Below are 141,675 nucleotides of genomic sequence, written 5' to 3' on the forward strand. Positions count from 1 at the left end.
CTGGACTGCAGTGGTGCGATGACAGCTCATTGCACCCTCAACCTCCCAAACTCGAGGGATCCTCCCCCACTCCCCCCCCACCTAGCCTCCTGAGTAGCTGGGACCACAGACATGAGCCATTGTGACCCGGGCGCCAGCTCTTAAATATTATTCTATACTTACAAGGAGGCTACTAAAGGGGAAAACAAAATACACAAATGGAGATAGCCTAGTGCTATAATGGGAATACAAAAAGTAATGGGGACCGGGCGTGGTGACTCACACCTGTAATCCTAGCACTTTAGAAGGCTGAGGCAGGTGGATCACCTCAGATTGGGAGTTCGAGACCAGTCTGGCCAACATGGCGAAACCCTATCTCCACGAAAAAAAAAAAAAATTAGCCTGGCATTGTGGCATATGCCTGTAATCCCAGCTACTAAGGACACAGAGGCAGGAGGATAGCTTCAACCTGCGACGTAGAGGTTGCAATGAGCCAAGATCGTGCCTCTGCACTCCAGCCTGGGCAACAGAGTGAGACTCTGTCTCTAGAAAAAGAGTAATGGGCCGGGCGCGGTGGCTCAAGCCTGTAATCCCAGCACTTTGGGAGGCCGAGGCGGGTGGATCACGAGGTCGAGATAGAGACCATCCTGGTCAACATGGTGAAACCCCGTCTCTACTAAAAATACAAAAAATTAGCTGGGCATGGTGGCTCGTGCCTGTAATCCCAGCTACTCAGGAGGCTGAGGCAGGAGAATTGCCTGAACCCAGGAGGCGGAGGTTGCGGTGAGCCGAGATCGCGCCATTGCACTCCAGCCTGGGTAACAAGAGCGAAACTCCGTCTCAAAAAAAAAAAAAAAAAAATTAAAATAGGCCGGGCATGGTGGCTCACGCCTGTTATCCAAGCACTTTGGAGGCCAAGGCAGGTGGATCACCTGAGGTCGGGAGTTCAAGACCAGCCTGACCAACATGGTGAAACCCCGTCTTTTTTGTTTGTTTGTTTTTGTTTTTTTGAGACGGAGTTTCGCTCTTGTTACCCAGGCTGGAGTGCAATGGCGCAATCTCGGCTCACCGCAACCTCGGCCTCCTGGGTTCAGGCAATTCTCCTGCCTCAGCCTCCTGAGTAGCTGGGATCACAGACACACACCACCATGCCCAGCCAGAAACCCCGTCTTAAAAAAAAAAAATTAAAATAGAGACTGGGAACAGTGGCTCACACCTGTAATCCCAACACTTTGGGAGGCCGAGGAAGGGGGTCACTTGAGGTTAGGAGTTTGAGACCAGCCTGGTCAACATGTCAAAACCCCGTCTCTACTAAAAATACAAACATTAGCTGGATGTGGTGGCAAGTGCTTGTAATCCCAGCTAGTCCAGAGGCTGAGGCAGGAGAATCACTTGAACCCAGGAGGTGGAGGTTGCAGTGAACTGAGATCACGCTCCAGCCTGGGCAACAGAGCGAGACTCATCTAAAAAAATAAAGGGCCGGGCTTAGTGGCTCAAGCCTGTAATCCCAGCTCTTTGGGAGGCCGAGGCGGGTGGATCACGAGGTCAAGAGATTGAGACCATCCTAGTCAACATGGTGAAACCCCGTCTCTACTAAAAATACAAAAAATTAGCTGGGCATGGTGGTGCATGCCTGTAATCCCAGCTACTCAGGAGGTTTAGGCAGGAGAATTGCCTGAACCCAGGAGGTGGAGGTTGTGGTGAGCCGAGATCGTGCCATTGCACTCCAGCCTGGGCAACAGAGTGAGACTTCATCTAAAAAATAATAAGTCAGGTGCTGTGGTTCATGCCTGTAATCTCAGCACTTTGGGAGGCTGAGGCGGGCAGATCACGTGAGGTCAGGAGTTTGAGATGAGCCTGACCAATATGGAGAAAGTCTGTCTCTACTAAAAATACAAAATTGGGCCTGGCATGGTGGCTCACACCTGTAATCCCAGCACTTTGGGAAGCCGAGGTGGGTGGATCACGAGGTCAAGGGATCGAGACCATCCTGGTCAACATGGTGAAACCCCATCTCTACTAAAAATACAAAAAATTAGCTGGGCATGGTGGCTCGTGCCTGTAATCCCAGCTACTCAGGAGGCTGAGGCAGAATTGCCTGAACCCAGGAGGCCGAGGTTGCGGTGAGCCGAGATCGCACCATTGCAGTCAGCCTGGGTAACGAGAGAAACTCTGTCTGAAAAAAAAAAAAAAAAAAAAAAAAAATTAGCAGGGTGTGGTGGCGCATGCTGGTAATCCCAGCTACTTGGGACGCTGAGGCAGAAGAATCACTTGAACCCATGTGGTGGAGTTTGTGGTAAGCCAAGATCTCTCCATTGCCTGGGCAACAAGAGTGAAACTCAATCTCAATCAATCCATCCATCCATCCGTAAAATATAGGCCAGGTACAGTGGCTCATGCCTGTATTCCCAGCACTTTGGGAAGTCGAGGTGGGCAGATCATGAGATCAGGAGTTCAAAACCAGCCTGACCAACATGATGAAACCCCATCTCTACTAAAAGTACAAAAATTAGCCGGGCATGGTGAGGTGTACCTGTAATCCCAGCTAGTCAGGATGCTGAGGCAGGAAAATTGCTTGAAGCTGGGAGGTGGAGGTTGCAGTGAGCTGAGATCTCGCCATTGCACTCCAGCCTGGGTGACAAAGTGAAACTCCATCTCAAAAAAAAAAAATTAGGCCGGGTGCGATGGCTCACACCTGTAATCCCAGCACTTTGGGAGGCCAAGGTGGGTGGATCACGGGGTCAAGAGATCGAGACCATCCTGGTCAACATGGTGAAACCCCACCTCTACTAAAAATACAAAAATTAGCTGGGCGTGGTGGCGCCTGCCTGTAATCCCAGCTTGGAAGGCTGAGGCAGGAGAATTGCTTGAACCCAGGAGGCGGAGGTTGTGGTGAGCCAAGATCTCACCATTGCACTCCAGCCTGGGTAACAAGAGCAAAACTCCGTCTCAAAAAAAAAAAAAAAAAAAAAATTAACCAGGTGTGGTGGCACATGCCTATAATCCCAGCTACTTGGGAGGCTGAGGCAGAAGAATTGTCTTGCCTCAGCCTCCCAAGTAGCTGGGATTATAGGCATGTGCCACCACACCTGGCTAATTATTTTTTTGAGATGGAGTTTCACTTTTTGTAATCCAGGCTGGAGTGCAATGGCGAGATTGTGCCACTTCACTCCAGCCTTGGCAACAAAGGGAGACTCCATCTCAAAAAACAAAAAATAAACAAATAATAAAATATAAAAATAAAGTGAAAACTATAACTCTTACATTAGACAAACCTGACAGGTGGGCTGGATTTGGTCTGCAGGCTGTAGCTTGCCAGCCTCTAGCCTAAGTAGTTCAGAGTCTAAGAAAATAATTCAAGATAAGTTCAAGAAGGTAGGTCACAGCCAGGTGTGGTGGTTCATGCCTATAATCCAGCACTTTGGGAGACCGAGGCAGGCAGATCACTTGAGGCCAGGAGTTTGAAACCAGCCTGACCAACATGGTGAAACCCCGTCTCTACTAAAAATACAAAAATTAGCTGGGTATGGTGTGCCTATAATCCCAGCTACTCAGGAGTCTTAGGTGGGAGAATTGCTTGAATCAGGGAGGTGGAGGTTGCAGTGAATCTAGATTGTGCCACTGCACTCCAGCCTGGGTGACAGAGTGAGACTGTGTCAAAAAAAAAAAAAGGTCGATCACAACTAAATAATGGTGGCACTGAATATCAGGCTAATTGGTAACTTACTTCTCTGACAGTGGGAGGCTGTTGAAGTATTTTTTTAAGCAGGGGAGTAGTACTCATGCTTTAGATTAATTTGGTAACAATGTACAAAATGAATTTATTTATTTATTTATTTTTTATATTTTTTGAGACAGAGTTTCTTTTTTTTGTTTTTTTTTTTTTTGAGACAGAGTTTCGCTCTTGTTACCCAGGCTGGAGTGCAATGGCGCGATCCCGGCTCACCAAAACCTCCGCCTCCTGGGTTCAGGCGATTCTTCTGCCTCAGCCTCCTGAGTAGCTGGGATTACAGGCACGCGCCACCATGCCCAGCTAAATTTTTTGTATTTTTAGTAGAGACGGGGTTTCACCATGTTGACCAGGATGGTCTCGATCTCTTGACCTCGTGATCCACCGGTCTCCGCCTCCCAAAGTGCTGGGATTATAGTCGTGAGCCACCGCGCCCGGCGAGTTTCGTTTTTGTTGCCCAGGCTGGAATGCAATGGTACAATCTCCGCTCACTGCAACCTCCTCCTCCTGGGTTCAAGAGATTCTCCTGCCTCAGCCTCCCAAGTGGCTGAGATTACAGGTGTGCACCACCATGCCCGGCTACAAGATAAATTTAAAATGGAAGAATGGAACTGAAGATAGCAACTCCAGACAATTTTGAAGTTTTTTTTTTAAGTAGGGGAGTAGAGGCCAGGCGTGTGGCTCACGCCTGTAATCCCAGCACTTTGGGAGGCTGAGGTGGGTGGATCACAAGGTCAAGAGATCGAGACCATCCTGGCCAACATGGTGAAACCCTGTCTCTACTAAAAATACAAAAAAAAAAAAAAATAGCCGGATGTGACGGCATGTACCTGAGGTCCCAGATACTCGGGAGGCTGAGGCAGAAGAATCCCTTGAACCCAGGATGTGGACGTTGCAGTGAGCCAAGATTGCGCCACTGCACTCCAGCCTGGCGACAGAGCACGACTGCCTCAAAACAAACAAACAGAGGCCAGGCGCGGTGGCTCAAGCCTGTAATCCCAGCATTTTGGGAGGCCGAGGCGGGTGGATCACGAGGTCGAAAGATCGAGACCATCCTGGTCAACATGGTGAAACCCCGTCTCTACTAAAAATACAAAAAAATTAGCTGTGCATGGTGGCACGTGCCTGTAATCCCAGCTACTCAGGAGGCTGAGGCAGGAGAATCGCCTGAGCCCAGGAGGCGGAGGTTGCGGTGAGCTGAGATAGTGCCATTGCACTCCAGCCTGGGTAACAAGAGCGAAACTCCATCTCAAAAAAAAAAAAAAAATACAAAAAATTAGCTGGGCATGGTGGTGCATGCCTGTAATCCCAGCTACTCAGGAGGCTGAGGCAGGAGAATTGCCTGAACCCAGGAGGCAGAGGTTGTGGTGAGCCGAGATCGTGCCATTGCACTCCAGCCTGGGTAACAAGAGCGAAACTCCGTCTCAAAAAAAAAAATAAAATAAAATAAACAAACAAACAAACAAACAAGTAGGGGAGTAGATTAAACTCTTGTGTTTTCAATTAATTTGGTAACAGTGTATAAGATGAATTTAAAACAGAAGAACAGAAGTGAAGACTGAAACCCTAAATTCTGGCAATTCCCCTTATCAAAAGAAGTACTGTGGCAAAAACTGCCTTTTATAAGACATTTTAAAAAATTCAAACTCACCAGGTGCGGTGGCTCAAGCCTGTAATCCCAGCACTTTGGGAGGCCGAGACTGGTGGATCATAAGGTCGAGAGATCGAGACCATCATGGTCAACATGGTGAAACCCCGTCTCTACTAAAAATACAAAAAATCAGATGGGCACGGTGGTGCATGCCTGTAATCTCAGCTACTCAGGAGGCTGAAGCAGGAGAATTGCCTGAACCCAGGAGGCGGAGGTTGCGGTGAGCCGAGATCGTGCCATTGCACTCCAGCCTGGGTAACAAGAGCGAAACTCTGTCTCAAAAAAAAAAAAAAAAAAAAAAAAAAAGGCCGGGCGCGGTGGCTCAAGCCTGTAATCCCAGCACTTTGGGAGGCCAAGGCAGGTGGATCACGAGGTCGAAAGATCGAGTCCATCCTGGTCAACATGGTGAAACACCGTCTCTACTAAAAATACAAAAAAAAACTAGCTGGGCGTGGTGGTGCATGCCTGTAATCCCAGCTACTTAGGAGGCTGAGGCAGGAGAATTGCCTGAGCCCAGGAGGCAGAGGTTGCGGTGAGCCGAGATCGTGCCATTGCACTCCAGCCTGGGTAACAAGAGCGAAACTCCGTCTCAAAAAAAAAAAAAAAAAAAAAAAAAAAATTCAAACTCACTGCATCCTAATTAACAGGCTTCCATTTTTGTTTGTTTGTTTGTTTGTTGACATGGAGTCACGATTTTCAGCTCTCTGGAATCCCCTGCCATATAGTGGCAGCTTAAAAAAAAAACGAGAGAGAGAGAGAGAGAGAGATGGAGTCTCGCTCTAGTACCCAGGCTGGTGCAGTGACATGATCCTGGCTCACTGCAACCTCCACCTCCTGAGTTCATGTGATCCTCCCACCTCAGCCTTCCTAATAGCTGGCACTACAGGCCTGTACCACCATACTTGGCTTTTTCTTTTTTTTTTGAGACAGAGTTTCACTCTGTCGCCCAGGCTGGAGTGTGATCTCGGCTCACTGCAACCTCTGTCTCCTGGGTTCAAGCAATTCTCCTACCTTAGCTTCCTGAATAGCTGGGATTACAGGCACCTGCCACCACAGCCAGCTAATTTTTGCATTTTTAGTAGAGATGGGGTTTCACCACATTGGCCAGGCTGGTCTCAAACCCCTGACCTCAGATGATCCGCCTGCCTCTGCCTCCCAAAGTGCTGGGATTACAGGCATGAGCCACTGTGCCCAGACTAATTTTTGAATTTTTGTATTTTTAGTAGAGACGGGGTGTCTATGAGTTGCCCAGGCTGGTCTTGAACTCCTGGTCTCAAGTGATCTGCCCACCTCAGCCTTCTAAAGTGCTGGGATAACAGGTGTGAGCCACTGTGCCAGCCTAATTCACAGTTATTTACACACACACACACACACACGTGCACGCGCGCGCGCACACACACACACACTGGTTGTTTCTCTGTGTCGTCTTTGTTAAATGTATTTCAAGGGATTTCATGTTAATATAGCTCTGAAAATGACTTCTCTCAAAGGATCACAAATAGTTTGTAATCAGGTTTATCTATGCTTTTAGATGTTAACCATTAGCCAGTGGAATCCAACCAAGTTGAACCAGGTTTCTTTTTCTTTTTCTTTTCTTTTTTTTTTTTTTTTTTTGAGACGGAGTTTCACTCTTGTTACCCAGGCTGGAGTGCAATGGTGCAATCTCGGCTCACCACAACCTCCGCCTCCTGGGTTCAGGCAATTCTCCTGCCTCAGCCTCCTGAGTAGCTGGGATTACAGGCACGCGCCACCATGCCCAGCTAATGTTTTTTTTGTTTTGTTTTGTTTTGTTTTTGAGACGGAGTTTCGCTCTTGTTACCCAGGCTGGAGTGCAATGGCGCGATCTCGGCTCACCGCAACCTCTGCCTCCTGGGTTCAGGCAATTCTCCTGCCTCAGCCTCCTGAGTAGCTGGGATTACAGGCACGCGCCACCATGCCCAGCTAATTTTTTGCACCTTTAGTAGAGACGGGGTTTCACCATGTTGACCAGGATGGTCTCGATCTCTTGACCTCGTGATCCACCCGCCTCGGCCTCCCAAAGTGCTGGGATTACAGGCTTGAGCCACCGCGCCCGGCTAATGTTTTGTATTTTTAGTAGAGACAGGGTTTCTCCATGTTGACCAGAATGGTCTCAATCTCCTGACTTTGTGATCCACCCGCCTCGGCCTCCCAAAGTTTGGCCAGCTTCTTTACTGCATACTGGTTTTTTCAGCAGTCTTTGTGACTTCTATCTTGTGCCAACCTCCTATTTCATCCTGTGACATAGAATTCCTGATCTCCTGGGAATGCAGCCCAGAAGGTTGAGATGGGAAGATTGCTTTAGCCTAGGAGTTTGAGACCAGCCTGGACAACATAGGGAGAGCCTGTCCCTATAAAATATAAAAAATTAGCCAGGTGTAGTATATGGTGATGCTGGGATTACAGGCATGAGTCACTGTGCCTGGCCTAGTGGACACACTTGACTCAAGTGATCCACCTGCGTTGGCATCCCAAAGTGCTGGGATTACGGCCTTATTTTATCCAGCCCCTGTTGAAGATGGAATTGCTCTGGTTCAAAGGCCTCTGACAGAAGTGTTTGACATAGATGTCCAACCATTCCTTTTTTTCTGAAAAGGGTGTCTTCTGTTTGTTTATTTATTTATTATATTTTATTTTTTTGAGATGGAGTTTTGCTGTTGTTACCCAGGCTGGAGTGCAATGGCGCGATCTCGGCTCACTGCAACCTCCGCCTCCTGGGTTCAGGCAATTCTCCTGCCTCAGCCTCCTGAGTAGCTGGATTACAGGCACATGCCACCATACCCAGCTAATTTTTTTTTTTTTTTTTTTTTTTTTGAGACAGAGTTTCGCTCTTTTCACCCAGGCTGGGGTGCAATGGCGCGATTTCGGCTCACCACAACCTCCGCCTCCCGGGTTCAGGCAATTCTCCTGCCTCAGCCTCCTGAGTAGCTGGGATTACAGGCACGGGCCACCACACCCAGCTAATTTTTTGTATTTTTAGTAGAGACGAGGTTTCACCATGTTGACCAGGATGGTCTCGATCTCTTGACCTCGTGATCCACCCGCCTCGGCCTCCCAAAGTGCTGGGATTACAGGCTTGAGCCACCGCGCCCGGCCCAAGTTTTTGTATTTTTAGTAGAGATGGGGTTTCACCATGTTGACCAGGATGGTCTCGATCTCTTGACCTCGTGATCCACCCGCCTTGGCCTTCCAAAGTGCCGGGATTACAGGCTTGAGCCACTGCGCCCGTCCCTATTTATTTATTTTTTAAGACGGGGTTTCACCATGCTCATCAGGCTGGTCTTGAACTCCCGACCTCAAGTGATCCACCTGCCTTGGCCTCCAAAGTGCTTGGATTACAGGCATGAGCCATCATGTCCGGCTATTTATTTATTTTTTGAGACAGGGTCTCACCCAGGCTGGAGTGCAGTGGTGCCATCTCCGCTCACTACAACCTCTGCCTCTTGGGTTCAAGTGATTATTCCACCTCAACCTCCTAAGTAGCTGGGAGTACAGGCACACGCCACCACACCCAGCTAATTTTTGTATTTTCAGTAGAGACAGGGTTTTACCATGTTGGCCAGGCTGGTCTTGAACTCCTAGCCTAAGGTGATCTACCTGCCTAGGCCTCCCAAAGTGCTGGGATTACAGGTGTAACCACCACACCCATCCTTATTTATTTATTTATTTATTTGAGACAGGGTCTCACTCTGTCACCCAGGCTGAAGTGCAGTGGCACAATTTCTGCTCACTATAGCTTTGACCTCCCAGGCTTGAGTCATCTTCCTGTTTCCCATGTAGCTGGGACTACAGGTGGGCGCCATCACGTCTGGCTAATTTTTTTTTTTTTTGAGACGGAGTTTCGCTCTTGTTACCCAGGCTGGAGTGCAATGGCGCAATCTCAGCTCACTGCAACCTCTGCCTCCTAGATTCAGGCAATTCTCCTGCCTCAGCCTCCCGAGTAGCTGGGATTACAGGCACGAGCCACCATGCCCAGCTAATTTTTTGTATTTTTAGTAGAGACGGGGTTTCACCATGTTGACCAGGATGGTCTCGATCTCTCGACCTCGTGATCCACCCGCCTCGGCCTCCCAAAGTGCTGGGATTACAGGCTTGAGCCACCGCGCCCGGCCTAATTTTTTTTTTTTTTTTGAGATGGAGTTTTGCTCTCGTTGCCCAGGCTGCAGTGCAATGGCATGATGGTGTGATCTCAACTCACTGCAACCTCCACCTCCTGGGTCAAGTGATTCTCCTACCTCAGGCTCCTGAGTAGCTGGGATTACAGGCATGTGCCACCAAACCCAGCTAATTTTTGTTTGTTTGTTTGTTTGTTTGTTTGAGGTGGAGTCTCACTCTGTGCTGGGAAAAAGGCTGAGGCATGACCTGCTTATCTGGCAGGAGATGGGAGTTAATGGAAGATCATGCTCCCCGCTCAAAGTAAGGAAGACCTCTTTGCAGCACCAGAATGTGGTCAGACTTGCTGGCTGTAGCTGCAGGCTTTTCCCTATCTGTTTACTGATTGTATCTAGAGTATTCTCTGTACCTTCAAAGGAAATGCCAAACCACCACAGCTATAGATCATCTGCTTGATGTTTCTTTTTTACCCCACCCCCATACCTGAGCACATGCTTCTTTATGTTTAAACATTCAATAAGTAGTGTGGATTTCCAGTGCTGGGGCATTTGCATTCTCCTGTTCCCCTCTGCTACCTGGGAGCCCATCTTCATGCACTCTAACTCTTGTCTCTTAATTTCTTTCCTTTTTTTTTTTTTTTTTTTTAAGTAAAGACAAGGTTTCACCATGTTGGTCAAACTGGTCTTGAACTCCCAACCTCAGGTGATCCACCCGCCCTGGCCTCCAAAGTGCTTGGATTACAGGTGTGAGCCACTACACCCGGCCCTATTTTTTATTTTTTAATAAGACAGGGTTTTCACTATGTTGGTCAGGCTGGTCTTGAACTCCCGACCTCGGGTGATCTGCCTGCCTTGGCCTCCAAAGTGCTTGGATTACAGGCGTGAGCCACCAGGCCTGGACAACAGAATCTTTTTTTTTTTTTTTTTTTTTTTTTTTTTTTTGAGACGGAGTTTCGCTCTTGCTACCCAGGCTGGAGTGCAATGGCGCGATCTCGGCTCACCGCAACCTCCGCCTCCTGGGTTCAGGCAATTCTCCTGCCTCAGCCTCCCGAGTAGCTGGGACTACAGGCACGCGCCACCATGCCCAGCTAATTTTTTGTATTTTTAGTAGAGACGGGGTTTCACCATGTTGACCAGGACGGTCTCGATCTCTCGACCTCGTGATCCACCAGCCTCGGCCTCCCAAAGTGCTGGGATTACAAGCTTGAGCCACCGCGCCCGGCCTGGACAACAGAATCTTATAATTTTTTTATTTTTTGAGACAGAGTCTCACTCTGTCACCCAAGCTAGAGTGTAGTAGTGCCATCTTGGCTCACTGCAACCTCCGCCTCCCAGGTTCAAGCGCGATTGTCCTGCCTCAGCCTCCCGAGTAGCTGGGATTACAGGCATGAGCCACCACGTCCGGCTGATTTTGTATTTTTACTAGAGACAGGTTTCTCCATGTTGGTCAGGCTAGTCTTGATTTCCCAACCTCAGGTGGTCTACCTGCCTCAACCTCCCAAAATGCTGGGATTATAGGTGTGAGCCACTGCGCCCACCTGACTCTTTTTGTTTTGTTTTTGAGACGGAGTTTTGCTCTGTCGCCCATGTGGGAGTGCAGTGAATGGATCTCGGCTCACTGAAACCTCTCCATTTCGGCTTCAAGTGATTCTTTCTCAGCCTTCAGAGTAGCTGAGATTACAGGTGCCTGACACCAGCCTTGGCTAATTTTTGTGTTTTTAGTAGAGATAGGGTTTCACCATGTTGGCCAGGCTGGTCTCAAGCTCCTGACCTCAAGTGATCCGCCCACCTCAGCCTCCCAAAGTGCTGGGATTAAAGACGTGAGCCACCACATCGGCCCCAAGTGACTCTCAAGGACTGGAGACACAGGCTATCATAAATTGCTAACCACAGTCTCTTAGTCTCCATTTTAAATAATAAAAGACGAAATTCTTCACTCCCTGACACAGTTCTCCAACACACAGTTGGCCAAGAACAGTTAGCAACTTTCATCCTTAATTTGTGTCCTTTGGTAGTTGCTGCTTTCTTAGAGTCATTAATTGCATGTAGGCAATGTCCATTTTGTTAAGCCAGATTTATACCAAATGAAAAGGCAGAGAAAGATCTAATTTAATGGGCCGGGCGCGGTGGCTCAAGCCTGTAATCCCAGCACTTTGGGAGGCCGAGGCGGGTGGATCACGAGGTCAAGAGATCGAGACCATCCTGGTCAACATGGTGAAACCCCGTCTCTACTAAAGGTGCAAAAAATTAACTGGGCATGGTGGTGCGTGCCTGTAATCCCAGCTACTCAGGAGGCTGAGGCAGGAGAATTGCCTGAACCCAGGAGGCGGAGGTTGCGGTGAGCCGAGATCGCGCCATTGCACTCCAGCCTGGGTAACAAGAGCGAAACTCCGTCTCAAAAAAAAAAAAAAAGATCTAATTTAATGAAGATTTTATTTATTTATTTATTTAATTAGACGGAGTTTCACTCTTGTTACCCAGGCTGGAGTGCAATGGCACGATCTCGGCTCACCGCAACCTCCACCTCCTGGGTTCAGGTAATTCTCCTGTCCCAGCCTCCTGAGTAGCTGGAATTACAGGCAGGCACCACCATGCCCAGCTAACGTTTTGTATTTTTAGTAGAGACGGGGCTTCACCATGTTGACCAGGATGGTCTCGATCTCTTGACCTCGTGATCCACTCGCCTCGGCCTCCCAAAGTGCTGGGATTACAGGCTTGAGCCACTGCGCCCAGCTCTTCTATTTTTATATATATTTTTTGAGATGGAGTTTCGCTCTTGTCACCCAGGTTGAAGTGCAATGGCGTGATCTCTGATCACTGCAACCCTCTGCCTCCTGGGTTCAAGCTATTTTCTAGCCTCAGCCTCCCAAGTAGCTGGGATTACAGGCACCTGCCACCATGCCTGGCTAATTTTCGTAGTTTTTTTTTTTTGAGACAGAGTGAGACAGTGTCCGTTTTTTTCTTTTTCTTTTTCTTTTTTTTTTTTATGGCGGAGTTTCGCTCTTGTTACCCAGGCTGGAGTGCAATGGCAGGATCTCGGCTCACCGCAACCTCCGCCTCCTGGGTTCAAGCAATTCTCCTGCCTCAGCCTCCTGAGTAGCTGGTACTACAGGCACGCGCCACCATGCCCAGCTGATTTTTAGTATTTTTAGTAGAGACGGGGTTTCACCATGTTGACCAGGATGGTCTCGATCTGTTGACCTCGTGATCCACCCGCCTCAGCCTCCCAAAGTGCTGGGATTACAGGCTTGAGCCACTGCGCCCGGCCTTTTTTCTTTTTTTTTTTTTGAGACGGAGTTTCTCTCTTGTTACCCAGGCTGGAGTGCAATGGCGCGATCTTGGCTCACCGCAACCTCTGCCTCCTGAGTTCAGGCAATTCTCCTGCCTCAGCCTCCTGAGTAGCTGGGATTACAGGCACGCACCACCATGCCCAGCTAATTTTTTTGTATTTTTAGTAGAGACGGGGTTTCACCATGTTGACCAGGATGGTCTCGATCTCTCGACCTCGTGATCCACCCGCCTCAGCCTCCCAAAGTGCTGGGATTACAGGCTTGAGCCACCGCGCCCGGCCGACAGTGTCTGTTTTTTGAGACAGAGTCTTGCACTGTTGCCCAGGCTGGGCAACCTCCGCCTCCTGGGTTCAGGCAATTCTCCTGCCTCAGCCTCCTGAGTACCTGGGATTACAGGCACGCGCCACCATGCCCAGCTAATGTTTTGTATTTTTAGTAGAGATGGGGTTTCACCATGTTGACCAGGATGGTCTTGATCTGTTGACCTCGTGATCCACCCGCCTTGGCCTCCCAAAGTGCTGGGATTACAGGCGTGAGCCACCGTGCCCGGCCTGCATCTGGTCTTAATGAAGATTTCTTTCTCTTTTTTTGAGACAGAGTTTTTGCTCTTGTTGCCCAGGCTGGAGTGCAGTGGCGCAATCTTGGCTCACCACAACCTCGGCCTCCTGGATTCAAGCAATTCTCCTGACTCAGCCTCCTGAGTAGCTGGGATTACAGGCATGAGCCACCACGCCTGGCTAATTTTGTAGTTTTAGTAGAGATGGGGTTCTCCATGTTGGTCAGACTGGTCTCGAACTCCCAATTTCAGGTGACCGCCTGCCACGGCCTCCTAAAGTGCTGAGATTACAGGCGTGAGCCACCATGCCCTGCCAAGAGCTAGCTGAAGATTTCTAAGAACTAGATCAACAAATCTGTGGGATTGTAAAAGCAACTCTTGGGACACAGGTCGGGAAATTTTGTGCTTAATTCGGAGATCAAAAATCCAGCAATCTCAGGCCAGGCGTGGTGGCTCAAGCCTGTAATCCCAGCACTTTGGGAGGCCGACGCGGGTGGATCACGAGGTCAAGGGATCGAGACCATCCTGGTCAACATGGTGAAACCCTGTCTCTACTAAAAATACTAAAAATTAGTTGGGCATGGTGGCGTGTGCCTGTAATCCCAGCTACTCAGGAGGCTGAGGCAGGAGAATTGCCTGAACCCAGGAGGCAGAGGTTGCGGTGAGCCGAGATCGAGCCATTGCACCCCAGCCTGGGCAACAAGAGTGAAACTCCATCTCAAAAAAAAAAAAAAAAAAAAAAAAAAATCCAGCAATCTCGGCCGGGCGTGGTGGCTCATGCCTGTAATCCCAGCACTTTGGGAGGCCGAGGCGGGTGGATCACGAGGTATCGAGACCATCCTGGTCAACATGGTGAAACCCTGTCTCTACTAAAAATACAAAAATTAGCTGGGCATGGTGGCACGTGCCTGTAATCCCAGCTACTCAGGAGGCTGAGGCAGGAGAATTGCTTGAACCCAGGAGGCGGAGGTTGTGGTGAGCCGAGATCGTGCCATTGCCCTCCAGCCTAGGTAACAAGAGCAAAACTCGTCTCAAAAAAAAAAAAAAAAAAAAAAAATCCAGCAATCTCATTTCTGGGTATTGAAACTGCAGAAAATAAAATTTTGGGCTGTGCAGGGTGGCTTAGTCCTCTAATCCCAGCACTTTCGGAGGTTGAGGCAGGCGGATCACCTGAGATTGGGAGTTCGAGACCACCCTGACCAACATGGAGAAACCCGTCTCTACTAAAAAGATACAAAATTAGCTGGGCATGGTGGTGGTCGCCTGTAACCTCAGCTACTTGGGAGGCTGAGGCAGGAGAATCACTTGAACCCGGGAGGCGGAGATTGTGGTGAGCCGAGATCATGCCATTGTGCTATTGCATTCCAGCCAGGGCAATAAGAGTGACACTCCATCTCAGAAAAAACAAAAACAGGCCAGGAGTGGTAGCTCACACCTGTAATACTAGCACTTTGGGAGGCTGAGGTGGGTGGATCACAGGGTCAGGAGTTCGAGACCAACGTGGCCAATATGGTGAAATCCCATCACTACTAAAAACACAAAGATTAGATGGGCATGGTGGCATGTGCCTGTAGTCCCAGCTGCTTGGGGGGCTGAGGTAGGAGCATTGCTTGAACCTGGGAGGTGGAGGTTGTAGTGAGTGGAGATCACGCCACTGCCCCCAGCCTGGGCAAAAGAGGCAGACTCCATTAAAAAAAAAAAAAAGCCTAAAACAACAACAACAAAAGAGTTCCAGATCAGCCTGGCCAACATGGTGAAATCCCATCTCTACTAAGAATACAAATATTAGCCAGATGTGGTGGCATGTGCCTGTAATCCCAGCTACTCAGGAGGCTGAGGCAGGAGAATTGCTTGAACTCACAAGGCAGAGTTTGCAGTGAGTTAAGATCCTGTCACTGCACTGCAGCGTGAGGGACAGAGTGAGACTGTCTCATAAAATAAAATAAAATGAATAAAATAAAATAGAGATCTTAAGACTGACAAATGAGGCTGGGTGCGTTGGCTAAAGCCTGTAATCGTAGCTGTTTAGGTGGTTGAGGCAAGCGGATCAGGGGTTTGAGAACAGCCTGGCCAACATGGTAAAACCCTGTCCTTTTTTTTTTTTTTTTTTTTGAGACAGTTTTTCTCTTGTCACCCAGGCTGGAGTGCAATGGTGCGATCTTGGCTCACCGCAACCTCTGCCTCCTGGGTTCAGGCAATTCTCCTGCCTCAGCCTCCTGAGTAGCTGGGATTACAGGCACTTGCCACCATGCTCAGCTAATTTTTTTGTATTTTTAGTAGAGACGGGGTTTCACCATGTTGACCAGAATGGTCTTGATCTCTTGTCCTCGTGATCCACCCGCCTTGGTCTCCCAAAGTGCTGGGATTACAGACTTGAGCCACCATGCCCGGCCTTAAAACTCTGTCTTTACTGAAAATACAAAAATCAGCAAGACTGTAACCCTAGCTACTCAGGAGACTGATGCAGGAGAATCTCTTGACCCCAGGAGACCAAGGTTGCAGTGAGCTGAAATTGCGCTACTGCACCTTAACCTGAGCAACAGAATGAGACTACGTCTCAAAAAAATAAAAAATAAAAAATAAAAATAATAAATAAATAAAGGCCCTGCCAAGCCATCTTTTGTGGAAGAAAATTTGCATCTGTAAAGAATCTATGTTGACATAACCAAATCTTTCTCCTATGAGGTTCTCCCAATCCTGAAGAGATTAACTGACAGGCTAGCATATCTATATCTATGTATATTTTTTTGAGACAGCGTTTCACTCTTGTTGCCTAGGCTGGAATACAATGGCACAATCTTGGTTCACTGCAACCTCCACCTCCTCCTGGGTTCAAGGGATTCTCCTGCCTCAGTCTCCCAAGTAGCTGGGATTACAGGCATGCGCCACCATACCAGGCTTTTTCTTTTTTTTTTTTAGTAGAGACGGGGTTTCACCATGTTGGCCAGGCTGGTCTCGAACTCCTGACATCAGATTATCTACCTGCCTAGGCGTCCTGAAGTGCTGGGATTACAGGCGTGAGCCACCATGTCTAGCCTTTTTTTTTTTAAAGATGGGGTTTCACCATGATGGCCAGGCTGGTCTTGAACTCCTGACCTCAGGTGATCCACCCACCTCGGCCTCCCAAAGTGCTAGGATTACAGGCATGAGCCACCTTGCCTGGCCATGTCTAGCCATATATATATATATATATATATATATATATATTTTTTTTTTTTTTTTTTTTTTTGAGACGGAGTTTCGCTCTTGTTACCCAGGCTGGAGTGCAATGGCCCGATCTCGGCTCACCGCAACCTCCGCCTCCTGGGTTGAAGCAATTCTCCTGCCTCAGCTTTTGTATTTTTAGTAGAGACGGGGTTTCACCATGATGACCAGGATGGTCTCGATCTATCGACCTCGTGATCCACCCGCCTTGGCCTCCCAAAGTGCTGGGATTACAGGCTTGAGCCATCGCGCCCGGCCGCCTTATATATATTTTTGACACAAGATCTCACTTTGGGCTGGACGTGGTGGCTCACGCCTGTAATCCAAGCACTTTGGAGGCCAAGGCGGGCGGATCACCAGAGGTTGAGAGTTCAAGACCAGCCTGACCAACATGGTGAAACCCCGTTTAAAAAAAAAAAAAAAAAGATCTCACTTTGCCACCCAGGGCGAAGTGCAGTGTTGCAGTCATGGCTCACTGTAACCTCTGCTTCCCAATATCAAGGGATTCTCCCACCTCCATATTCCTAGTAACTGGGACTATAGGTATGTCCCACCATGCCTGGCTAATTTTTTTTTTTTGTTTTTTGTTTTTTGTTTTTTTTGAGACGGAGTTTCACTCTTGTTACCCAGGCTGGAGTGCAATGGCGCGATCTCGGCTCACCGCAACCTCCACCTCCTGGGCTCAGGCAATTCTCCTGCCTCAGCCTCCTGAGTAGCTGGGATTACAGGCACGCGCCACCATGCCCAGCTAGTTTTTTTAATTTTTAGTAGAGATGGGGTTTCACCATGTTGACCAGGATGGTCTCGATCTCTCAACCTCGTGATCTACCCACCTCGGCCTCCCAAAGTGCTGGGATTACAGGCTTGAGCCACCGCGCCCGGCCTAATTTTTTTGTTTTTAAGGAGTTTTGCTTTTGTTGCCCAGGCTGGAGTGCAATGGTGTGATCTCGGCTCACTATAACCTCTGCCTCCTGGGTTCAAGAGATTCTCCTGTCTCAGCCTCCCAAGTAGCTGGGACTGTAGGCGTCCTCCATCACACCCAGCTCATCTTTGCATTTTTTGTAGAGACAGGGTTTTACTGTGTTAGCCAGGCTGGTCTCAAATTCCTGACCTCAGGTGATATACCTGCCTCAGCCTCCCAAAGTGCTGGGATTACAGGCATGAGCCACCATGCTTGGCCTTTTGTGTCTGTGTTTGTTTTCTTTTTCTAAGAGACGAGGTTTTGCCATTTTGCCCAGGGTAGTCTCAATCTCCTGAGCTCAAGCGATCCTCTGCATTCCCAGGCCAAGTGATCCCGGCTTCCCAAAGTGCTAGGATTTCAGGCATGAGCCACCATGCTTGGCCAAATAATATTCTTTTGCTGGGTGCTGTGGCTCACGAATGTAATCCCATCACTTTGGGAGGCTGAGGCGGGCGGATCACAAGGTCAGGAGTTCGAGACTAGCCTGACCAACATGGTGAAACTTCGTCTCTGCTAAGAATACAAAAAGAAGTAGTGGTGGCATGCACCTGTAATCCTTGCTCCTCAGGAGGCTGAGGCAGGTGAATTGCTTGAACCCAGGAGGCGGAGGTTACAGTGAGCCGAGATGTTGCAACTGCATTCCAGTCTGGGTGAGAGAGCGAGACTCGGTCTCAAAAAAAAAAAAAAGGTAGCTATATATCACATCTTGTTTAAATGTTCATCTATTGATGGACACTTGGGTTTCTTCTGCCTTTGTCTATTGTGAATAATGCTGCTACGAGTATGGGTGCAACACTGAGTTCCTGATTTTAATTATTTTGGGTTTAAAACCCCAAGTGGAATTGCCGGATCATATGGTAATTCTACTTTCAATTTTTTTGAGGATCTACAGTACTATCCCATAGTGGCTGCACCATTCAGTATTCCCAGCAGCAGTGCACAGGTGTTCCAGTATCTTCATATCCTTGCTAATACACTTTTTTGATAAGTAGTCAGCCTAATGGGTTGAGGTGATATCTTATTTCTTTTTATTTTTTTTATTTTTATTTTATTATATTTTTTTTGAGACGGAGTTTTGCTCTTGTTACCCAGGCTGGAGTGCAATGGCACTATCTCAGCTCACCGCAACCTCTGCCTCCTGGGTTCAGGCAATTTTCCTGCCTCAGCCTCCTGAGTAGTTGGGATTATAGGCACGCACCACCATGCCCAGCTAATTTTTTTGGTATTTTTTAGTAGAGACGGGGTTTCACCATGTTGACCAGGATGGTCTCGATCTCTTGACCTTGTGATCCACCTGCCTCGGCCTCCCAAAGTGCTGGGATTACAGGCTTGAGCCACCGTGCCCGGCATTTCTATTATTTATTATTTATTATTTTTTTTAAAGACAGGGTTTCACCATGTTGGCCAGGCTGGTCTTGAACCCCTGACCTCAGGTGATCCGCCCACCTCGGCTCCCAAAGTGCTGAGACTATAGGCATGAGCCACCACGCCCTGCCTTATTTCTTTTTTGATTTTTTTTTTTTTTTTTTCTGGCTGGGCATGGTAGCTCACTCCTATAATCCCAGCACTTTGGGAGCCCAAGGTGTGTGGATCACGAGGTCAGGAGTTCAAGACCAGTCTGGCCAATTTGGTGAAACCCTGTCTCTACTAAAAATAGAAAAATTAGCTGGATGTGGTGGCGTGCACCTGTAATCCCAGCCGCTCAGGAGGCTGAGGCAGGAGAATTGCTTGAACTCAGAAGGTGGAGGTTGCAGTGAGCTGAGATTGCACCACTGCACTACAGCCTGGGCGAAAGAGCAAGACTCCATCTCAAAAATTAGAAATTAAAAATGTTTTTTTCTGAGACAGTTTCACTCTTCTTGCCCAGGCTGTAGTGCAATGGTGCAATCTCGGGTCACTGCAACCTCCGTCTCCTGGGTTCAAGCGATTCTCCTGCCTCAGCCTCCTGAGTGGCTGGGATTACAAGCACATGCCACCATGCCTGGCGAATTTTGTATTTTTAGTAAAGACAAGGGTTTTCCACGTTGGTCAGGCTGGTCTGGAACTCCTGACCTCAGGTGATCTGCCCACTTGGGTCTCCCAAAGTGTTGGGATTACAGGCATGAGCCACTGTGTCTGGCCAAAAAAAATATTAAGACAGGCCGGGCGCGGTGGCTCAAACCTGTAATCCCAGCACTTTGGAAGGCCAAGGCGGCTGGATCACAAGGTCAAGAGATCGAGACCATCCTGGTCAATGTGGTGAAACGTCTCTATTAAGAAAAATACAAGGCCGGGCGTGGTGGCTCAAGCCTGTAATCCCAGCACTTTGGGAGGCCAAGGCGGGTGGATCACGAGGTCAAGAGATCGAGACCATCCTGGTCAACATGGTGAAACCTCATCTCTACTAAAAATACAAAAAATTAGCTGGGCATGGTGGCGCATGCCTGTAATCCCAGCTACTCAGGAGGCTGAGGCAGGAGAATTGCCTGAACCCAGGAAGCGGAGGTTGTGGTGAGCCGAGATCGCGCCATTGCACTCCAGCCTGGGTAACAAGAGCGAAACTCCGCCTCAAAAAAAAAAAAAAAAAAAAGAAAAAAAAAGAAAAGAAAAATACAAAAAATTAGCTGGGCATGGTGGTGCATGCCTGTAATCCCAGCTACTCGGGAGGCTGAGGCAGGAGAAATGCCTGAACCCAGGAGGTGGAGGTTGCGATGAGCCAAGATCGCGCCATTGCACTCCAGCCTGGGTAACAAGAGGGAAACACTCATCTCAAAAAAAAAAAAAAAAAAAAAAAAATTAAGCCAGGGTCTCTCTTCACTCAAGCTGGAGTGTAGTGGCAGGAGCACAGCTCACCACAGGCTCGACCTCCTAGGCTGAGGTGATTAGCTTCCCCATCAGCTGGGACTACAGGTACCTGCCACCACACTTGGCTAATTTTTTGTTTTTCTGTAGAGACAGGGTTTTGCTGTGTTGCTCAGGCTGGTCTGCAATTCTTGTACTCAAGCAATCTGCCCGCCAGGGCCTCCCAAAATGCTAGGATTACAAGCATGAACAACTGTGTGCGTGGCCTCATTGTGGTTCTGATTTGCATTTCCCCTAGTGATTCCTAGCCTCCCCTGCCCTTTTTTTTTTTTTTTTTTGAGATGGAGTCTCGCTCTGTTGCCCAGGCTGGAGTGCAGTGCTGCGATCTCAGCTCACTGCCACCCCTGCCTCCTGGGTTCCAGTGATTCTCCTGCCTCAGCCTCCTGAGTAGCTGGGATTATAGGCACTTGCCACCAAGCCCAGCTAATTTTTATCTTTAGTAAAGACAGGGGCTGGGTGCGGTGGCTCAAGCCTGTAATCCCAGCACTTTGGGAGGCCGAGGCAGGTGGATCACGAGGTCAAGAGATCGAGACCATCCTGGTCAACATGGTGAATCCCCGTCTCTACTAAAAATAAAAATTAGCTGGGGATGGTGGCGCGTGCCTGTAATCCCAGCTACTCAGGAGGCTGAGGCAGGAGAATTGCTTGAACCCAGGAGGCGGAGGTTGCGGTGAGCCGAGATCGCGCCATTGCACTCCAGCCTGGGTAACAAGAGCGAAACTCCGTCTCAAAAAAAAAAAAAAAAAAAAGAGTGAAACTCCGTCTCAAAAAAAAAAAAAAAAAGTAAAGACAGGGTTTCATCATGTTGGCCAGGCTGGTCTCAAACTACTGACCTGTGATCCTTGCCTTGGCCTCCCAGTGTTGGGATTACAGGTGTGAGCCATCACGCATGGCTTTTTTTTTTTTTTTGAGACAGAGGAGTTTTGCTGTTGTTGCTCAGGCTGGAGTACAATGTCCGGATCTAGGCTCACTGCAGCCTCCACCTCCTCGATTGAAGCAGTTCTCCTGCATCAGCCTCCCCAGGTAGTTGGAATTACCACATAGCTACCTGTAAGCTAACTGTTATGTTCTAGTCTGCCTGGGACAATCCTGATTTTCATTTATTGTCCTAATGTAATTATGGCTATCCCAACTAGAAGCTACTTTATAGATTAAAATTTCTGTAGAAAATATGCTTAAGAGCAGAAAGTTTATATTCAAAATCTCCCCCTTCAGGAGGTAGCCTTTTCATCTACCTCCAACCTCTTAAACCCTATACCAAACTCTTACATGTCAAATTGTATCCAGTGTAAACTACTCACATGCCACAGAAGCCCCAATGTGTATTCAGAAAGACTGGAGTTCAGGCTGGGTGAGGTGACAAGCCTGTAATCCCAGCACTTTGGGATGCCGAGATGGGTGGATCACCTGAGGTCAGGCAGCCTGGCCAACATGGTGAAACCCTAGCTCTACTAAAAATATTAAAAAACAAAACAAAACAAAACAAAAAAACCCCCCAAAACATAAATAAGCCGGCCATGGTGGCATAGGCCTGTAATTTCAGCTACTCAGGAGGCTGAGGCAGAAGAATCATTTGAAGCTGGGAGAAAGAGGTTGCAGTGAGCCGAGATCATGTGCCATTGCACTCCAGTCTGGGCAATAAGTGTGAAACTTTGTCTCAAAAAAACAAAAAAGATTGGAGTTCCATGAAGGGACTGATTACTAGATACAGAAGAATCAGGATCTGCTAACAGTTAACATCTGGAAAAGAAAGTGGAATTGATAGTTTTTTTTTTTTTGAGAGAGTTTTGCTCTTTGTTGCCCAGACTCCTGCCTGGGAGTACAATGGTATGAATTCGGCTCACTGAAACTTCTGCCTCCTGGGTTCAAGCAATTCTCCTGTCTCAGCCTCCCAAGCGACCTACCACCATGCCTGGCTAATTTTTGTATTTTTAGTAGAGACAGGGTTTCACCATGTTGGCCAGGCTGGTCTCAAACGCCTGACCTCAGGTGATCCACCTGCCTTCACCTCCCTAAGTGTTGGGATTACAGACATGAGCTACCAACCCTGGTCGAGAAACCAAGTTTTTTTGAGACAGGGTCTCACTCTGTCGCCCAGGCTGTAGTGCATTGGTGTGATCCCAGCTTACTGCAACCTCTGCCTCTGGGTTCAAGTGATCCTATTTTTTTGTAGAGACGGGGTTTCACCAGGTTTCCCAGGCTGATGTCAAACTCCTAGTTGTGCTAAAGTGATCCACCTGCCTTGACCTCCCAAAGCGCTGGGATTACAGGTGTGAGCCATTGTGCCTGGCCAGAAATGAGAAACTTTATAGTCAGGTTATATTTTCTGAAGATAACAAGGTCCTAACAGCCTAGAACAGTAACATCTTAAAAGAGGTAGAAAGTCTGAGATTTTAAGTGGGAAATCTGTGGCACTAAACCTTATCAAATGAGTTAGGCCTTTGGGTGTGGTGGCTCATGCCTGTAATCCCAGCACTTTGGGAGGCTGAAGTGAGTGGATCACGAGGTCAGGAGTTTGAGACTGTCCTGGTCAACATGGTGAAACCCCATCTCTATTAAAATACAAAAATTTAGCCAGATGTGGTGGCGGGCACCTGTAGTCCCAGCTACTTGGGAGGCTGAGGCAGGAGAATTGCTTGAACCTGGGAGGCGGAGGTTGTAGTGAGCTGAGATCATATGACTGTGCTCCAGCCTGGCGAGAGCAAGACTGTCTGAAAACAACAACAAAACCCCCCACAAACAACAAATGAGGGAGGCCTTAGAAGTAATTAATAAATTACTAGAACCTTTACAGTATTTTTTTGGGGGGGAGGGGGTGGGAGTGGAGGGAAGAGTCCAGTCACTGACTGAGTTCATCCAACAAGAAGCCATAACTTTATTTATGATAGAAACAGTACAAATTTCAAACCAAGCTGCAGTTACTCCTTTGAGACACCAAAAAAAGTTGCTTTCAGATGGTTACATTGTTAATTCCTATAAGAGAGAAAAGATAATTAGTGGTTCTTATAGGCAAATCAGGAGAATTCAGGTCACTAAAACCTATGGTAACTCAGAAGAGGCTCTGGAATAGGTTCCCTAACTGGCTGATATTTAGCAGAGAAAATAAAGTTACTCATAATTGGTCAGGGCAGAGGGAATCAAGAACAAAGGCTTGAACACTTACCATAATAGCATTTACAATATCATTACTGTTGTTCTTCAGGGCTCGGACTGCCTTTGCTCTCGACACATTTGCTTGTGACATGACCAATTCTATGTCTTTAACTTCTACACCTGTTTCATCGACCTGAGAGAGGAGAGGGAAAAAGCAGTAAATTAAAGGCAAGAACAATTTCAGCAGTTCTTTGGAGTCTCCTCAATCTAGTTGATACACCTGCCTTGGCCTCCCAAAGCGTTGGGAGCTATATTAATAGCTCAAAGCTACTTAACAGGGTTCAAGAGCCTAAACAATATAAAATCCACTCACCAACACAAACATGTTGCGTCAAACACATATGGCGCGAGTTAAAAGTATAAAAGATTTCCTATTCCTAGTATACCTCTTCCTCTTCACTCTCCTCTTGTACAGTTGGAGTCTGTGTGTTTTCTTGAATGTTTGACACAGCTTCACCTTGAACTTTGAATTTCTCAGCAGCTGCTAGTTGTGCTTGCTGAGATAAATCTTCGATCTACAGGGTAGAGAACACAGATCCATGTGAGTAGATCAGTCTTCAGTCATTGAAAAGGAAATCATATAGTTTCACAATTCTCTCTGTAAACTCACTTCAGGTAACTTACTGTAGCTTTAAACTGCTTGCCCTCACTCACAGTATGTATTGCAGTATAAAAAGTAGTTGTTTAGGTTTAGAGCTGTGGTTCTCAACTGAGGGTAATTATGTCTCCCAGGGGGTATGTGGCAATGGAGTATTCTGGGTAATCAAAACTGGTTGCGTTGCTGCTAAACATCCATAATGCACAGAATAGCCCTTCCATAACAGAGAACTATTGGATGCAAAATGTAAGCAGTGCTGAGGTTGAGAAACCCTGGTCTAGAGCAATTCCCAAGAAAACATTACTTACCTTGGCTTCCCCAAACACTATGTAGGTATCCGAAGCAGGGCTCTTGTAGACATCTGGTTTTGTGATGACAAAGAGGATATTCTTAGATTTCCGGATAGTGACTCTAGTAACTCCTGTAACCTGTCGAAGACCCAGTTTGGACATAGCCTAAAGAGAAAATAATATCAGGTTTTCAACTTTTTTAGAAGCAGCCTAAAGAAGCAAGAAACATAATACAACATCCAAAGCAAAGCCTTTCCCCAGGCTAAGAGAAGTTCATACAATAGAGAATGGCATTTCTGCCACAGTAACTTCTGTTACCTTTTTTTTTGAGACAGGTCTTGCTCTGTCACCCAGACAGCAGTGCAGTGGTGCAAAAATAACAATCCTGTTATTTTTAGTAGAGACAGGGTTTCACTATGTTGGTCAGGCTAGTCTCGAACTCCTGACTTGAGGCTCTCTACCCGCCTCAGCCTCCCGAAGTGCTGGGATTACAGACGTGAGCCACCACACCTGGCCCTGAAATCCTTTTCAAATAAATCTTACCTTCCGTGCCTTCTTTTCACTTCGACTCTGTTTTGCTTTACTGACGGGTTCTTCATCTATCTCAGCTGCTGCCGCCAGCTAAGAGAATAAAACAGCTGTTGGTTAACCAGACTCTAAGATCTGGATAGTACAATCTCCATGTGGTTTTTCCTTTATGAAGGGTCACAGTTCCAAATACAAAAGTCACTCTGATCAACCCTGCTTCCTTGATCCTTGACCCAATTACTTATACCAGTTATTAGAGAATACCCACCTGGGCTTGTTGTGTGGTTGCCTGGGTGGAGTCCTGTTCTTCAAGCTCTGGTACTGATTCATCACTGTCAGATTCTGTTCCAGATCCTAAGATGAGAAGCAACTTTTACTACTTTATAGTAGAAATTATAAGAGAAGATACTTCACCACAGCCTGCCTGGACTAAAAGTCAATGCCTCATGCTAGACCTCAGAATGTTAAATGTAAACCAACTGGCTTGTGTGAAGCCAATCTGATAGCCCCTTAGTCACTAACTAGTGTATATATCTAGTAAAGACCCAGCCCTAAACCCAGAAATGAGGAGTAATCACTATAAAGAGCTGAGCAGTTTAATATACTGCTTTCTTTCCCTCAAGGTCTTTGTTTCTTGGCACAGGCAAATAATGACCCACATGACTCTAAATTTTACCCAATAGTCCAATTGTCCCTGAAAAGTTCTGCCAGAAGGTGTCCCCAGATACACTTAAGTGAAAAAAACAAAAACAATGAAATCACACGGTGGAGGCGTAACAGGTAGGGTGCTCTTCCTCTCAACTTTCAACTGGGTTGGAGGACGTCAAAAGCAGTCATGTACACATATTCAGCCTCATTTTCAAACCGTTCACCCCAGCAATGTGATCTAATCAATATAGTTAGAAGATTATATGATAATCTGTAACTCATTTTTCCAAACATAATTCACGTAAGTTTCTCTCAATTGAAAGGCCAAGCATCAGTAAAGACTACTGAGGAAAAAAAGCATATGCCTGCACTATTTTCAGGCTAGGAAAAACAGGTTTCTAAATTTTTATGAAAAGGGAGTCCCTGGGTAACTGGTCATTACTAAGTCTAAGAAGGGAAAAAGAAATACAAATAGTTTAATTCTCTAATATTTTAGCAAATCTCAGTCCCAGGGACAAGGTTAGTGATGTGGTAGGGATTAGAGCAAATTAAAGGTCTGGCAGGTCTTGGTTTTCAATGTCAGATCCACTAGGTAAAATAGATGGCATGGCAGGCTTCAAGGTAGCCTGGGCCACACAAGATGAAATCCAAGGTACTATGTATCTATCTGAAGTGATGAAAACCAAGATTTGGTTTCGTATTCCTAGAACTTTTGCATTTAACATTATCATTCTATGTTCTATATCAAAACTCAAGCAGATTCACTGAAGAAAGCGGCGCATCACAGGGTTAGTATCGGTGGCTAGCCCCCAAGAGGGGTGTGGGCGACAGACACACCATGCACACAGCAAACCAAGGCAAATACCCTTGTTGTTCTTCAGAACAGGCTGCTTGGCAGAGGGGGTTGGGACAGGGATTCCAGCAGGTTTAGGGGTGGGCATGTTGACGAGGACCGACTGGAAAGGCACTCCCCCAGAGATTGGTTCCGGGGGAATCAGAGGCGGCAGCTCATCCTCATCAGCAGGGGCTAGGGGTTTAGAGGGTGATTCCAACACCAGCCCAGGAGAGGACGGCAGAAATTGCTGTGTAGGAGGCAGAGGGGGAACCGGGGAGGGAGCAAGAGGCAGAGAGACTGGTGGGGTGGGTGCTAGAGAGACAGATGCTGACTCAGGTTTAGGAAGGACTTTCTCAGAGGCAGCTGCTGTTAGAGGGATGGATGCCTGAGACTCAGGAGGAGCCAAGGGGCCCTTTGGGAAATGAGAAGCATCTTTGCCTTTTGCTGTCTTTGAAGAGCCTTTCTGTGCAGGGAGTAGAGGGGCTGGAGCCACTGTGGAAGGAGGTCCTTTAGTACCATTCTTAGCTGAGGGATCTGGGCACATAGGAGATGAAGTAGCAGAACTCTTCTTAGTCTGTGGGCCTTTCCCAGTGGGAGCTGTGATTATTGGCGTACTTTCTGAAGTTGGGGCAACAAGTACTTCTTTCAGAGCCGTGGGGCCTTTCTTTGCTGGAAGCCCTTTAGAAGCTTGAGGAACAGTGGCTCCCATTTTACATGTGACAGAAACTGGGGAGGTAGGAGAGTCTTTGAGGGGGGAAGGAGTCACAGATGGCGAAGTGGGAGTCTCTTTGGGGGCTGGAGTTGCTGGGTCCTTTTTAGGGGCTGGAGGAGTCACAGCTGGAGTAGTAGGGGCCTCTTTGTAAGAGGGAGGAGTCACTGCTGGGGGATTGGAGGTCTCTTTGGAGGATGCGGTAGCTGGGGCTTCTTTGGGGGCTGAAATTGATGGGGTCTTTTTGGAGGAGGGAAGAGTCATAGCTGGAGGAATGAGGGCCTCTTTGGGAGCTGGAGTTGCTGGGGTCTTTTTAGAGAGAGGAGTCACTGTTGGGGGAGTGGGGTCCCTTCTGGAGGATGGGGTAGTGGGGACCTCTTTGGGGGAAGAAGGAATCATAGTTGGCAGAGTGGGGGCCCCTTTGGGGGCTGCAGTTGCTGGAGCCTTTTTGGGAGAGGAAGTTGGGGGTTGTTTGGGGGCTGGAGGCTCCTTGGTGGAAGGAGGAGTCACTGCTGGGAAAGTGGGATCCCCTTTGAAGGATGGGGTAGTTGGGCCTCCTTTGGGGGCTGAAGTTGCTGGGGCTTTTTTGGGGGAAACAGGAGTCACTGCTGGAGGAGTGGAATCTCCTTTGGATGGGGTAGCTGGGCCTCCTCTGGGGACTGGAGTTGCTGGAGGCTTTTTGGGGGAGAGAGGAGTCACTGCTGGGGAAGTGGGGTCCTCTTTGTAGGATGGGGTAGTTGGGCCTCCTTTAGGGGAGGGAGTTGTAGCTGGGAGAGTTGGTACCCCTTTGGGGTGTGGAGTAGCTGGGCTTTCTTTGGGGGATGGGGTAGCTGAGCCTCCTTTGGGGGCTGAAGTTGCTGGGGCCTTTTTGTGTGAGACAGGAGTCACTGCTGGGGGAGTAGAATCTCCTTTGGATGGGGTAGCTGGGCCTTCTGTGGCAACTGGAGTTGCTGGAGCCTTTTTGGGAGAGAGAGGAGTCATTGCTGGGGAAGTGGAGTCCCCTTTGGGGGATGGGGTAGCTGGGCCTCTTTTGGGGGATGGAGTTGCAGCCGGGGGAGTGGGGCCCTCTTTGGAGGATGGGGTAGTTGGGCCTCCTTTAGGGGAGGGAGTTGTAGCTGGGAGAGTGGGGGCCCCTTTGAGGGATGGAGTAGCTGGGCCTCCTTTGGGGGATGGGGTAGCTGGGCTTCGTTTTGGGGAGGGAGGAGTTGCAGTTGGGAGAGTAGAGGCCCCTTTGGCAGGTGGGGTACCTGGACCTCCTTTTGCGGAGGGAGGGATTGCACCTGGGGGTGTGTGGGCTCCTTTGGGGGGTGGGGTACCTGGACCTCCTTTTGGGGAGGGAGAGATTGTACCTGGGGGTGTGTGGGCCCCTTTAGGGGGTGGGGTACCTGGACCTCCTTTTGGGGAGGGAGGAGTTACAGCTAGGGGAGTGGGGACTCCTTTAGGGGGTGGGCCATCTGAGCCTCCTTTTGGGGAGGGAGGAGTTGTAGCTGGGGGAGTGGGGCCTCCTTTGGGGGTTGGGTTAGCTGGGTCTCCTTTGGGGGACGGGGAAGCTGGGCCTCCTTTTGGGGAGGTTGAAATTGCAGCTGGGGGAGTGGGAGCCCCTTTGGGAGGTGGGGTATCTGGATCTCCTTTTGGGGAGGGAGGAGTTACAGCTGGGGGAGTGGGAGCCCCTTTGGGAGGTAGGGTAGCTGGACCTCCTTTTGGAGAGGTCGGAGTTGCAGCTAGGGGAGTGGGGACCCCTTTGGGGGGTGGCATAGATGGGCCTCCTTTTAGGGAAGGAGTTGCAGCTGGGGGAGTGGGGGCCCCTTTGGGAGGTGGGGTATCTGGACTTCCTTTTGGGGAGGGAGGAGTTGTAGCTAGGGCCCCTTTGGGGGGTGGGATAGCAGGACCTCCTTTAGGAGAGGCTGAAGTCGCAGCTGGAGGGGTGGGGGCCCCTTTGGGGGATGGGCTAGCTGTGCCTCCTTTGGGGGAGGAAGGAGTTGCAGCTGGGGGAGTGGGGACCCCTTTGCGGGGTGGGGTAGCAGGACCTCCTTTTGGAGAGGCTGAAGTTGTGGCTGCAGGGGTGGAGGCCCCTTTGGGGGATGGTGTAGCTGGGCCTCCTTTGGGGGAGGGAGGAGTTGTAGCTGGGGGAGTGGGGGCCTCTCTGGGGGATGGAGTAGCTGGGGGTATGGGGGTCTCTTTGGGGGATGGGGTAGTGGGGCCTTCTTTGGGGGTTGGAGTTGCTGGGGCCTTTTTGGGGGAGGAAGAAGTCATAGATAGAGCAGGGGCCTGTTTGGAGGCTGGGGTAGCTGGGCCCTCTCTGGGGGAGGGTGGATTCACAGGTGAAGGAGTGGGGGTCTCTTTGGGGGATTGTGTTACTCTTTTGGGAGACAGAGGAGTCACAGCTGAGGGAGTAGGGGCCCCTTTGGGGGATGGAGGAGTGGGACAATGCTTTGTGTTTGGTGAGTCTTTAGAGCCTTGAAAAGAAAGACTGTTCTCTGGAAGAAGTAGAGCTTCAATTGGAGAAACCGGGGATGAGAGTTTTCCAACAAGAGTATCAGGGCCAGCAGAACCCTTCTTGGTTGGAGGTCTTTTAGTCTGAGGAGACACACTAACCCCTAAAGGAGATGGGGAGTCAGCTCGGTAAGTCAGAGTTCCTTTGGAAGATGCAGTAGCAGAAGCACCAGAGTCCTCAGTTGGGCACCCTTTGGGAGAGGAAGTAACAGGTGCCAGTGCTGACGTATGAGAAATACCATCAACCTTTTTTGTACCTGGAGGAGTCCCAGCTGGGGGAAGAGAGGGTGAGGGCACAGACTTGGGAATTTCAGGGGCCAGCACTAAGGTAGTGAGAGACGCAGAGGTATTCTGGGGGGATAGAGATACAGGGCAGTTTTCTGAGGCTGCAGGAACCAAAGGTAAAGTAGTAAGAGTGGAAGTACCTTCCTTAGCTGGGTGGTTTTTGGGAGCCAAAGAGACAGTTCCTTCTAGAAAAGGGCTGGCTGTAGTTGTATAAGTTGAGGTACCTTTGGCAATTGTGGGAGCCACCCCAGCAGGGTTGGCACTTTCCAAAGGAAATGCAGCCACTGCTGGGGTAGTAAGAGAGCTTTTGAGAAGCAGACCAGCAGAGTCTGGGCCTGCATGAGAATCTGTCTTGATTACAGAGGCCAGGGAGTTAACACCCAGGGGAGAGGTTGTAGAGCTGGCTGGTTTATCTACAGGGAGGGGCCCTCCAAGGCTTTTCTTTGCTAGAGTGGCTTCAGGAGAAAGAGATATCTCCGGAGAAAAGGATGTACTTTGGAAAAAAGGAGATTTTTTTTGGGCTGCCTGGGCTAATGGTAATACAGTAGAGTCTTTCTTGGTGGTGAGTTCTGCCTGGGCTGGAGAGAAAGGGGCTCCCTCAGGAGAGGCAGGTACAGTTTGGAGATCTTTTTGTGTTGGAAATTTAATCAATACTGAACTGGGGAGATTTTTGAGGTCTTTAGGGTCTGGCAGAGGAGGAGAGACTGGTATCCCCAGAGTGGTTGTGACTTGCACAGAAGGCTCTTTGGGAGCCACAGGTGCCATAACCAACGCAGCAGGGGAGGCTGGTTCTGCATTGCTTATGGGACCCGAGGAAATTGGAGGAGAAAGACAAGTAGCTACCTCAAAGGTAGTAGGTGCTGCAGCAATAGCACAGGGGTTAGTCACCACAAGTGGGGTGGTTCCAACAGAAGAAATGGGAATCTGGGCCACTGAAGGATGATGAGTGGCATCAGGAGAGCTTCTGAGAATGAGAGAGGCTGTAGGAGATAATGAAGAAGAGGTAGCTACATTTAAGGTGCCAGAAGGGCTGCAGGTTATGCTAGCGATGGTAGAGGGACCTTTGTCAACAGATGGAGCCACCACTGGAAAGGTAGCCACAGTAGCAGGAACTACCTCATTCCTGGAAGGAAGGGGAGGAATTACAGATCTCTGAGGAGGATAAGAGGCCCCTGTGGAAGAATGATCTGTAGAAATGGTCTTTACTGTAGGGTCTAACAAAGCACCAGAACCTGTCTGACCTAAAGGTTGGACAGAACCAAAAGAACTCTGATGTAAAGGTGCAAGACGAGAGCCCAGAGAAATGGGAAAATCTGGGAGGGTGTTGGGACCCGCAGTCTTTTGAGAAGAGGTCATCAAAGGAAGAGACTGAGTTGCAAGAGTTAAGGCAGCAGGTGGACTAACAGGCCCCTTCAGGCTGAGGCTTCCTGGGTTTTGTGGAGAAGTCAGAGCTGAGGAAACGGTGGTATCTTTGACCTGAGGGGAAGTGACGGCTAGGGTAGTGGTGGGTGTTATCTGAGGACAGGAGGCCACTCCAGACTGAACAGAGGCCAAGGGAGTCACATAGTGGTAAGGAACAGCACTGACTATACCTGGAGGGCTGTCGTTACCTTTCAAGTTAGAGACTACCTGAGAGGGAACTTTAATAAGATTAGTCTTTGGTTCTGGGGGAGTAATGGGAGCTGACAGAGGCATCACTGACCCTGACTCAGCTACAGCCAGTGAAGGCGGTGAAGTAAGGAGGTTAGGTGGAAAAGCAGAACTCTTCTGAACTGAGTGGGGAGCCAGGGCAACCAGAGCTAAGGGAGCTGAAGAGGAAGGGGCCCCTTTCAGAGTTGGAGCTATCATGGGAGAGGCCAGAGCTAAGGCAGCTGGGGAGATGGGAGGCCCTATTAGGTTTGGTAGGAAGGTTGGGGCTTCAGGGGAAGTTCCCAAAGGTAGGGTTGTTCCAGAGGATGACGGGGGCAAAGGAACTTCAAATGGGGTCGAGGAAATAGTAGAGGGGGAAGGGAATGGGGCAGCCTGGTTAGCAGCTGACAGAGGGCACTGCTGCGGGGTGGGAGAGCAAGGAGGGGGAAGGGTAGGTCCAGGCTGCCCTAAGGCAGCAGTGACACTCAAGGCTGAAGACATAGGTAGCACAGCTGGAGAAAGGCAAAAGGAGATAAAGAAGGGGTGGGGGGGGGGAGAAAAATGGTGAGTTATGCAGCCCAACTTGGTACAACATACCTCATAAGAAGCAATGGAGTTTAAATCTGACAGTCTAAGTCACCACGCAGGATTAGATAAAGGTGACAGGCAACAACAACCTTCCCCAAACATTTTTCAGTGGTGAGAAGCCATTCCTCTCCTAATTTCTCACACTTCCCAAGTTCTACCAAAGCAAACCAACTATTTTAGGGTGAGGAGAACAGTCTAACAGCAGCCTATCTCTAAATGGGGAGCACAGCCCCTGGGTAGGTTGGGAACATGCTTTCTACTCTTTTCCAGTGGTGTCCTCCCCTTGCTTCCTCAAATGGACTACATTCCCAAATGTTTCTCGCAGCCAGTAGAATTACCACTACAAAAACAGCTGTGCGACTCTGTCCACCCAAATACCATGAACTAACGGAAAGAGATACCAAAAAGTAGTGAGTAGTGATAATGATGGGGAATCTGAACTGAATGAGAAAAAATGGGGTTGTATACTTTCAGACTTCCACTAGGCTAGGAAAAATCGGACTGTTAGAATAGTTTTGGGAAGGGAGTGCATAGCACAATTCAGTTCTTCCTAAAGTTGAAACTCTTCAGAATTTAATGCAAAGTATTAAGTCACTTAGCTTCTTTATACCTTACCAGTTTACTTACTCTCAAAACCCAAACAAGAAAACCAACCATAAAATGACTGGACTTAATAATTGTCTCTATAAACCTTCCTAGGTGATGTTAATTCTTCAGACACCAATCCAAGATGAATTAGACCTCCAGGCAGAGAGCTTACTCACAAGGGTAAGGACTGTATTACGAATCTGTAACCTAACTTGTTAAACCAGATTGCAGTGCTATTTTGGAAGAGAATTGGAAGGCCAGGCACTGTGGCTCACACCTATAATCCCAGCACTTTGGGAGGCCAACGCAGGTGGATCAGGAGGTCAGGAGTTCCTAACCAACATGGTGAATCCCCATCTGTACCAAAAATACAAAAATTAGCCAGGTGTGGTGGCGCATGCCTGTAATCCCAGCTACTCAGGAGGCTGAGGCAGGAGAATCGCTTGAACTCAGGAGGCAGAGGTTGCGGTGAACTGAGATTGTGCCACTGCACTCCAGCCTGTGTGACAGAGAGAGACTTTGTTTCCAAAAATAAATAAACAAACAAGACAGAATTGGAGTGGCGAGAATACTCTGGATCTCCACTCCTTACCCTGGAATTTAAGTATTTCATTCTGTCAAAATACACCAATATTTGGCATGACAGTAAAACAGCTGCCGGGCGCGGTGGCTCACGCCTGTAATCCTAGCACTTTGGGAGGCTGATGTGAGTGGATCACCTGAGGTCAGGAGTTCAAGACCAACCTGGCCATGATGGAGAAACCCCATCTTTTTTTTTTTGAGACGGAGTTTCGCTCTCGTTACCCAGGCTGGAGTGCAATGGCGCAATCTCGGCTCACCACAACCTCCGCCTCCTGGGTTCAGGCAATTCTCCTGCCTCAGCCTCCTAAGTAGCTGGGATTACAGGCATGCGCCATCATGCCCAGCTAATGTTTTGTATTTTTAGTAGAGGGGGGTTTCACCATGTTGACCAGGTGATCCACCCGCCTCTGCCTCCCAAAGTGCCTCCCAAAGTGGGAAACCCCATCTCAAAAACAAAAACAAACAAACAAAAAAAACCGTTATCTCTGGCATTTAAGAGATAACAGAGAATTGGATCAACAAATGCTCAATGCCTAGAAATGAATGTTAAAGGAGGGGAGGGAAGCCCATAATACCAAAATACAAATTCGAAATTTACTCAACCAGTAATTCTGAGTTCTTATGGCATCCTACTATGGAAAAGACAAGGTGGCTCAACCTGAGAGTGGACAGGCTAAAGTCTAACGATTACAGGAAAATACTACCAAGCATATTCATCAGAATTAAAAACATGTAAAGTATTTCCTTCTGACTGGACCTCAAGATGGAATAAGGCCTCAAATACTTGCTTTGACACCATAACCAATTCCTTGAGCTTCTTTGTTCATTCTAATAGACTATCATCACAGACAAAATCCTGTATATTTATCATTGGGGTACTCCCTTAATACAAGCCTACTGTACAACTCACACTATTCAGGAATATGTTTCATAGCACTAAGGACTGTTTCAGAAGTAAAGGCATTTAGTTTTGAAGCTTGAATCAGATTATTCTAAATTCATCTGAATTTCAAGTCTTCATATTTGCAAAATTAAGTTGCTCAATTACACAATCTCTAAAATCTCGTTTAGTACTGAAATTACAGAATCGTTAAGAGATCAGTACTTCATTTTTTCCATTCCTTAGACCCCGTGTACTCCAAAAATTTCATCTCGTTTGTACTCCAGCTCAGAGCTCCCCTTTCTCCTTCCTAGCAGCTGTATTAATCCTTTCAGCTGCTAACATCAAACAGGTGGGAAGAAGCTTAATGCTTTAAACTATAAGCAAGTCTACTGTAACTCCAAAAAGGGACAGGAATTGCCCTTAAATAACAAATGAAATTTTAAAAAATATCATAAAAAGGTAAGAATGAAGATTACAGCCTGAAGATTTCCTTCATTTAGCTCTGCACAACTGACTCAGAAAAGTTATCATTTTAAGAACTTCTCACCACCTCCTCCTAAGTTTTCTACAGATATATGTTTTAATCAGAATTTAAAATTAGCCTTCACGCTCATTAATTTCAACACTGAGGATAAAAGAAGGATTTATTTCAATCCAGGATTTCACACAATGATGCAGGAACTATTCCAGCACACTAGGAATATCTCAACCCATAAACAAGTTATCCGACCTAGGAGGACTCTGGGGCCCAGTAGGACACATTTACTACCAGCACGCATCTCATCCAGACATGTGATAAAGGCACAATGCCAAGCTGTGCTAACTAAAACCTTGATGTAACTTGCTGACTGGAGCTTCACAAATGCTCCGGGCTCCTTGGCCTGTGTCATCCAGTTCCAATAGGTAAGAATCACTGAACCCCTTCCCTGCTCAGTTTTCTTTCGTGAGGTGGGGGTTGCACAGAAGAGCGTCTTTTGAGGCAATAGACATAACATAGGAAGCAAGCTAGAGAACTTCTAACGTCCACGAATCTTAAAAATACATGTTTACTCTAATTTCCTAAAGTAGTATCTCCAGGATAGCAGTTAATTTAACGGTCTATCCTCCTTGGTAAATGGGCAACCCCATCCTCTTACAAAGTGTATTTCCCCTTTGTCATTTTGCCCACCAAATGGCCTTAGGGTCAATTTTAATTAATGGCAAGAGGAGTAGGGGAACCTACCTGTCTCAGCCTGGGGCTGCGGCAACTCCTGCTCTGTAGCAGGGACGGTTTCTGTGGCTTCGCCGGGCATTTCTGAAGGAATAAAAACGAGGCCTGAATTGATTGGGATACATTGACTTGCCCAACCCAGTTTTTAAAAGTATTCTTAAAAACTCTGCGGAGGGCTGTTAGAAAAAAACCGTGAGGGTGTTCGGGATCAACCTTCCCCAAAGAACCTGGGAATGAGAGGTAAATATGATGTGACCCTCACGTCTGTATCAACGCCAGCAATTCCTAGTTCACTCTCAACCCGAGAAAGGATCTCGGTATGGCCTCCGATTTTGGGAGACTTCAGACGCTACTGTGAACCCCCTCCACTCCTAATATATTGCCTGTGCTCCCGGACTACGTTTGCAGACTTCGGGGAGCCAGGAGGGGGAAGACGGTGCTGTTAGGTTCAACACTTGTTTGTCACAAAGAGAACGGTGTTGGGGTTCTAAGGCTGTGACCCCTTACCCTCTCTGGATCCCGTGAAGCAGTTCCCAAAACAAGACGCACTCCGCTTCAGCCCTCAACACTACAACTGCTCCCATCTCTGCAGGCTCGGATTCCGGGCCCGACCCGCAGCCCTTCTACCCTGCTTTTGCCCGGACACCAACCGCAGACCCCATTTTGTCCGGAGGCCCACGGGCCAGTAGGAACCCTGTGGCCCCGTAAAGCCTCCGACTCTCCTAAAGCCTCCGACTCTCCGGGGCAGCTTAGCCGGAAAGAAAGGTGGATGGCAGCGGATAGAGGGCATCGGCGCAGAAAGTACTTACTGTGCAGGGAAGGCGGAATCAAGATGGCGGCAGAAAGAGAGCGAGCGAGAGCGTGACCCACGCCTGTTGCAGAAGGAAGCCTGGAGCGGAGTGGGTGGGACTAGAATCCGATTCCGGGTCAAGAGCTGCCGGCAGCCACTTCCTTTGAGTGACCGTCGGGCTGTTCCCACGGCGGGGGTGGTGACGAGGACTAAATAAGGGTAAGAATTCAGAACAGGACGCGCAAGCCTGGCTGGAGCTCTCGGCTCGAAGCTACGCAGTCCTGAGTACGAAGCCGACTCCGCCCTCCGGTCCACCAAGTAGCGACTGCGGCATTAAGGCCACTTCCCGATTTCCCTTTCTCAAATAGTGCAGGGAAGTTAAGACGTTAAATAGCGAATTCTACAGAGACTGCATTCACAGCATTGAACGGTGAAAGTGACCTAGGCTAACCAATTATTTTTGGAACACACAGTGAAAATTAACATTTTTAAAGCTGCTGGACCCTCTCCCCCAACAAAAAACCCCCACTTTAAACCGAGAGATGTGATGAAGAACATAAAACTTCTATTCAGATTATTGATCTAACTCGATTTATTTTTCTTGTTCTGTTCAATGACTAAAGACTCAAACGATGTCACCAGATGGCAGCGACTCGACTGTTAAACTCCGTGACAATGTTAGCTGTACCCCTCCCAAAAACGCTGCTTGTAACCATATCCTGTAATTATGTTCCAACTTTGTATGGATAAAGTAATCCAGCTAAAAACTGTCTCTGCCTAAATAAATGAAATTTTTTTTTTTTTGAGACGGAGTTTCGCTCTCGTTGCTCAGGCTGGAGTGCAATGGCGTGATCTCGGCTCACCGCAACCTCCGCCTCCTGGGTTCAGGCAATTCTCCTGCCTCAGCCTCCTGAGTAGCTGGGATTACAGGCACACGCCACCATGCCCAGCTAATTTTTGTATTTTTAGTAGAGACGGGGTTTCACCATGTTGACCAGGATGGTCTCGATCTCTTGACCTCGTGATCCACCCGCCTCGGCCTCCCAAAGTGCTGGGATTACAGGCTTGAGCCACCGCGCCCGGCAATAAATGAAATCTTAACTTCCCTACTTCTGAAGGCCGACTCCATTCTTTGGAGTTGGTTTTCTGGTTGGTCCATCCTCACACTACCCTTGAATAAACTCTTTTAATAGATTCTCATCCTTTTATTTTAGGTTCACAACGAATTAGGCCGCTGTTGAAATTATAAAGTTGCAGATTCTCCTTCCTAGAAAAAAAGAACATAGGCATATATACAATTCCTTTGCTTGCTATTTTGGGCACTTCTTAGATTTTTGAGGCTTTTGTTGCCTGTGTTGGAGTGCAGTGGGCGATCTCGGCCTCAGCTTTCCGGGTTCAAGCGATTCTCCTGCCTAGGCCTCCTGAATAGCTGGGATTACAGGCATGCGCCACCATGCCTGGCTAATTTTTTGTATTTTTAGTAGAGATGGGTTTCTCTGTTGGTCAGGCTGGTCTGGAACTCCCGACCTCAGGTGATCCACCCACCTTGGCCTCCCAAAGTGCTGGGATTACAGGCTTGAGCTACCGCCTGACACTTCTTGGATATTCTAAGCTTATTTATTCTAGGTGTCTGGGACCCCACCTTAAGAAATCATACTTTGTTCGACTGTATTCTTGAAAAGTAGGATGTAAAATCAGTGTTGTGTTAGAAAGGGCTCCAATATCTTCTCAAAGCCCCACAAAAGAACTCAACAAATATATGCTGTACTTGAATTAGCTAAACCAGCCAACATTTTATTTATTTTTTTTTTTGAGGTGGAGTCTTGCTCTGTTGCGCAGGCTGGAGTGCAGTGGTGTGATCTTGGCTCACTGCAACCTCCTCCGCCTGCATTCAAGCGATTCTCCTGTCTGAGCCTCTGGAGTAACTGGGATTGCAGGCATCTGCCACACCTGGACTCCTGCCCTTAGGTGATCTGCCCACCTCACCATCGAAAAGTGTTGGGATTACAGGCGTGAGGCACTGTGGCCGGCCTGATTTAATAGCTTTAAAATGACTGTGGCCCCTTTTTTTTTTTTTTTTTTTTGAGATGGAATTTCGCTCGTTACCCAGGCTGGAGTGCAATGGCGCGATCTCGGCTCACCGCAACCTCTGCCTCCTGGGTTCAGGCAATTCTCCTGCCTCAGCCGCCTGAGTAGCTGGGATTACAGGCACACACCACCATGCCCAGCTAATTTTTTGTATTTTTAGTAGAGACGGGGTTTCACCATGTTGACCAGGATGGTCTCGATCTCTTGACCTTGTGATCCACCCGCCTCAGCCTCCCAAAGTGCTGGGATTACAGGCGTGAGCCACCGCACCCGGCGCCTCCCCCCTCACTTTTTTTTTTTTTTTTTTAAAGAGATGGAGTCTTACTTTGTTGCCCAGGCAGTGGCCTGATCTTGGCAATGGTGCCAATAGCTTGAACTCAGGAGGCAGAGGCAGAGGTTGCAGTGAGCCGAGATTGCACCATTGCAATGCCTGGGTGACAGAGCAAGACTCCAGCTCAAAAACAACAACAACAACAAACCCACCAAAACCAATGAACCAACCAACCAAATAAATTTTTTTTTTTTAAGATATTTCGCTCTTATTGCCCAGGCTGGAGTGCAATGGTGCAAGCTTGGCTCACTGAAACCTCTGCCTCTTGGATTCAAGTGATTCTCCTCAGTCTCCCGAGTAGCTTGGATTACAGGTGTGCATCATCACATCTGGCTAATTTTGTATTTTTAGTAGAGATGCAGTATTTACCATGTTGGTCAGGCTGGTCTCAAACTCCTGACCTCAAGTGATCCACCCAAATCACCTGCCTTCCAAATCACTTGCTAGGATTACAGGTGTGAGCCACAGTGCCCGGCGGGAATTTTTTGTTTTTTTTTTTGAGACAGAGTCTTACTCCATGATCAGGCGCCAGGCTGGAGTACAGTGGCATGACCTCGGCTCACTGCAAACTCTGCCTCCTGGGTTCAAGCAATTCTCCTGCTTCAGCCTCCCAAGTAGCTGGGACTACAGGCGTGCACCACCACGCCTAGCTAATTTTTTTTGTATTTTTAGTAGAGATGGGGTTTCACCATGTTGGCTTGATCATGGTCTCGATCGCTTGACCTTGTGATCTGCCCGCCTTGGCCTCCCAAAGTGCTGGGATTACAGGCGTGAGCCATTGCGCCTGGCCGGGAATTTTCTTAAAATATAGGTTAAGGAGTCAATGTGTTGACTGCATTATAGAGTCTGTTTCATATAAACCAAAAGATTAAAACAAAGACTAATTGTAGAGGAAACAATGAGAAAGGAAATGCAAAGGAAGGAAAATTTTCATTGTCATTAAAAGCACCAGTCTGACAGCTTGCTTCTCAAATTTTCTCATTAGACAGAATATAAACTAGAATGACTGTTTTGTTTAGATTGGTTGTAAAACAAGGCAAGAGAAATCTCACACATTAGAACCCATTTCACAAAATCAGACTTTAAAAATTGAAGTACCAGCCGGGTGAGGTGGCTCACCTGAGGTCAGGAGTCGAAGCTAGCCTGGCCAACATGGTGAAACCCTGTCTCTACTAATAATACAAAAAAATATTAGCTAGGTGTGGTGGCACATGCCTGTAATCTCAGGTCCTCGGGAGGCTGAGGCAGGACAATTGCTTGAACCAGGGAGGTAGAGGTTGCAGTGAATGAAGATCGTGCCATTGTACTCCACCCTGGGTGACAAGAGGGAAACTGTCTCAAAAAAAAAAAGAAAAAGATTACCCAGCACTTTGGGAGGCCGAGGCGAGCAGATCACAAGGTCAGGAGATTGAGACCATCATGGCCAACATGGTGAAACCCCATCATTACTAAAAATACCAAAAAAAAAAAAGCTGGTGGTACGTGCCTGTGGTCCCAGCGAGGCAGGAGAATCGCTTGAACCCTGGAGACGGAGGTTGCAGTGAGCTGAGATTGCGTCATTGCACTCCAGCCTGGGCGACAGGGTGAGACTGTCTCAAAAACAAAAACTGAAATAAAAAAATGAAGTACCTAGATATATAAAGAGTCCCAAGTGTTTTCACAAGTGTAACAGGTTTTATTTATTTTTTTGAGATGGAGTCTTGTTGAGCTGCTGAGGTTGGAGTGCAGTGGCATGATCTCGGCACACTGCAACCTCCACCTCCTGGGTTCAAGCGATTCTCCTGCTCAGCCTCGCAAGAAGCTGGGATTTCAGGTGCTCTCTACCACACCTGGCTTTTGCTTGTATTTTTAGTAGAGACAGGGTTTTACCATGTTGGCCAGGCTGGTCTCAAACTCCTGACCTCATGTGATCTGCCTGCCTTGCCCTCCCCAAATGTTGCGATTATAGGCGTGAGCCACTGCAACTGGCCCTCCAGATATAATTAAATGTTTAAAACTTAAGGACAAAACCCTCATTCACCCAAAAATATGACGTATAAAGTGATCTGAGATGAGTCTCGGGCCTATTACTGCTCACTTACCTCTATATAATCCTAGCAACTGATAGAACTGGGTATTTATATCAGAAGCCTTAGAATTATCTTTATGTAATATTAAATTTTACAGAATTATCTGCAATCCACTTATGCCTTTTGTTTGTTTTTTTTGAGACAGTTTTGTTCTTGTTGACCAGGCTGGAGTGCAGTGGCGTGATCTTGGCTCACTGCAACCTCCACCTTCTGGTTTCGAGCAATTTTCCTGCCTCAGCCTCCCAAGTAGCTGGGATTACAGGCGCCTGTCATTGTGCCCAGGTAATTTTTGTATTTTTAGTAGAGACAGGGTTTCATCATGGTGGCCAGGCTGGTCTTGAATTCCTGACCTCAGGTGATCCGTCCGCCTTGGTCTCCCAAAGTGCTGGGATTACAGGTGTGAACCACTGCACTGGCCCACCTCCTTTTATTTCTCCTTCCAGGAACCTTGACACTCTTCCTTTGGTGGTCTCAGGAAATTTTTTTGAGACAGAGTCTTACTCTGTCGCCTAGAGGCTTCGATCTTGGCTCACTGCAACCTCCGCCCCCTGGGTTCAAGTGATTCTCCTGTCACAGCCTCCCGAGTAGCTGGGATTGCAGATATGTGCCACTGTGCCCAACTAATTTTTGTATTTTTAGTAGAGACAGGGTTTCACCATGTTGGCCAGGCTGGTCTTGAACTACTGACCTCAGGTGATCTGCCTGCCTTGGCCTCCCAGAGTGCTGGGATTACAGACATGAGCTACTGCACCTGGCCAGGAAATCTTTTCAACATAAATTATTTCTCAAGAAAAGGTAAATTTACTTTGAGCTTTAAGACACATACATAGTTCTGCCATATTTATTAAATGGCTCTTGAAGTATTTGATCTTTGGTTCAAGGCAGAAGATATCCACATTGGTTTGAGCTCTGTCTTCAGAAATCTTTTTGTAAATCTAAAATAGAATAGATAATATATGGAAGAACAGCAAAGGAAAACAAACAAAGCCCATTTATTTTTACATTCTTATTTGTCTAATGCTTCTACTAAACTCACATCATGCACAAAGATTTGCTTACACATTTGCTGAAGCCCACACAATAGGCTGAGCTAGTATGGAACAGTGAGAATACAAAGGACTTAATACGGCCACTTGAAATGGCAGCTTCAACCAGGCTTTCCAAGTTCAGAGTCATTGTTGTTTATTCGATAATCACAGATTTGAGGGTCTACTATGAGTAGAGCATTACCTTAGGCACTACTCCTTAAACTATCACATATTTTTTTTTTTTTTTTTTTTTTTTGAGACAGAGTTTCACTCTTGTTACCCAGGCTGGAGTGCAATGGCACGATCTCGGCTCACCGCATCCTCCGCCTCCTGGGTTCAGGCAATTCTCCTGTCTCAGCCTCCTGAGTAGCTGGGATTACAGGCACACATCACCATGCCCAGCTAACTTTTTGTATTTTTAGTAGAGACGGGGTTTCACCATGTTGACCAGGATGGTCTCGATCTCTTGACCTCGTGATCCACCCGCCTCGGCCTCCCAAAGTGCTGGGATTACAGGCTTGAGCCACCGCGCCCGGCCCAACTATCACATATTTAAATAAAAAATGAAGTGGCAAGAGAACTCGTATCGCTATAACATTGTTACAGTTTTCTAGAGTATCCATCAATCTCTTCAAATAATATTCAATCTGCTGATTTTTTTCCCATTGGCTTATACATATGCTCAGGTGTCTCCCATTCAGAGTACTCTTCGTTTGGCACTGCTATCCTCTTTGCATCTCCTTCCGGTTATTATATGCAACAGGATTTCATCAGTTTCCTGTTGTATCTGACATGTGATAATCTTGGAATTTTTTCTTCCTGGCTTCTGTAACATTTTCCCTTCTATCTTTCATCTCTTTACTTCTAAATCATTAACAAGTCTCAAGTATGGTTCTAGTATTTGCACCTTTTGGAGATCTCCAGTGCTACTGTTCTAGCTGCCTCTTGGGCTCTATTCTATTCCCTGAATCGTCCAGATTTATCTTTCCAGAAAAAATTGCAATCATGGCATTCCCTTCCTCAGAACCTTTAATAGCTTCCTATTGAATTAAGGCCAAAACCAAGCCCAAACACCTAAGCTTGGAATTCAAGGCCATTTAGCTTGCATCTTTGGATTTATAGCCCACCACTTCTGGAAACACCATTTTCTTTTTTTTTTGAGACAGAGTTTCACTCTTGTTACCCAGGCTGGAGTGCAATGGCGTGATCTCGGCTCACCGCAACCTCCGCCTCCTGGGTTCAGGCAATTCTCCTGCCTCAGCCTCCTGAGTAGCTGGGATTACAGGCACGCGCCACCATGCCCAGCTATTTTTTGTATTTTTAGTAGAGACGGGGTTTCACCATGTTGACCAGGATGGTCTTGATCTCTTGACCTCGTGATCCACTCGCCTCGGCCTCCCAAAGTGCTGGGATTACAGGCTTGAGCCACCGTGCCCGGCCTGGAAACACCATTTTCTAGATTACCTGTACTACTTGATGGCTTCCAGAGTGACTGGATGCTTTCCTGTCTGTCTTTGCTCTTGCTGTTCCTTTAAGAATGAGCAACCCTTGGCCTTTTCCCACCTCTGTACCCATATCTCATTAAATTTCTGCCTGTGGAAATGGTATATTGGCATTAGGGATTAGAATTCTTTCTTTTCTTTTTTCTTTTTTTTGAGATTGAGTCTTGCTCTGTCACCTAGGCTGGAGTGCAATGGCATGATCTCGGCTCACTGCAGCCTCCACCTCCTGGGTTCAAGCGATTCTCTTGCCTCAGCCTCCCAAGTAGCTGGGATTACAGGCATGCAATACCACGCCTGACTAATTTTTGTATTTTTTTTTTTTTTTTTTTTTTGAGACAGAGTCTTGCTTTGTCTCCCAGGCTGGAGTGCAGTGAGGCCACCTTGGCTTACTTCAACTTCCACCTCCTGGGTTCAAGCAATTCTCCTGCCTCAGACTCCTGAGTAGCTGGGATTACAGGTACCTGCCACCATGCCCAGCTAATTTTTATATTTTTAGTAGAGACAGGGTTTCACCCTGTTGGCCACCCTGGCCTTGAACTCCTAACCTCAGGTGATTCCCCCTACTTCAGCCTCCCAAAGTGCTGGGATTATATGTGTGTGTCACCACGCTCAGCCTAGGGATTAGAATTCTTTTTTTTTTTTTTTTTTTTTGAGACGGAGTTTTTGCTCGTTACCCAGGCTGGAGTGCAATGGCGCGATCTCGGCTCACCACAATCTCCGCCTCCTGGGTTCAGGCAATTCTCCTGCCTCAGCCTCCTGAGTAGCTGGGATTACAGGCACGTGCCACCATGCCCAGCTAATTTTTTGTATTTTGAGTAGAGACGGGGTTTCACCATGTTGACCAGGATGGTCTCGATCTCTTGACCTTGTGATCCACCCGCCTCGGCCTCCCAAAGTGCTGGGATTACAGGCTTGAGCCACCGTGCCCGGCCTTTTTTTTTTTTTTTGAGATGGGGTTTCGCTCTTGTTGCCCAGGCTGGAGTGCAGTGGCACGATCTTGGCTCACTGCAACATCTGCCTCCCAAGTTCAAGTGATTCTCCTGCCTCAGCCTGCCTAGTTGCTGGGATTACAGGTGCCCACCACCACACCCAGCCAATTTTTTTGGTATTTTTAGTAGAGACGGGGTTTTACTATGTTGGCCAACCTGGTCTTGATCCTCAGGCAATCCACCCGCCTCAGCCTCCCAAAGTGTTGGGATTACAGGCATGAGCCACCGTGCTTGACTAGGAATTAGAATTCTTATAGCAGCTCATGGAAAAGTTCACATACCATTGTTTTCATACAAAATGTTGGAGTCCATCAGATAAAATCTCTCTTAACATTTTGTACTTTTTTAGTACTTTTCTTTTTCTTGGTGATGGAGTCTCGCTTGGTTGCCCAGGCGGGAGCACGATAGTGCGATCTGGGCTCATTGCAACCTCCATCTCCTGGGTTCAAGAGAACCCTCTGCCTCCTGAGTAGCTGGGATTACAGGTGCCTACCACCACGCCTGGCTAATTTTTCTATTTTTAGTAAAGACACGGTTTCACCATGTTGGCCAGACTCGAAATCTTTACCTCAAGTGATCCAACTGCCTCAGCCTCCCAAAGTACTGGGATTACAGGCATGAGCCACTGTGCCTGGTCAAGTTAGTACTTCTTTTTTTTCTTTTTTTGAGACGGAGTCTTGCTCTGTTGCCAGGCTGGAGCACAGTGGCACAGTCTTGGCTTACTGCAACCTCCGCCTCCCAGGTTCAAGCAATTATTCCACCTCAGCCTCTCGAGCAGCTGGGACTACAGGCGTGTGCCAAACGCCTGGCTAATTTTTTTTGAATTTTTAGTGGAGATGCGGTTTCACCATGTTGGCCAGGATGGTCTCGACCTCTTGACCTTGTGATCCACCCACCTCAGCCTCCCAAAGTGCTGGGATTATAGGCGTGAGCCACTGTGCCCAGCCAAGTTAGTACTTCTTAAGAGCAAGGAGGCATTCATCTTTGTCTCCCTTATAATACCTGATACTTAGAATGTGTTTAATAACTATGTGTTGAATTGAATTAAAGAACCTCAATTTCTGAAACATTAAAGATAGTAAGATAAATTAGTAAATTCTGGAGGGAGGGCAAATAAAGACTAGGACTCAAAAATTGCTCATTTCTACTAATACTAAGATCGCACTAGATAGAAGGGAAAGGCATAGAGTCTTACCACTCTTCTTAAGAAGTTCTCCTTTTCGGGATTTATCCAGGTTTTCAAGAAAATATTCAAAAACTTTCACATAAGGTGCTAGACTGGTCTTCTTATAATCTAAATTATGAATAATGTACATTATAATTTTAATTAGCATACTGGCAGTAAGAATAACATGAAAATGTAACTAAGTTTCTTGTAAGAATTTTGAAATATGAGAGAAGCATATATACTTATCAATATTGTATTAGTCACATTACAAAAGGTAAAATTATTATTATAGACAGGATTTCACTGTTGCCCAAGCTGATGTGCAGTGGTGCTGTCTTGACACTGCAGCCTCGACCACCTGGACTCAAGGGATCCTCCCACCTCTGCTTCCTGAGTAGCTGTAATTACAGGCATGTACCACTGTGCCCAAATAATTTTTTTTTTGTTATTTGTAGGGACAAGGTCTCACTCTATTGCCCAGGCTGGTCTCAAACTCCTGAGCTCAAGTGATTCACCCAGCCTTGGCCTCTGAAAGTGCTAGGATTATAGACACATGCCCGCATGCCCAGCTAAAATATTATTTTAGCATGTAATAAAAATTGAGATATTTGACATTCTTTCATACAAGTCTTTAATTTTTTTTTTTTTTGGAGACTGAGTCTCACTTTGTTGCCCAGGTTGGAGTGCAGTGGTATGATCTCGGCTCACTGCAACCTCTGCGTCCCAGGTTCAAATGATTCTCCTACTGCAGCCTCCTCAGTAGCTGGGATTACAGGCATGATCCACCATACATGGTTAATTTTTTTTGGTAATTTTAGTAGAGATGGGGTTTCACCATGTTGGTCAGGCTAGTCTTGAACTCCTGACCTCATGATCCACCTACCTTGGCCTCCCAAAGTGCTCTGATTATAGGTGTGAGCCACTGTTCCCGGCCAAGTCTTTGAAATTTAATGTAAATTTTTAACTTAAAGTACATCTCGATTCAGATTCCATATTATAAGAAATAGTTACCTATATTTAATTTTTGCGTTTTTTGACAGAAATTCTGAATATATATATATATTTAGATTCAAATAACAAAATATAGAGTTGAAAAAGTAGGCTTACATATCTAAGTTTTTAAGAAATACTTAAGTTTTCCCATAATTGAATTACCCATTTTTAAATTTAAATTAATTAAAATTACATTTAAAACATTTCAAGTGCTTAATAGTCACATGTGGGTACTGTATTGGACAGTGCTGCTCTAAAATAGACAACCACATGTACATATCTCTACTCTGGTAGTCAGGTTTCCTAGTATTAGATCAATATAATCTATTGCTATGTGTTCAGTCCCATTCAACATTTTTTTTCTTTAGACACTCTGGCTTCAACAATAAATAGTTTTACTGATAAAATAAGACTTTGAAAATGTGAACTCAGGCCATGCCTTTGTTATTTATTTTGAGACGGAGTCTCCCACTGTCACATGGGCTGGAGTACAGTGGTGCGATCTTGGCTCACTGTAACCTCCACCTTCTGGGTTCAAGCGATTCTTCTGCCTCAGCTTCCAGAGTAGCTGGGATTACAGGCTCCTGCCACCATGCCCAGCTAAAATACAATTTTATTGTATTTTTAGTAGAGATGGGGTTTTACCATGTTAGCCAGGCTGATCTTGAACTCCTAACCTTGTGATTGACCCGCCTTGGTCTCCAAAGGTGCTGGGATTACAGGCATAAGCCACTGCTCCAGGCCCATGCTTTTGTTTTTGAGACATTGTCTTGCTTTGTTGCCCAGGCTAGAATGCAGGTGTAATTGCTGCTCACTACAGCTTTGACTTCCCTGGCTTAAATGATCCTCCCACCTCAGCCTCCCAGTGGTTGGGAACATAGGCAAGTGCCACCACACCTGGGTAATTTTTTATTTTTAGTAGACAAGGTCTGGCTATGTTGCTCAGGCTCAGGTCTTTTGGAGATTATCAGAAGTTTTTTTTTTTTTTTTTTTTTTTTTGAGACGGAGTTTCGCTCTTGTTACCCAGGCTGGAATGCAATGGCACGATCTCGGCTCACCGCAACCTCCGCCTCCTGGGTTCAGGCAATTCTCCTGCCTCAGCCTCCGGAGTAGCTGGGATTACAGGCACGCGCCACCATGTCCAGCTAATTTTTTGCACCTTTAGTAGAGACGGGGTTTCACCATGTTGACCAGGATGGTCTCGATCTCTTGACCTCGTGATCCACCCACCTCGGCCTCCCAAAGTGCTGGGATTACAGGCTTGAGCCACCGCGCCCGGCTATCAGAAGTTTTTGCATTAAGTATCCTCTGTCTCCCAGGCTGGAGTGCAGTGGGGCGATCTTGGCTAACCATAACTTCTGCCTCCTGGGTTCAAGCATTTCTTCTGCCTCAGCCTCCCAAAGTGCTGGGATTACAGGTGTGAACCACCATACTCGGCCTTATACTTTTATTGGGACAAGGTCTCCCTCTGTCACCCAGGCTGGAGTGCAGTGGTGTGATCAAGACTTACTGCAGCCTTAACCTCTTGGGCTCAAACAATCAGCCTCCTGAGTAGCTGGGACCTCAGGTGCATGCCAACATATCTAGCTAATTATTATTTTTTGTAGAGATGGAGTCTCTCTGTATTGCTCCGGCTTATCTCAAACTCCTGGGCTCCAGTGAGCCTCTTGCCTCAGCCTCCCAAAGTGCTGGGAGTACAGGTGTGAGGTGACCAGCAAGTGACCATTACCGCCTGAGCTCTGCCTTATGTTAGATCAGCAGCAGCATTAAATTCTCATAGGAGCATGAACCCTAATGTGAACTGCACAGGTGAGGAATCTAGGTTGTGCATTCTGTATCAGAATTTAACACCTGATGATCTGAGGTAAAAAATGTTTCATCCTGGAACTATCCCTGCCTCCTCCCTGGTCTGTGCAAAAATTGTCTTCCACAAAACTGGACTCTGATGCCAAAAAGACTGGGGACCGCTGCTATGCAGCATCTGTTTTTTTTTGTTTTTGTTTGAGACTGAGTTTTGCTCTTGTTGCCCAAGAACGAAATGGAACGCAGTGAAACTCTTGGCACCTTCACTTCCCGGGTTCAAGCGATTCTCCTGCTTCAGCCTCCCGAGTAGCTGGGATTACAAGCACATGACACAACACCTGGGTGATTTTTTTGTATATTTAGTAGAGACGCAGTTTCTCCATGTTGGTCAGGCTGGTCTCGAGCTCCTGACGTCAGGTGATCTGCCCACCGTGGCCTCCCAAAGTGCTGGGATTACAGGTGTGAGCCACCACGCCCAGCCTGCAGCATCTCTTAGGTGTTAAAAGATTTGACTTCCATTAGGAGGAAGGCTTAGAACTTCCTTAGCTTCCTCAAATTCTTGAATATGCACCTTGGTAAACAGTTTAGACATATGTTTACCATAAAACTCACCTAGATGCATCAGAAAAACAAGAACAAAAGTACTGCATACATAATAGTTGTTAAATAAATAGGTGGTGAATCTCAGAGACTGATTATTCATTCTTACTGATAGTTTAATCTTATAGTATAGATCCCAGCATTTAGAAGTTGCTTAAAAAATATGTGTTGAAGGGCCGGGCGCGGTGGCTCAAGCCTGTAATCCCAGGTGGGATTATGAGGTCAAGAGATCGAGACCAACGTGGTCAACATGGTGAAACCCCGTCTCTACTAAAAATACAAAACATTAGCTGGGCATGGTGGCACGTGCCTGTAATCCCAGCTACTCAGGAGGCTGAGGCAGGAGAATTGCCTGAACCCAGGAGGCAGAGGTTGCGGTGAGCCGAGATCGCGCCATTGCACTCCAGCCTGGGTAATAAGAGCGAAACTCCGTCTCAAAAAACAAAAACAAAAACAAAACAAAAAAAAAATGTGTTGAATCAGACTGGATTGAATAATATCACTTGGCAACTGTTGAAAAAAGGACGCATTGTATGTAGTTCTAGGACAAACGCTGATCCATTCTGGCTGAATCAGAGAATTAATTACTAGAGTGAAAGATGGATATCTATTTTAAAACCCTGTATTAAAGTGAAGCTTCAATATATTATCTTACCTCTGGTTCTATGTTTGATATCAGATTCAGCTTCATTCTCCTCTTTTTTGTCTTCATTAGTGGAAATGGCATCCAATTCATGGCAGATGAAGCTGCAAGTAACAGAACAAGAGAACAGCACATGAATTCCATAAAATTTAAGGTGAAAAAATTATTTAGCCAACGAAATTTGGGATGTTCTAAACACCATGATCTCTTCTTGGAGTTTTTCATGCATGTTATTATGAAAGATTGGGAAATATTGTAGTAAAAGCTACTTTTAATCTGTTTAAGTCAGAATTTCCTAAACTTATCTGACCTTAAATCTTTTTCTTACATAACAGCAGGTAAAAAAGCTTTATTGTTCTATTAGGGCATAATCATGTAACCTTTGAACCTTATTTGGTTTCCACACCAAATATACCATTCCCATGAAACTACTTCCTCTAAGTACGAGGCTAATCTATTTAAAATTCAGAACAACAGCCAGGCGCGGTGGCTCAAGCCTGTAATCCCAGCACTTTGGGAGGCTGAGGCGGGTGGATCACAAGGTCAAGAGATCGAGACCATCCTGGTCAACATGGTGAAACCCCATCTCTACTAAAAATACAAAAAAGTAGCTGGGCATGGTGGCGTGTGCCCGTAATCCCAGCTACTCAGGAGGCTGAGGCAGGAGAATTGCCTGAACCCAGGAGACGGAGGTTGCGGTGAGCCGAGATTGCACCATTGCACTCCAGCCTGGGTAACAAGAGCAAAACTCTGTCTCAAAACAAAAACCAAAAACCAAAACAAAAAAAACAAAACCAAAAAAACAGAACAATAATCACAAACAGGGAGTGATCAATGATCTGAAACATACCTTATGGTTGGAACAGTAAATGGATCAAATTCGTCCAGTTTGTGCAAATCAATAGGCACAGATATGCGACCTGTAAGAAGCAAAAATTATAAACTGATGATTGTGGACTATAAATCATTGTAGGTGCCTACTGCAAGTTATTTTGGGTTAAAATTTTTATCTAAGGCTTAGACAAAGGGTTAAACCTATCTGTTAACAACAGTATTTAGAAATATAAATTAAAGTACTTTCACATTAGCTGTGCCCTTACTTGTTTTTAAGAGTTAAGGTCTCACTTTGTCACCCGTGCTGGAGTGTAGTAGCATAGTCATAGCTCACTGCAGGCTTAAACTCCTGGGCTCAATTGACCCTCCCGCCTCAGTTGTCTCTCAAAGTGCTGGGATTACAGGCGTGAGCTACTGTGCCTGGCCAGTTTTTCAGTTTTTTGTTGAGTCAGGGTCTCATGATATTGCTCAGCCTGGCCTTGAACTCCTGGCCTGAAACAATCCTCTTGCCTCAGCCTCCTGAGTTGCTGGGAATACAGGTGTGAACCACCATGTTCATGCCTTTTATTTCTTTTTTTTCTCTTTCTTTCTTTCTTTTTTTTTTTGAGACGGAGTTTCGCTCTTGTTACCCAGGCTGGAGTGCAATGGCGCGATCTCGGCTCACCGCAACCTCCGCCTCCCGGGTTCAGGCAATTCTCCTGCCTCAGCCTCCCGAGTAGCTGGGATTACAGGCACGTGCCACCATGCCCAGCTAATTTTTTGTATTTTTAGTAGAGACGGGGTTTCACCATATTGACCAGGACGGTCTCGATCTCTTGACCTCGTGATCCACCCGCCTCAGCCTCCCAAAGTGCTGGGATTACAGGCTTGAGCCACTGCGCCCGGCCCTCATGCCTTTTATTTCTCTTTAAAAAATAGCCAAAAAAGCCGGGCGCAGTGGCTCAAGCTTGTAATCCCAGCACTTTGGGAGGCCGAGGCGGGTGGATCACGAGGTCGAGAGATCGAGACCATCCTGGTCAACATGGTGAAACCCCGTCTGTACTAAAAATGCAAAAAATTAGCTGGGCATGGTGGCACGTGCCTGTAGTCCCAGCTACTCGGGAGGCTGAGGCAGGAGAACTGCCTGAACCCGGGAGGTGGAGGTTGCGGTGAGCCGAGATCGTGCCATTGCACTCCAGCCTGGGTAACAAGAGCGAAACTCCATCTCAAAAAAAAAAAAAAAAAAAAGCCAAAAAAAATCCCCAGATGTGCAGACTGTTGAGCTGTTTCCCAGTTGCTCTTATCCCTACTTTTATTTATATATTTAGAAATAAAGTATATTTAAATATTTCATTTTTAAGTTCAGAACAATCTCAGATTTAGTGAGTCATGAAAAAAAAGGCAAAATATATGGGAATATTTTATTTACACTGGCTTGGTTTATTAATTGAGATAAATACAGATAGCTACATGCCAGACACCTTTAGAAAGCATTTTTGAAATGAAATAGAAATTACTCTTTTGTAATACCCCCCTTGGATACCATATGGACTTCAACACATCTCAAAAATGACATAATGAGGCTGGGTACAGTGACTCATATCTGTAATCCCAGCACTTTGGGAGACTGGGGCCAGTGAATTGCTTGAGCTCAGGAGTTTGAGACCAACCTGGGCAACACAGCAAAACCATGACTACAAAAAAAATACGAAATATTAGCTGGGTATGGTAGCACATGCCTGTAGTCCCAGCTACTCAGGAGAGTGAGGCAGGAGGATTGCTTGAAATTGGGAGATTGAGCCTGCAGTGAGCCAAGATTCCTTCCAACACTGCACTTCAGCCTGGGTAACAGAGTGAGATCTTGCCTGGAAAAAACAAAAACCTTCCTCCTCCCCCTTCCCCTCCCCTCCCCTCCCTTTTTTTCTTTTTGAGATGGAGTTTTGCTTTTGTCACCCAGGCTGCAGTGCAATGGCGCAATCTCAGCTCACCGCAATCTCCGTCTCCTGGGTTCAAGCAATTCTCCTGCCTCAGCCTCCCGAGAAGCTGGGACTACAGGTGTGCGCCACCATGCCCAGCTAATTTTTGTATTTTTAGTAGAGACAGGGCTTCACCATGTTGACCAGGATGGTCTCGATCTCTTGACCTTGTGATCCACCTGCCTCGGCCTCCCAAAGTGCTGGGATTATAGGCGTGAGCCACTGCGCCTGGCCCCACAATTTTCTTTTTATGATCTTGGATAAGTTACATCTTGGGCCACTGTTTTCTCATCTGTACAATGAGAGCTGTTTTTCTAAGATTTTGACTGTCCTCTCCAAATCTAACATGGAACCTCAGAAACCCAACTGAAAAACAGTTACATAGTAGAAATTCATCTGGTAGCTACTTACCTGACAATATAAAAGACTAATTGGGCTGGGTGTGGTGGCTCACACCTATAATCCCAGCACTTTGAGAGGCTGAGGTGGGCAGATCATCTGAGGTCAGGAGTTCAAAATCAGCCTGGCCAACATGGTGAAACCCCATCTCTACTAAAAAAAATACAATTAGCTGGGCGTGGTGGCACATGCCTGTAATCCCAGCTACTCAAGAGGCTGAGGGAGGAGAATTGCTTGAACCTGAGAGGCAGAGGTTGCAGTGAGTTGAGATTGTGCCACTGCACTCCACCCTGGGCAACAAGAGTGAAACTCTGTCTCAAAAACAACAACAACAAAACAAAACACTAATTTAGGTATTAGGTGACAGAGCAATTCTTTTACCTTTAAAAACCATAGGACATTATATATATTCAGACCTAAAGCCATGCTTACTAAAGCCAACAGCAACTCATTTTTCTTTTAGTTTTCCTTAGTTTCTTCATGTAGTACCTGTTTTAGGATGCACACTAAAAGGACTCTTCAGTAGATGATTGATTCCTTTGCTGACATTGATATCCAGCCGTGGAAAACAGTACTGGAGCATAATCTCCCACTCCAGCCAGGGTCCACATTTGTCATTTTTAATGTTATTCTAAAAGCAGATACAAGGCCAGCATGAGGATCAGTAGGAACTGTTGAGGATTTCTTTAAAGAAAGTTAAAAAAATGATGTTCAACCATCTTTAACTGACTAAGCAAAACCAATTTAATTAAGAATTGTATTATTATATTTATAATATAGATTTCAATGGAATATACCTGACATTTGCTGGCTGCTTTCTTCAAGTGCTCCCAACGCTGAAGTGAACTGTGAGACTTTTGGAAGTTTTGTTGAAGTTCATCATGAATTGGTGATGGGTCATTAAGGAAGACTCATTGAAGGGACATCAATGAACAAGTTAATTTTCAATATGTATTACCACAAGGGTATATTTTCTTTTTTTTTTAAATTCAATGTCTGTAGAGACTGTCAAAAATTGCCAACGGTGACTATATTTCAAGTCTCATGGTGGTGTATTGGGAAAATTTTTCAATTAGCAATAATCACACCTCGGATAAACCTCACTGGCTACGACACTGCAACTGCGCAAAGCTACCACAGGGTAGCTTATAAATATTTAGACAGTAATTATTAACGTTTCTTAAAACATAAATGTTGGCCAGGCGTGGTGGATCACCTGCAGTCAGGAGTTGAAGACCAGCCTGGCCAACATGGTAAAACCCCATCTCTACTAAAAATACAAAAATCAGCTGGGGATGGTGACACAGATCTGTAATTCCAGCTACTTGGGAGGCAGAGGCAGGTGAAATGCTTGAACCCAGAAGGTATAGATTACAGTGAGCCAAGATTGTGCAATTGCACTACAGCCTGGGTGATAGGGTGAGACTCCGTCTCAAAAAACAAACAACCCCACAAATGTTAAAACTCAACAGTTGTATCCAGCTGGGCACGGTGGCTCACGCCTGTATTCCCAGCACTTTGGGAGGCCAAGGTAGGTGGGTCATTTGAGGTCAGGAGTTTGACACCAGCTTGGCCAACATGGTGAGACCCCCATCTCTATTAAAAAGAATACAAAAAATTAGCTGGATGTGGTGGTGTGTGCCTGTAGTCTCAGCTACTCAGGAGGCTAAAGCAGGAAATTTGCTTGAACCTGGGAGGCGGAAGTTGCAGTAAGCAAGATCGCACCACTGCACTCCAGCATGGGTGACAGAATGAGACTGTCTCAAAAACAAAACAAAACAACCAAACAAACCAACACCAGTTGTATCCTTGAAATCTTCCCCTGCAGAAATATTGTGATGATAAACAGAAAGAATGCCAAAATAACCAAAAATGTAAAGTTTTCCATGGTCTGTATGTATTTTGACTATATGATTCACCATTCTTTAGCCATTAATTAGAGGACCAACTTCCAAAATGAGAAAACTGATTTGCAGCATGGCCTCATTTTTTTTTATTGTGTGCCAGACAAGAGATACTGAACTCTAGAAATACAGGAGATATTTTGTATAAAAAAGATTATACTTATATGAGAACCTACAAGCAGACGTATCTACACATTTATATTATCACAGATCAAAACAACTAGTTAACACAGAAATGATCACAGGAAAGGATATTTTCAGGAACAAGGGCTAAAATCTTATCCCAGCTTTCTTTATTTTCGAGAATATCTTGATTAACCAATGCATATTCTTCAAAGTATTTATTTATTATGTTTATAGATTTTCTGTAGGAACAACAGTAACACAGAGTCCCAACACTATTAGCAACACATATGCCACATAGGTAATGCGGCCATTGTGGGGAAGACTACTGCTTATTTTCATGACATTTTTAGAACTTAATTAGATAAAATGGGAATATTATCCTTTGTAGGGTTATGATAATTAAATGAGACACTTTAAGGGAAAATAACCTGGCACAGAATAGGTATACAAGAAATGTTTACTTTTTAAACTACACAACTTAGAAGGTTAATATACGCAATAAGGGTAGAAAGCAACCAGCCTAGGACACCATAATACATCAGTAGTAGAATGGGGGATGCAGAAATTCACAATTTCCACTGTGAATTGCTTGTATTAACATCTCAACAATCATATAATGTTTGCAATTTACAAATATGCTTAACATTTACTCTTTCACTTAATCATTGCCACAACTCTGTGAGACAGGTAGGTGTTGTTCTCCCCATCATAGAGATAAGGAAATGGAGGCAGCAATATTTTATCAAGATCATAGTAAGTGGCAGAATAGGGATTTTTATTCCTAATGCTTTCCCACTATCCTAGAGAAGTAGTGAATTCAGTGGAAAAAGCATGGGCTGAGTCACGCAGACCAGGGCATGAATCCTAAATTTAACAAATAACTTGTTGTGTGATGCCAAGCTCATTATACAATCTAAAATTCACTTTCTTTATCTATAAATGGAGATACCATCAAGTCTCTTGTGGGGTAGTTGTGAAGAGCAATGAGAACATCTATAAAGCACCTATTAAGAATACTGCAGCATAAAATAGGCACTGAATTAACTATAGCTATTATTATTATAAAATGCTATCCAGCAGTGAAAATTGATAGCAAGGTAACTCTAAAGGCACATGCTGGTAAATCAGACACCTTGAAGTGCATGGAGACTTTTCCAACAGACCTGATAAAGGGGTGAATTTTTTCACTTAGGTGAACTTTCTTTTTGACGTCTTGACCACCCTGCAAAATAAATCATCAAAAAAGAACTTCAAATATACAACATAAAAGAAATACAATCATGTGCAGCATAATGACGTTTTAGTCAATGATAGACAGTATATAAGATGGTGGGTCCTACCGGGAGTGGTGTCTCATGCTTATAATCCAAGTACTTTGGGAGGCTGAGGTGGGTGGATTACCTGAGGTCAGGAGTTTATGACCAGCCTGGCCAACATGGCAAAACCCCATCTCTACTAAAAATACAAAAAATTAGCCAGGCTTGATGGTGCATGCCTGTAATCCCAGCTACTCAGGAGGCTGAGGCAGAAGAATCACTTGAACCTGGGAGGTAGAAGTTGCAGTGAGCCAAGATCGTGTCACTGCACTCCAGCCTGGGCAACAAGAGCAACATTCCATCTCAAAAAAAAAAAAAAAAAAAAAAGATGGTGATCTCTTAAGATTGTAATACTGTATTTTTACTGTGACTTTTCTATGTTTAGGTATATTTAGCTACATCAATATATCAATACTTACCATTGTGTTACAACTGCCTACAGTATTTAGTACAGTAACATGTACAGGTTTATAGCCTAGGAACAATAGGTTATACCATATAATCTAGATGTATAGTAGGCTATACCATCTGGGTCTGTTTAATTATACTCCAAGACTTTTGCACAGTCATGCATTTCTCAGGATGTATCCTTGTTCTTAAGTGATTCATAATTGTAATTTAAAAATTTCTAGGGCTGGGCATGGTGGCTCACGCTGTAATCCCAGCACTTTGAGAGGCCAAGGCGGGCAGATCACTTGAGTCAGGAGTTTGAGACCAGCCTGACCAATATGGTGGCCTGTAATCCCAGCTACTTGGGAGGCTGAGATGGGAGAACTGTTTGAACCTGGAAGGTGGAGGTTGCAGTGAGCCAAGATTATGCCACTGCACTCCAGCCTGGGCAACAGAGCGAGACTGTCTCAAAAACAAAAAAAAAATTCTTAGGCTGGGTGCAGTGGCTCACACCTGTAATCTCAGCACTTTGGGAGGCTGAGGTGGAAGGATAGTTTGAGTTTAGGAGTTTGAGAACAGCTTGGGCAATAAAGTGAGACCTTGTTTCTGCAAAAAATTTAAAAATTAGCTGGGCATGGTGGTGCATGCCTGTAGTCCCAGCTACTCAGGAGGCTGAGGGAGAAGGGTTACTTCAGCCCAGGAGGTCAAGGCTGCAGGGAGCCTTGTTTGTATAGTGGTCACGCCACTATACTCTAGCCTGGGTGACAGGGTGAGACCATGTCTCAAAGCAAAACAAAACAAAACAAAACACCCAAACCAAAACCAAACTTTAGTATGTTCTATTATTTTATATGTAATAAATCTATTTTATCATTTTACATATGTCACAAAGGAAGATTTATAGCAAAATAAAATGAAATATCTTTTTTTTTTTTTTTTTGAGATGGAGTTTCGCTCTTGTTACCCAGGCTGGAGTGCAATGGCGCGATCTCGGCTCGGTGCGATCTCGGCTCACCGCAACCTTCGCCTCCTGGGTTCAGGAAATTCTCCTGCCTCCGCCTCCTGAGTAGCTGGGATTACAGGCACGTGCCACCATGCCCAGCTAATTTTTTGTATTTTTAGTAGAGACGGGGTTTCACCATGTTGACCGGGATGGTCTCGATCTCTTGACCTCGTGATCTACCCCCCTTGGCCTCCCAAAGTGCTGGGATTACAGGCTTGAATCACCGCGCCCGGCCTAATTTTTTGCATTTTTAGTAGAGACGGGGTTTCACCATGTTGACTAGGATGGTCTCGATCTCTTGACCTCGTGATCCACCCGTCTTGGCCTCCCAAAGTGCTGGGATTACAGGCTTGAGCCACTGCGCCCGGCCTAAAATGAAATATCTTAAAACATGTAGCTACTATGGCTGGGCACTGTGGCTCACGCCTGTAATCCTAGCACTTTGGGAGGCCAAGGTGGGCGGATCATGAGGTCCTGAGATTGAGACCATCCTGGCCAACATAGTGAAACCCTGTCTCTACTAAAATACAAAAAATTAGCCAGGTGTGGTGGCATATGACTGTAGTTCAGCTACTAGAGAAGCTGAGGCAGGGGAACTGCTTGAACCTGGGCGGTGGAGATTACAGTGTCTGAGATCATGCCACTGCACTCCAGCCTGGGCGACAGAGTGGGACTCCATTAAAACAAAAACAAAAACAAAACAACAAAAAAACATGTAGCTACTATGACTTTAAATGATCTATCGGTAACTTCGTTTACTCTACAATGTGAATGCCATTAAAGATAGTTTTATTTTCTTTGACAATAAACATATCAGGTGTGGTAACATCTAGAAAATAAAGCAGTGCAAATTAGAATTCAGAGGACCTTACCTTTACAAGGCTCAAATACTCAACTATCCCAGAACGTACTGCAGAAGACAATTTTCTAACTGATTCATCACAGACCCAACAATGAACACCTCTCCTTCCAGAATATACCCAGAGACGATGCTTAAATCCAAAGTCCTCTGAAGAGGAGAGAAATAATAGGTTTTAAAACAAATCTATAAACTTCTTAACTATTATATATTAAATTACTTGTTTCCTGTGGTCCCCATGTTCTTGCTTTATTTCTTTACCCATCCTGGCCTCTCTGCTAGGAAATTCTTTTTTAAAAAACTTATTTTATTAAAAAAAAAAATTTCGTTTTAGTTTATTTTGAGATTGGTTTATGAGACTGGCTAATTTTTAAATTTTTGGTAGAGATGAGAGTTTTGCCATGTTGCCCAGGCTGGTCTCAAACTCCTGGGCTTAAGTGATCCACCCACCTTGGCCTCCCAAAGTACTGGGATTACAGGTGTGAGCCTCTGTGCCCAGCCTCTGCCAGGAATTTCTTTCTTTTTTTTGTCTTTTTGTTTTTTTTTCCTTTTTGTGGAGAACGGGGTCTCGCTATATTGCCCAGGCAGGTCTCGAACTCCTGGGCTCAGGCTATCCTCCCGCCTCTGCCTCCCTAAGAGCTGGGATTACAGGTGTGAGCCACAGCGCCCAGCTGCCAGGAATTTCTTTATGCCCCAGCACTTTCAACTTTCCCTGACCAATTGCCATTTATCCGTAAAAACTTGGTCTAGGAACATTAAAAGAGCTAACATATTTACAGTGCTTAGAACAGTGCCTGGCACATAATAAGACCCCTGTGAAGAGTTAACTACCGTCATCATCACCATTACCACCTCTGTTGACAAGCCTTTTCTCTTTTTTTTTGAGACAAGAGTTTCACTTTCGTTGCCCAGGCTGGAGTGCAATGGTGTGATCTCAGCTCACTGCAACCTCTGCCTCCTAGGTTCAAGCAATTCTCCTGCCTCAGCCTCCCAAGTAGCTGGGATTACAGGCATGTGCCACCACGCCTGGCTAATTTCTGTATTTTTAGTAGAGACAGGGTTTCTCCATGTTGGTCAGGCTGGTCTTGAACTCCTGACCTCACATGATCCACCTGCCTCAGCCTCCCAAAGTGCTGGGATTACAGGTATGAGCCACAGTGCCTGGCCTCACAAGCCTTTTCTGATCCAATCTTTTCCCATTCCAGTATATACTCCTGCTGTTCTAGATCCCTAGAGAACCCTGTATATATTACTTAACACAAATGTAATCTTCACTTTTCTTTTCTTTTTTTTTTGAGACAGAGTGTCGCTCTTGTTACCCAGGCTGGAGTGCAATGGCATGATCTCGGCTCACCACAACCTCCGCCTCCTGGGTTCAAGCAATTCTCCTGCCTCAGCCTCCTGAGTAGCTGGGACTACAGGCACGCGCCACCATGCCCAGCTAATTTTTTGCATTTTTAGTAGAGACGGGGTTTCACCACGTTGACCAGGATGGTCTCGATCTCTCAACCTCGTGATCCACCCACCTCGGCCTCCCAAAGTGCTGGGATTACAGGCTTGAGCCACCGCGCCTGGCTATCTTCACTTTTCTTAATGGTCATCTTCTTAGACTACATAACCTATTTGAGGTATGCATTGCTATCTTTTACATTCCCCTCATCTACAATAGTACATAACATAGGTATTGACCACTCAACTGACTGAAATGGAAAAAAAGGAGATATACTGGTTTGTTAAATAGCAGTTTTAAAATTCCACTACTACGTTATTCTTGTCTTTCATTTTCCTTTCATATGTTTAAAGGAGACATATTAGAAATTTATGAGATTTGGCCAGGCACGGGTAGCTCATGCCTGTAATCCCAGCACTTTGGGAGGCTGAAGTGGTTGGATCATGAGGTCAGGAGTTTGAGACCAGCCTGACCAACATGAAACTCTGTCTCTACTAAAAATGCAAAAATTAGCCAGGCGTCGTGGTGTACACTTGTAATACCAAATACTCAGGAGGCTGAAGCAGGAGAATTGCTTTAATCCAGTAGGTGGAGGTTGCAGTGAGCTGAGATTGCACCACTGCACACCAGCCTGGGTAACAGGGCAAGACTCCGTCTCAAAAGTCTCAAAAAAAAAAAAAAAAAAAAGAAAGAAAAAAGAAAGAAATTTATGAGATTTGACCACAAAATAGAGAGACATATTCATAGGGAAACTGATTTTTGTACTTGGCCCCATTCAGAAACTGCTGATACTTGCCCTTCAATGCTCTGTCAATGATGCGTATGGCCATTGTCATAAGGGTCCAGCACTTAGGACATATGTCTGCAGAACTGAAGCAGAGTCATCATTACTCATTGTCAGTGACATCACCCATGCTAACAGCAAGACACACAGTGCTCACCTACAACATCTCCTCACATCGTCATAATCTGTCATGTCAATGTCAAACACCAGTTCTTTTTCCTGAGCCTGGAAAGCTCCCAGCTTCACTGTATTGTGTTGATTGGGCTACAAATACAAAATATCAATGAGTTTCTGTAAGAGCTGTCACATTGCTAAATCTGCTTATTTTCTATAAAGATGGAAAAAGTTGCCAAAAAGAAACACAAAAACCGTATAATGCCAACTGTATGTCAGTTAAAGTTCATTATTTTGGATCCCACACATACACAATTGATGGGTCTTAACTTTCACAACTTAACGCAGGATTTAATGAATACATATCCACCATAAACATTTGTTGGTCAATACGGATAATAATAAAGCTGTTCTCCAGAAGCTGAGGCAAGAGAATCACTTGAACCTGGGAGGCAGAGGTTCTTGTGAGCCAAGATCATGCCACTGCACTCCAGCCTGGGCGACAGAGTGAGACTCTGTCCCAGAAAAAAAAAAAAAGGCTAGGCTACATATCAGCTGGGTGCAGTGGCTCATGTCTGTAATCCCAGCACTTTGGGAGGCTGAGGTGGGAGGATCACTTGAGCCCAGAAGTTTGAAACCAGCCTGGGCAAAATGGTGAAACCCCATCTCTAAAAAAAAAATGTAAAAATTAGCTGGAAATGGTGGGACATGCTTGTAGTCCCAGTTAATTGGGAGGCTGAGGTGGGAGGACTGCTTGGACCCGGGAAGCGGAGGTTGCAGTGAGCCATGATAGCTTCACTGCAGTCCAGGCTGGATGATAGACAGCAAGACTGTCTCAAAAAAAAGAGGCTATGATCTACCAAGTAAAGACGGTAGACTGAGTACAGGTACTGGCTGGGCATGGTGGCACGCCTGTAGTCCTGGTTATTCAGGAGGCTGAAGCAGGAGGATCATGCCTGTGAATAGCCACTGCACTCCAGCCTGGAGCCTGGGTGACAGAGCAAAACTCTATTTCAAACAAAACAAAACAAACCACTCAAAATCCAGGTACTTAGTTTACTCCTTCCAAACCCCACAACAATGATGTTATTATTATTATTTTTTTAATGACATAACCCTTTTTAAAAAAATTTATTTAATATACTTTAAGTTCTGGTATACATGTGCAGATCATGCAGATTTGTTACATAGATATACACGTGCCATGGTGATGGTTTGCTGCATCCATCACCCTGTCATCTACATTAGGTATTTCTCCTAGTGCTATCCCTCTCCAATACTCCTAACCCCTGCTACTCCTCCCCTAGTCCCCCACCTCCGAGCCCTCGGTGACATAAGCCTTTTAAAAAAGAACCAGAGAGGTGCTGGGCCTGGTGGCTCACGCCTGTAATCCCCAGCACTTTGGGAGGCCGAGGCGGGCAGATCATTTGAGGCTAGGAGTTTGAGACCAGCCTGGCCAACATGGTGAAACCCCATATCTGCTAAAAATACAAAAAATTAGCCGGGTATGGTGGCTCCTGCCTGTAGTTCCAGCTACTCTGGAGGCTGAGGTTACAGTGAGCTGAGGTAGCGCCACTGCCCTCCAGCCTGGGTGACAGAGAAAGAGTTTGTCTTAAAAAAAAGAACCCAAGGGTATATCATCACAATTTTTTATAATTAAGTCAGAAGGGAGTGGTAACTGAGGAGATTCATAAAAACTAAATCTTAGGCTGTCAGTAAGGAAAGATAAGAGGTGCAACCCAATTTATACCTCAGAATCCCCAAAAAGCTCAGGGATAGGTAATACCAGGTATTGCTGGAATGAGTAAGTGTGTATTCAGTGGTGAAGCTGAGATGAAAAACAGTAAGATTTTCAAGGCCACACTTGACTGAAGGGAAAAAAAAAAAGGACTGGTTCAAAGAATAGCAAAGAAGCAGTTAGCTTGCCAGATTCCTATACTTAGCTTGAAGAGCTAGGTGACTGCTCTTTCATTTCCCTGGCAGAAGACACCTGAATTATTTTCTGGAGAGCATAAAACAGAAGGTATCTGAACTTTGACAACAGGTACAATTGAATAGTATGTTGTACTGATATTAGGGGGAATAATCAGACATTTATATGTGGAATGTTAAGACCCAGCCCTTTCCCCTACTTCTGTACTCTCACTACCAACTCAGGCAAGAGGCTGGAAGATTCCTCTCTAAAGAATCTGATCAGGGCTGCGCATGGTGGCTCACGCCTGTAATCCCAGCACTTTGGGAGGCCAGGAGTTCAACATCAGCCTGGCCAACATGGTGAAACCCAGTCTCTACTAAAAATACAAAAATTAGCCAGATATGGTGGCATGCGCCTGTAGTCCCAGCTGCATGGAAGGTGGAACATGGAGAATCACTTAAACCCAGGAGGCGGAGATTGCACTAAGCCAAGACTGCACCACTGCACTCCAGCCTGGGCGACAGAATGAGACTCTGTCTAAACAAAGAAAAGTCTGATAAGGGTTGGGCACAGTGGCTCATGCCTGTAATCCTAGCACTTTGGGAGACCGAGGCAGGTGGATCACCTGAGGTCAGGAGTTCAAAACCAGGCTGGCCAAAATGGTGAAACGCTGTCTCTACTACAAATACAAAAATTAGCTGGGCATGGTAGTGAGCACCTGTAATCCCAGCTACTCGGGAAGCTGAAGCAGGATTGTTTAAACCCAGGAGGCAGAGGTTGCAGTGAGCCAACATGGCACCACTGCACTCCAGCGTGGGTGAGCAAGACTCCATCTCACAAAAAAAAAAAAAAAAAAAAAGCTGATTAGATATGCCAGGCACTGTTCTAGGATCCAGGGATAGATCCGTGTTCGAAACAAAGATCTCTGCTCTAGTGGAGTTTTCATTCTAGCAAAGATCTAGAAAAACGGACATCAGTGATAACACGGCCCAGCCAGATCACAGTGGTAAAGAAATCTCAGCCAGATATGATGGTCTGTCTCTCTCTCTCTCTCTCTCTTTTTTTTTTTTTTGAGACGGAGTTTTCGCTCTTGTTACCCAGGCTGGAGTGCAATGGCGCGATCTCGGCTCACCGCAACCTCCGCCTCCTGGGTTCAGGCAATTCTCCTGCCTCAGCCTCCTGAGTAGCTGGGATTACAGGCACGTGCCACCATGCCCAGCTAATTTTTTGTATCTTTAGTAGAGACGGGGTTTCACTATGTTGACCGGGATGGTCTCGATCTCTTGACCTCGTGATCCACCCGCCTCAGCCTCCCAAAGTGCTGGGATTACAGGCTTGAGCCACCGCGCCCGGCTTAAAAAAAAATTATTAAAAAAAAATTTTTTTCCCCGGCTGGGTGCGATGGCTCACGCCTGTAATCCCAGCACTTTGGGAGGCCGAGGTGGGTGGAGGCCAAGAGATCAAGACCAGCCTGGTCAACAAGGTGAAACCCTGTCTCTACTAAAAATACAAAAAAAAAATTAGCTGGGCATGGTGGTGCGTGCCTGTAGTCCCAGCTACTCAGGAGGCTGAGGCAGGAGAATTGCTTGAACCCAGGAGGCGGAGTTGTGGTGAGCCGAGATTGTGCTATTGCACTCCAGCCTGGGTAACAAGCGCGAAATTCCGTCTCAAAAAAAAAAAAAAAAATTTTTTTTTTCTTTTTTGGTGCTGTGACTTGGATTCTTAGAAGTTTTTTAAAATTCTCAACCTATAAAGAGGAAGTAAACAACTCCAAAGTATTTTCTGCCTGCCTTTTATTACCTCATCTCCCCTTACTTTGATGATGGGAGACAGGTCTGGAATTGAGAGTCAGACCTAAAGCCATGCCAGGCAAATTCTAATTTAAAAAGCTTGATGTAGCAATATTAGTTAGCAAAAGTATTTGGGTTTAAGTCCCAGCTCTATCATTTAGAAATTGTGTGTGAGCTTGGGCAAACTATTCAAGTTCTCTGGGCCTGTTTTCTCCTTTGCAAAAAAGAATGAGGATTGATATAAGGAACAAGTTATGTAACATGAAAAACTCCACATAAAAGCTATTATGCTATATATATATTCCCTCCACTCACCAGCGTGTATATTTGAGAAGGGGGAGAGGGGCAATTTTGGTTTGTTCATTCACTCAACATATATTTATGGTGTACTCTCTCTTGCTAGGCACTCTTCTAGGCACTTAGTATATATCAGTGGCAGGGGGTAGGAGAGTGGTAGGTTGTAGTAGACCTCACTTAGAAGGTGCTATTTGAGTAAAGATTTGAAGGAGGTGGCCGGGCGCGGTGGCTCAAGCCTGTAATCCCAGCACTTTGGAAGGCCGAGGCGGGTGGATCACGAGGTCAAGAGATCGAGACCATCCTGGTCAACATGGTGAAACCCCGTCTCTACTAAAAATATAAAAAATTAGCTGGGCATGGTGGTGTGTGCCTGTAATCCCAGCTACTCAGGAGGCTGAGGCAGGAGAATTGCCTGAACCCAGGAGGCGGAATGACTGAAATGATAGCTAAGGTTTAAAACAGACATCCAAGTTCCTAAAACTAATAAAGCCACAATATGACTTCAGCTATGCCATCAGAAACTTAAACTGTAAGTATCTAGAGGAGAGCAATGATAAAAAAAAGTGTACACATGCTCTGAAAAAAAATTCACTTTAGTATATTTTAACTCACAGATGTGAAAGGAAAACAGAGTTCCCACAAGATCGCCAATCTCAATTTGGTAAGCCACTGTCTACTTCCAATACTAACTCCTCATTTTAGTTAATGACAGATGGGTATTCACTCCCGTAAAGTTGAAGAACGGTGAGCTGAGATTGCGCCACTGCACTCCAGCCTGGGTAACAAGAGCGAAACTCCGTCTCAAAAAAAAAAAAAGATTTGAAGGAGGTGAGGAGATGAACCAAGTAGATACCTGTAGAAACGGGTTTTAGGCAGTGGAAACAGCTTGAGCAAGGGTCAGTGTGGCAGGAATGAAGTAAGTGAGGGGGAGAGAAGTGAGTGACTTTTGGTCAGTGAAATGAGCAGCCACCAGAGAATGTTTTGAGTAGAGGAATTACAGAAACTGAGTTGTTTTAAAAGGATCACTCTGGCTTCTGTATTGAGAATGGACTCTAGATTCTACAAGGGTAAACTCTGAGGAGTTTTTTATAGTAATTCAGATGAGATGATAATGTTGGTAGCACTGGTAGTAATGGCTGGATTTTAGATATACCTATGGTATTGCCAAAGGGATTTCCTAACAGAATGGGTATGGGAGTGTGAGAAAGAGAGGAGTCAAGAATAACTCCAGGGGTATGAAGGAAAAAGAATATAAATATTTATTATGAATGAACTGTACATTTAAACATGGTAAAGACGGTAAATTTTATATGCATATTTGACCTAAGTAAAGATAAACAATTAAAAGAAAAAAAGAATAACTTCCATGGTGGGAGAGAATTTAATTCTCTTCCCCTTTTTTTTCTTTTTGTGACAGTTTTGCTCTTGTTGTCCAGGCTGGAGTGTAGTGACATGATCTCAGCTCACTGCAACCTCCGCCTCCTGGGTTCAAGCGATTCTCCTGCCTCAGCCTCCCGACTAGCTGGGATTACAGGCGCCCGCAATTACACCCAGCTAATTTTTGTATTTTTGGTAGAGATAGGATTTCACCATGTTGGCCAGGCTAGTCTCGAACTCCTGACCTCAGGTGATCTGCCCATCTCAGCCTTCCAAAGTGCTGAGATTACAGGTGTGAGCCACTGCACCTGGCCTCCTCTTTTAAATCATGTCGACTTCTTCCTAGTAGCAAGATACTCAAGTTTTTTGTCCTAGTAAGAATGCAACCAATTCACTTTCAAACGATTTTATCAGCAATGTAAAATGTCAAAGAACAAAAAAGGATTAATCTACTTGCCAATTAAAAAGTGGCTTTTCATCTAGAATAAACTCTAAAAATTTAATCTCAAAATGCTAGAGGAACCAACCCATTCTTGGTTTACAAAATAAAACAATAAAATACATTTAAAAAAGAGATCTTACTCTGTGGGAATATACTGCGCCTATATCAATCTTGTATGGATTCATTTTCTGCATCTCCTTTTCCAGATCACTCTGGTTGTTGAAGGACTGGTAGCGAATGTAAATATCATCTTTCAATGTGAATGAAAATTCACGGTGTTGAAAGTAATTCTTTATCACTGGAAAATAAATGTACATTTTAAAGTTAATTTGCTACTTTATTCGGCTCGGGACATTGTAACTTTAGCCAATGAGAAGTGTTTTTTTTTTTTTTTTTTTTTTTGGAGAGGGAGTCTCGCTTCTTGCTTTGTCGCCTAAACTGGACTGTAGTGGGATCTATGCTCACTGCGACCTCCGTCTCCCGGGTTCAAGCGATCCTCCCAGCTCAACCTCCTGAGTAGCTGGTACTACAGGCACGCGTGCCACCACGCCCAGACAATTTCTGTATTTTTTGTAGCGACGGCGTTTCACCATGTTGGCCAGGCTGGTCTCCCCCTGACCTCAGGTAATCCGTCCTGCTTGGCTTCCCAAAGTGCTCGGATTACAGGCCTGAGCCACCGCACCTGGCCAGAGATACCTGTAATGAGCTCCCCCATGCTTAACACCACGGTAGACGTAAAAACAAAGAAACAAACAAACAACCCCACAAGACCTAGTCCCTAATTTGGAAGCAGTTACCATTCCACATTTGCTAGGGAAAGGTACAAAAGACGAAGCAGATGCGGAAATATTTTACATATGTAATGCCACCCCTCTCTCCTCGATTTGCACTCATAAATTCAGCTGCAAGGAAGAAACTATTTCTACTCCTCTGACAGAGGCTCTTCCGATCCTGATGCAAACCAGGCCTCTGCAGATACGACCCGGTAACCCCCTGGGCACCGCGGCAAGTAAACGGGGTACCTAATGTGAGCCCGACCACGCAGAGGTAGGAGCGGCGGCTCGGTTTGTTTACAGGGCGGCCGCAGGCTGGTCATTATATCCCGTCTCGGCCCATTTACACCTAGGAAGTGTTGGGGCGGGCTCGAGAGAGCATAAGAAGGCCCGCGGCACAAAGCCAGGCGCACTGACGGCGCTTCACATTGTCATTCTAAGGACACCCCGCCTCCAATCTCCTCACAATCCGCTCCTGACCCCATTCCCCGCCTCCATCACCTCCGCCGTAGTTGAGCCAGCGATAGTACTGAGAGTAGGGAAACAGCCTCCGGTAATAAAGTTTAAGCAGCTCGGGCAGCTCGGTGGGGTCAAACGTCTCCATGAAGCGCGGAACTCAATCCAGGAAGGGCTACCACAAGAATTGGCGGGAACAGAACAGCCGGCGGCTCCGCTACTGCGCAGGCGCTTAGGACCGCGGCCCGCCTTCTGCGGGGGCCGCCGGGAATTGTAGTTCTCACTTGGTGTGGGCGGGGGCTGCGGGAGCCGCAGCAATTGTCGCTCTGCCTGCGTGCTCCGGCAATAGGGACACCGTTCTTGTGGGTAGAAGGCCGCGTGCATTCCAGGAAGAGGATCTTCTCCGGAAATGTGAGATCTGTAACATGTTGATTTAGGTTATTAAGATGAAGTTTTAGATTAAGATTTAAGTTATTAAGATTTAGGTTATTAGGCCGGGCGCGGTGGCTCAAGCCTGTAATCCCAGCACTTTGGGAGGCCGAGGCGGGTGGATCACGAGGTCGAGAGATCGAGACCAACCTTGGCAACAAGGTGAAACCCCGTCTCTACTAAAAATACAAAAAATTAGCTGGGCATGGTGGTGCGTGCCTGTGATCCCAGCTACTCAGGAGGCTGAGGCAGGAGAATTGCCTGAACCCGGGAAGCGGAGGTTGCAGTGAGCCGAGATCGCGCCATTGCACTCCAGCCTGGGTAACAAGCGAAACTCCGCCTCAAAAAAAAAAAAAAAAAAAAAGATTTAGGTTATTAAGATGAAGATGCGTGGAGCATCCTTTTTACTTCATCTTAATAATCTAAATCAGCTTTTTGGATGTTTCAGAAATAACACCAATATCTTTTAAAAATTTTTGGAGGCTGGCACAGTGGCTCATGCCTGTAACCTCAGCAAGGCAGGAGGATAGCTTGAGGCCACACCCGTCTGGGCAATATTGTGAGATCTGTCTCTACACACACACACACACACGCACACACACATCCCTAGCCAGCTGTAGTTGTTTGCGCCTGTAGTCCCAACTACCCCAGAGGCTGAAGTTGGGGGGGATCAATGGCTTGGGCCTGAGAGGTCAAGGCTGTGGTACACCATGATGGTGCGACTGCACTCCAGCCTGGCCAGCAGAGGGAACCGTGTCTAGAAAAAAGAAAAAGTTTTGGAAATTAGTTCTTCATGGAATTTCATGGATTACTAGCTCCAATATGTGGAAATAAACAAATATCAACCAAATAAGAAAAGCACAGGCTATTTATTCAGACCATACTATAGCAAGCAAGTCAGTCACCATCATTTGCATTTGATAGGAACTCAAAGGCAGGCAGAGTAGTAGGAAAGCTTTATACCGGAAAAAAGGGAATCCATCAAGATATTCTTTAATTGGAGGCTGTTGGCATGCAGACACTGTATGTGGGCAAACTAGAAGTAGAATGTGGTATGTGATTGGTTTAGGGGTGCATGTTTGGCTGTGTTTGGTTGGACCTATGTTGGAAGCTATGACAAAATTAAGGAAGCTGTAAGATATTAGGGCATTTTGGGCCCATTGCTTCAGGGATTGTTGTTTGGCTCTAGGATCATCACGAGAGATAGTAGTCTGACTTTCTACAAGTCTGATTTGTAGCAGGCTTGCTTCCTGTGCTGTTTATTATAGACAAGGGAGTTGGTTTCCCCAGCAGGTTGTAGATTGTAGGTCAGAGTTCTGTTTTTATACATGATCTGGTCACTGTTCATATATTCAGTCTCTTAAATAGAACACCCAGGTGTACGAAAATATGAATTATAGAAAGCTTGCAGCATCATGGAGGGCTTTATAAGTATGAAGGGAACCCATTTGCTATTGATGTGCCAATCTGCCACTCACTCTTACTGTGTAATGAATGATACCTATGGTAATTGTGGGCTAGAGTGGTCAGTCTGATAGTCACATGAATAACATGTCACTTGAAAACCATAGTTTTATTTATTTATTCATTTTTTATTTATTTTTATTTTTATTTTTTTGAGACAGAGTTTCGCTCTTGTTACCCAGGCTGGAGTGCAATGGCGCGATCTCGGCTCACTGCAACCTCCACCTCCTGGGTTCAGGCAATTCTCCTGCCTTAGCCTCCTAAGTAGCTGGGATTACAGGCATGCGCCACCACGCCCAGCTAGTTTTTTGTATTTTTAGTAGAGATGGGGTTTCACCATGTTTACCAGGATGGTCTCGATCTCTCGACCTTGTGATCCACTCGCCTCGGCCTCCCAAAGTGCTGGAATTACAGGTTTGAGCCACCGCGCCTGGCAGTTTTATTTTATTTTATTTATTTTTTTGCCCACTCTATTGCCCAGGCTGGAATGCAGTGGTGCAATCATGGCTCACTGCAACCTCAGTTACCTAGGCTCGAGCAATTTTCAGGCCTCAGCCTCACAAGTAGCTAGGATTACAGGTGTGCACTGCCACGCCGAGCTAATTTTTGTAGTTTTAGTAGAGACAGGGTTTTACTCTGTTGGCCAGGCTGGTCTCAAACTCCTGGCCTCAAGGGATTCACCCGCCTCGGCCTCCCAAAGTGTTGGAATTACTGGCGTGAGCCAATGTGTCCAGCCTTGCCTTGCACTTTTGTCTTATGCAGATGACTTCTCTCCTTAAACCTCATGAACCAACTTCTGCTGACTTCAAACTTCTGCAGCTTTCTCAGTTGTCTTAGCTTTCATATAATTAAAGAGAGTAAGGGCCTTGCTGTAGATGAGCCTTTGGCTTAGGGAAGTTATGGCTGGTTTGATCTCTGTCAGACCACTACAAATTTCTCCGTATCAGCAATAAGGCTGTTTTACCTTCTTATCATTTATGTGTTCCCTGAAGTAGCACTTTTAATTTTCTTCAGAACTTTTTCAGGAAGCAACTTTTCCAGGCCAGGCCTGATAGTTCATACCTTTAATCCTAGTACTTTGGGAGGCCAAGGTGAGCAGATCGCTTTTATTCAGGAGTTCAAGACCAGCTTGGGCAACGTGGCAAAACGCTGTCAATTGACAACAATTTGAAAAGAAATCTAATTTCCAATGTGGAAACAAAATAAAAACTGTTCTTGGAGTTATTTCTAAACAGAATTAACATCAAAGTCACTGGAATCATCAGAATGGATGGATTGGATTCCATTCATTCTGATGGATTTGGAAAAATTGGATTCATCAAATGAATCTTTGGCCAACAACTGCTCAAGAATGATGTTAACATCATGTGTAGGAATGCTGCGTTTTCTCGGATTTGACATTTTTAGTGATCGAGAATTACTGTATTATGTAAGTGGAAATATCATGACTGAAAACAGAATGCTGTTAATAGAATGATGTCTTTTATTTCCAAAGTCAGTCACCAAACCAAACCAAACCAACCAAACAAAAAACCCCAGAAAAATTAGTGGAGTGTGATGGCATGCATCTGTGGCCCCAGCTACTCAGGAGGCTGAGGTGGAGGATCCCTTGAGCCAGACAGGCAGAGGTTGCAGTGAGCCAAGATCATACCACTACACTCCCACCTGGGTGACAGAGTAACACCCTGTCTCAAATTTAAGGACGAGTACAGTGGCTCACACTGGTAATCCCAGCACTTTGGGAGGCCAAGGTGGGAGGATTGCCTGAGTCCAGGAGTTTGAGACCAGCCTGGCAACATAGCGAGATCTTATCTCTACAAAAACTACAAAAATTAGCCAGGTGTGGTGGCGTGGGCCTGTGGTGCCAGCTACTTAGGAGGCTGGGGTGGGAGGATCACCTGAGCCCAGGAGACGGAGGGTGCAGTGAGCCAAGATTGGGACACTGCACTCCATCCTGGGCAACAGACTGAGACCCTATCTCAAAAAAAAAAAAAAAAAAAAAAAAAAACCAACAAACTTTTCCTTCGTATTTACGAATTGGCTAACTGCTTGATGCAAGGGGTCTAGGTTTTGGTTTGTCTCAGCTTTCAGCATTCCTTTCTCACTAAGCTTAATCATTTCTACCTTTTGATTTAAAGTGAGAGATGTGGGACTCTTTTTTGTCACTTGAACACTTAGAAGTCATTGTAAGGTGTTAATTGGCTTAGTTTCAATATTGTCTCAAGGAGTATGGAGGCCTGAGGAGAGGGAGAGAGACAGGAGAACAGTAGATAGGAGGAACAGTCAGAGCACACAACATTTACTGATTAAGTTTGTCTTTTTATATAGGCAAAGTTTGTTGTGTCCCCAAACAATTACAATAGTACATCAAAGATTGCTGATCATGGATCACTGTAACAGATATAATAATAATGAAAAAGTCTGAAATATTACAAGGAATACCAAAATGTGACATAGAGACACGAAGCAGACACATGCTGTTGGAAATACTGTGCTAATAGACTCACTCCATGCAGGGTTACTACAAAGCTTCAATGTGTAAAAAATGCAGTATCTATGGAGCATAATAAAGTGAAGCACAATAAAATGAGGTATGCCTGTATATAACTTTTGCCATGATGTCAGTTACCATTTTAAGAATTTATCATGGATTGGCGGGGGTGGGGAAATAATTTATCCCTCATGAGAACTCTATGTGATAGGTACCAATATTATCCCTATTATATTTTTCTTTTATTTAAACTCCTTTTCTGTGTAGAAAAAAAATGCAGCTTGTTGCTAGAACTCATTTAATTTTACATAAGCATGCTCTTTGAGGCTGAAACAAATCTGACTGATTTCCAATGTGAAAATAAAATATAAAAACTGTTCTTCTAGTTGTTTCTAAACAGAAACTAACATCTAAGTCATTGGAATCATCAGAATCATCTATTTTGGAAAAATCAGATTCATCAAATAAGTCTTCTGCCAACTGTTGAAGAATGATGTTAATATCATGTGTAGGAATGCTACGTTTTCCAGGATTTGACATTTTTAGTGATCAAGAATTACTGTTATGGCCGGGCGCGGTGGCTCAAGCCTGTAATCCCAGCACTTTGGGCGGCCGAGGCGGGTGGATCACGAGATCGAGACCATCCTGGTCAACATGGTGAAACTCCATCTCTACTAAAAATACAAAAAATTAGCTGGGCATGGTGGTGCTTGCCTGTAATCCCAGCTACTCAGGAGGCTGAGGCAGGAGAATTGCCTGAACCCAGGAGGCGGAGGTTGTGGTGAGCAGAGATCGCACCATTGCACTCCAGCCTGGGTAACAAGAGTGAAACTCCGTCTCAAAAAAAAAAAAAAAAAGAAAAGAATTACTGTTATTTTGTAAGTGGAAATACCACCACTGAAAACAGAATGCTGTTAATAGAATGATGTCTTTTGTTTCCAAAGTCAGTATACTAGAGCAATGTAGAATTAATAATAAAAGCAAGATATTTCATGGCAAAGTTATCTCTGCATAAATGCTGAGCTACAAGGGCTGCTGGCAAGTATTCTTGGGGAAAATTGGAAAAGGGTTAAAATTTTAATTTATTTTTATTTCTTGTAGAGATGGCATCTCACTATGTTGCTCAGGCTGGTCTTGAACTCCTGGGCTCAAGTAATTAGCCCACATCGGCCTCCCAAAGGGTTGGGATCACAGGCGTGAGCCACCGTGCCCAGCCTTTTCCTATTTTAAAGAAGGGGCAATATGCAGAGAACTTAGGTTAATTTGTCCACAGTCACACAGCTAGTAAGTGGGAGAGACACTAAGCAGAGAATCAGACAACTTGGCTCTGGAGTCTATGCATTTAATCCCCAAACCATATGCTGTGTCTCTACAAGGAGTCATTGGGAAGGTTAAATGAGACAAACTAAGGAATGTCTGGCACACACACTCAATAGTTCATAACTACTCACTGTGAGAAAAATATCTTAAAAGTACTCTGGCATAAAAACCTTTATCTCAAATACCACTGGGAGGCAGTATCACCTTTCAGTTTCCCTTTGTGATTTCATCCACATAGGTGCAAAACCCTTTTTTCCTTCAAGCCTTACGCTACCTGGCTCTACCATCCTTTTTAGTTTTTTTCAGGGTATATCTATCAGCCCCAATGTTGGCTGCCCCATGGGGCTCTCCCATGTTGTTTGTAGACTTTGACCTCTGCCTCAAGGATTGCCTTTCAGCTTAAGTCCTATTGTTACTCTGGATGTTTTTAGTATCCAAAGGGATGATCTATTCTGTAAAGGTATGGTTAATTCAATCATTCATGAATTCATTCATTTATTCCACAAATAGTTAATGAACATAGGTGTTGAGCACTGAGGTGGACTGTAGGGAAAATAATTAATGACATGATTTCTGCTTCTGAGAAAGTTATAGAATACTAGGGGCAATAGACACAAATAAAAAAGTGTAATGAATGGGCCAAGCACAGTGGCTCATTCCTGTAATCCTAGCACTTTGGGTGGCTGAGGCAGGTGGATCACTTGAGCTCAGAAGTTTGAGACTAGGCTGGCCAACACGGCGAAACCTTGTTTCTACAAAGACTACAATAATTAGTGTGGTGTGGTGGCTCATGCCTGTAGTCTCACCTACTCGGGAGGCTGAGGTGGATTGCTTGAGCCTAGGAGGTTGAGGCTGTGGTGAGCTGTGATTGCGTCACTGTACTCCAGCCTGGGTGATAGAGCAATGACCTGTCTCAAAAAAAAAAAAAAAAAAAAAAAAAATGTGCCGGGTGCGGTGGCTCACGCTTGTAATCCCAGCACTTTGGGAGGCTGAGGCGGGTGGATCACGAGGTCAAGAGATCGAGACCATCCTAGTCAACATGGTGAAACCCCGTCTCTACTAAAAAAAATACAAAAAATTAGCTGGGCATGGTGGCACGTGCCTGTAATCCCAGCTACTCAGGAGGCTGAGGCAGGAGAATTGCCTGAACCCAGGAGGCGGAGGTTGCGGTGAGTCGAGATCGCGCCATTGCACTCCAGCCTGGGTAACAAGAGTGAAACTCCGTCTCAAAAAAAACAAAACAAAACAAAACAAAAAAACAAAAAAAAAAGTAATAAGTGTTATAGGTGCATTTTTAACCCAACTGTCTATTGGTTTTGGCATGTTCTTTTTTTTTTTTTTGAGATGGAGTTTTGGCATGTTCTTAAGACATGGATACGATTGGTACAGGGAACACAGGCACAGAAGTGTAAATGGCACTTTTGGGAAACTGCCAATAATTTCATATGGACAGAGCCCGGACTTCAATGGAGGGCATAGTGAGAGATGGGGCTAAGAGGTAAGTCATGGCCAGAGCAATTGCCTGCCAAGTTAAGGAATGCGGAAGTCAAAATTATTCATCATCTACTTTATTTGGTTAAAATGAAAATAAACTGTTGATCTTATCAATATTTGATGAGAAGCCTTGGGAGTTAAAATCCTGTTAAAACAAGTAAGTTGCTTGAAAACTTGAAGTACTCCTATGTTAGTTGTTTTCCTTGTTAATAAAATAAAGAAGAGAGGCTAGAGAATATGTTACAGGACCAGCAGGTTTGTATGCCCACTGCACAGCAACAGACCAATACACTGAGATAGTTGGGTTTGCAGCAGAGAAAGAGTTTAATGATTGCAGGGTGGCTGAGCAAGGAGATGGGAGAAGATCAAGTCCATCTCCCTGAGGAGTTCTGGGCTGGGGTTTTTAAGGGGATTGTGGAGAGTGAGGGGCTGGAAAATTGTAGTCATTGAGTGTCTGCATTCTTTGGTGAGTCAGGGATCCTTCAGAACTGCTGATGTCAATGGGGTCCTTCAGATCAGCTGATATCATTAGTTTCACTGGCATGCAGGACCAAAAGGATATCTCCAATGGAAAACCACTTTTTAATGTCGAACTTGTTATCTATAATAGAGCAATTAAGGGAAACTATACTATTCGGTCTATGTGATTCTAGGACAATAGGCACTAAACAACTATGAGAAAGTAGGTCAGAGAGCCATCTGACCTAATGATTAAATGTGAGTGTGTTGTAAGCTTGGTTTATTTTCATTTCTTTCCCTGCCTTCTTTCCTGATTAATTTTAAAAGGTTTATAAGGACAGTTTCAAATATGTTCTATTTACCCAGGAGCATAATGAACAAAAGGAGATGGGGCCAAAGTCACAGCTCAGTTTAAATATGATAAGCTCTGTCTCTTGTTATCATGAACTATTGAAAAGCAGCAGAGAGTGCTTTCATATTTGTTTAAATGCTAAAGTTTTAGATTGATCTCACAGGAATGTTCTCTCTAACAGAGCACATGCTGATTATGAAGCCAGTACAGGCAGTGCTCGACTTATGACCTCGGTTGGGACAGCAGAACAGTCGTAAGTTGAGTAGGCTATATGTACAGTTGAAATGGTGCATGCGGAGATGGTAGTGCTGCCAGAAGCTGGTCCGCACTGTCATATGCCCAGCTGGGCAACATTTGCGCTTCCAGACGCGGAGCAGTCGTGGCTAGCGATTGTGGTCGTAAAGTCGAATGGTCGTAAGTCGATCAATACCTGTTAAACATTTCTGGGGCATTGCAATTGCTCTTTAATCTACTTGATGGGTTTGGTATAGGAAACTGAATTTTTAAAACCGAAACTATACATTAACCTACTAGACTTTAGATAAGCAATCTGCCGATATAAATAATGTGTAGATTCTCCTGTTAGCCACAAAGCTGTGTATCTTTTGGCTTTAGCTTTCTCCTGGTAGACTACTTGAAATAAAATATCGGTAGATTCAAATTAAAGCATAACATCAAGCCTCGTTCCTTCAGGAATTTGGATTTGTCTGAAGACAATGAAAAGCCACGTCTTTTTTTTTTTTTTTAAGACATAGTCTCACTCTGTCACCTAGGCTGGAGTGCAGTGACGTGATCTCAGCTCAAGTGATGACACTTGAGTTCAAGTGATTCTCATGTGTCAACCTCCTGAGTAGCTGGAATTATAGGTGTGTGCCACCATTCCCAACTAATTTTTTCGTGTTGTTAATAGAGATGGGGTTGTGTCATGTTGGCCAGGTTGGTCTCAAACTCCTGACCTAAAGTGATTCACCTGCCTCGGCCTCCCAAAGTGCTGGGATTACAGGCAGAAGCCACCATGTCTGGCCCATGGAAGGGTTTTTTAAGCAGAGTAGAAATATAATCAGAGTTGTGATTTATTTATTTATTTATTTATTTTTGAGACAGGGTCTAACTGTCATCTAAGCTGGGGTGCAGTGGCATGATCACAGTTTACTGTAGCTTCAACCTTCCCAGGCTCAGGTGATCCTCCCACCTTGGCCTCCCGAGTAGCTGGGATCATAGGTGTGCGACACCACACCTGGCTAATTTTTGCATTTTGTGTAGAGATGGTGTTTCACCATGTTGGCCAGGCTGATCTTGAAGTCCTGGGCTCAAGTGATCCTCCCACCTTGGCTTCCCAAAGTCCTGGGATTATAGGAGTGAGACACTGTCTTTGGCCTCAGAGTTATGTTTTTTCTTTTTCTTTTTTCTTTTTGAGATGGAGTTTTGCTCTTGTTACCCATGCTAGAGTGCAATGGCGTGATCTCGGCTCACCGCAACCTCCGCCTCCTGGGTTCAGGCAATTCTCCTGCCTCAGCCTCCTGAGTAGCTGGGATTACAGGCACGCGCCACCATGCCCAGCTAATTTTTTGTATTTTTAGTAGAGACGGGGTTTCACCATGTTGACCAGGATGGTCTCGATCTCTCGACCTCGTGATCCACCCGCCTCGGCCTCCCAAAGTGCTGGGATTACAGGCTTGAGCCACTGTGCCTGGCCTTTTTTTTTTCTTTTTTGAGACAGAGTCTTACACTGTCACTGAAGCTGGAGTAGGGTGGCATGATCTTGGCTCATTGCAACCTCTACCTCCTGGGTTCAAGGGATTCTCCTGCCTCAGCCTTCTGAGTAGCTGAGATTACAGGCACCCACAACCATGCCTGGCTAATTCAGAGTTATGTTTTATAAATAAACTCTGGAACCCTGTAGAGGGCAAATAGGAGGGGAGAGAACAACTAGAGGTGGAACAGTCCTAGCAGACTATTGCCAGAATCCAGGTGAGAAATACTCATGGCCTGAACTAAGGCAGTAAAATGGAGATGGAAGGGATGGGATGGACATAATGACTTAAGGAGGTAGAATTAATATTGACTGGACATGGGGGATGAGGAAGGAGTCTAGGATGATTCCCAGGTTTCAGACTTGGGCAACTGGCTGGATGGGAGTTGTCTGGCATCTATTAGGCATTTAGTAAATTTGTTGAGTGTTTGTTGAATACATGTGCAGATAGGCAATAACATGAAAATAAGAAGGAGGACCAGATTACAGTGAATCGTCATTATTTTGTTTGAATATGTTGAGTTTTAGGTACTACTGTGATTATCCCTAAGTACGATTTTACTATGGGGTGTATTGTGACTCCTCACATTTAATATAAAATGAAAAATGAGCAAAAGATTTAAGTAGCCTGGGCAGAAGAGCGAGACTCCTTTTCAAAAATAAAATAAAATAAAATTAAATTAAATTTAAAAAAAGATAATAAATATTGGTGAGCATGTGGAGGGAGAATTTGGAACCCTCATGTGAAGCTGGTGAGGTAGTAAAATGGTGCAGCCTCTTTGGAAAACAGTTGGACACTTCTTCAAAACGTTAACAATGGAGTTATCATTTGACCCAGCAATTTGACGTCTAGGGTATATATCCAAGAGAATTGAAGGCATATGTCCACACAAAAAATCTGTATGTAAATATTCAGTATTATACATAATAACAAAAAAACCCAGAAACAACCTAAATGTTTATCAACTGATGAATACATAAACAAAGTGTGGAATATCTGTACAAGGGAATATGATTCAGACATTAAAATAAAGTACCGATATATGATACAACAAAGAAGAACCTTGAAAACATTATGCTAAACAAAAGAAGCCAGTCACAAAGGCCACATATTGTGTGATTCCATTTATATGAAATGTCCATAATAGGGAAATCCATAAACATGGAAAGTAGATTACTGGTTGCCAGGTGTGGGGTGGGGGAGGAAAGAATGGGAGGGGACTGCTAAGGAGTATGGGGTTCTTTTGGGGTAATAAAAGTGTTCTGAAAGTAGATAGTGATGATTGTTGTACAACCCTGTGAATATACTAAAACCCACTGAATTGTACACTTCAAAAGAGTGAACTGTATGATATGTGAATTGTGCCTCAATAAAGTTGTCATTTTGGCTGGGTGCAGTGGCTCATGCCTCTAATCCCAGCACTTTGGGAGGCCGAGGCGGGTGGATCACGAGGTCAGGAGATCAAGACCATCCTGGCCAACATGGTGAAACCCCGTCTCTACTAAAAATACAAAAATTAGCTGGGTATGGTGGCATGTGTGTTCAGTCCCAGGTATTCAGCAGGCTCAGCCAGGGGAATTGCTTGAACCCAGGAGACAGAGGTTGCAGTGAGCTGAGATCACACCACTGCACTCCAGCCTGGTGACATAGCTACATCCCATCTAAAAAAAAAGAAAGAAAAGTGACTGAGCCAGCCCCAGTTTGCAGTAGCTGATCTCAGGGTGGCAGTCTTAAGAAGTGGGCTTTACTAAAATCAACCTGCCCTCCAACCCCACTCTAGCAGGAGATTTGCATCCCAGTGTTTCGATTTAAATTAGAGGATGAGGCCAGGCACGGTTGTACATGCCTGTAATCCTAGCACTTTACGAAGCTAAGGCAGGCAGATCTCTTGAGCCTAGGAGTTTGAGAGAAGACTGTGCAAGCTGGTGTAATCCCATCTCTCCAAAATAAAAATACAAAAATATGTGGGGCATGGTGGCATTTCCCTTTAGTCCTGGCTACTCTGGAGGCTGAGGTGGGAGGATCACTTGAGCCTGTGAGGTCGAGGCTTCAGTGAGCCCAGATTGTGCTACTACACTCCAGCCTGGGTGACAGAGGGAACCCTGTCTCAATAATAAATTAGAGAGCCAGGTGGGCAGCTCATACCTGTAATTTCAGCATTTTGGGAGGCCAAGGCTGGAGCTTGAAATCAGTCTGGCCAACATGGTAAAACCCCATCTCTAGTAAAAATACAAAAATCCCAGTGCCTGTAATTCCAGCTACTCCAGAGGCTGAGGCAGGAGAATTGCTTGAACCCAGGAGGCAGAGGTTGCAGTGAGCCAAGATTGTGCCACTGCACTTTAGCCTGAGTAATAGTCTGTCTCAAAAAAAAAAAAAAAAGAGGATGGGGGCTGAGGAGCACACAAGACTGTCTGGTCAGGCAGCTTTTTTCTTTCTTTCTGCTTTTCGTTTTGGCAATAACAGAACTGATTCTGCAGCTGATCAAGGATGACATTGGTGAGAACCCCATGAGGGAGTGGAGTAGCCTGGACTCTTACCACAAGAAGGAGGTGTTATGAAAGCAGGGTAAAGGTCCGGCGGGCAGCAGTGGGGGCAGGAAACCGACTGCTGCCTGATGTGCAAAGAAGTCCTTTCAAATCTCCAGGACTGGACTCTTCCTGAGCAAGCCAGGTGTGTAGAGGGGTGTGTGTGTGTGTGTGTAGCAGATACAGTCTGTTTGGAGACAGGTTTTGATTATGATTTTTTTTTTTTTTTTTTTTTTTTTGAGGCAGAGTGTCGCTCTTGTTACCCAGGTTGGAGTGCAATGGCGCGATCTCGGCTCACCGCAAACTCTGCCTCCTGGGTTCAAGCAATTCTCCTGCCTCAGCCTCCCTAGTAGCTGGGACTACAGGCGTGCGCCACCATGCCCAGCTAATTTTTGTATTTTTAGTAGAGACGGGGTTTCACCATGTTGACCAGGATGGTCTCAATCTCTTGACCTCGTGATCCACCCGCCTCGGCCTCCCAAAGTGCTGGGATTACAGGCGTGAGCCACCGCACCCGGCCATGATTTTTTATTATCTTAAAAGATCCTTCAGCTTTGATTCCTGAAAGAAATTTCGTCATGATTGCTTGCTCTGCTTTTTTGATCTTTACTCCTGTGGAGTTTGAGAGAGTACTGGTTACAGGTTGGGGGTGATTTCATACTTACAAATAGGAACTCTAGGTACATTCTGAAAACTGGAATCTTGGCAGCGGGGAAAACAAGCTCTTTCAGGGTGAATGCTGATAACTGTGGGATAAATTCGTGAAACTTTGGGTAAGTGGAAAGTGGCCTTCTGTGATTGGGCCAATATCCCAGAACTCTGAGAGACTGAGGCGCAAGGATCCTGTGAGCTTAGGAGTTTGAGACCAGTGTTGGCAACATGGTGAAACCTTGTCTCTACAAAAAAGTACAAAAAATTAGCTAGGTGTGGTGGTACACACCTGTGGTCCCAGCTACTTGGGAGGCTGAAGTGGGAGGATCACCTGAGCCCAGGATGCACCACTGTACTCCAGCCTGGGCGACAGAGTGAGACCCTGTCAAAAAAAAAAAAAAAAAAAAAAGAAAAAGAAAAAACAATTATTGACTTTAAGAATACTTAGGCTGTATTTCCAATGTGGGAAGAAAAGAATGTCATGGTGGATCAGTTCGGGGAGCCATGTGCTGATTTGCCCTTAGGATCAATGACTAAACTGATTGGAGTGTGTAGACAAACCCAGATCTGAAGATTTTAATCAAAGAAGGGAACAAAGCTACTTCTTACTTTGCCATGTACTATATTGCCCAGAGAGAGGTCCTCTGCTTGAAGCAGAAGAAAGACGAGCATGGCCCAGAATAGTGATAAAGAGCTAATAGAAATGATTAAGGGTGTTGCAATATGTGGAGTTATTCATACGTAGACAAGTGGTGGCATAATGTTCCAGATAACACGCATTCCCATGGCACAATTTCCTTCTGTGAAAGCCCAGATATTAATACAAATATCTAACAATTATGTATTGCATTAACTCATTTAACCTTCTCAACAAATCACTGAGGTATCTTTTTCCTGTTTTGAAGATGAGCACACAGGAACAGAGGCCAGTTCACTTACCCAAGGCTGCAGAACAAGTAAATGACAAAGGCTGATTTTGAACCTAGGCAATCTGGCCTCAGAGTCTATGCTCATGAGTCTATTTTTTAATTTTTTTCTTTTGAGAAAGAGTCTCACTTTGTCTTCCACGCTGGAGTGCAGTGGGTCGATCTCAGCTCACTGCAGCCTCTGCCTCTCAGGTTCAAGCTATTTTGCCGTCTCAACCTTTTGACTAGCTTTGATTACAGGTGCCCACCACCCCACCTGGCTAATTTTTGTATTTTTAATAGTAGGTTTTAGTATGTTGGCCAGACTGGTCTTGAACTTCTGGTCCCAAGTGATCTGCCTGCCTTGGCCTCCCAAAGTTCTGGGATTACAAGCATGAGCCACTGTGCCCGGCCTCATGAGTCTGTTTTAAAAAATATTTTTTAAGCCAGGCACGCTGGCTCACATCTGTGATCCTAACACTTTGGGAGGCCAGGGCAGGTGGATCACAAGGTCAGGAGTTCAAGACCAGCCTGGCTAATATGGTGAAACCCTGCCTCTACTAAAAAATACAAAAATTAGCCTGACATGGTGCTGTGTGCCTGTAGTCCCAGCTACTCAGGTGACTTTGGTAGGAGGATTGCTGGAGTGCAGGAGGTGAAGGTTGCAGTGAACCAAGATCACGCCACTGCACTCCAGCCTGGTGACAGAGTGAGACTCCATGTCAAAACAAACAAACGAACAAACACCAAAAAAAACCCTTTTTATCCCTTCTTTTTATTATTTATTAATTTTTCCAAACAGGGTCTTGCTCTGTTGCCCAGGATAGAGTACAGTAGTGCAATCACAGCTCATTGGAACCTCAACATCCCAGGCTCAAGTAATTCCCCTCCACGTCAGCCTTCGGAGTAGCTGGGACTACAGGCACACCCCACAATGCCTGCTTAACTTTTGTAATTTTTATAGAGATGGGATTTCGCCATGTTGCCAAGGCTGGTCTCGAACTCCTCAAGCAATCCGCCTGCCTTGGCCTTCCAAAGTATTGGCATTACCAGTGTGAGCCACTGGGTCCAGCCTCATGATTCTATGATTCTACACCATCCACAAAATCAGAGTTGGGGCAGGGAAGCTCGTGCAGAGAGGTTGTCGGAAAGAAAGAAAAGGAAAGGTAGTTAGGGAATCATTTAGAGTAGTCTTGTTGGTATCACCATTTATTAGTGCTCTGTACTTTCCATGTTCCAGGTCTTTGCTCTCATTTTTCTCTTAGCCTGAAATGCCTTTGTTCAGATACCCTGTCAGATACCACCTGTCCTCCAAGGGTCAGCAAATCATACTTCCTTCATTTTTTTTTTTTTTTTTTTTTTTTGAGACAGAGTCTTCTGTCATCAGGCGCCAGGCTGGAGTACAGTGGTGCGATCTCAGCTCACTGCAACCTCTGCCTCCCAGGTTCAAGCAATTCTCCTGCCTCAGCCTTCTGAGTAGCTGGGACTACAGGCACGTGCCACCACACCCAGTTAATTTTTGTATTTTTTAGTAGAGATGGGTTTCACTATGTTGGCCGGGATGGTCTCGATCCCTTGACCTCGTGATCTGCCCGCCTTGGCCTCCCAAAGTGCTGGGATTACAGATGTGAGCCATCGCGCCTGGCCCATATTTCCTTCATTTTAAAGCTCTTTGGTTTCAATGGAACATAGGCAGTATGAGAAAGAGGAGGGGGAGAAAAGGTCAATATCCAGTTATGGAGGGCCTTGTACAACTAAGGTTTTAGATTTAGATTTTCAGTAGGTTGAATATTATTCAGGGAGTGACGTCGGCAGAGCTGTGCTTTAAGGGAAATTAACCAGACAGCCCTATGTGGATGGGAGGGGAAGTGAGAGTGACACAGTGGGGTTAGTGAGAAAGCTTCTGTGATAAGCCAATCAAGACACACTGGGGAGTCCTTGCATTTAGGGTATAGAAGGGAGAGGAAGAGCTGGGGGGGAGAAGGGGAAGGGACACTGTGTGTGACAACTGCAGAATGGGAATAGAGCATCTCAGAACTGAAAGGAGGAGCGTGTTCTTCAAATTGAGTAGTCAGAAGGATTAAACCATGGCTTCTGGCTGTGAGAGACAGGAGCCGAGGGACAGGCCACCGCCTGACCGTGAAAAGTCTTCCAGGGAAAGGCAGTGTAGTGTAGTGGTTAGATGCAAGGCTTCTGCAGGTGCACACTCTGGATTTGATCCTGTCTCTGCTATTCACTCTGTTTCACCTTGGAAAAGTCACTTAATTTTTGCCTTAATCTGTGCTTCAGTTTCCTCGTGTGAAAAATGGGCATAATAATTGCATATACCCTCTAGTGTGTGTGTGTGTGTGTGTGTATGTGTGTGTGTGTATGTGTGTGTGTGTGTATGTGTGTGTGTGTGTGTGGTTTCAAACAGTGCCTGGCATGGAAAGTTCTCTGTAACTGTTCACTGTTATTATTATGTGTACAAGCTGGACAATTTTGACTTTATTCTATGGGTGACAGGGAGTTACAGACAGAATCCCGTGAGGGCATGGCATGATCTGAAAGAATCTCCTTTTTCACCAAAGGCCGGGTTAGAATCTAAGAATCAGAAAAAAATGGCCAGGCGCGGTGGCTCAAGCCTGTAATCCCAGCACTTTGGGAGGCCGAGGCGGGTGGATCACGAGGTCAAGATATCGAGACCATCCTGGTCAACGTGGTGAAACCCCGTCTCTACTAAAAATACAAAAAATTAGCTGGGCATGGTGGCGCGTGCCTGTAGTCCCAGCTACTCAGGAGGCTGAGGCAGGAGAATTGCCTGAACCCAGGAGGCGGAGGTTGCGGTGAGCCGAGATCGCGCCATTGCACTCCAGCCTGGGTAACAAGAGCGACACTCTGTCTCAAAAAAAAAAAAAAAAAAAAAAAAAAAGAATCAGAAAAAAATCGTAAGAAAAAGGAAAGTGCTAAGTATCACAGTGAAGTCTGAGGAGAAGAGAGAGGAAGCCTTGGGAATTGTCTGCTAATAGGGCCTTGGTGAGCTGTGAGAGAGTTTCCAGAGGGTGATGGGAATAGAAGGTGAAGTGCAAGAAGCTTGTGGGTGGTAAGAAAATAGAGGGCCTGTGCTTGCTCTTTGAATATTTTGGCCATATGGGGAAGAGAGAGAATGGTTATTAAAGGGGTGGCAGGTTAGGATGGTCTTAGGGAGGAAGAAAGAAGAAAGAGGATAGAGAACAATATAGAAACATTTAGAGCAGAGGTACCCTCAGTGGGTCCTGGAACCCCCTGCGATGACAGGCAAAATGTTGTGGGTATGAATTAGAGTGTCCAGGTTGAGCTTTATCTGGATTTTGGCAGGGAAGCAACATGTGTGCTCATCTGTGGAAGGAGAGCTAGTTAAACATGGGGCTGGGAAAATTTGAAGGTTGGTAAAGATTTGGAACAGGTGTTGTTGGGAAATAATAAGGGAGGAGTCAAATGGAGGCAAACAGGTTTGCCTTGTATCAGGGAGGGCCCAGCTGAGACAGGCTAGCATTGATTTGTTGTATAAATGGTTAGTTTGTTTTATGCTCTTTCTCTAGCACCACTTGGCAGCTGGCATCTAGAGAATATAGGCTTTGGAGTGGTAGTGAAGCATCCCTAAAATAGCCAACTATGAGACCTATGCTGAATAAGGAGGTGAATGAAACTGTGAGAGGATTGCAGTAATAGAGGCTAAGGAAAAGGAAGGCAGAGAAGAAAGAGACCAGTAGTGGAGAGATAGTGGAGAGGGGAAGAGGCCCAAAGATAGGATGGGCTGTGCAGAGAGGGCAGTTTCAGCTTTTCAGGATTTTTTTTTTTTTTTCTGAGGCAAAGTTTTACTCTCTCACTTAGGCTGGAGTGCAGTGGCATGATCTTGGCTCACTGCAACCTCCATCTCCCAGATTCAAGTAATTTTTGTGCCTAAGCCTCCCAAGTAGCTGGGGCTACAGGCACTGACACCACACCTAGCTAATTTTTGTATTTTTTTGTAGAGATGGGGCTTAGTCATGTTGTCCACGCTGATCTTGAACTCCTGACTTCAGGTGATCTGCCTGCCTCAGCTTCCTCAAGTGCTGGGATTACATGTGTGAGCCACCATGCCTGGCCTAGATTTTCAAGATCTTTGTGGGAGAGTAGTAGCTTCAAGCAATGATGAAGCCCAGGATGGGGCAGGCCTGAAATAAACAGTGGAAGTTCTTAACCTATGCATGTATGATTATGAAGGTTTTTTATAGACACAACCTCAAAACTCATTAAAGAAAATTAGCCAGACAGCACAGTGTAGATGAGAAAGGACGAGGCTGACAATATGGTGTAAGAAAGCTGAATTCTCTTTTACCATAGCAGGAAGTTAATTGAGAATGTCAAAAATTGATCAAGAAATAGCAGCTTGAGAACTGTGTATAAATAATCTGAGTCAAAGACAAAAACGTAAAGTAACTGCACAGTTTTTGCAGATGAATGGTTGGTTTGTAAAAGCAAGCAGGCCACTTTGAGTTTGATATTTGAAATATTCGAGGCACATTCAGGTTTGGCCTAGGGTTTGGGATCCTGCCAGGTGTATCTCTTCTGCAGGTCTTCTTGCTGCTAGGCCTGCAATGGCTGAATAGTAAGCCCAGGGAGGCTGTGAGGGCCAAGCTTCTCCCTAACAGGGGAAGTAGGTTTTCATCTTTGGCAACAGAAAATTGCCTTTTAGTCAATAAACAGACAGGATGAAGCTCTCTCTGTTACTGTAGTGCACCGGGAATGCCAACTGGGCAGAACAGAGGCAGCTAGCCAGAGAACACAGAGCTCTCAGATTGCAGAGAGGCAGAGGGCTTCAGAGAAGGAAGGGGCGGGGGAGAGAGGGGAAACGGAGAGAAAGAAGATGGAGTGGGAGGGAGGAGCAATAGATGCCTCTCTCCACTGCTTTCTCCTCCTCACTGTCTCCTTCCATTTTACTCGCCTATCCCTAAGTTGCCCTCTCGCTACTGCCTTCTCTCCTCTCCTTCCCAGACCAGGCTTTTGAAAGAGTCTCCACTTGGCTCCACTCACTGCCCTCCAATTCAGGCAGCAGTCCACTGAAGATTGGCATCTGTGCCCTTCACTCTCTGAGTCTTCCGGTTAAGAGCACCAGCAGCCTCCTCATACTCAGCAGACCTCCCGGTTGCATTGCTGATCCTTATTAAGCCCCTCTTCTCTTAGCTTCATCAGCTTTCTTTTTCCTACTTCTCTGGCTCATTCTCCCTGCTTTTTTTCACTCTGTTTTTTTCTCAGGATATTTTCATTTGGCATTACTTAATTTATCTAACATTTACTAAGTACTGCTATGTGCCATTCACAGGGCACCAGGGGCAGACTAATATGTAACCTGGGCTCTCAAGGGCCTTATAGTCTAAAAATGGGGAAAAGCAGTGCAATGAAGTACAGCAGGCACTGCGATAAACCTAGGCCACAATAGGGACACCAAGGAGGCTACTGTCAATTCTATTAGACCATGGGGCAGGTTAAGAGAGGGCAGGAAAGTCTCTTGCCTGGACCATTCTCATCCCCTCTGCCTAATATTGCATGTAATCTCCCAGTGCTCACACTATGAAACAATGTGGTAGCCGTGGAGGTGCACTGCTTAGATTGCTCAAGAGAATCTGCTGTGAGGAGCAAGGTTGACTTCCAGCTTACAGTTGCTGTACCCTCTGATCTGCCGTGGTATTTGTACTGAGGCACGCTCCTCTTGGGCACTGTTCAGCCAATGACCAGCAGGATGGCAGTACTGGAGCTGGGTCAGTCCTGCCCAATGTGGGACTTCTCAAGTGGCAGTCTTTGCTGAAGGACTCCCCATGGACCTGGCTGAGACTTTCTTGGGGCTCTCCTTCAGTTTAAATATCTTCCTACCTACTCCTCCTGTTCCCGTCTCCTTTCAGAGGTGTCAGATCTGCATTACCACCTATTCCTGTGCCCTCCCACTTTGTCCTCTGAGGGTGTTTCTCCCAGAATTTCTTGCATGTCTAATTTTGTCTTGGCATCTGAATTGAAACACAGGATTAACGATGGGACCTGTCTTGTAGGGGTCTTGTGAGAATTCAAAAAGTTAATATATGTAACACCTTAGAACAGAGCCTGATACACAGCAAGTGCTTAGAAAGGGTTAGCTTTTTTTTCTGAGACAGAGTCTCGCTCTGTTGCCTAGGTTGGAGTGCCGTGGCTCGCTCTTGGCTCACTGCAACCTCCACCTCCTGGGTTCAAGCAATTCTCCTGGCTTAGCCTCCCGAGTAGCTGGGACTACAGGCATGCACCACCATGCCAAGCTCATTTTTGTATTTGTATTTTTTTTTTTTTTTGAGACGGAGTTTCACTCTTGTTACCCAGGCTGGAGTGCAATGGCGCAATCTCGGCTCACTGCAACCTCCGCCTCCTGGGTTCAGGCAATTCTCCTGCCTCAGCCTCCTGAGTAGCTGGGATTACAGGCACGCGCCACCATGCCCAGCTAATTTTTTGTATTTTTAGTAGAGACGGGGTTTCACCATGTTGACCAGGATGGTCTCGATCTCTCGACCTCGTGATCCACCCACCTCGGCCTCCCAAAGTGCTGGGATTACAGGCTTGAGCCACCGCGCCCGGCCGGATAGTATCTTTATAGGTGTGTGAAAGTGGACTAATATTCCTGTAGATCTCAACTTACATTTTTTTCTCTCTAGGAAGCTTCTCAGACCTCTCTAGAATGCCTTAGAAGCCTCTCCTGAGTGTTCCAGCAGCCTCCTGTTTTTACTTCTGTTATAATGCATTGTTGTTAGTCTTCATAAAACTGTGAATTCAATGAAGAATGGACTATATATTGTTCACTGTTGTGTATCAGTGCCTAACACTGTGTCTAACTCAAGTAGATGTTGAATTAATGTTTGCTGAATGAAATTGATGATTAGGCTGAGTCTTAAAAGATGAACATTATGGCTGGCTCATGCCTGTAATCCCAGCACTTTGAGAGGCCAAGGTGGGTGGATCACCTGAGGTCAGAAGTTCAAGACCAGCCTGGCCAACATGGCGAAACCTTGTCTCTACTAAAAGTACAAAATTAGCCAGGCGTGGTGGCATATACTTGTAATCCCAGTTACTCAGGAGGCTGAGGCAGGAGAATCACTCGAACCTGTGAGGTGGAGGTTGCAGTGAGCTGAGATTGTGCCATTACACTCCAGCCTGGGCAAAAAGAGTGAAACTCTGTCTCAAAAAGGAAAAAAAAGATGAGTGTTATTTACCAAGTAGATGAGGGCTGCTGCTTTCAAGTAGAAAGAATTGTGTGCAGAGGCATAAAAAGCCTGTGCTTTGCAGGGGACTGAAAGTTGTTTGTTATGGCTAAAGAGTAGGATGCAGGAGAGAAGCCTAAGCCAGTAGCCAGAGTGCTGGGGCATTCATGTCAAACTAAGGAGTTTGAATTGCATAGACTCACCTCATGCAGGCATTGTGGTATAGGCCTTATGATGCTAGTGGGCCCACACCCATCTTTGAGCTCTACCTATATTGTTATGAATTATGTTAGTTCTGCCAACATGTACGGATTACCAAAAAGTGGTGGATTTTTATCCAGAATTTCATATAGAAACATAGGCATCTGTGAACACTCATTTCAACAATGCTTCTGATTAGTCTAGATTTACAAACTGCTTTGGCCGAAATATCTCACCCAAACTATTGGATCTCCTAATGGATCTCCCTGCCTTCACCACACCCATTTCATCTATCCTCCACTGCCACTGTGAGACAGATCTTTCTAAAACTTAATCTGGCTACCTGACTCTACAGTTTAATGTCTTTTAGTAGCATATTCTGTCCATAGGATAACATTCAGATTCCATAGTGTGGCTTATAAGGCCCTTCAAGATTTGGCCCTTTGCCACTTCATCTCCAGTCTCTTCCTCTGCATGTTCTGCACTGCACAGCAGAATTGCTTATAGGTCTCAAGAAGTTTTGTGCTGCTCATGACTCTCATCATGTACACGTTGTTACTGCCTGGAATGTGGTCATCCTTGTCCACTTTTTGAACTTACCTATCCTGTAGGAAGTAGTACCAAAATCATTGCTTCTGTGATAGGCCATCGGTCATCTTCCTTTGTAGACTGCGTGTATACTTCTGTTATGGCACCTTTCACACTGCGTTGGATTTGTTTGGTTACCTCGCGAACTTCCCTCTCTAGCCTGTGGCTCCTTGAGGGTAGGACCAAGTGTTAGTCAAAAAAGAGTCCCTACCACCTATTGCAATACCTGGCACATGGTGAATACTAAATAGATATATTGGTTAAAGAAAAAGGAAGGAATAAAATGAAAGATGTTTTCTTTTTATTAAAAGAGAAGGACGCACCCTCACCATGTGGCTCTACCTGGTGGCCTTCGTGGGCCTGTACTACCTTCTGCGCTGGTACCGGGAGAGGCAGGTGGTGAGTGACCTGAGAGACAAATTTGTCTTTATCACCGGCTGTGACTCCGGCTTTGGGAACCTGCTGGCCAGACAGCTGGATGCACGAGGCTTGAGAGTGCTGGCTGCGTGTCTGACGGAGAAAGGAGCCGAGCAGCTGAGGCGCCAGACATCTGACAGGCTGGAGACGGTGACTCTGGATATTACCAAGACAGAAAGCATCGCTGCAGCTACCCAGTGGGTAAAGGAGCATGTAGGGGACAGAGGTATGAAATATTTTCTCCTTTCATGTACTTAGGCATGAAGATGCTAAGGATATAGATACAGTTGTTCCTTGGTGTCTCTTGGGGATTGGTTCAAGGACTGCTTGTGGATACTAAAATCTGAGGATGCTCAAATCCCTTATATGAAATAGTGTAGTTACAATCTAGGCACATCCTTTAAGGTAATGGATACTTTAAATCATCCCTGGGTTACATAAAATACTAAATACTATGTAAATGATACATAAATAATAGTTATACTGTATTGTTTAGGGCAGCCATCCCCAGCCTTTTTGGTACCAGGGACCAGTTTTGTGGAAGACAGTTTTTCCATGGACAGTGGGTGGGGATGGTTTCGGGATGATTCAAGTTCATTACATTTATTGTGCACTTCATTTATATTATTACTTTTTTTTTTTGAGACGGAGTTTCGCTCTTGTTACCCAGGCTGGAGTGCAATGGCACGATCTCGGCTCGCCGCAACCTCTACCTCCTGGGTTCAGGCAATTCTCCTGTCTCAGCCTCCTGAGTAGCTGGGATTACAGTCACGAGCTACCATGCCCGGCTAATTTTTTGTATTTTTAGTAGAGATGGGGTTTCACCACGTTGACCAGGATGGTCTCGATCTCTTGACCTCGTGATCCACCCGCCTCGGCCTCCCAAAGTGCTGGGATGACAGGCTTGAGCCACTGTGCCCGGCTTTCAGTTCTGTTTTTTGTCTCTCCAATATGTAACGTTTGCTTAAATTTATTCTCTTTTTATCTTTTTCTTTTCTCATTGTTCCTTCTTGAATTTTCCATCTAAAATTTCTTTCTTTGTTACTGAATATATATCTAAGAATATAGAATTTAGAATTTAGAAGGTGCTGGGACAAAATCTTTCCTTTTAAAAAACATTTCTTGGCCAGGCATGGTGGCTCACGTCTACAATCCTAGCACTTTGAGAGGCTGAGGTGGGCAGATCACCTGAGGTCAGTTCAAGACCAGCCTGGCCAACATCGTGAAAGCCTAATTCTACTAAAATACAAAAATTAGCCGGGCATGATGGTAGGTGCCTGTAATCCCAGCTACTTGGGAGGCTGAGACAGGAGAATCACTTGAACCCGGGAGACGGTGGTGGCAGTGAGCCGAGGTCATGCCAGTGCACTCCAACCTGGGTGGCTGAGCGAAGAAAAGAAATTTCTTAAAATGTCTTTATTTACCCTCATTTTTGAAAGCTGTTTTTGCGGATAGGCTATTCTATGCTCACAATTACTTTTTCTTGGTACATTGAAGACACCATTGCAGTCGTCTGTCTCTTGTTGTTTGTGTCTTCATGAGTCAGTTGTTAGCCTATTCGTTTTTCCTTTGAAAATAATCTGTCTTAGGCCGGGCGTGGTGGCTCAAGCTTGTAATCCCAGCACTTTGGGAGGCCGAGGCGGGTGGATCACGAGGTCGAGAGATTGAGACCATCCCGGTCAACATGGTGAAACCCCGTCTCTACTAAAAATACGAAAAATTAGCTGGGCATGGTGGCGCGTGCCTGTAATCCCAGCTACTCAGGAGGCTGAGGCAGGAGAATTGCCTGAGCCCAGGAGGCGGAGGTTGCGGTGAGCCGAGATCGCGCCATTGCGCTCCAGCCTGGGTAACAAGTGTGAAACTCCGTCTCAAAAAAAAAAAAAAAAAAAAAAAAAAAAGAAAATTTTCTTTCTGGGTATTTTTTTTTTTTTTTTTGAGACAGGGTTTCGCTCTTGTTACCCAGGCTGGAGCGCAATGGCGCGATCTCGGCTCACCGCAACCTCCGCCTCCTGGGCTCAGGCAATTCTCCTGCCTCAGCCTCCTGAGTAGCTGGGATTACAGGCACGCGCCACCATGCCCAGCTAATTTTTCGTATTTTTAGTAGAGACGGGGTTTCACCATGTTGACCGGGATGGTCTCGATCTCTCGACCTCGTGATCCACCCGCCTCGGCCTCCCAAAGTGCTGGGATTACAAGCTTGAGCCACCACGCCCGGCTATACCTTTCTGGGTATTTAAGGATATTCTCTTTCTTTGATTTTTATGTTGGTGTATCTAGGTATGGATTTCTCTGTCTATACTGCTTGGGATTTTTTTGGGGGGGTGGCTTCTTGAATCTGTGCATTATCAGTTCTGGAAAATTCTTAGCCATCATTACTTCAAATATTGACTTTATTCCATTTGCCTCCCTTATTTTTGGATCTGATTAGACATATGTTACATGTTTTTACTTTGGTCTTGCCTCCCTTTTCTTTCATGTTTTTCAGCTCTTTGTATATTTATGCCATAGTCTATATATTTTTCTTTACTGTCTTCCGGTTTGGTACTTTCATTCGTCCACTATGTCTATCTGCTATTAAACTGGTCTACCAAATTTTAAAATTTCAATAGTTGCATCTTTTATTTTGAGAAGTTTTATTTGGTTCTTTCTCAAATCTGCGTGATCAATTATTTATTTATTGATTGAGACAAAGTTTCACTTTTTTGCCCAGACTGGAGTGCAGTGGCTCGACCTCGGCTCACTGCAACCTCCGCCTTCCAGCTAGAAGCAATTCTCCTGCCTCAGCCTCCCAAGTAGCTGGGATTATAGGCGCCTGCCACCACACCTGGCTAATTTTTGTACTTTTAATAGAGACAGAGTTTCACCATGTTGTCCAGGCTGGTCTTGAATTCCTGACCTTGTGATCCACCTGCTTCAGCCTCCCAAAGTACTGGGATTACAGGCGTGAGCCACTGTGCCCTGCCCTTGCTTGATCAATTTTATAGTATTTTTATTAATATTTTCAATTTTTTTATTTTAAAATTATATTTAGCAAACTTATATGTCATATAATTTGGGCTGCAAACTCTCATGGGGGTAGTTAGTGGTTATGATTCCTCAAGAGTGATTCTTTCCCCACCTAAGTTCAAAGTAGAATATTTTTGCCTGAAACCAAACTCTTGATATGACTTTTGTTTTAGGACTCTGGGGACTGGTGAACAATGCAGGCATTATTAAATCAGTTTCCTTATGTGAGTGGCTGAGTATTGATGACTCTACGGATATCCTCAAAGTGAACCTCATTGGTGTGATCCACGTGACGTTGAGCATGCTCCCCTTGGTGAGGAGAGCACGGGGAAGGATTGTCAATGTCTCCAGCATTCTGGGAAGAATTGCTTCCTTTGCAGGAGTCTACTGTGTCTCCAAGTTTGGAGTGGAAGCCTTTTCAGATATTCTGAGGTAACTCTCTTAAGTTAAAACAAGAACAACTATTGAGCACTGAAATATGTCTTAGGCATTGTGCTAGTTGCTTTCACCTAGGCTTATCTTATTGTATCAGTCCTCAAATCTTGATACATAGATATTATTACTAGTCTATTTTATGTATAAAACAGGCTCAGATTTACATATCTTTCCCAAATTCACCTGTCATAGCCAGAATTTGGCAGAACTGTGTTTTGACCTCAGGTCTTTGTCTTCTACCACTATGTCACACTTTAATTCTCAAGATTTATTTTTTATTTTTGAGACAGGGTCTCACTCTGTTGCCCAGGCTGTGTAATCATGCAGTTGTGTAATCATGGTTCATTGCAGCCTCAACCTCCTGGGCTCAAACGATCCTCCACCTCAGCCTGCCTGGTAGCTGGGACCATGGGTGCATGCCACCATACCCAGCAAATTTTTTGTACTTTGTGGAGATGGAGTCTCATTATGTTGCCCAGGCTAGTTTCAGACTCCTGGGCTAAAGTGATCTTCGTGCCTCAGCCTCCAAAAGTGCTGGGATTACAGGCATGAGCCACCGTGCCTGGCTAGGCCTATTGGTTCAGTTTCATGTCCTTCCACTAACTGCTTTATTCTTTTTGTAGTACCCACCCTCCTGTATATATGTGTGTGTATCATATATGTGTGTGTATATGTGTGTATTTATTTACTTTCTGAGACAGAGTCTTGCTCTGTCACCCAGGCTGGAGTGCAGTGATGTGATCTTGGCTCACCACAACCTCTGCCTCCCAGGTTCAAGCGATTCTTGTGCCTCAGCCTCCCAAGTAGCTGGGACCACAGGCGTGTGCCACCACACCTGGCTAATTTTTGTATTTTTAGCAGAGATGGGGTTTCACCATGCTGGCCAGGCTGGTCTCAAACTCCTGACCTCATGTAATCTGCCCAGCTTGGCCTCCCAAAGTACTGGGATTACAGGTGTGAGCCACTGTGCCTGGCTTATTTATTTATTTATTTTGAGATGGAGTCTCACACTGTCACCCAGGCTGGAGTGCAGTGGTGCAATCTTGGCTCACTGCAACCTCTGCCTCCTGGGTTCAAGCTATTCTCCTACCTCAGCCTCCTGAGTAGCTGGGATTACAGGCATGTGCCACCATGCCCAGCTAATTTTTGTATTTTTAGTAGAGATGGGGTTTCACTATATTGGCCAGGCTGGTTTCAAACTCCTGACCTCATGATCTGCCCGCCTCGGCCTCCCAAAGTGCTGGGATTACAGGCATGAGCCACCGTGCCCAGCCTATTTATTTATTTTTAAGAGACAGAGTCTCACTATAGTGCCTGGGCTAGAGTACAGTGGCTATTCACAGGCATGATCATAGCTTACTATAACCTTGAACTCTTGGACTCAAGCTGTCCTCCTGCCTTAGCCTCCTGAGTAGCTAGGACTACAATCCTGCACCACTGCACACAGTCTATTTTCCTTATATTATACTTCTTGAGAGAGAATTCTATTGGCTGAGTTCATTTTTTTGTGTGTGCCAGGTGACACCACACTGTGTGACATTTTTGTACATGATTATGGGTAAGGCACTGCTGTAAGTACTTTCCATTCATTAAATCATTTAACTTTCATAGCAACCCCATGAAGAAGGCATTATTTTTATTCTTATTGTACATATTCTTATTGTACATCTGAGGAAACTGAGGCACAGAGGTTTAGTAATTTGTCCATAGCTATATTGGTAATCACAGGCAGAGCCATTGTTCAGCCTTATGAGGGGCTCTCCTTCTATCAAGTCCCCTTCCTGGTCCAATCAGCTGTGGACATGAGGCTGTAGTAACACGGTTCAAAATATTGCTGCCCACACTCCTCTTTAGCAGGGGCTGACTTTTGGACAGTTTCACTTGGAAATGGGCTGTGAATATTAAAGGCAGCATGTATTGATTTTCTATGACTGCTGTAATAAATTATCATAGGTAGTTTATGGTTATAGTGTTTTAAAACAACACTTTTTTTTTTTTTTTTGGTAATCAGTTCGTAATCAGTATCACTGGGCCAAAAATGTTGACAGGGCCACATTCCTTCTGAAATCGCTATGGGAGAATCCATTTCTTGCCTCTTCCAGCTTCAGGTCACTGCCAGCATTCTTTGGCTGCAGCTACATCATTCCAGTCTCTGCCTCCACGGTCACATTGCCTTTTCCTCTTCTGTCAGTCATCAGATCCACTTCCGCTTCTCTTACAAGGATCTTTGTGATTGCATTTAGGGCCCATGCAGATAATCTAGGATAACCCCCTATAGCAAGAGCCTTAACTTAATCACACCTGCAAAGTCTTTGCTACATAAGGTAACATTTACAGGAATTAGGACCTGATCTCTTTGCGAGCCATTGTTTAGCCTTCCACATACCATGACTGGTATATAAGTGTTATAATGTGAGTGTTATATGCCTAGGGAGAAAACAGAGAAATAGCCAAGAGATTACATGAGTTGTTACCATGTGGTAGGCACCTCACCTGGCTTCCCACCTATCTGATGTTCTGGGTACTGCCACAGGACTGCTGCTTACTGATTTACCACCACCGAGGGCTGGTCTCTCAGACTTCTTGACTCATTCCCAGACTAAGGTCAAAGATATATCCTTCCAACATTCAAAACACTATGTAATTCCTTTAGAAAATTCAACTTCACCCTAGCAGTGCCTCAGGATAAAAAGGGAAAAGAAGTTTTGTTCTACATTTGCATTGGAGTGTTAAAGGAGAATGGAGATGAAAGGTGGTAGGAATCACAGTGAGAAAACTCTAAGGAGAATTGAAATTTAAAGGAGGAGAGTCACCTTTGGCTGAAAGCCCTTCTCTCGTCTCCATTACATACGGGCACCTGGAGACACTTTTTGAAGCTTTAACATGGAAGGTTTTATAAAGGTTTTGGTTTCGTAAGTGAGGCTTTTCCCTTAGAACAGTGAGTGATTCTTAAACTCTAGCATGCCTCAGAGTCACCTGGAAGGCTTGTTAAAACACATTATTGGCCGGGCGTGGTGGCTCAAGCCTGTAATCCCAGCACTTTGGGAGGCCGAGGTGGGTGGATCACGAGGTCAAGAGATTGAGACCATCCTGGTCAACATGGTAAAACCCCGTCTCTACTAAAAATACAAAAAAAAAATTAGCTGGGCATGGTGGCACGTGCCTGTAATCCCAGCTACTCAGGAGGCTGAGGCAGGAGAATTGCCTGAACCCAGGAGGCGGAGGTTGCGGTGAGCCGAGGTCATGCCGTTGCACTCCAGCCTGGGTAACAAGAGCGAAACTCCTCCTCAAAAACAAACAAACAAACAAACAAACAAACAAACAAAACACACACACACATTATTGAGTCTCACCCCTAGCATTTCTTATTTAGTAAGTCTAGTCTGGGGCCCAATACATTGCGTTTCTAAAAAGTTCCCAGATGCTGATGATACCATTGATCCAGGGTCCACACTTTGAGAACCACTGCTTAGAGGTCATAAGGCTTTGTGGTCTGCCTACTTATGGACCATTATTTCAAATGTTTCTCCTTACTGTCAGCTTGAGCTTCATGTTCTCCAGCAAGGCTGCCTGAACCTATAGTTTAGGGAACACTCCTCATCATTGTCCCTAGATCCCCTAGAGTATACCTCTGCCATGGTGCACAATGCCATCTTACTTCACTCGATGTAGGCAGCACTTAGTAGTACTTAGCCCATAGTCAGCCCTTGATAAGTATTTTTGAAACTGTTTGTTGAACTAACTTGAATATCCTGGAATTTGTCATTCTAATGCTCACATCATGTTTCATGAGTGATCTCGTAGTCTGAACACACTGTAATTTTCCACAGGCCCATGCTTTTGCATGTGCAATTCCCATTGCCTGGTTTGTTATTCTTCCCTTTTCTTTACTTGGAAATTTTCCTTTTATCCTTTAACATCATGGTCCCCAACCTTTTTGGCACCAGGGACCTGTTTTGTGGAAGACAGTTTTTTCATGGTCCAGGGTGGGGGTGGTGGGAAGAAAGAGATGGTTTCGGAATGAAACTGTTTCACCTCAGGATTCTTGCAGGGAGTATGCAACTTAGATCCCTCACGTGCACAGTTCACAATAGCATTCATGCCCCTATGAGACTCTAATGTCTGACTCACCTGACAGGAGGTGGAGCTCAGGCAGTAATGCTGGCTCGGCCCACTGCTCACCTCCTGCTGTATAGCCCAGTCCCTAACAGGCTGTGGATGTACCGGTCCATACCCCAGGGTTGGGGATCCCTGCTTTAAGACTCAACTGAAATGTAGGCTGGGCCTGGTGGCTCATACCTGTAATCCCAGCACTTTGGGAGGCTGAGGTGGGTGGATCACGTGAGATCAGGAGTTTGAGACCAGCCTGACCAACATGGAGAAACCCTGTCTCTACTAAAAATACAAAATTAGATGGGCGTGGTGGTGCATGCCTGTAATCTCAGCTACTCGGGAGGCTGAGGCAGGAGAATCGCTTGAACCTGGGAGGCGGAGGTTGCAGTGAGTTGAGATGGCGCCATTGCACTCTAGCCTGGGCAACAAGAGTGAAACTCCATCTAAAAAAAAAAAAAAAGACTCAACTGAAATATTTTTCTCCTCACTGAAGCCTTCCCTGACTCCCTCAGAAAATCTGTCTGTACCTTCCTTTCTACTTTCATAGCCCCTTGAATGCCTCTCCTTCATAATTCTTCTGAGTTGCGTTGTAATTATTTGCCTACTTTGTTGGACTCACCCAATGTTAGACTCACCTTTCTGAGATGAGGAACTGAGTCGTAATCTTCTGAGATTGTGTATGTGAGACAGTTAGCATAGTGCCAGTCATAATAAATGTTAATTTTATTTATTGTCATTTGTATCCTTCATGCCTGCAGAGTCTAGCACGTGGTAGGTACTTAATAACTCCTTATTAAATGAGTGATTCTAGAATTGAATGGTTATGATAGTTGGTATAATCATTTCCTAGTTGTTGGATCCAGAGATGTTTATATATATATTTTTTTCCTCTCCATTTCTTTATCCTTTAAAATATTCAGTAAAGGTATTTTTAATAGAAAAACTATTTGATTTTATCATTATCAATACCAAACAAGTCTTTAAATCAACTAAAATTTATTTAATTAAGCATAAAGTTACTTTCACATTTGTCTACAATCACAGTAAATACAGTTCTTGGCATAAAGACACAGACACAGCCTTTAGAATTTAAAGCCTCCTCACCTGCAAGATTACGTATCTTAAACCCCCACTATTGTTTATATAATAATGGATTAGTTAATCAAATTAAAATAATTATACTATCTATAATAAAATAAAATGGAAATAATTTGCTCATAAGATTCATATTTAAATCATCTTTATTTATAAAATACTATCCTGAGAATTATAATTCCATTAAACTTCAATTTGAGCAAAAGTGTAATCACTTAAGTAACAGCAGTTACTTAAACTGCAAATGAGATCAGTCAAAATTACTTTTGAAGAGGGCAAAAATATTGTCAGGTTTCTTGCTGTGGTTCTGAATGATCAATAGCAGGCTCATTTGAAGGTGGAATCAACCCTGAAGGGAACTCACTTCTATCTTCAGGATGTAGGGGTGGGAGGAAAAAATCCAGGTCTTGGGGGGAAAGTAAGGAGGAAAATCCCTCGGTGGATAGACGTTTCTCATTGCAAATGGAGCATGTGGTGGACCTGGGAAATCTCTTGGTGGAAAATAATCTCGAGAAGCTCCAAGCATGGTTCCTGGAAGAGGTGGGGGGGAAGGAGGTCCTCTTCTCATGAACGGGCCCCTTGCATCCACTGGAAACAATGAACCTCTGAATGGAGCAAGAGGTGGAGGAACAAAGCCGGGCCAGTTGCTCCATCTTCAGCCGGGAGAGATGAATCAGGCGCATTGAAATTACCAAGATCATCTTTGGTATCATTTCTCCTGGATTCCATTTTGGAAGGTATTGACCATCCATTTTATCCAAAGCCATATCAAAACTTCTGAGTTCTATTGGTCCAGACAGTCTACCAGAATTAGAATAAAATCTGGCTTGCCTTTGTGGAGGAAGAGCTGAATCAGGATATGATTGTCCTGGTGGAGGAAACATCATCCTATGGTCCTGTTCCCTTGGAGGTGACACGGATCCAGTGTTTGAAGGAGCCTTATGAGAATCGGTTAACATATCAAAGCTTGAGTCTCCTCTTTCATTGGTAATCTTAAGGTCCAGAGGATTCCCTGGGCCTCTTGAGCCTCTTCCTCCTCCCCCTAGAAGCAAAGGTGAGAGTCTGAGTGGACCCTCCAACAGAGTTGGATGAGAGAGAAAAGCTCTCGTTTCAGATGAAGCCTGACCCAATGGTGAAGGACCATATGGGGAATGCTCTCTGCCAAATGGTATATTTGGAACATCAAGTGCATAAAGATCTTTTTCTAAAAGTTCAAATTTAAACCCTGTTTCAGTTAATTTTTGTCTTTTGTGAGCATTTTCTTTCCTTAAGTCATTGAGGTTTCTTTCAGCAGTCTGAGCTGCCAACCCAATTACCATGTGCTTTTTTCTCATGGGAAACAATCTGCCCTTGATAAGAATGGATAGTTCTCTCCAATTCTTCTTCAAGATCTTTGGCTTGCTTTCTATAGGTCTCCAGCTCTTCAGTGGCATGGCTGATCTTTTTGTCTACTTTAGAAAATTTCTCTTCTTTCTCTAACTGGTAATTTTCCTCTATTCTTAATTTCCTGTGGGGTTTCATTTCATTTTCTTGATATAATTCAGTCATTACTTTAAATTTCTGTTGAAGATTCTGATTCTCACTTTCAAAATGTGTGTTTTCTGACTGCAAAGATGCTTGTTCAGTCTAAAGATTTTTAATATGCTCTCTAAGCTCTTCCTTTGTTTTACCAACTTCAGATAACTGAATATAATTTGGTTCCTTTCTCCTTCTAAGGTTTTTAAAGAAGCATTTAACTTAGCAGCATGAATCAGTTTCTTTAAAGCTCCTTTTAGAGGATTATCTAAGTAAGCCCCATTTTCCAATTCATTGTTCATTTCTAACTCCAAGTTATCATCATCCGTTCTGTCTTCTCCAAGCATAGCAGCCCAATCTTTCATCTTTAGCAAGTGTTCAGGGTCTTGATGTGATTTTATCATTTAGAACTTGTTCTGCGTGTACTTTGGAGTCTTCAAACGTTATTTTCTGTTTATTAAGTTCACTCATTTACTTTTTGCACACTTCAGCTTCTTGCAAAAGCTGTTTCTGGTTTTTCTGAAGTTGAGAATTTTCATTCAAAGCATCTTTTATGCTATCTTCAGTCGTTCTTCATTTGAAATATCTTGAAGATCATTTTGGCTTCAGCTACTTGTGATTTGAGGGATTCTGACTCATCTTCTAGAGACTGTATCCTTTTTGAAATATCCACCATCAATTCACCTTGTTCAGAATGTTTATATTTTTCTTCTTTTAACTCTTTTTCTGGACAGAGTATTTTATCCTCAAGTTCCACATTGAACCTGTTCAGCTTTCCACAGGTTGCCTCCAAACTTTGTGCCTCTGTTGCCTCCTTCTCAAAGCTGGCATTCTTTAAAGATGACTCCACTTCATGGCCTTCATACTCTTTTTGAACAAGGCTAAAATTTTCAATTAGTTTACATTTTTTTTCCAACTAGTCCAGAAAGCATTACAGCAAGCTTTTTTTTCTCTTTCCACATAAAGCTCACTCCTAACCAGTCTAAAACTTCTCCACACACACACACAAAAGGGAACAGCAAAAAATCCAGAAAGAGCTGCATCTATCACCAATTCCCATGGAAAACCGTAAGGATTAGAATCTGGTCTCACACCATCAGGCACTGCTACCACAATCCTGTGGCAGGACCAGCCCCAGCTACCTCCATAGCACCAGGGCTGCTCCGGTGGTCAGGCAGTAACGTCGGGCCGCAATAAGCACCAGAGAAAGCGCACCCCAATCCGAACCCGGAACTGGAACGGACCCCTGCGGAGCCGGCTGCAGAGGGGTGCGGGCACCCACCGGCCTCACAGGCCCACGCTGCCCTCCCCGGCCTCCTTGACACCCTGAGGCAGCGCAGGTCCGAGGCCGACCTGCACAAGCCTGCGAGGCACCCTGTCCTTGCCACCGCACCCCTCGGTTTGGTTTCCGCCAGGTACCTGCGGGGAGGTGGGGAGGCACCGCAAGCTTCCCCTTCTTCTTCGCTGGAGCTTGGCAGAAGTGTCAAGTCGTTTGCCGTTAAAGGGGCCGGCTCTCTACCTAGCGAAGCCACTCAGCCCTGGTAGTAGAGAGGCTTGGGACTGCAGGACGGGATTTGGCCTCATACTCTGCGCTGTCCTGTGAGCCGCACAGCCCCAAGGACCAGGGCTGTGTCCCGAGGTGCCCGTGGCGGCGCGAGGCTTCTCCTAGAGGCGCATCGGGGCAACTCCTGGGTGCGACTGCGGCGTGCCCACTCGATCCCGGGGCCGGCACCAGGCCCCGCCTTGACACGCAGGGCTTTCCTTGAGCATCCCGGGTAGAGCCTGCTGTCTGCGCCTGGCAGAAACCCTGATGGCGGCGGCTTACCCCGGGAGCCCTCGCCGGCCCAGCCAGCTGCAGCCATTATTCCGGTCAGAAAAATGCCCTGCGGGCTCTGCCAACCATGTGCAGACTTTTCCAGTAAATGTATTCTTATAATCTTTTTTGTTTTGCTTTTCCTTCTTGAGAGCATTGAAATGGTGGTGGTTTTTAATCATAACTTGTGGGGTCTTATTTCAGGCGTGAGCTTCGACATTTTGGGGTGAAGATCAGCATAGTTGAACCTGGCTACTTCAGAACGGGAATGACAAACCTGACACAGTCCTTAGAGGGAGTGAAGCAAAACTGGGAGAAAGCCCCCAAGCATATTAAGGAGACTTATGGACAGCAGTATTTTGATGCCTGTAAGCTTTTGTCTTTTGGTAGGGATAATGGGTACCCTGTATTAGTCCATTCTCACGCTGCTATGAAGAAATATGAGACTGGGTAATTTATAAAGAAAAGAGGGTTAATTGACTCACAGTTCTGCATGGCTGGGGAGGCCTCAGGGAACTTACAATCATGGCAGAAGACACCTCTTCACAGGTTAGCAGGAGAGGGAATGAATGCAAGCAGAAAGCCCCTTATAAAACAACCAAATCTTGTGAGAACTCACTATTACAAGAACAGCATAGGGGAACCATCCCCATGATTCAGTACCTTCCACCAGGTCCCTCCTGAGACACATGGGGACTGTGGGATTATAATTCAAGGTGAGATTTGGGTGGGGACACAAACCCAAACTCTATCAGTACCCTTGCATGAGAAGGGGAAAATAGGGTTGGTGGACAATGATTGGCAGATCCTCTTAGAACAAAGCTTCCTAAATAAAGCCTTCCCAGAACAGAAGGAGATCAGAAAGGTCCCAGCACCCTCATGATGGACTTAGTCTGATGGCTGTCATGGTTGAGGAAGGGGACATATAGACGGCCTGGGGCCAGGGTCTTTCCTGCCCTGTCCTCTATGGGCCTGGCCACTTGAGCACTAGGAGGTATTACATACTTAGAGGGCATGGAACCTTTGGGTCTTGAGAGGGGGCACCCCTTGGTATCATGGCAGGGCTGGTGTGAGATGTCTGCTCAACTAAAGTGCAGTCTTCATCATTGTTTACCCTTTTGATAACAAAGGGCTTTGTCCACAAACTGTGTGTCTTAATGTGACAGGAGAAAGCGTGTAGGTGGGAAGAGGTAAGTCAGTGAGGACAAGTCTTTGCAGGGCCCTATGGGCCATTCCCAGAGACTATACTTCTCATGTTCAGGTGATAGGAGTCTCGTAGGGGTAGGACTGGTCAATTTCCTGTAAGAATATTATTCTGGAGACCTGGAGGAGGAGGTGGCAGCAGCGGTGAAAAATGGGAATGACTTCTAATAGGCACAGAGTTTCTTTTTGGGATGCTGATTATATAACTCTGAATATACTAAAAATTATTGATCTGTACACTTTAAATGCTGAATTTTATGATATATGAATTATATCTCAAGAATGTTAAAAAGTTTTCAGTTGAAAATGTAGATTTCCATATCTGTGTTGTTCTAAATATATTTAAAAATCTTCTAGTAACAGAACTGAGTCTTTTTTTTTTTTTTTGAGGGAGTCTCACTCTGTTACCCAGACTGGCATGCAGTGGCACGATCTTGGCTCACTGCAACCTCTGCTTCCCAGGTTCAATCAATTCTCCTGTCTCAGCCTCCTGAGTAATTGGGTGAACAGGCATGCACCACCATGCCTAATTTTTGTATTTTTAGTAGACATGGGGTTTCACCATGTTGGCCATGCTGGCTTCAAACTCCTGACCTTGAGTGATCCACCTGCGTTGGCTTCTCGAAGTGCTGGGATTACAGGCATGAGCCACTGTACCCAGCTCTCAGAATTGAGTTTTAAGGCCAGGCATGGTGCCTCACGCCTATAATTCCAGCACTTTGGGAGGCTGAGATGAGAGGATCGCTTGAGCCCAGGAATTCAAGACCAGCCTGGGCAGCATATCGAGACCTTGTGTCTACAAAAAATAAACAAAATTAGCTGGGCATGGTGATGCATACCTGTAGTCCCAGCTATGTGGGAAGCTGAGGCGTGAGGATCACTTGAGTCTGGGAGGTGGAGGTTGCTGTGAGCTGAGATTGCACCACTGTACTCCAACCTGGGTGACAGAGCAAGATCCTGTCTCAAAAAAAAAAAAAAAAAGAAAGAAAAGAAAAAGAAAAAATCCCAAAAACAACCAAACAAGAAAAAATTGAGTTTTAAAATTTAATTAAAATTAAATAAAATCCAAAATTTAGTTTTCATGCTGGTGCACTAGCTATTGTTTAAGTGCACAATAGCTATATGTGGCTAGTGGCTATCATATTGGGAAACATGTTCTAGATCATTCTATCTTGTAGAAATTAGATGTGGTTAGACTTCTGTGACTGCATGATCTTAAAAATATAAGGAACAAGATTGTTGACCACTATTTCTTTTTTTGTATACAGTTTACAACATCATCAAGGAAGGGCTGTTGACGTGTAGCACAAACCTGAACCTGGTCACTGACTGCATGGAACATGCTCTGACATCAGTGCATCCGCGAACTCGATATTCAGCTGGCTGGGATGCGAAATTTTTTTTCATTCCTCTATCTTACTTACCTACATCATTGGCAGACTACATTTTGACTAGATCTTGGCCCAAACCAGCACAGGCAGTCTAAAGAAAACTGGCTTGGTGCTTCATGAAATGAAGACAAAAATCTGAAATTAGTTGTTAGTGTTTCAGTAATCCTGATTTAGAACCTAGGCTTTTTGTAACAGTGTGCTTTCTTGCCTAAATTCATTTATCTGGCATCATCGGAGGACTAAATTGTTTATATTTCAGATATCCAAAGTTTATCATTTCTTTAGGTGATGAATCTTTACTACATTAACCCTTTTTTGCTGAGACTATTTCCAAAGTGAATTATTTATTCTTGCCTTATTAAACAGAGTAGATGGAAAACAATTTAACCTATTTTGATGTCATTTCTTTATGTATATGAATAATCGTTTTATGCTGTAATAATCTATCGTGAAGAGATTACTAAGGAATTTGTTGGTATGTTTGTCCTTACTTGAAGTGGGTCTGTATTAAAAAAGTAAATATTTACTTTTAATAAATATTTGATTTTTCTTTCTCTTCGATTTTTGCCAGCAGTCTATTTCCCCCAATGTGTTTATTCCTTTTGTAAAAAGAAATTATTTTTAAAAATTTAAATCAAAATAATGTATACATATATAGCTAAAAATTCAATTAATATTCAAAGGCTTAAAATGAAAAAGAGCAATCCCTTGCCCTTATCCTCATCCTTCACTGCTGCTCATCAGAGCCAAATGGCCTCAACTTTTAGCTATTTCTTCTGATATTTATCTCTGGACTTCTACACAATATGCTGTTACTTTTTATTAATTTTAGCTATTCTCTATTGACTTTCTGTTATGGTAAATGCAAATTTAGCTTTTTAAAAAAACATCACTTTCCTCCCTATTTCCTTTCTCCTCATAGTTTGAATATAATTTTATCATATTTCTGGTTAAATTTTATATAGTTAAGTATGTGACAATTATTAACTATTTAATCAAGTATTTTTCTTTTATAGTAACTTTTTTTGTTTTTCTTGGAGTTAATTATTGCCTTGCTTTTTTGCCTGAAAGGTTTTTATTTACCCTAACTTTTTTTTGGTTGTTCTTTTCAGCTCTGTCACTACCAGTAGTGTTCTGTAAATAATTAAATAGATTATAGACTTATCTGTCTGTTTCGATCTCCTCCCCCCTCTCCCTGGAGATCTCCTTCTCACAGCTTTCTCCTCCAGTTTCTGTGTTGTGCTGGTTGTTCTCTGGTTCTGCTACTCAATTATTTTTTGAGGACTTCCCTACACATCTTTCCTGCAGTCTGAAATCCTGTTTCCTGGAGCATGTGCTTCTCCCTTATTTTGACAGAACTAATTCTTACTAGCCAAGTCTTTGCATGTTTTTTTTTTTTTTTTTTTGACTCTGTCGCCAGGCTAGAGTACAGTGGCGCAATCTCGACCCATCACAACCTCTGCCTCCTGGGTTCAAGCAATTCTCCTGTCTCAGGCTCCCGAGTAGCTGGGACTACGGCACATGCCACCAGGCCTGGCTAATTTTTTGTATTTTTAGTAGAGATGGGGTTTCACTGTATTAGCCAGGATGGTCTCTATCTCCTGATCTCATGATCCGCCTGCCTCGGCCTCCCAAAGACAGATGTGAGCCACCGTGCCTGGCCTGCCTTTGCATGTTTGAAAAGGTCTCTGTTGGCTGGGCATTTTGGCTCATGCCTGTAATCCCAGCACTTTGGGAGGCTGAGGTGGGTGGATTACCTGAGGTAAAACCCCCATGGTAAAACCCCATCTCTACTAAAAACACAAAAATTAGCTGGGCTTGGTGGCATATACCTGTAATCCCAGCTACTCTGGAGGCTGGGGCAGGAAGATCTCTTCAACCTGGGAGGCAGATGTTGCAGTGAGCCGAGATTGCAGTGACAGAGCGAGACTCCATTTCAAAGAAAAAGAAAAAGAAAAAGAAAAAGAAAAGGTCTCTGTTCTTATTGTTCTTATAATAGATTGGCTGAGTATGGACTTCTAGGGTTGAAAATCATTTTCTTTCAGGATTTTAAAGACATTGCTTCACTTTCTTGTCTCCATTAAGAACCTTAATGACATTTTGATTCTTGTTCCTTTGTGTGTGAGCCATTTTTGTCCCTATTCTATGGAAGGTTTTAGACTCCCTATTTAGAAAATAAGTACCTAAATGTTTATTTTATTTGGACTCTTTATCTTTTATTGCAGGTGTTCTAAAACTTCACAAAGATGGACATATGGGTAGATCTATTCAGTTATTATGCAGGGTACTTAGTCCAAGTCATGATGTAGGAGAGAGATTGGAGAATTGCTGAAATGATGGCAAGAAGGTTGAGAGATGATTGAGTTTGGTGCATAAGTGGGAGAACTGGCTTTAAATAGTAGCATGACTTAAGTTTGTTTTAAGTTTGTTAAGAGTTTGTTTTCTTAGGCCAGGTGCGGTCTAAGAGACCAACCTGGCCATCATGGCAAACTCTGTCGCTACTAAAAATACAAAAATTAGCCAGGCATGGTAGTGTGCACCTGCAGTCCCAGCTACTCAGGAGGCTGAGATATGAGAATCACTCGAACCTGAGACACAGAGCTTGGAGTGAGCCGAGATCATGCCACTGCACTCCAGCCTGGGCAACAGAGTGAGACCTTGTCTCAAAAAAAAAAAAAAAAAAAAAAAAAAAAAGGATTTGTTAAGTAGTCACTGGTACTGCTTCAATAACTCATCTATGTTAGGGTTAAAGTCTATGTGCATTTCTGGTCTTTTCTTCCAGCTTGTCACTTCAAGGTTGTAAGATGATTGCTGCAGATCCAGACATCACTTAAGATTTCAAGTGAACCATATAGGTCAACCTAAATAATAAACAGAGGGAAGCTCTCTAAAAGAAAAAGACATTTATTTGGGAATAGAGCATTGCAATGTGAATATATGTGTCATAGTAAACTATGTGCATATTCAGAGAGGTAAAGGAAGACAAAGGTTTTTAAAGAAAAGAGGTGGATTGCACGATCGTTTTAAAATAATTATATTTGGCCACAAAGATCAATAACAAGGATGACATTAGTCCTAGGTTGGAAAGGCGGTTCTGGGGCATATGTTCTTGCAGTGTTTTTTATGGAAGTTTTTGATGGATTCTGTGCAAGGATATTATTTTTCCAGAGCCTTTTTTTTTTTTTTTTTTTTTTTTGAGACGGAGTTTCGCTCTTGTTACCCAGGCTGGAGTGCAATGGCGCGATCTCGGCTCACCGCAACCTCCGCCTCCTGGGTTCAGGCAATTCTCCTGTCTCAGCCTCCTGAGTAGCTGGGATTACAGGCATGTGCCACCATGCCCAGCTAATTTTTTTGTATTTTTAGTAGAGACAGGGTTTCACCATGTTGACCGGGATGGTCTCGATCTCTCGACCTCGTGATCCACCCGCCTCGGCCTCCCAAAGTGCTGGGATTACAGGCTTGAGCCACCGTGCCCGGCCCAGAGTCTTTTTGTTATGAGGCACACAAGGATAAGAATCTTCTCTTCATGGCCCTCCCTGGCTCTATTTGTCAGGGCTCTTCTTTTTTTAAACATTTGTGACTCCATTTTGATTCTGGCAACTTTCACACAAAATAAAATGATAGTATAAGGGAGAAGGGTGGTGATGTCTGCATCTGTTCTCTTCTATGAGGAGGACAAAAGATTTCTCAGAAATTCCCACAGCAGACTTTCCCCTTTATGGGTGACCCCTATATGGGTTACTTTTGAGGGCGAAAGTAGGCACTTTTTTTTTTTTTTTTGAGTCAGAGTCTTGCTTTGTCATCCAGGCTGGAGTACAGTGGCACAATCTCAGCTCACTGCAACCTCCACCTTCTGGGTTCAAGTGATTCTCATGCCTCAGCCTCCTGAGTAGCTAGGATCACAGGCATGTACCACCATGCCCAGCTAATTTTTATATTTTTAGTAGAGACAGGATTTCACCATGTTGACCAGGCTGGTCTCAAACTCCTGACCTCAACTGATCCATCTACCTCAGCCTCCCAAAGTGCTGGGATTACAGGTGTAAGCCAGTGCACCTGGCCAGGAGGCACTATTAATCATTTACACAAAACCCTGATTTTATCTTTACACATTATATGAATGTATCAAATTATCTCATGTATCCCCAAAATAAGCACATCTACACATCAGTGTATCAACACAAAAAGTTAAAAAAAAAATCTTCACAGGAAAACAAATATAAATGAGTACTGTCCTAGGTAAATTGAGACATCTGGTCACCCCCCCCCTTTGATGTAATACTATTATTTAATCTTTAGATCTTATATAAATTCTGCCCATTGTTCAAAAAAAAAATTTTTTTTTTTTTTTGAAAGAGAGAAAGAGAAAGGGGGAGAGTCTTGCTCTATTGCCCAGGCTGGAATGCCTTCTAAAAATAGGTATTAAAAACGTCTTTTATGCCGATAATTGTGCTTAACAGCGGAGACAGGAAGGAATAAGGGAAGAAAATAACAAACAGCCAACCAATATTTCATTTAAATCTGTGAAATGCTATGCAAATGCTGAAGAGTGATTTACTTCCAATTATGCGGTCACTTTCAAAATAGGTGCAATATGATACTGAGAAAAATGTATGTTCTGTGGACCTGGGTTGAAGAATTCTATAAATATTCACTGAGTTTACTTGTTCCAGGTCTGAGTTCAAATCATAGATGTCCCTGTTAATTTTCTATCTCGCTGAATCGTTGAATACTAACAATGTGGTGTCAAAGTCTCCCGCTGTTATTGTGCGGGAGTCCAAGTCTGTTTATAAGTCATTAAGAACTTGTCTTATGTATCTGGGTGTTCCTATATTGGGTGCATATATATTTATGATTATTGACTCCTGTTGTTGCATTGATCCTTTTACCATTATGTAATGTCCTTCTTTGTTTCTTTTAGTCTTTGTTACTATTAAAGTCTATTTTGTCAGAGACGAAAGTTACAACTCCTGTTTTCTTTCTTTCTTTCTTTTTTTTTGCTCTGCATTTGATTGGTAAGTCTTCCACCAACCCTTTGTTTTGAGTCTTTGTGTGTCCTTGCTTATGAGATGGATCTAGATACAGCGAACCTATGAGTTTTGACTTTTTATTCAATTTGCCTGTGTCTTTGATTGGGGCATTTAATCCATTTAAGTTTAGGATTAATATTGATATTTGTGAGTTTAATATTGTCATTTAATGCTAGCTGGCTATTTTGCCCATTCGTTCATATAGATTCTTCATTATGGAGATACTCTTCACGTTTTGGTAAGTTTTTGGAATGACTGATACTGGTTGTTCCTTTCTGATACACAGAAAGCTTCTTTCAGAAGCTCTTGTAAAGCAGGCCTGGTGGTAATGAAATCTGAGTGCTTGCTTGTTCGTGAAAAATTTTATTTTTCCTTCATTTATGAAGCTTAATTTGGCTGGATATGAGATTCTGGGTTGAAAATTCTTTTCTTTGAGGATATTGAATATTGACCCCACTCTCTTCTGGTTTGTAGGGTTTCAGCTGAGAGATCTGCTGTGAGTCTGATAGGTTTCTCTTTATGGGTAACCTGACCTTTCGCTCTAGCTGCCCTTAGAATTTTCTCCTTAATTTCAACTCTGGTGAGTCTAACAATTATGTGTCTTGGGGTTGCTCCACTTGAGGAACGTCTTTGTGGTGTTTTCTGTATTACCTGAAGTTGAGTATTTTCCTGCCTTACTAGGTTAGGAAAGTTATCCTGAACAATATCCTGAAGAATATCCCCCAGCTTGGATTCATTCTCTTCATGACATTCAGGTACACCTATGAAATGTAAATTAAGTCTTTTCACATAGTCCCATATTTCTTCGAGACTTTGCTCCTTCCTTTTTACTCTTTCTTCTCTAATCTTGTCTTCTCGTTTCATATCATTAAGTTGGTCTTCGACCTCTGATATCCTTTCTTCTGCTTGATCAATTCGACTGTTAAAACCTGTGCATACTTCGCGGAGTTCTTGTATTGTATTCTTCAGTTCCAATAATTCACTTATATTCCTCTCTAGATTGTCTATTCTCATTAGGATTTCATCAAACCTTTTTTCAAGGTTCTTAGTTTCTTTACATTAGACTAGAACATGTTCTTTTAACTCAGAAGTTTCTTATCCACCTTCTGAAGCCTAAATCTGTTAATGGAACACACTTGTTCTCCATCAGGCCTTGTTCCCTTGTTGATGAGGAACTGTGATCCCCTGCAGAGGGAGAAGCATTCTGATTTTGGGTATTCTTAGCCTTTTTATGCTGGTTTCTTCCCATCATTGTAAATTTATCCACCTGTTGTCTTTGTAATTACCGACTTTCACATTAGGTCTCTGAGTGGACGTCCAACTTGTTGATTCCCAGCGCCGGAATCTGAGCAACCCAGTGTGCTGGCCAAAACAGCAGCGTTAAGATTCGTGGTGCTTTTCTGCCTGGAAATCTCCGGTCAGGCTTCCTTCTTGAGTCCCTTTTTCAATCAGCAGAATAGGTGACTCTGCCTTCCCAGAGCTCCAAACATCGACCAAAAGGGGACCCAGTCCTGTTTACTCTGCATCAAGAACCACCGAGCCAGGACACCGGCCACAAGAGTCACTCTGGCAACCCGTGGGGCTCCTCTGCTGGGAATCTCCTGGTCCGTGAGCAACAAAAATTCGTCTGAGAGTGTGGTGTCCTCTCGTTCTCTACGCTTTCACTGGGAGCTACAATCCTGAGCTGCTAGTGATCAGCCATCTTGGATCTCTCTCCCCTCATTATGTTCTTTCACATGGCTTAGGACCTTCCTTTCCATCACAGTCCGGCCACATTTTGAGTGTCTTTGGTGCTCATGAAGATGATACAGTATCTTAGTTTCACGCTTGATCTCTCCGACTTTAGTGATCTTCACTTGTTTCAGGCAGCCACAGATCATCACCTCAATCTGGGCTTTAAGCACTCAGAGCCACTTCTCTGCATAATTAAGTTTCAGTACCTAATTCCTGATTTCATCGTCCTATCTTTCCAGGTCTCTCCCTTCTGTTCTCTCAAATCCTGTTGTTTGATCTCATGGAAATGGCTGGTCCCTTGCCTGTTGCCTCCATTTTCTTCAGTCTACCAACTTGCTCCTGCCTTCACTTTTCTTTCTAGGAGGAAGAAGAAGGGAGAGCGGCTTCTTCCTCTGAGTGTCCTCAGGCTCACCGTCCTTTGTTTCAGTCACCCACTTGCTAATACAATACTGAGCTTGCAGTCTAGCACTGAGTTTATTGCAGCAGCTGCATCCCTACCCAGCTGTCTCCCATTTCCCCAAGTGTGAAACACTCCCCGTTGTTTTCAGGGAAATGCCCTGACACTGCTACTTGTCATATTGAGAGAAAATTAAGTGTGTCCCATGAGAAATCCCTTCATTTCCCGTTTTTCCCACTGACCCGTATAATTTCTTCCCCTGCAGTTTTATAGAAGACGTACCCCTCTCCTATGGAGGGCTAGTTCTTTCCCGGCTGTTCTGAATCCAATCCCCAGCCCCCCACGCCTGCCCTCATCAGCGTCTCCTGTCTCTTCCACCAAGCCTAGGTATACATTCCCTTCTCCACTGTCTTAAAAAGGTCCCCCGTGGTGCCCTGGACCTCTTTCTAGATACTATCCTGTCTTGGTCTTCCTTTGAAATCAGATTTTTAAAGAGTAGTTTATACTCTCTCCTCCACTTTGTCACCCTTATGCCTTCCTTGATCCAATGCAATTCAGCCATTTTCATTGCCAGCACTGAAACTGCTCTTGTAAATGGTGAACGGCAAAATTAGTGGATGTTAGCCAGCCTTTACTTCAGCTGAGGTTGCTGTAGTATTTGCCCCTTGACCACCCTTCTTTTTTATATTTCTTCCCCATAACACCACATCTTTCTAAGTCTCCTCCTAGGAGGGCTCCTTCCTCTGTGTGTACCCAGGCTTCCCCCACCTCACTCCAGTCCTGTTCTCAACACAGAACAAACTTTGTAAACTTCTTTATCTCATTATAAACTGAACTTCTCTTTGTGTGCAATTCTATGTTATGAGGAAGAGTGATGCATTTTGTTACAGGAGATAAGACCTTCAGTTCTGCTGGTGTGAGGAGGCACGTTACTTTTCCTGTATTGTTACTTCTGATTAGACATAGAAATGATCATGAACAACAAAGTTTTTCTAAACTTAAATAGGCTTATTTTAAAAGCTGAAACAGCTAGATGGCTTGTATCATGTGGGCAGCCTAAGTTATAAAGTTTAAAAGGCACAGGGAAAGCTGGGACAGGATGTACTGATTTTGAAAGCACGAGTTGCAGAGGTAAAGCTGGATGCACTCCCATCCTTCATTATTCAGTGTCTGGGTGTGCATTTATAATAATGCCTCTATTTACTTCTTGCAGTGGGTCTCAAGAGGGCTGCCAAAAGAGACTGTTCCTTGCACATAATAGCTGCTTACTAAATATTCATTGAATGAAAAAGTAGAGACGGGCACTTCAAATCTTTGCAGATATAAAGAATTGCTCATTGAGATGGGCTGCAGGTTTCTGGTGTGGGTGGAAGTGGCAATAAAATGGCAGTTTTATGTGGAACATGCAGGGCACTGAAGCAATACGACGGCAAATAGTACTGTGAAAAACTTCTGATGTGATTGCATAACAAAGTTACCCAGAGCTGAGTTCTTTTCAGCCTAGACCCAAGGAAATCTGATGTCTCCTAAACCTTTCTTAAATTCCTTCCTTCCTTTTTCTCTTTCTTTTCCTTCCTTCCTTTCTTCCTTTCTTTCTTTTTTTTTTTTTTTTTTTTTTTTTTGAGACGGAGTTTCGCTCTTATTACCCAGGCTGGAGTGCAATGGCGCGATCTCGGCTCACCACAACCTCCGCCTCCTGGGTTCAGGCAATTCTCCTGCCTCAGCCTCCTGAGTAGCTGGGATTACAGGCATGCGCCACCACGCCCAGCTAATTTTTTTGTATTTTTAGTAGAGACGGGGTTTCACCATGTTGACCAGGATGGTCTCGATCTCTTGACCTTGTGATTCACCTGCCTCGGCCTCCCAAAGTGCTGGGATTACAGGCTTGAGCCACCACGCCCGGCTTTTTTTTTTTTTTTTTTTTTTTTTGATAGAGTCTTGCTCTGTCACCCAGGCTGGAGTGCAGTGGTACAGTCTTGGCTCACTGCAGCCTCCACCTCCCAGGTTCAAGAAATTCTCCTGCTTCAGCCTCCCAAGTAGCTAGTATTACAGGCAAGTGCCACCACACCTGGCTAATGTTTTGTATTTTTAGTAGAGACAGGTTTCACCATGTTAGCCAGGATGGTCTTGATCTCCTGACCTCATGATCTGCCTGCCTGGGCCTCCCAAAGTGCTGGGATTACAGGGGTAAGCCACTGCGCCCAGCCACCATTTTCTTTTATTTTTCAATTTGGCATTCATTTAACATAGCTGAACTCCCATGAGCCAGGCATTGGGACCACAGAGGTCAGGAGGCGAGCATCCCTGTCTTTGGAGGGCACAGAGCTTAAACTGCAGAAAAAAACCTACCATTCCAGCTGGTGCTGGGACAGTGGGGTTCAGAGAAAGGAGTCATTGCTGAAAGAGGGGAAGGAAAGGAAATAATTTGGGGAATGTTTCTCAGAGAATGTACTAGATGAGTAGGCCATGAAAGTGAAGCAGAAATTTGCTTCCAAATAAATTGTGTGTGTGTGTGTGTGCATGCGTGGGTGCGTGCTCGTGCGCGCGCATGTGTGTGTGTGTGTGTGTGTGTGCGCGTGTGTGTTTGTGTGTGTGTGTTGAAGAGAAAGGACTTACCAGCAGCAGCTGACAGGGCATGAAGTGATTGGTGAAACAAACATGAACTTGCTGAAGCATCATTTTCAAGGATTTGAAGTTAGGTAAAAGTTATGCTGAGTCACTCTTGCTGGTGCTGGTGGGTCTTCAGGCTGGATCTTTCCTGAGGAAATTGGGAGAAAACAAGTGAGAACCGAGTCCCCTCATGGAAAGGGAAGCAGGGAAGAGAAATGTCTCCTTTGGAAGAATAGAAAATGGTGAGTAACAGGTGATTTGGAGCCTGTTACAGGTGACCACACTGGCCTCTGAATGGGCCTTTCACCTTTAGCTTCTGCCCATCCTGCTTTTCAGAATGCTTTTTCATGACAACCTCAGTTCTATTACTCAAAAAACTTCAGGATCTGTCGTCCATGTTACAGTAAAATATAGCTATTAAAGGTCAAACTGTAGAACGATGATGCTTAATGAATGAGGAAGCGTTCACATGATATGATTAAGTAAAATGTAAATTATGTTGGGTATGATCCAAATTCTGTTAAAGATACAGGGCAAAATGATATATAAATCCAGATGCTAACAGTGGTGAGATATCAAATGTTTATTTTTATTTTTCTGTATTTTAAAATTACCTACAAAAAATGTATCTTACTTTTGCCTTCAAAAAAATATCACTGGCCAGGTGCTGTGGCTCATGCCTGTTATCCCAGCACCTTGGGAGGCTGAGATTGGTGGATCACTTTAGGTCAGGAGTTTGAGACCAGCCTCACTAACATGGTGAAACCCCAGCTCTAGTAAAAATACAAAAATTAGCCAGTCATGATGGCACCTGTAATTCCAGCTACTCGGGAGGCTGAGGCAGGAGAATTGCTTGAACTCAGGAGGCAGAGGTTAGAGGAGTGAGTCAAGATCATGCCACTGCACTCCAGCCTGGGTGACAGAGCAAAACTTCGTCTCAAAAACAAAAAACTCACCATGCTTTTTTTCTTTGTTCATTCCTTTCCTTTCCTTTCCTTTCCTTTCCTTTCCTTTCCTTTCCTTTCCTTTCCTTTCCTTTCCTTTCCTTTCCTTTCCTTTCCTTCCTTCCTTCCTTTTCTTTTCTTTTCTCTTCTCTGTTCTATTCTTTTGAGATGAAGTCTCACTCTTGTGGCCCAGGCTGGAGTGCAATGGCGTGATCTTGGCTCACTGCAACCTCCACCTCCTGGATTCAAGCTATTCTCCTGCCTCAGTCTCCTGAGCAGCTGGGATTACGGGGGCCTGGCAAGACGCCTGGCTAGTTTTTGTATTTTTAGTAGCGATGGGTTTTCACCATGTTGGCCAGGCTGGTCTCCAACTCCTAACCGCAGGAAATTTGCCCGCCTTAGCCTCTCAAAGTGTTTGGATTACAAGTGTGAGCCACCATGCCAAGCCACCATAATTTTTTTTAAAAGACAAAAATTATAATACAGTTGTATAGTAGAAAATTATTCAGCAGTGAGAGTGAATGAACTACACTATACAGTATCAACATGGATTAAACTTAGCAATGTAAGGCTGAGTGACAAAAGGAAGTTTAGAAGACTGTAGTGTGAAAAGATTTTCATAAAGTTCAAAAGCAAGAAAAACTAACCTAACGTTTCGGGAGAGAGATATGTATCTATATATCTATATTAATGTATAGTAAATCTATAAAGGAAAACAGGGAAAAAATAGGTAGCAGGATGATGGTTAGCTCTGGGGGAAGCAAGAGCTTTTGGTGGAGAAGGACTCACCAGGGACATCAATTATTTTGGTAACTTTCCAATTCTCAGGTATGTACATAGTTCTGTGTTCTTTAATCTAATGGGGTTTTGATGGTTTTGTCTGCCAACATGTATGGACATTTTATATGACACAGCTATCAAGTATTTGCTTATTATGTTTGTTACACCTTCTATGTCCCAGAGAGAAGACACAATTGTGACCAAGATAGTTATGATCTTTAATGTCAAATTAGTGGGAATAAGGAGTAAGACTTGAGAAAGGGGAATCAGAAGGGTATAGGGACCTAACTAGGAGGAGGCGATGGCAATGATGACCTGGAGTGAGGAGAACACAGTGGAAATAATAGCTCACATTTGTATAGTACTTTCTAGTTTATAGAAAACATTAAAAATGGTTGGGCGCGGTGGCTCAAGCCTGTAATCCCAGCACTTTGGGAGGCCGAGGCGGGTGGATCACGAGGTCAAGAGATCGAGACCATCCTGGTCAACATGGTGAAACCCCGTCTCTACTAAAAATACAAAAAAATTAGCTGGGCATGGTGGCATGTGCCTGTAATCCCAGCTACTCAGGAGGCCGAGGCAGGAGAATTGCCTGAACCCAGGAGGCGGAGGTTGCAGTGAGCCGAGATTGCGCCATTGCACTCCAGCCTGGGTAACAAGAGCAAAACTCCGTCTCAAAAAAAAAAAAAAAAAAAAAAAAAAAAATTTCTTTTCTTTTCTTTTTTTGAGACAGAGTCTCGCTCCTGTCTCTCAGGCTGGAGTGCAATGGCCTGATCATGGCTCACTGCAACCCTCGCCTCCTGGGTTCAAGCGATTCTCCTGTCACAGCCTCCCGAGTAGCTGGGATTACAGGTGTGCACCACCACACCAGGCTAACTTCTCTATTATTAGTAGAGACAGGGTTTCACCATTTTGGCCAGGCTGGTCTCGACCTCCTGACCTTAGATGATCCACCTGCCTCGGCCTCCAAAAATGCTGGGATTACAGGCATGAGCCACTGTGCCCAGCCCAAAACAATTTTCATATAATCTATTGACTTGCCTACCCTAAGACAAAAGCTGTTCTTTTGAGGTAGCCTTGGTTCACTTTCCAAGTTCCATCTGCTTTTCCACTGAAGTTCAGAGGTCTTTCATGGCCAGCCCATTCTGCCATCCATGGGCTTTGGTGGAGCCTGTTCTCAGCTCAAGTCATCTCCAGAAACTGAACAACATGACTTTTTTAAATGCAAATAAGAATGAGTCAAAGAAACCTGTGCGGGTTAAACCTTAAGAAAACCGGTAGCCATTAAATGCAGGAATGACTACTTGGGACAGGCTTTTAAGAGAACTGTGATTATGTTTTTTTGGCAAAATTAAAACTTGATGGAAACTCAGGGAACATTTGATCTCATCTAGATAATAAAAGCAAAGTCATAATCTTTTTCTTGTTTAAATGACACGGGGGAGGCTGAGTTGGGTGAGAGTGAACTGGGAGGACACAGAGATCTGTGTTTGGTACATGAGAAAATGTGCTAGGCAATTGGAAACAATATTGATCATCACTCTTTTAGTTACCTCGTATAAGTTGATTACTTTTTATGGAAATAGAATTTTGTCTAGACTATTGAATAAGCTCTAGAAAAAAAGATAATTTCCCACATGAATGCTTGAGATCATCAATTTTCATTTATGCTTTTGATCAAATACTGTTTGGCGAATACATTCATAGGGTCCTCTAATTTTCCCAACCTTTTTTGTCTGTCCTAAGGAATACAGAGTGCCTTGACCACTCTGTGACCTGGCCAGGTGCATGTTTTTTTGCAGGCTTAAGCCAGGTCCTTGAACATTCCCAGGCTCTGATAAATGTGTTTAGGTTGTTGTCCAGAACACAGAAAGAAACTAGCCCCAGCCCTTACCCAAACTCTTTAAACCCTTGTATAAACTCCGTAACCCACACCCGCTTACTGCAGACATAGCTAGGTGGAACATCTCTTTTGCTTGCTGTCTGTCGAGAGGATTCCTACAGCCCCCTTTGTAAGTAAGTTCCCCTGATGAATGCTTTAGATGAATTGCCCTGGTGTTTAGTGCTTCTCTCTTTGGAATGCCAACTGGCTCCATCTCCAAATGCTTTGCAGATAATCCTTTGTGGGAATTTCCCTGCTACAGCCTTTGGAGCTCCAGTTTTGGTTTTGACCTGGACAAAACAACATTGCAGGAATAGTTTAAGGTATTTTTCTTTTGTTATAGTGTTAATTATAAGATTATTTTCTTATTACTATCTTTACTTATTTATTTTTTTAGAGGCAGGGTCATCCAGGCTGGAGTGCAGTGGTGGTGATGGTAGCTCACTGCAGCCTCGAACTTCTGGGCTTAAGTGATCTGCCATCTCGGCCTCCTTAGTAGCTGGGACTACATGCAGGTGCATACTACCAAATCTGGCTAACTAAAATTTTTTTTTTTTCGAGACAGAGTTTCGGTCTTGTTACCCAGGCTGGAGTGCAATGGCGTGATCTTGGCTCACCGCAACTTCTGCCTCCTGGGTTCAGGCAATTCTCCTGCCTCAGCCTCCTGAGTAGCTGGGATTACAGGCACCCGCCACCATGCCCAGCTAATTTTTTGTATATTTAGTAAAGATGGGGTTTCACCATGTTGACCAGGTTGGTCTCGATCTCTTGACCTCGTGATCCACCCGCCTCGGCCTCCCAAAGTGCAGGGATTACAGGTGTGAGCCACCGCGCCCGGTCTGAAATTTTTATTATAGAGATGGTGTCTCCCTATGTTGCCCAGGTTGGTCTCAAACTTCAGGGATCCTCCTGCATTGGCCTCTCAAAGTGTTGGGATTACAGGTGTGAGCCACTATGTCTGGCCTTTTATTACTGTTATAATTATGTTTCAACCACCTAGTAAATTTTATTAAGCAAACAAATCAAAATCTTCCCTGTAAATTTAAGGGAGAAATGTCGAGGAAGGAGTTCATGTCATTTGAGGATAATTGGCTGCACAGTTACATTTTTTTTTTTTTTTTTTTTTTTGAGATGGTCTCTCTCTCTGTCACCCAGGCTGGAGAGCAGTGGCACGATCTCGGCTCACTGCAACTTCCACCTCCTGGGTGCAAGTGATTCTCCTGCCTCAGCCTCCTGAGTAGCTGGGATTACAAGTGTGCACCACCCTGCCTGGCTAATTTTTAAAAATATTTTTATCAGAAATGGGGTTTCACCATGTTGGTTGAGCTGGTCTTGAAATCCTGACCTCAGGTGATCCACCTGCCTCAGACTCCCAAAGTGGTGGGATTACAGGCATGAGCCACCCTGCCTGGTCTGCACAGTTACGCTTTTGTAGAGGAAAGCATGTGTTTGTGATGGACAAGCAGCTGTCAACATGCCCCCACTATCAGAGGGTATATCAAACCTGCAAACTCTTTGTTTTGGCAGCAAAATATATCACCAAAAATTCAAGAGTGGACAGAAGTTTCTGATTTTGATGTAGTAGTCCAATGTGTCATTTTTTCCCTCTTGCTGCCTGTGTTTTTGGTGTCATATCCAAAGAAATCATTGCCAAATCCAACGTCATGAGGCTTTCTCCCTCTCCCTGTATTTTTCTTTCTTTCTTTCTTTCTTTTTTTTTTTTTTTTGAGACAGAGTCTTGTTCTGTTGCCCAAGCTGGAGTGCAGAGGCATGATCAGAGCTCACTGCAACCTCTGCCTCCTGGGCTCAAGCAATCTTCTCATCTCAGCCTCCCTAGTAGCTGGGACTACAGGTGCATGCCACCATGCCTGGCTAATTTTTGTGTTTTTTGTAGAGATGGGGTCTTGCCACGTTCCCCAGTCAGGTCTCAAACTCCTGGGCTCAAGCGATCTACCTGCTGTGGCCTCCAAAAGTGCTGGGACTACAGGTGTGAGCCACCACACCCAGTCGTCTCCCTGTATTTTTTTCTAGGAGTTTTCTAGCTAGTATGTTCACATACAGAATTTCTTTTTCAAGATGAATCTTTCGTAAACCTTCCAAAACTTTCGTAACCTTCAGCTTTATCCTATCTAATGTAATCATTTAGCCCTGTAAACTTAGGCAAAAAAAAAAAAAAAAAAATACACATTCCCATGCCTTCTCATAATGTTTTAGCAAAAACACATTCTGCTTTCTTTACATTCCTTGCATGAAAATTGTTTTTTTCAGTAGTCTCAGGTACATGTTTTACTGTTTTTTTTTTTTTTTTTTTTTTTTTGAGACTGAGTTTCGCTCTTGTTACCCAGGCTGGAGTGCAATGGTGCGATCTCGGCTCACCGCAACCTCCGCCTCCTGGGTTCAGACAATTCTCCTGCCTCAGCCTCCTGAGTAGCTCGGATTACAGGCACGTGCCACCTTGCCCAGCTAATTTTTTGTATTTTTAGTAGAGACGGGGTTTCACCATGTTGACCAGGATGGTCTCGATCTCTCGACCTCGTGATCCACCCGCCTCGGCCTCCCAAAGTGCTGGGATTACAAGCTTGAGCCACCGCGCCCGGCCCATGTTTTACTGTTAACTCTTAGCAACGTTTAGTTTTGGTGAAAAACCTGGTAAGTAAATGATTTTAATAATATACTAGGTGTGGTGCCCAGGACACCAGACAGAAGTGCAGATAAGGTCTGACTCTCCATGGCTAACTCTGTATGTTCTCAGGCTTTACCTAGTTTTAGAGCAGGAAAGTTATACAGTTAAGAGTAATAGTAGTGGTTTATGTACAGATAAGAGTACTAATAGTTTTAGTATTAGGCCTAATAACCTTTAAAATTCTATAATATTTCTCTCATAAATTCCCTTTCAGGAATCTTTTTAATGGCTCACACAGACTGTTTATGACATCCCTGGACTTTCTGACTTGTACTAAGTATTCCTCTTTTTAAGCAACTGGTTATTTTACTTTAGGACAAGAATTTACCATAAGAGATCTTTTTTCATACAAAATCTCTTTTCTTTATATTCTTCCTTACAAAAAATACCTGTTTACCTTTACAACCTTTAATAAAACAAGTCATTGTCCCTCAGTTAGAAAGTAAAGGTTTGTACTGTATGTGGCTGTGTGGGTCCTAAGAAGGGGGAGCACATGGAGGTTATCTACGTACAGTAGAAGTTCCCCTTGCTCTAGAGGAGAGACTGCTCAGTTAGATTTTTGCTAAGCCTTGTCCGAATAAGTGTGGGCTAAACCCCTGCGGACGGACTGTTCAGGATGAAATCATTGGTTAAGGATTTAGGTAGCTTTCCCAGGAGAAACAGGACTAGAGCAGGAGTGTCCAATCTTTTGGCTTCCCTAGGCCACACTGGAAGAAGAATTGTTTTGGGCCACACATAAAATATACTAACACTAATGATAGCTGATGAGCTAATATGTACATATAATTTTTTTTAATAGTTTACAAATTTGTAAGGTCACATTCAAAGCTGTCCTGGGCTGCTTGTGGCCCATGGGTTATGGGTTGTACAAGCTTGGCCTAGAGGGAAAGACGAATTCAAAGGTTGGGTAAACACTAAGTAAGCACCCATGTTGGAAAGTATATTTTTTGAGCAAAGCGGTGTGGATCTTTTCTTTTGGAGGGAGGAGGTGCCATTTGCCCCCGTTACCTGACTGGATTTGGAGGAGAGCTGCTCAGAGGAGCTGGGCACAGAGTGGGCAAGTCTTGAACCCAAAAGGCCATTTTATAATTTTACTTGCTATCTCCAGAGTTGCCCTTGGGTTTGTTCCGTTTATGACAAGGTCTGATTTGGAAGCCAGCCAGAGTGGAGAGCCCTTTCAGCTCAAGGCCATCAAAGGGATCTTGTTCCAGGGGCCCTTCAGCCCTCAGTGCAGTCCCATTCCAGTGGCCGGGCTTGTGGCAGAGGGGGAAAGCCGTATGGGGATTTTTCCCATTTTTCCCATTGGGGAAGTTTGCTTTCTAGTGGCCTGGCTCACCACACCGTGGCAGTCACCTGGGAGGGTATTCTGAGGGCAACCTGGAGGGGGCTGGAGAGCTTGTAAATCAGCCAATAGCCGAGCCTGCCTCTTGTCCCTGTTTTTTTTTTCTTTTTTCTTAGCCCTGTCCTCCTTATTCTACCGTCAGTTATGAAAGACTGAGGAGGCTTTGAGGATTTCCTGCAAAAGGGGGCTTTTGTACTTTTCTCTCAGTTCATTTGTAGGCCAAACAGTATGATAAGGGAAAACTAGTTTTTTTTTTTTTTTTTTTTTTAACGTTTGCAGGAATCAAACTTTTCCAAGTTTTTGGAGATGAATCTGAGGGACATGTCCTGTGGTATAAAATGCAATTACTCATCTGCAAAGAGAGAACAGAGAAGAAAACAAGGAAAAAAGGAAAAAGAAGGCATCCACTTTTACTTTCCTTTTATCTTTAATAGGGCAACCCCCATTCATCCTGAAGGTTCTAGAATGAACTGGTCTCACTGTCCACCCTTAAGCTTGGTCCCGTATCATCACAATTACCCACTTGAGAACAGAGGAGATACTAGAAAGAACAGTGGGCCCCTGTTCATCCTTGGAGTTCTGAAATGAACCAGTCTTACTGTGTACCCCTAAATCTGCCTGCATCTCTGATCTAATGGTAATCTGTTATCCTGGGACCGAACGTCATCTTTGTCCTATGGGTCTCTTATACGTGTAGCCTTAGGCTGCCCTATATCCTTATTTCCATGACTTTACAGTGACTCTCACTTGGAGCATTCTAGCAACAAAATGATGCTCTCTTTTCTCAGATTCCTATTTCCCATATTCTTTAAGTAGTGAGAAGCCTATATATACATATATATATATATATATATATATATATATATATGTGTGTGTGTGTGTGTGTGTGTGTGTGTGTGTATATATATATGTGTATATATACATATTTAGCTAACTGCTTAAAGGGGGCTGGACTTTCCCTCCTTCTAATATGACCTTGAGGGTCTTGATGCATATTGAAAAGGGCATGAAAGTAATTAGAGAAATGGAGGTTACAGGAGGAAGTGGGAGGAAGTGAGAGGAATACTCATGGAAAGCCTTCATATGTTGATAAAAACAGCAGCCCTTGGATTCCTGAGGGCAACATTTATTTGCCCTCTTGACATAAAGCAGTAACCTCCAGAAGACTTGGGGCTTGGAGTAAGAACTCACAAATGGCAGAGAAAGAATTTTCCCTCCTCCCAAACGGGTGCAAACTCAAAAAAAGCAGGTACGTGAGATCCTTAAAGGACCACAGAGTGAGGTCCTATGCAGACAAATTGCTTCAGGAGCCACTGGAAATCTTGGCCCTGGGCACAACAGGAATGAGAAGCATGTGGTAAATCATAAGGAGCTGGCAGAACTTCAGTTCCAATTAGTTTGTGTCCTGGCAATGTGCCAGCAGGCAAGAGACCAGTTTGAGGTTATCTGAGACGGTAGGGTAAGAATTAAGTATAAATCTGATGGGATACCCTCAGGGGAGTCCGTGTCTTTGCTACCATGCAGATGCAGTAAGAGCTGTGGGTGCACAAATAATGGGGAGTGTGTGTTTAAGCAGTCACATGACATGCGAAGTGAAAGCTAAGAGGCAGACTTGACCCCAAGGTGCACAGTTCAGAGGGTGCACAAGGCCATTTCAGAATACATACAGAAAGAACAGAAAAGGCAGAGTGGGGTTCTTGAGAAAGAGCTGATTTTAGTTGAAAAAAGCAGAGGAAACCGCAGACATTGCGTGGTTTTCGGCTTTAGCCCTGCCACTCTGTGCACGTCCTGTCCAGGAGGCCCATTAATGTCTCATTCTACTCAATGTGGACCCCACGGTCCTTCCCACCCCCATGAGCCACCCATCGGGATGAGCTGAGAGATCAACCAGGGGGAACAGAGCCACTTGTAGCCGAGAGGAATCATTCTGGGGGTTGGTTAGTAAGCAGAAGAGCAAAATGGAGAAAGGAAACCATGGATGGGGGTTGAACACCTGCAGGAGCGGCCTAGAGGTGTCTTACCACCAGAACATGATATGAGTCACAGGACACCAAAGTATGTTAGCAGAAGAACGTATCTGAGTCACGGCAACAAATTTTGTTACTGGCAGTGACTCCATATGGGCCTGCAGCAACCTCAATCCTTGCCTCCTCAGAAGAAAGAATTCGACTGAGGGGCACAAGGCAGAGGGAGAGACTGAGGCAAGTCTTAGAGCAGGGGTGAAAGTTTATTATAAAGCTTTAGAGCAGGAACGAAAGGAAGCACACTTGGAAGAGGGCCAAGCAGGCAACTTGAGAGACCAAGCACATAGTCTGACCTCTGACTTGGGTTTTCTATGTCGGCATACCTCTGGGATCTTGCAGTTCTTCTCTCCTGATTCTTCCCCTGGGGTGAGCTGTCTGCATGCACAGGCTGAGCTGCTTGCTAGCACCTGAGAGAGGCCGCGTGTGCAGCGTGTTTGCGGGAGTTGCAGGCATGAGCACTCGAGGTGTTTTTCCCTTACAAGTCCAGTGTTCCTAGAGGAAAGTCATCTGCTGCTTTGCCTCTTAGTGTGCATGCATGAGCCCGCTTGCCCAACTCCTGAGATACTGTTGGGAAGCTGCTGATCACCAGTTCCAGGTGTTCCTGTCTACTGGGAGACTGCTCTCCCTGGTGCTAGCTGTGACCAATTATTTTTTAGAGAGACAATGCAACAACTGCCTGACCATCACCAGATTATTGCCTGAAATTCCTAGTGGTGGGGCTGGATGGTGGTTCTCTCCTGCCTTCCTCATGTACGGTTAGCTACCTACTGTAACAGAATCATCATGGAGGGTCCAAGGAGAAAGTGGCCTTTAGAAAGAGGGTTAGGTTCAGAGTAGAGGAAATAAGTGGGGGCAAGGTGAGTCTAGGAAGCTGCCCGCACCAGCAAGTTGGGATTTAGGTCCTCAAAGTATAATGGGATTATTTCAGAAAACATGAAGTGGTAAGAGTTTGTGAAACTCTTCAATCTTTAGTCAATTAGTCAGATTTATATCTGAGTTAGCAGAGGTTTCTCTCTTTCTTTCTTTTATTTTCTTTCTTCTTTCTCTTTCTTTCTTTTTTTTTTGAGACGGAGTTTCGCTCTTGTTACCCAGGCTGGAGTGCAATGGCGTGATCATGGCTCACCGCAACCTCTGCCTCCTGGGTTCAAGCAATTCTCCTGCCTCAGCCTCCTGAGTAGCTGGGATTACAGGCACGTGCCACCATGCCCAGCTAATTTTTAGTATTTTTAGTAGAGACGGGGTTTCACCATGTTGACCAGGATGGTCTCGATCTCTTGATCTCGTGATCCACCCGCCTCGGCCTCCCAAAGTGCTGGGATTACAGGCTTGAGCCACCGCACCCGGCTCTTCTTTCTCTTTCTTTCCTTCCTTCCTTCCTTTCTGCTTTCCTTCCTCCCTTCCTCCCTTTCTCTCTCTCTCTCTCTCTCTCTCTCTCTGTCTCTTTATTTTCTTTCTCTCACTCTATCATCCAGGCTGGAGTGCAGTGGCCCTATCTCAGCTCACTGCAATCTTTGCCACCTCAGTTCAAGTGATTCTCCTGCCTCAGCCTCCCAAGTAGCTGAGACTACAGGCATGTGCCAACACACCTGGCTAAATTTTTGTATTTTTGGTAGAGACAGGATTGTCTTGATCTCCTGACCTCGTGATCCACTTGCGTCAGCCTGAGATTACAGGTGGTCCTTTTTCATCTGAGTTTCATTCCTATAAAAGGGAGAGGAAGAGGAGAGAAATAGAGACATTTCTAGCACGGCCACTTTACTGTAGGCTGTGTGTCTAGGAAATTTTCAAGGGCCCACAAAAGTTTCTTTTTGGCCTCAAACGTTATTTTCTCCAGATTATAAGGACAATAGCAAAATAAAAAAACACTGATTTGAGTGTAATTAGAATATATCAACTTCATTTGTTGATGAAATTTCTTCCTAAACGTTATTGCATTTAAAAATAAATTATATGGCCGGGTGCGGTGGCTCAAGCCTGTAATCCCAGCACTTTGGGAGGCCGAGGCGGGTGGATCACGAGGTCAAGAGATCGAGACCATCCTGGTCAACATGGTGAAACCCCATCTCTACTAAAAATACAAAAAATTAGCTGGGCATGGTAGTGCGTGCCTGTAATCCCAGCTACTCAGGAGGCTGAGGCAAGAGAATTGCTTGAACCCAGGAGGCGGAGGTTGCGGTGAGCCGAGATCACGCCATTGCACTCCAGCCTGGGTAACAAGAGCAAAACTCCGTCTCAAAAAAATAAAAATAAATAAATAAATAAATAAATAAATTATACATCAGTTACTATTACCGGAAACAAATTCCTGATCCTGTAAGATGGAAAGTGTTAAGTAATTATGTTAAAATGAATTATTGATAGCCAAACAACTTTCAGAGTGAATTAGTCGTAGCCATATTTTAAAAATATTTTGTTTTTGTTTATTAAAAACTATCACAGTTTTATCTATGAGGCATGAGGATTTTCAGCTGTTTCAGCATGGCAGGGATGTAATCCATGTGAGTAGAAATCTAGCCAGGCTGAAGCAAAGAGAAGGGATTCCATTTACCCAGTCTTTTCTGTGGCCCTAGTTAGTTGCCATGTAAATCAGAAACCTAAGAAAAACCGATCAAGTGGTTTCCTTGTGAGGTTTAACCACAAATCTCTGAGGCTGTCAAGAGCTATGTGAAGGCTTTGCTTGCTCAAATCTCAAAAATAAGATATTTTACTTCCCTCAAACAGAAATACTTCCAGGGCTAAAACATTCACTTCCTTTAGTCATTCCTGGACCCAGGCCCCTGGGGATAGAAGAACTCCAGGGTAGGGAGAGAATATTGATACCCTATTTCCTTTGCAAAATTGGGAGCAGAAGGGATATGTACAGGAGGGAAGTGCAAGATAGCTACAGAATGAATTATAAAGAAAGCAAGTCGTTTTGCTGCTCACCAGCCTCCCTCTCCTGCACTTGCCCACCTCAATGCCCTGCCCTGGTCCTTGAGGAAGTAAATATGAGTTTGAACAGAGAAAGTACCTTTCCACCTGGCCAAAGGGTTTTTTGAAGGACATGCTGCAACTGCAAAGTGTCTTAACGACCTCTTTCTTTGAGTGACTCTAGAGTTTTTACTCACTGAGAAATCTTGTCCTCTAAAAGCAGAGACTATGAAACACTCCAGTGTTTAAAATTAGAATGTAAGAGGGCAGGCGTGCTGGCCTTTGAGGGGCCGAGGTGGGAGGATGGCTTGAGGCAAGAACTTCGAGACCCGTCTGGGAACAAAGCAAAACCCCATCTCTAAAAAAATTATATCATAAAAATGAACATCCTACTCTTGCCTGTAAGTCACTTTGACACAGAAACAGCCTCATTATATAACCCAGCTGCAGAACTTTAGATAGGAGTCGCTGGAACCATTTCACATCTAAACTGTGCTTTCTAATGAAACAAGACCTTGGGTCCATTTTGCAATCCAGACCTGGAGTCGATCTCTTTTCACAGAGCCTCGCTTTGCTTGGAGCCTGTCAAGAAAACGCTTCATCTCCATATCCGATAATAATTCTCTTTTCCTTTGATCAGGTGACCCCTGGGTCCCCTGGTATGCAATATTCATCATGGCAATAGGACAAAAGACCTGACTTTGTTGGACCTCAGGTTTATTTTGTTGCCTCAGGCTGATTAGGAGACCTTTTGGCTTCATCCTCTTGCTGTGGGGTTTTCTGTCCCTCACCCCTCAGAGGACTTGCGTAGGATGCCAGCTGGCCCTGAGGCCTTTGCCACATTGATACAAGGCTGAGAGTCAAGATCTGTCATGCCAAGTCAAGGGAATGTGTAAAATGGGACACTGGAACTCAGCAGCAGCTGGTCCTGCTGTCCTGCTGGGTGTACCCCCAGCCACCAGAGGACCCAAATGGTCTGCTCTGGAGTTTTTCCAGCAATCATCAAAAACTCCCTTCAGAGTCTCTATTCTAGTCTGTATGTCCATGTGTACACATTTTTTAGCACCCACATATGAGTGAGAACACTCAGCTTTTGCCTACTTTTAAATGGGATTGTTTTTGTTTTGTTTGAGTTGTTTGAGTTTCTTATATATTTTGGACATTAGTACTGTCAGATGAATAGTTCACAAATATTTTCTCCCATTCTACAGTTTTTTTCCTCCATTTTGTTGATTATTTCTTTTGCTGTGCAGAAACATTCTAGTTTTATGAAGTCTTATTTGTCTATTTTGTTTTTTGTTGCCTGTGTTTTGATGCATGACCCAAACATGTTTGAAGGTTACAAACCAGCTTATGTGGTAGAATGTCCCTCAATTTGGCTTTACCTGATATTTCCTTGTAGTTAAATTCAGCAAGAATATCACACAAGTGAGGCTTTATTCTTCTTATCAGATATTCTCAGGTGGTGAACGATTTCAACTTGTTCGATTACTGACAATCTCACTTTCCTCACTTGATTCAGGGGTGTCTTCTAGGCTTCTCTACTATAAAGTTAATTTCCTTTGGTAATTAGTAGTATATTTTAGGAAGGTAACTATGAAAATATGTAAATATTATATTGTCCATTAACAAATTAACTAATATAAATGTATTAGTCAGCTAGGGTTACCACAAAAAACCATAGATGTCCCTGACCTGTAGAGTAGCATCTGGTTGGTGGTGCCCATCTCATACCACTGTATAAATAACCCAGTCTTGGGTGTGTCTTTATCAGAAGCATGAAATGGACTAATACAGTAAATTGATACCAGTAGAGTGGGGTGCTGTTAAAAAGATACCTGAAAATGTGGAAGCGACTTTGGAACTGGGTAACACTTTGGATGAAAAAAATATTTCATTATGGGATTGTGTGACAGGTACACAATTGTATAAATGTAGTAAAAATTATCACACTGCATGCTTACATAAAATTCAATGAGTGAATTTAATAAATTATACTTCAATAAAAAATTTAAGAACTCAAGCACAAACAGCAAGGATCTCTCACCTATAAAGGAAGCAATATAAAGACCAAAACTCATCATAAAAATATTTCCAAACTCCTCAATTCACTTCTGTTAAGGAAGACGGTACATTTAGAAGAGAAGAATTATTAGAGTCTGATAGTTTAATCTACTCCTCCTAGCAAAATTCCAACTACTTCACCCATCCATTCAGAAATTCAATCATTAAACTTGTCTAACACCAAAGAAGGAAGATGCTGTTGCTGAAGATCCACCAAAAGAATTGATTTACTCTGTGTGGCAGAGACTGCCAGCTGTCCCACACTATAGAATTTGCTTCTTCTTTTCTATTAATGAAAATTTTAGCTGAATGTATGGCTGCTCAGAATGAGAAACGCAGTTTCAGCCTTTCTTGCAGCTAGGTGTGACAATGTGACTAAATTTTGGCCAATGTACGTGACCACAGTGAGGTATGTAAAACATACTCTTAAAGGGTGGAGGCCTGTCCTTCCTTTCCCCATGCCTTCTGGCTGGAGCCATCTTGTATGATAAGATGGCAGAACAAAAAGACAGAAGGAGTCTGGGCCCCTGACAAATTAATAGAGAGCAAATACCATATAATTCCAGGTTTTTCCATGAGAAAGAAAGAAAAGTCTGTTGTGTGTAATCTGTTAGTTTTGGTGTCTGTAACATGCAGCAGAAACTATATCTTACAACAAGAATACAATCTGCTGGGACTAATTTGTCAATCCAGGTTCCATTGAGTATGGGCAGTTGTGGGCAGTGTGTGTCAGAAAGAGTGGTCTGAATAACCGCCCACACTCAATGACAGAAAGATTAAACATTCGGAAAGATTGAAAGAATTGTGAGGAAGATGCAAAGGAGGGAGAAAGGAAGAAAGGCAGAAAGAGGAGAGAGAGAACAAGAGAGACGGGCTGACATTTCTATGTACCCCTGACAGCTGTAGCATTTTTCTGCCGAGCAACAAGGAGCCCAGTATCAACATAGAGAAGATGGCTGTGATTGGCAAACCTCTCTTTCTTCATGCAAGGGTCCAATGTGAGAAATGCCAGGAACTACTGAAACAATTCTGCTAGTGGGATGGGGAGGCTCTTTTGAGTTTCTGGTTCCAGATCTGAGCCCAAAGCTCATGTAAAATCTCCTTTGAAGAGGGTGTGAACAATTACAGGACAGGCCACTTCGGTGTCAAAGGATGACCCTAAGAGACTGGCTGGAAAAGAGAGGAAGCAAGTTTCTTACTGATGGAAAATGCAAAAGGCAGGAAATTATTCTGAAATTAGTTTGCCCCAAACTATGCCAATGGTGAAGAAGAAAGGTCATAAACATATGTGAGCAAAGGCAAATCAACAGAGACAAAGACTGGGGATGGGCATGGTGGCTCAGACAATCCCAGCACTTTGGGAGGCCAAGGCAGGAGAGTTGCTTGAGTCTCGGAGTTCAAGATCAGCCTGGGTGATATAGTGAGACCTCATCTCTACAAAAAAAAAAAAAAAAAAAAAAAAGAAAGAAAGAAAAGAAAAGAAAGAAAGAGTCACATTCTGTTTTACTTATTTCCCCAAACTCTATAATTTTTCTAAACATATTAGGGTTGGGGGAAACTAAAGCTGGAGAAAGTGCAGGAAATTTATGTGTTTGATCCCATCCAACCTCTCACCCTAGGTAAAGAAGTGCCAAATTGGCCGGGCGCAGTGGCTCAAGCCTGCAATCCCAGCACTTTGGGCGGCCGAGGCGGGTGGATCACGAGGTCGAGAGATCGAGACCATCCTGGTCAACATGGTGAAACCCCGTCTCTACTAAAAATACAAAAAATTAGCTGCGCATGGTGGCACGTGCCTGTAATCTCAGCTACTCGGGAGGCTGAGGCAGGAGAATTGCCTGAACCCAGGAGGCGGAGGTTGCGGTGAGCCGAGATGGCGCCATTGCACTCCAGCCTGGGTAACAAGAGAGAAACTCCGTCTCAAAAAAAAAAAGAAGTGCCAAATTGGCTATCTACTCGAATGGAAGAAGGGGAAATAGAAAAACAGGGAGGAATAAAAAAAAGTGTAAATTATTATCTCAAAATATTACCTAGCCAGTTTCCCCTTGGTAAATTTTTGTGTATTCATAAAGTTTATTTTTGACCTTTGTTCAACCCTCTCAACAGCATAATGTCTGAGTTTTGCATTTTTCAAGGTAGTAGACATCGTGACTGATTTTCCAACATCCCATCTGTTCCATGATTAATCTAAGCAATTCATGGCAATTTACCTCTTTGTCAGGGGTGGACAGCATAAACCAATTTGGGCCAATGAGATTCAAGGAGACACATAATGAGGGCTCTAGGAAAGAAACTTCTTCAATCTTGAATGCTGTGGAAAGGCGGGCTCTTTCTTCTTCTGTAAGTTGTGAATGAGGAAATGTAGAGTTCCCATTGCCTGGCAGTCACACCACAGCAGCAAAGGGTAAAGCCAAAACTGTGGGCAGCAGAACAAAGAAGTAGAAAGAGACTACCACGTCGATGCCATCATTCAGCCACTGGGCCCTGCCCTCACTCCTCACTGTCTAAGCCAATGTGAGTTGGCTTTTCTGTTACTTGTTGTTCACTGCATTCTGTCTGATTTAGAATTTGGTGCCCGGAACAGAAGTGCTGCAAATAACAAACCATAGTGAGCTGCACGCTAGCTCCCCAAAGATCTATCTACAAGCTAAACTGTGGAACCCGCGAGTGCTACCTCATTTGGAAAGAGTCTTTGTAGGTATTGTATTATTTCAGATGTTGAAGAGACCCAAATGAAAGATATTTTAGTTAAAAAATTCACACTTGACCTTTATTATATGACCATTTATCAAGATCAAGAAAAGTATTTTCAACAGAACTTCATAGACGCAGGAGTTTAAGTTTTTTTTTTTTATTTAAATTAGTTCAGTGACTTATTTGACAATGTTACTAACTTCAGAAATTGATTTTTCTGTAACTAAAAAGAATCCTGGTCTGGTAGTCTGAACATGTAATTGGTGTCCTTGTCTTAGTCACTAAGCTGGGATCTTAGGCAGGTCACCCTCCCCCCTGAGTGTCAGCTACTTCTGTGGAACTTCTGGTGGCTCCCGATTGCCCAGGTGCCTCAGAATCGTCTAGGTCCTTGTTACAGGCACATATTTCTGGGTCTTCTCTCAGTCCTACTGAATCAGATTTTCTAATACTGGTGCAGGAGTCTGTATTTTTAGTTAACTGGGTGTTTACAAGGTACAGCCAAGTTTGTGAAGTATTGGATGAAGACTTCCAGGGTCCTTCCTAGCTCTAAAAATTTGTATTCTGATTTCTATTCCTTCTATCACTGTTTGTCCTAACTCTGCTACTAGATGTTGTGCTAAAACAAAGCAAAGCAAAACACGAAATAAACAATAAAAAACCAAGACCATGGTTTAATCATCTTTATATTCCCCCAGCACCTACAAAGTGCCTGGTAGGTAGTAGGCATTCAATAAATATTTGAAAAATTACTCAATGATGGTTAAATAAATGAATGTTATTTCATGTGGATCCCAATCACCTATAGATAGAAGAATCTAAAAAGAGAGAAAATATCTTAAACTTTTGTCTGATGTAATCTTGCACGCCCTATCCGCCCTCTTAGGTACTTCATTCACATAACACATAATGGGTTATGTGAATGAAGTTGTGCATACTGAGGGACCCAGTAGGAAGATGGTTAGATTCTCTTGGGGGCTAGATTATCCCACAGTATTTCTCAGTGGCAGTGATAACTGAAAGGAGATCATGATTCAGCAGGAGCTGGTTTTCTCCATGACTTTTCCAAGACCAGAAGAAGCCATATCCCGACTGGGTGGCAGACGTCCTCGGAGCCATTGCTGCAGATCACTGAACCTGCAAAAAGGCCGCCTCAGGTTTCTGTGGGGCCCCAGAGGGTGGGAAGAGGCATTCATCTTCTGTTAGAAGTTACTGGTAAATTTGACAGCAGTGGGTGTCAGCTGAGCCAAGTGTCCTTTGCAGCCAATGCCCCCAGGATATCCGATACCACCGTTGGTGACCCTAAAGTCCTTTCTCCCCCTCTTTTATGCTCCACTGATCTATTGAGCCTCCCCAGTTTAGACACTGTCTGCTGGCCTTGGAAGGTACCGGCTCAGGATGAAATCTGTCACAGGGGTGGGCAGCTTAGCCAGGGGGAGGTACAGGAGTTTGGCATCCAGGCCAGGGTTGTAGCGGATGCGAGGGCTCCGGGAAACAACAGCATGCTCCATGCTGTTGATGACATCTCCGACTCTGGGCTCTGCCAGCTGCATCATGTTTTTCAATTTGTCGGTATCTGTTTGAGGGCACAGAGGAGAAAAAGGCTCTGTTATTTTTCATAAAAGATGGTTTCTTCTGAATTCCATTCAACTTCCCTTTCCATCAGATCCCTGATCTAACATTTCGGGCAGGTCTGCCACACCCTCCGGGTGGTTCCTTAAACTAAAACACATTTATAAGGTAATTATAAATGATCTTAGCCTGGCCAATGTGGTGAAATCCCATCTCTACTAAAAATACAAAAAGCAGCTGAGTGTGGTGGCACATGCCTGTAATCCCGGCTACTTGGGAGGCTGAGATACGGGAATCACTTGAACCCAGGAGGCAGAGGTTGTAGTGAGCCAAGATGGCACCAGTGAATTCCAGCCTGGGGGACAGAATGATATGCTGTCTCAAAATAAAATAAATACATAAATAAATAATTAATCTTATTTCTCTTCCTGAATTCAATGATTGTGCACTGAATTCCTGCTATTGCACTAGACTATTGATGAGAAGAACAGTGCCACTGATTAGTTATACGACCTTGAGCTTCAACTTTTTCCTGTAAAATGGAGATAATACTATCTTTCCTGAAGATTGGCCACGGTGGCTCATGTCTGCAATCCTAGTCCTTTGGGAGGCTGAGGCGGGCCAATCATCTGAAGTCAGGAGTTCTAGACCAGCCTGGCCAACATGGTAAAACTTCATCTCTACTAAAAATACAAAAATTAGCCAGGCGTGGTGGTGTGGTGGCATGTGCCTGTAATCACAGCTAACCGGGAGACTGAGGCCTGAGAATCACTCCTGGGAGGAGGAGGAGGTTGCTGTGAGCCAAAATTGCTCCACTGCATTCCAGCCTGGGCAACAGAGTGAGACTCCATCTTCCCCCCTACCGAAAAAAAATCTGTCCTGGAAAATAACAAAGATGATTAATAGCAGGGTGGACACTGGGGGAGTACAGAATAGAAAACATGGTGGGACAAGGGGCTTTTTTTTTTTTTTTTTTCCTTCTATGTACTTCCTAAAGTTCCCATATTTAGGCCGGGCGCAGTGGCTCAAGCCTATAATCCCAGCACTTTGGGAGGCCAAAGTGGATCACGAGGTCAAGAGATCGAGATCATCCTGGTCAACATGGTGAAACCCCGTCTCTACTAAAAATACAAAAAATTAGCTGGGCATGGTGGCACATGCCTGTAATCCCAGCTACTCAGGAGGCTGAGGCAGGAGAATTGCCTGAACCCAGGAGGCGGAGGTTGCGGTGAGCCGAGATCGCGCCATTGCACTCCAGCCTGGGTAACCAGAGCGAAACTCCGTCTCAAAAAAAAAAAAAAAAAAAGTTCCCATATTTAAACAAAAGCATCCAGGAGAAAATATTGTTAAAAAATAGTAATTTTCCCCTACCTCAGTCATAAGACCATTGTGGACTCAAATAATCTAAGGCATAGAGAAGCACCTGGTAGGGCCCTAACAAATGTGAGGGGCTGTTCTGTTTGCACTGGCACACAGGGGTGAAGATGGGGACAGAGCACCCGAGTGGTGTAAGTCAGCGGAAGCTCATGACATAACTAGGAGAAGGGCCACACCACACAGCCACCAGGCCCTCACCTGCACCCTCGCCCCAGGACAGGGCGATTCATGCTTCATGGAGAGCCCTGAGGACTCCAGAGAAAATGGTGCTTCAGCAGACTGCCCTGATAAGGGATGAAAACTTGAAAATAGAGAGGAAGCCAAAGCTGCCCTGACTTTGAGAGTGGTCCGGGCAGGCAAGGAATTGACCTGCTTGGGCTCAGGACCCTTGAGGGTAGCTGGTGAGAATGGGGGGGTGTCACTTAAGTCCCCTTCACCCCAGACTCTGAGAAACTCCATTTTCTGTTTCCTGGAAAGAAAGCAAGAGTCACATAAACTTAAAGCCAGACTGTCTGCGAAGCAGTGAAGTCTTAGGAAGGCACACCCTGCCCTCTGACCATGGAGCTGGCACAGAGGCCACCAGCAGCAGGGCTGAGGGTGGAAGGAACCGTTCAGGATGCCCAGGGGGCTGTGTCTGCCCACTTGGAGCCAGGGAAGCCTTTGCGGGCTGAGGAGGCGGAGCAAGCTGACATGATGAGATGTGCTGGGGTCTGGGTTCTGAGAGGTGAGGAGGGCTAGCACAGGCAGTGGGGTGGAAGAAGGTACCCCAGACATGGGAAGCAGTATGAGGTACATGCTTTCATCATTTTCTCAATTAGCTATTAGCTGCCATTCAGCACTGGGCACCCTGCTGGGCATGGAGTGGGAAGGGAGAGGGAAGGACACATCCAGCTCCGTCACTGTCCTCCACAGTGAGGAAGGACATAGGCTTTGGAGTTGGGCACCTGGGAAAACATTTTGTTATGGGGAGAATTAAGTAAGATAAAGTCTATAAAGTATCAGGTCTGGTCCTGGGGCTTACAAGCCAGGGGCCTGTCTGATTGCACAGCAACTTGCTGAGTTGGTACCCAGTGATGCTCCATGACAACTCCTAAATATTTCTTCAGTCTATTGCACAGCTGTCCCCAACCACCAGAACCACCATGACTTAGAACTTCATGTTTTTATTGCTCTATCACTGGGTTTCTGCAGTAGTCTCCCAGGTGGCCTCTTTATCCTTCCCATCATAACACAAATCTGACCTGTCACTTCAGAGCCATTTACATGGTCCCCAATGCCCTCAGGATAAAATCCACACTCCTTAGGATAGCCATCAAAGCCTCTTATGATCTGACTCCTAAGGTCTCCCCTCCTCAATCACCACCCACAGCACTCCTCCTGCCAGACTGTAATGGCAATGGCAAAGGTTTGTTTGGTTCTTACTGTGGCAGAGCTGAGTACTTTGCATTTCTGTTTAATTCTCCTAACAATCCATGAGAGAGGAATTGTACTTTATAAATGGATGAACTCGGCCGGGTGTGGTGGCTCAAGCCTGTAATCCCAGCACTTTGGGAGGCCGAGGCGGGTGGATCACGAGGTCAAGAGATCGAGACCATCCTGGTCAACATGGTGAAACCCCGTCTCTACTAAAAATACAAAAAATTAGCTGGGCATGGTGGCGTGTGCCTGTAATCCCAGCTACTCAGGAGGCTGAGGCAGGAGAATTGCCTGAACCCAGGAGGCGGAGGTTGCGGTGAGCCGAGATCGCGCCATTGCACTCCAGCCTGGGCAACAAGAGCGAAACTCCGTCTCAAAAATAAAAATAAAAATAAAAATAAATAAATAAATAAATGGATGAACTGGTTTGGAGAGCTGTGTAACAAGATTAGAGGGACTGCTGGAGTGCAAGCTTGAATCTGCACTGCCCCCAAAAGCATACAATGCGATGTCAGGTCTCCAACATGTGGTTCACACCCTTCCTCTTGTGTGAAACATCCGCCTCCTCTTTCCCTTTTGGTGTACTCGTATTCATCCTTCAAAACTCACTAAGGCATTAACTGTCACCTCTGTGAGGCTTCTGTTGTGGAATGAAGTCTGCGCTGTTGCTGTGCTTTGTACGCATGTCCATTATTGCAAGATTCTTCATGCAGTGGTGTATTTGCTTTCACATCTTCCCTGCTAGTTTCCTGGAGACTGTCTCATCTCTGTATCCCAATGAACACTGGGTAACGGAAGCGAAAACTCTCATAATAACCACTTGGGAAAACGTTTATCTAAATGTAGTTGATCACTGCCTGAAAACTTTCCTCTGAAATGTTGGTGTGGACTACGGGTGAATTGGCCTATGATATTTTATAAACCTAATCCTTACTATTCTTTAATATAACAACCAGCTTTTGGACAAGGTTTTCAGAGGGGTTTGCCTTTATACATATGCTTTCATGGACCGCACTAAAGACTCTATAAGCTCTCTTCCCCCTGAGTGCTTACTTAGAAAATGACTCTGTGAAGTTTCTAGATACTGGCTGAATCCATTTCGCCCAGCCTCAGGGCAGCTCCACAAATAATTGAAACTACTCTTTGCTAAGAGAGATCACACAGAGGATAAATATTCTTCCCCCCGTACTTTAACATCTGCTCTCCTTCTTCCCAACAGCTGCAGATTTCCCTTTGGGGACCTATGCCTCCCCCACAATGAGTCTGTTGGTCTGGGCAGAGCACGTGGCCCAGGCTGCACCACACTTTCACATTCCTCTGGGCACAGTGATTGGTTTAGGCTTGGGTACATGTTGTGGTTGCCTATGATTCGGCTACCATAGGTCCTCCAAGTCAGAGTGTACATTAGGACTTTTGAGAGAGGCACTGGAATGAACTCTCCTATTTTCCCAGCAGACCTCACCCTGGGTGGAGGCGAAGAGATGCTGCAGCCATGTGGCCCCCATAGGGCAGAGAGCTTATAGACTGGAGTCAATGCAAAGAAGCAGAGCCAAGAAATGGATGAATCCTAACAAGATTATTTGTGGGCTGGGATGGGTTGTACCTGAAGCTTATCGTGCTCAACTTTTTAGTCAGGTGAGGCAAGAAATTCCTTTTCTGCTTAAATAATTTGCATTGGATCTTCTGTCACTGAGTAAGTCCCAACTAATATAAATCCTTAGACATTTTCTTCTCAGAGAATCCTAACATATCTAGCACTAAAAGATGACTTTATTTAAGGGGTACTCCAAATTTTTCCTGGAGGCTTCCCAAAATCAATGAATGAATGACTCCTGCATCCGCCAGGTTCTTCAAGCTGTAAACCTGGCACTCATCCTTGACGGCTTCCTCTCCCTCACCCCTTCATCCTCAGTGTGCTTTGATGCTCTAATTTATTTTGTATACACCAGCTACCCACCATTGCTCCCCACCTGCCGGATTCTTTGAAGTTCCACAAATGGAGTTTTCTGCCTCAGAGCCTTCTTGCAAAAAAAAAAAAAAAGTCCCTACCCATCTCCTTTTTCCCCTTCCCAGCAACATCTAACTCTTATTCCTCTTCAAAGTCAACTCAGAGAAGCTCCCAACTTCACCGTCATCTGAATTGGGGTACAACTTCCCACTCCATTCTTTTTTCACATCCCTCCTTCTCCTCTGTAGCACATATCCACGTTTACCATGAAACACATGTGTTTTGATTAATGTTTGCCTCTCCTACTGAGTCCTAAGCTACAGTCAGTGAGGGCCAAGCATACCACTTTGTCCACTCCAGCTCTCCGGCCCCACACATGCTTGGGACATGGCAGCCTTACAATAAAGCATGTATATATTCAGTGAAAAAATGTCTGTCTTGGCTTTGTGTTCTGTTGACGTATGATGTCCAGCAGACAATCTTTTGCAGCACAAAGTTTTGGGGCAGCAGGATAAACAGCTGCCATATCCCCTCTACCCTCCAAAAACAGCTATGATTCACAGGAGACCCTCAGCTCAGTGAGAGAAAGAGAGCTGCCTAGGAACCCTCCCTTTTAAATTCCCATGTGCTCGTTTTCTTCTTCATTAACAAGCACTCAGAGTGTGCAAGGTACTTGACACACGCTAACCCTCACAGCAAGCCCATGAGGGAGGCACTATCTTTGGCTCCATTTTGTAAATGAGAAAACCGAGGCATGGGAACACTAGGTAATAGGTCCAAAGTCTCCTAGCTGGTAAGTAGTAGAGCCAGCTCTTGATCTTTTGGTTGTATTTATCTCAGTGCATTTTCACCTGATTCCCCTGCATCATGATGCTGTGGGGGGTAGGTGCCAGGAGTGGGCCACATTGCTCTTAGCTTCCTGCACTGCTCCAGCAGTGATAATTCTGCCACTCGCTCTCTATTCTCAAACCCCAGCTCCACTATGTGACCTGGAGTCCTGAACTCCTCTGAGTTTTGTCTCACCATCTATAAATGGAAAGCCAGCCAGTGACCCCAAGACCAACCCGCTCCCCTCAGAGACCCTCTCCAGCCCCAGGAACTTACAGATGCAGAAGTACTCCTCTCCATAGCTGTCCCGGGTCTCCTGAGGTAGCCTCTCCCAAAGTTTTCGCAGGCGTGACTCCATGCCCTCCTTGCCCAGAATGGCTGTCCGGTAGTTCCCCGGCTCAATGATGCTGACCTTCACTCCAAAGTAGTAGAGCTCACGCCTGGGAAAGATGAGTTGCCCTCAGTCTGGGCCCCGAGATGACAATCGTCATGGAGAGTCACCTCTGGATAGGCTTGTCTTTCAGGAACCCAGAGGTGCTTCCCCCACCCCTGCACTTGGCCCTGGCTTTGTCGTTTTGCAAATAAGCCCCTCCTTAGGCCCTCAACCCTTTCCCAAGCTGGCTTAGCAATTTCTGGGCAATTTGCTTGAGGCATGGCCAGTGGGAAGAAGGCAATAGAGAATCTAGGCCAAAGTCTGTTCTCCCACCAGGTCCCTCCCATTATCAGCCCTTCACCCAGCACCCACATGATGAAGGGCGTGGGTCTACACAAGGCCTGCATGCTCCTCTGAGGACCTCCCAGAGGTCACCTCTGCCTCCAGGACTGTCTGTCTGTTTGGGGGACTCTCCCTCCTCCTCTCACAGGCCCAAACAGGGTTTTACTTACCCTGTGCCACTCAAGGGAAGGCCCACCTGATGCCGCATAATTCCACTTTACCTCTCCTCCTCAGCTCCTCTCTTAGTCTTGGAGAAAACACCTTGAAGTCTAACCTTCCTTCTGCTATCGTGTTAGCTTCTTGTCTGCAGAATTCCCCTGCCCACATGCTGTCACTCCCAACCCTCTCTGACCCTTGGGATTTCCACCCGGAATGGTTTAGTACCAAGGCCCAGTTACCTAATGCTGTCAGAGAAGGCTTCGACGCCAAACTTGGAGACACAGTAGCCACCACCGATGATAGCCACACGACCACCAGAGCTGGACATGTTGACAATCCTGCCCCGGGCTCTCCTGACCATGGGCAGCATGTGAAGGGTCACTTCGATCAGTCCCACCAGGTTCACATTGATCACCTTCACAAAGTCCTCCTTGGTCAGCCATTCGTTGGGGCCACTGGGCAGGCCCACACCAGCATTGTTCACCAGGGCCCAGAGGCCTGGGGGCAAGACGGAGAACCACACAGAAATCAGCAATGGGCCTGGGAAAGAACCAAGCTCTGCTCCCCACCGGCTCAGGGCCCTCAAGGATGGTTGAGCAGGTGCATAAGACATAACACAGTCAGGTTATAACATAAAACAAAAGTGTGCCTTTTACTAATTAGTTTTCCCCAAAGGGACAATTTTTCCTGATTCACGTAAAATCTGCCAGCTAGCTGGGGCTCTGTACCAGCTATAATCTAGGTGCTAGCTCACAGTATTTCAGCTATCAGTTCTGGGATAAGAGTTTCATTTTTATACCAGTGAATTAATGTTTGGATCCTTCCCCATCCTGCTTCACCCTCTCTATTCACTTAAGTATAACCAACCGCATTTCACATACTACCAAAATCAGTCCGTTCATTCATTCATCTTCACACGTGTATTCATGCATGCATCTAGTAGGTGGCAATTACAGGGTGAAGGAAGCCAGGTGTAGTGGCTTACACCTGTAATCACAACCCTTTAGGAGGATCACTTGAGTTCAGGATTAGAGACCAGCCTGAGCAACAGAGTGAAAGCCCCGTTTCTCCAAAAAAAAAAAAAAAAAAAAAAGGTATGGTGGTGCATGCCTGTAGTCCTAGCTACTTGAAAGGCTGAGAGGCCTTTCCCAGGCATGAGCTCTACTACTTTGGGGTGAAGGTCAGCATCATTGAGCCGGGGAACTACCGGACAGCCACTCTGGGCAAGGAGGGCATGGAGTCACGCCTGCGAAAACTTTGGGAGAGGCTACCTCAGGAGACCCGGGACAGCTATGGTGAGGAGTACTTCTGCATCTGTAAGTTCCTGGGGCTGGAGAGGGTCTCTGAGGGGAGCGGGTTGGTCTTGGGGTCACTGGCTGGCTTTCCATTTATAGATGGTGAGACAAAACTCAGTTGAGCCCAGATTAGAGGTTACCTTGTTCAAAATTACACTGAGCTATGATGGTGCCACTGTACTCTAGCCTGGGTGAGAGAGTGAGACCTTGTCTCTAAAAATAAAATAAAATAAAATAAAATAAAATAAAATAAAATAAAATAAAATACAGGGTAAAGGAGATGCAAAATGAGCAAAACAGCATCTTACCCCTGAAGGAACTCACAAGCCAGAAAGGAAATAATACTGTTTATAAATAAACACATAAAATATTTAAATAAAATTTGTATGGAAAATGTGATGAGGACTGAGATATTTGCATTGGGTTGGTACCCATGGAAAGAAATAATGCTAAGTGTTGCCATTCAACTCTGCAGGGGACCAGGGTTAAAGAGTTTTATGTCTGGTCCTGGTTTTACTTCCAGCCTTAGACAAGTCACTTCCCTCTCTGGGCCTCAGGTTCTTCATCCATTGGACTGCAACAGTTGTTTCCAGGCTGTATTTTGCAAGCCTGAGAGGAGGAGGAAAATGCAGGAGAAGCTCTCCTTTTCATTTGTTTTACATATTGGACTTCCAAAAAATTCCACCAGAGGGAGGGTGATACAAAGGATACACTGGAAACTCCTCTAAATGCTCCTCAAGGGCCCCTTCCGGCTCCGTGCAAGAGTTCCCCGAGCCCTACTGCTCTGGTGATTCTCCCCACAGTCCCAGCCTCTGCAGCCTCCAGATACTCTGCAGGCACATCCCACTGTCTCCTGAAGGCAGGTCTCAACGCAAACAAATTCTAGTCCA

The 141,675-nt window shown here is 44.9% G+C and overlaps 4 protein-coding genes, 1 non-coding gene and 2 pseudogenes across 8 annotated transcripts in view; 1 reads left to right on the forward strand and 6 right to left on the reverse strand.

The window, feature by feature from the left end:
- Positions 1-23,189: 23,189 nt before the first annotated feature.
- Positions 23,190-37,011, reverse strand: NACA (nascent polypeptide associated complex subunit alpha). Of its 3 annotated transcripts, none has more exons than XM_074402761.1 (9): positions 36,171-37,011; positions 35,374-35,466; positions 26,425-32,022; positions 25,180-25,265; positions 24,927-25,004; positions 24,402-24,548; positions 23,882-24,010; positions 23,506-23,628; positions 23,190-23,315 (listed from the first exon to the last, which is right to left on the reverse strand). In XM_074402761.1, exons 2-9 carry the CDS (start codon positions 35,441-35,443, stop codon positions 23,301-23,303), a joined length of 6,246 nt encoding a protein of 2,081 aa, XP_074258862.1. In that variant the 5' UTR covers positions 35,444-35,466; positions 36,171-37,011; the 3' UTR covers positions 23,190-23,300. The 3 variants fall into 3 exon arrangements, with proteins under 3 accessions (XP_074258862.1, XP_074258861.1, XP_003926496.2); XM_074402760.1 differs by having other exon boundaries at positions 35,374-35,445; positions 36,171-37,008; XM_003926447.4 differs by lacking the exon at positions 26,425-32,022 and having other exon boundaries at positions 35,374-35,445; positions 36,171-36,281.
- Positions 37,012-41,464: 4,453 nt separating this feature from the next.
- PRIM1 (DNA primase subunit 1) lies at positions 41,465-67,776 on the reverse strand. Its single transcript, XM_039472345.2, has 13 exons — positions 67,595-67,776; positions 66,461-66,618; positions 60,543-60,649; positions 60,398-60,471; positions 58,165-58,301; positions 55,747-55,805; positions 54,713-54,822; positions 53,351-53,442; positions 53,043-53,184; positions 50,216-50,285; positions 49,378-49,469; positions 45,354-45,452; positions 41,465-41,574 (listed from the first exon to the last, which is right to left on the reverse strand). Exons 1-13 carry the CDS (start codon positions 67,695-67,697, stop codon positions 41,555-41,557), a joined length of 1,263 nt encoding a protein of 420 aa, XP_039328279.1. The 5' UTR covers positions 67,698-67,776; the 3' UTR covers positions 41,465-41,554.
- LOC120365255 (U4 spliceosomal RNA) lies at positions 53,547-53,686 on the reverse strand. The gene has a single exon (XR_005580258.2). It is a non-coding gene; the product is annotated as a U4 spliceosomal RNA (small nuclear RNA).
- Positions 67,777-67,847: 71 nt separating the features above from the next.
- Positions 67,848-104,948, forward strand: HSD17B6 (hydroxysteroid 17-beta dehydrogenase 6). Of its 2 annotated transcripts, XM_003926450.4 has the most exons (6): positions 67,848-67,960; positions 79,776-79,982; positions 89,711-90,042; positions 92,996-93,254; positions 101,998-102,161; positions 104,265-104,948. In XM_003926450.4, the coding sequence occupies exons 2-6, from the start codon at positions 79,927-79,929 to the stop codon at positions 104,480-104,482; spliced, it is 1,029 nt and encodes a 342-aa protein (XP_003926499.2). In that variant the 5' UTR covers positions 67,848-67,960; positions 79,776-79,926; the 3' UTR covers positions 104,483-104,948. The 2 variants fall into 2 exon arrangements, with proteins under 2 accessions (XP_003926499.2, XP_010335509.2); XM_010337207.3 differs by lacking the exon at positions 79,776-79,982.
- Positions 98,753-99,898, reverse strand: LOC120365053 (melanoma inhibitory activity protein 2-like; annotated as a pseudogene).
- Positions 100,013-100,578, reverse strand: LOC141585132 (putative cTAGE family member 3; annotated as a pseudogene).
- A 26,671-nt stretch (positions 104,949-131,619) lies between the features above and the next one.
- SDR9C7 (short chain dehydrogenase/reductase family 9C member 7) overlaps positions 131,620-141,675 on the reverse strand; it is a 12,231-nt gene continuing 2,175 nt past the window's right edge. The window contains exons 2-4 of the mRNA XM_003926451.4: positions 139,730-139,988; positions 138,893-139,056; positions 131,620-133,051 (exon numbers count right to left, since the gene is read on the reverse strand). Coding sequence (XP_003926500.1) covers positions 132,834-133,051; positions 138,893-139,056; positions 139,730-139,988 — 641 coding nt within the window. The 3' untranslated portion in view covers positions 131,620-132,833. The remainder of the gene's footprint in view (positions 133,052-138,892; positions 139,057-139,729; positions 139,989-141,675) is intronic.

The sequence above is a fragment of the Saimiri boliviensis genome, chromosome 7 (genome assembly GCF_048565385.1).
Source record: "Saimiri boliviensis isolate mSaiBol1 chromosome 7, mSaiBol1.pri, whole genome shotgun sequence".
In the NCBI taxonomy this organism is placed as follows: Eukaryota; Metazoa; Chordata; class Mammalia; order Primates; family Cebidae; genus Saimiri; species Saimiri boliviensis.

What these genes read in the sequence shown, in the direction of transcription:
- PRIM1 (XM_039472345.2), bottom strand. Translation starts at nt 67,697, where the DNA reads ATGGAGACGTTTGACCCCACCGAGCTGCCCGAGCTGCTTAAACTTTAT. An exon ending in CATTGACAGAGCATTGAAGG is followed by an intron (nt 58,302 to 60,397) that starts GCAAGTATCAGC and finishes TCTCCTCTTCAG; the next exon opens with AGGACTTTGGATTTAAGCAT. An exon ending in AGAACTTCTTAAGAAGAGTG is followed by an intron (nt 41,575 to 45,353) that starts GTAAGACTCTAT and finishes ATTCTATTTTAG; the next exon opens with ATTTACAAAAAGATTTCTGA.
- HSD17B6 (XM_003926450.4), top strand. Translation starts at nt 79,927, where the DNA reads ATGTGCAAAGAAGTCCTTTCAAATCTCCAGGACTGGACTCTTCCTGAG. An exon ending in ACTCTTCCTGAGCAAGCCAG is followed by an intron (nt 79,983 to 89,710) that starts GTGTGTAGAGGG and finishes TTTTATTAAAAG; the next exon opens with AGAAGGACGCACCCTCACCA. An exon ending in GGAGCATGTAGGGGACAGAG is followed by an intron (nt 90,043 to 92,995) that starts GTATGAAATATT and finishes CTTTTGTTTTAG; the next exon opens with GACTCTGGGGACTGGTGAAC.
- NACA (XM_074402761.1), bottom strand. Translation starts at nt 35,443, where the DNA reads ATGCCCGGCGAAGCCACAGAAACCGTCCCTGCTACAGAGCAGGAGTTG. An exon ending in GCAGCCCCAGGCTGAGACAG is followed by an intron (nt 32,023 to 35,373) that starts GTAGGTTCCCCT and finishes GCCTTTCTCCAG; the next exon opens with CTGTGCTACCTATGTCTTCA. An exon ending in GTGAAAAGAAGGCACGGAAG is followed by an intron (nt 24,549 to 24,926) that starts GTAAGATTTATT and finishes TTTTCTCTTTAG; the next exon opens with GCTATGTCCAAACTGGGTCT.